Genomic DNA, 104,048 nt, shown 5'->3' on the forward strand with positions numbered 1-104,048 from the left:
AGGAGCTCAACATGTTACCATGAAAGTGGATCAGACTTTAGAGTGCTGCCAGTTTTATTTCCACATGACTCTAGTTTGCTTTCTGTTTTTAAAAGCAGAAACAGACAGAAAAAAGTCATAGCTGTGTCTTACCGTCTTCCAGGTGCAGCTTTGGTCGACAAGAAGTCCATGTTGTGTGGCTTTAGCTGCTACTGAGGGCAAAGAGGCATAGCGCAGGTTTAGATTACCTTCACATTTGTGTAGGCAAATGTCTGCAGCACTAAGAGCAGGGAGCCTCCATTACTAGTGAAAGAGTACATTTCTAGAACATTTCCCACAGTATTTTACATCACTGATCAGCCAGATGATTTCACATCAATGTCACTATTAATGTAGCCTGCTGTCTAAAGAATTCCCAGGCACCACTTGACAGAAGCACTCTATGTTGGCAGGTAGAGAGTTTGTGCCACTATGACTTTAAAGCACTCTTGAATTCATGTGCCACTATAGACGCACATAAACATACTGAGTACAATATACAATAGAGTTTTTATATTCAGTGTTGTGCTCCCTTTTCCCAAGTTGAAAAAAACTGTTGTGTTTTTTTTTCCAAAACCAATTTATCATGGAAAATTTTGATTTGATATGGAATCAATCAGGAGTCTCTTATTAATCCCTATTACATAATCATTTTGAAAGCATCATTCAACATGCCTGTTGGCTCAGACATAACTGAAATCTGTCTGTGTTTTTCCCTTTGTCTGTCTCTATGTTTTAAGCCTTTTATCTCATCCAGGTTATTTCAGCTGTATCATGGGAATGACCCTGTAAAACGTGATCTGTAAACACTCTGATGGAAAACCACTCAGGGTTTGCACAGTCATCTGAGACTACGCAGCAAACAAGGGGACTAATGCTTTTAGATGGGATTCCCCTCAGTCACGCTTAACACACACAAGCCGTTCACACACACACACAATGGGTTTCTGGTCTGTGATCCTCTTCAGATGTCTTCTAGCAAAAGTGCGGCTGTTGAGATTTCCCAAATCCTCCCTCTGCGCTCATTTAGAAACCCTGTAATAAACCTCTTAATCCCAAACCAGCATTTTCTAGAGGGTTGCACAACCACGCGTGTCTTATGCAACTGGCAGAGTATTCAGAGTCAATTATAGAACAGTTGGGAGGAAAGGGAGGATGGATGACGAGGCTGCTGATGCAAAACACACTGGGATAAGATGGTTGATTACATACCAACATGTCATTTGGGTCGAACAAATAATTAGATAGGATTTCAGGGGGAAGTCTTTTTCAATGTGTATAGAATAAAATGTGTAAGACATCAGCAATATTTATTATTTAAATTTGACTGAGCTGTTTAAACTGAACTAATTCCTGTTTTGTTCAGCTTTTGCATTGGTTGCAATGCTACACTTCTAAGGACCTTCCACTCACTACACCTAATTTTAGCTTTAACATAAATTGAAGCCTTTACACTACCTGGGTCATTACATATGTAGCATTAAGTCAGTGCCAGTTGTTGCCTAAAATTAAGTGTAACCATAACTTTAACCCTAAAACCATCCCTGTCTGCGAACCAATTCAAAACTGAACCTTTATCGCAACCAAAACCTGTGCTTAAATCTTAAAAATAGAGAACACACTCTTTCAGCCACCTGCAGTACATATTTTTTTAAATGTGTGTGCCTATGATAAATGGTCATTCACATCAAGTTTGAGGTGATAATTATTTGCTGATGCATTCGACACTTTGCAAGCCAAAATAGCTGCCTCTGCACGACTGATTCAGGTGTGGCCAAAGGACAGTCCAAAATGCCAACCTGTGTAGGGAGCAATGATGGCCTAGTTCAAGCTAGTTCAAGGTAATTTAAAGGAAAATGTAATTGTACTCTATGAATGCTTTGGGGGGTTTTCATACAGCTGTACAGCAGGAATTGTTTGGCCTTGGCAGAGGTATGCGCTCTCCTGAGTCCCATTCTAGTTGACTATGAATTCATTCTTGCACACACTCTGGGTCCACTTAAGACTTTGCATTCTCCACCAGTAGATGGCACAGTTGTATCAGTCACCGTCTCTACTCCTGCCTGGTCCTGTTCAGCACAGCTCAGTATGCCAACTGTGGCTCTCATGGGTCTAAATTATTTAGTTTGCCTGGCTGTGATGGAACAGAGATAAAGAGGAGGGCAGAGGGTCAGTCCGATAGAGCTCTGAGACTAGTTACTGGTGGATGCTTAACTCCTCATGTTTCATGTTGAAGGTTTTATTCCAAAGTGAAATACAGACCACCTGACAAAGTGATACCTGACAGAGTAATTACTGCTATGGAAGTTAATGTAACAGAGAAGATAGGGACAGCAGACAGAGCGGAGTTGCTATGGACATACTACGAACATATTTCATTATTGTGACGGCTATTCCTGCCACTTGTCATAACCTGACATGAGCCCTCTGTTCCAAATCCTTACTTCACCTCCGCACCTTCTGTCACCTGAGGGGGAAGACTGGCTTCAGTCGCCATAACAACTAACCGCCCAAGAGGCTTCTGAAACCTGAGTCTCCCATCTAACCTTTCACTCCAACCGCTTACAATAATTTACTTGGCAGTACCCAGGGGCAGCAAGCTCCATGCGTACGTGTTTTTGTGATGGCACAGTTGCCATTTGCAGCCCATGACATGGCCTCTAATACCCATTATATCAAAAACATGAGGACTCAAACATTATCAACAGTCAAATCAACATCAAATTTCAAACTATAATATATAATATTATTATATTATATAATTTACACATTAAAATTTATACAAACATACAAATAGTCACTGTGGACACTGTGGTGTGTTCCTGTCAACAGTGCCCAGATCAAAGTGAGGCAACTTATTAAATCCGGCAGTCACAACTGTTCTCTGAGGATTAACACAGTCACTCAGATGGATACACCCGTACCTAAAACCTCCCACCCACTTTGATACACACAAGGATTCCTATGTTTTAGTTTCAACCCAACAGTGAAGCAGTCAACCATTAGCAAGCATCCACAGAGTACCGACCTACACTCCTCACACTGATAGTCCGTCAGGCACTGATCACCAGGCACGAGATAGACCGAGACAGTGAGACTGCTCTCCTTACACATTACCTTGTATGGACAACATCTCCATAGCACACACAGCCCTCCAGGGTGAACCTCTGTTTGAAACGTCCAGAACTGATCTAACTATAGCGGAAAACTTTTAATGTAAAAAAAAAAAAAAAAAAAAAAAGGTTTCTATGGTCTTTAAACCAAACTTTTTAATGAATTGTACTGTAAATTTTGTATAGGATTGGATAAGATAAAACTCCACACTCTTCCAGAGGCACGTTCAGGGGTAATGCATCTGAACAGAATTGAGTCTTGATTGGCTGTTTCTAGAAATCCTGCAAGTCGGGCCAGTTGGGAGCATTTCAACTGGAAATAGCAGCCACTTTGCCAAAAGATTTCCATAAAGGACCTGAGACTGTGATTACCTACTCTAAAACTATGAAGTAAGTGAGTCACAATTTCTGTTACTCAACACTTGTTGGATCCCAAAAAGGTTGATGTTACCTAATTGTCCTTGGGCAGCACACAAGTTTCAGCCAGCCACGCTTCCTTCCTGCCAAAAGACATGTAGGAGGCTACCACATGGTTAAAAATTCATCATGTCATCTTTAATTTTACAGTCACAATCATCTTTTCTTTCCAGTGTCTTAAAACCATAAAAAATAAATATACATTATGTTACAAAACATTTCCAGTGTCTCGGATCAATAAAAAAAAAAACACACACAAGGACATTTATCGGCAGCATTGACTGCATGAGGGCAAAACACTGGGGGAGTACAATAGGTATGGTACAAAGGCATTAAGTGAGCGGTAAACCAGACTTTAAGTTGCCTTAAACTAGCTGCAAAATGTATTAGAATTTGTGTAATTTCACTTTGAATTCAGATTCAGGAATTCAGCCACGAAATTTTTTTTTGTTTGTTAATTTAGATCAATTCAGGATTAAAGAAATACCAAAAACATGAACTCCATCTTCTAATTCTGTACTTTGCTTTCATGCCACACGTCTTTTCTTTATTTTGTTGAAATATTTTGGAATGAAACTGAATTAAAAGTGAACTCACCCCAACTCTAGTCAGCACATTTACCGTATTTCATGACTTTGGTGACCAGAAGTGTGTGTTGCATTGAACAAACAGGCTGGATGGACACTGGAAAAGAAGGCTTCAGGTTCATAGTGCTCGAACTGAGTAGAAAACAGACGAGGGAATTTCCCTCCATTCCACATCATTAATGTTCATTTAGGCCACTGCTGTTCTGTGTGTGCATGTACTGGGGACGTCCACACACACGAACATAACAGTCTTGCATGTGTATAGCAAAATATGCTGCCAGAGAGTGTGTTACATCACCTGAAAGCCCACAACAGGCTAATGCAGTATGTGTCTGTGTGTGTATGAGTGTGAGTGTGTGTAAGGCCTCAATCCAGGATGAAGGCACACAGATTATTGTTCTCAGTCGATTAAACCAGCACATCAAGTGATTTTCACAACAGGAAAGTGTTCCGTAACGCGGGTGACTGATATTTAGTTTATAAACTTGTCCTTGTTACAGCTGAAATACAAAATAGATCATTTCTTCTTCACCTTTAACAATATCTACACATTAATTACATTCTAAATGCACTGCATCGAGAGGCTGGAAGCCTTTCTTTGAGTTAAAAAAAAAAAGAAGAAGAAGAAGAAGAAAAGAGCACTTGGTGTGTGATAGCCCTGTTCGGTATCAACGAGTTGAAAGTGTCCAAAAGTCAGTGAGAACAGACTGTGTCAGGTTTACGTCTGACTCTTTGAGGGACTTGTAGTCCTTGAAATCCTGTTGGACTGCAAATAAGACTGTACCAGCATGCATGGGTTCATGCACAGCGATTATATGTCTGCCTTTCTCCGTGAGAAAGGAGCTGTCTGAAAGTATTGTCCAGCTTTCCTAACTTTACTCGCTGACAGGGAAAGCGGCCCTTGCAGACCCCTCATAACAGCGATCACTCTGGGGCTTGCAATGCATCTTGGGGGCTTTCTTCATCTTCTGACTGTCCGTCCCCATTTCCTTTAGTGGTTTTGGCACACGTGGCTCCATTTCGTCAGTCCAACACAGCATTCCCTTTATAACTGCTCACATCTTCTCATTATCTCTGCTTATTTTCTTGTCATAGGCAGTCTTTAAGTCTGCGATTAATACTGCTCTCCAGAAGAGAGAGGGAACATGAGAGGAGGGATGGATGGACAGAGCAGGCATGAGGAGCAATATTTTCCCCAATTCCACCCAGTCTCCAGCACCCCTCCATCCTCTTTTTTTCTCTCATTTTATTACCCCTCACTCTTGGCCCCCCCTCCCTTCCAGCGGTGTGTCCGCTCGCTGCTCCTCTTCTCACAAGGGAAGACTGGTCTGGGTTTTCCTAGCAGGTCAGATCGAAGTCTCGTTACTGCCACTGTTAGCGGAAGAAATGGTAGGAGGGAAAGAGGAGGGATTGGGGGAGGGTGGGGGGGTGCAAACATGCAATGTAAAAATGAATGCAGGGGTGTAGGAGGGCATCATGCAGTATTGAAGCAGGATGATCGTATTATTTCATGCTATAGTCAAAGGAACAGTTTGATGTGTCAGGCAATTTGATTATTCACGTTGTCAAAATCTCAAACTATTCCTTTAACTTGGGATCCTATTCTGACACGTGCACTGGTGCATCAGTTGACATTATGGTCGACCAATACACGTTATTTAGCTGTGTGGTTGCTGGAATTATTAAATGACAAGGATGATGCGCCATTCATTCATTTGCACTTACTGAATGATATCAAATAATAAAATCATCATCACTGTCACGTGGCAGCATTCACCTACAGTCTACTTACTCTGACTCGGACTCGTTGCCTCCATTGACCGTCCCTGACTTCAAGTGCATGGCCACTCCCCCGTTGGTCTCCCGGTAGATACCTGCCGGTGGGGGCCCGGCAGGAATCTGCGGCCGCGGGGCGACAGGCGGCTTGATGAGGGAGCTGTTGTCGTGGTTGCCAGAGCGACCACCCTCGTTGGAGGCCAGCGAGGGCGGCCTGGACGAGGAGGTCATGATGTTGACGGAGGAGGGAAGCGGGGAAGAGGTGGTGTTGTTGTTGCTGGGGGGAGGGGAGGTGATGGTGGGGGGGCTGTAGTCGCTCAGCTTCTCCCTCAGACGGTTCTTCATGTTCTTGTCGGTCAGAGGAGGAGGGTAGCTGATCTTGTTCTTTAAGATACCTGAGTTGGACAAACAGTTAATCCCAGTGTAACTCAAATAATTTTAATTTATGCATTTGACTTAATTCACTTGAATTCTCTTCTTTTACCTTTTCTCTGCTCTGGCTGATGGTTGCTGTTGCTGTTGGGTTGGCTAGGGGGCGCTGCATCTTTAGCATTACTAGGTGTCTGTCTGTCTTTCTCCTGGAGCATCTCCTTCTCCCTTTCTCCAATATGGTTAAGCTTATTTTCCGGGTGCAGCTCCACGTTCACCTTGGTCTCCACCCTCAGCCTCTCTGCCCCGCCGGGATCCTCGCTGTCACTGGCTGTGGTGGCCTCTGTTGGCCAGTAAGGCTTCATGTGATTGGGCACTGATTCCACTGATTGGAGGGAACAAGAAGCAGCAATAATAAAACTAAATTCCACTCAGATACACCTATAGTGTAGTATAGTATATCCTATAGTCCAATACCTTAACTACTGTGTATACTGTGTATAGAAAGTATCATAAGTCTGTGGTATTTTGTTTAATGGAAAAACTTAAGTGCAAGTGTCTCAAAAAGTGCAGTACTTGACTAAATGTACTTAGGCTCAGTTGGACCACGTATATACCTTTAGGCGTGCTGTGAACGGGCTGCCTCTCGTTGTTCCACTTCGGCTTGACGTCGATGTCATCGTCCTCGCTGTCGGAGGAGTGGGAGGAGGCATAGGAGGAGCTGTGTTCATCCACTGAGAGCTCACTGTCTGAGTCAGAGTCTGATGAGAACAAAGAGAGGTGAGGTTAGTTCAGTCCCTTCTAGCCAATACTGACAACATGAGAAACTAAAGGAAACCCACCATCTCCCTTGGTGCCATTTCTGTGGAACAGAGGTCCGTCCAGATCTGTGTGTCCTTTAGCTGTTCCTGAAGAGACACTGGGCTTCTGTCCAGACTCCTCCCTGCACAGATAAAGACAGATACAGCAGGGAGGGACGGGAGAGAAGGACGTGGGAGTGGAAAAGTAGAGTTGGAGATTAAGAGGATACAGAGAGGGGAAGTACAGCGTCGCTGGAAATTAATTCAAGCCCCAACTTGAGGTTTGAGACAATTTATGTACAATCAGACATCTCTCATTACAAAACACTTGGCTCTGTTGATGGTTTCAACAAAGACTAGAACAAGTAATAAAATGTGGTTTAGGTCTGCTTGCATCAGGTTAAAGTCAATAAACCGGCTGTTTGATCCTCAAAAAAAACATCTACCACTGATGGATAAATAGAGGGTAATTCAAACCGTTAGACCTGCTTCTTTATTTGTTTTAATCTATTTATGGTATGAATATCTAAAGCAACCACAATTTTTGAGCACCAGTCAAACGTACAAAAGGTCTTAATCTGATGCATCATTAATAACAAAATAAGTGGATGAAGCTCCTCGGTCGTTCCTCTCCTCTCCACCTGCAGCTGTTTACTGCTGTTTGCATTGAAATGTTGGCTGGAGGGCAAAAATGCTACTAGAGACTCTGACCTGTCTGATGGCTGATCTAAGAGAAGCTTCTGGAAGCAGCTGAAAACATGCCAACGGCCGCAGGGAAGAGGTGTATGTATGTCTGTATTAGATTCCGACATCTAACAGGTACAGTCCCATCTCCCTCCTTCCCTGTGTCTCCTGCCCTCCTCTTTTCTCCCTCTTTTCCCTTGCTCTTACCCTGTCTGCTGTCTCACAGAGGCAGCACGCCATATTGCTGCCCCCCAAGCGTTTTCGCTCTCATTGACCCTAGTGTCAGTTCGCATTACCCAGATGACAGCTTTACGAGTCGAGGCGTACAGTCAGACCTAACCTCGATTCTGTAAAACTCTTTAAAACACCAGGTATATGTAACACCACTCCACTGCGAAGAAAACATGCCTTTGATACCATGAAAACACACAGATGTACATGACACTGAGGTGAGATTAGCCTGTGATGAAAAGCATCTCTATCCAGGGTGGGATATGTCTCAAAATGTGACCTATTTAGAGGTTAGTCAGGAATACACTCGTCCTGTTGATCAAGTGCTCCATGCTAATTAAGAAGGTAAGAAAGAAATGAAGAATATATATATTGTGTCTGTGTCTTTCGTTCACTTGGTGTGGAAAAAGTGCAGAGAGTAATTACATTATATATATATATATATATATATATATATATATATATATGAAACAAATTATTTATTTACAGTGTTTCACTGTACTCTGACAGTTTAATCTCTTTTTTCCATTCTTCTTTAGTCCTCACATCATGAAACATACACTTCAACAACACAATGCATCAAATCAGAAGCTCACATGAACAAAGTTAGCAGTTTAATCTAATACATACAACACACAACAACATAACAGTATGGATAAATGGTGTGGTTTTGTGCTCCTGGGTATCTGTGAGAGTAGGCATGTGTATGTCTGTGTGGCGTTTTGCAACAAGGCCGTGTGCCATGCGCCGGCAAACCTCAGCTTGGTTTTTCATGCGAGCAGAGCTGCTTTACAGCGCAGGTGCCATTACGTGGCAGCATTCATGTTTGGAAGCAAAGAAAGCAATACCCTCAAAATGTAGAGAAAATCAGCAACTTAAGTTTTCCCCAGCTTTGGACAAGGAAACAGAATAAGGACAGGGTGACAGGGTGTGACTATAAAGTGTGTGTGTGTGTATGTGTGTGTGTATAAAGTAGGGGCTTGGGGTGAGTTAGTATGTGTTACACATTTGATGCAGACATGCTGGGAGGATAACAAAGAAAAACCAGAGAGAGAAAATGGTCAAAGAAACTGGTTCAGACACAGAGACACACACATGCATAGATGCACACGCACTCGTCATGCAGCAGTGTAGTAAAAGCAGCCATGCAGTCAGTGAGCGTGTTGTACCTGAGTGTGTAAGCCAGGTAGCTGCTGCGGCTCTTAGCTGACCTGAGCGTACTGTCCAGGGAGACGGTGGACTCTCCGATGCCTGAGCGGTACAAGGGGCCCTGCTCTGTGTACGTGTTGTTGCAGTTGAGAGAGCGCTGAGAATGAAGGGATACATTTCAGATTTTTACCTTCACAGAAACAAGCAGCATAACAAACGGTGAAAATAAAAATGCAGTTACAATGACTCCACATATAATTACACATTAAAAGAAGACTATGGGGCCTAAGATTATATTACTTTAAAAAGAAAGAAACAAACAAGGAGTGTGTATGTGTTAACTCACTGTGAGCAGTGATGCCCTGGTAGTGCTGGACTCGTCTGGGATGGTCTTCTTTCCTGTCAAGACGTTCTTGAGGTTTTTCCTCACCTCTTTGTTGAAGACAACATGGAAGAAGAAGATGAAGACTCCCTGTGAAGAAAGAAAAAGATTTAATAGGTATTATAACAGTGTAAATAAAACTTAAGCATAATCAGATGTCTCTCAGATATTAATAAAAAATGTGTGGATTCTCCATTGAGAATTCTTGGAGGTTAAACATAAACATTGTGTTACCTGCAGACAGCTGAGGACAGCGAAAAGGTAGTGGAAAGTCATTACGTTGCTGTTGACCGCCATCAGACCGAGCAGCCAGGTGGCGCTGATGAGCAGCAACAAGAGGAAAGCCATTCGAAGAGCAGGACTGAGGAGTGAGATCAGTGCTGATTATTATGTTATATTCTACTGTGCTCAAAATGGAAATGCCAGTGTCAGATTAATGTTTGGATGTTGTGGTTCATGTGGAATTGTTGATGTGACAGTGAAACGTACATAGCTCCAGACTTTTCCACAGCTTTCTGTTGGCGGCCACAGGAAGCCTTGGCAGCAAGGATAAAGATCACTATGTTCACCTATAGAGAGAGGGACACAATTCGTATGCTTCATTTAATTTTACTTTGATACACACTTATCTGTTTTTGATTGTATATTTCCCGAAATATATGGCGCCACTAAACTTAGGAGTGAGTGAGTCGAATTTAATTCATGCACATACCAGGACGACTACAAAGATGGGTCCTGCGAAGCTCCAGATGAGTGTGTCATGGACAGAAAGCCAACAGAAATCTGGGTTCCCATATCCCTGAGGGTCGAGACCTACCGCCAGACCTATACACACACACACACACACAAAAACTTAACAAGAGGTGACAATTCATACATATTCCCCCACTTTTTCCGCCTATTCCAATTTTCCCACGTTCATCTTAGTCACTTATCGCTGTCATTTGTAAGTTTGTGTCTGTATGTTTTACTCTGTAACTCTATATCTCTCACACACACTATTTCTCAATCCAAATTCCAATCAAGTAAGCACTGCTGAAAGCATGTCAGTACATCACAAAGCGTTTAATCCCTTACATTAATCACAAGGGTAATAAAAGTAATATATGTGGTGAATGACAGGCTTAAAGAAGGGGGACTAATTGGAGATATCAGATGGTTGGAAATTTAATGCTGCATTTCTATGAAGACACACTATAAGAATGAAATAAATCAAGAAATAAATCTACAATTTATTTAGGAGTTTGAGGGCTATCAAAGTTTTCTGCAACAAATGTGTTTTTTCTTGACGTTAGAAACAGAAAAAGATAATGAAATTCATGCCACTTTTGTCTTATCTTAACATACTGTGCGTTTCCAAATCAAGGCGGGATACATCTGTCTCCCCCTTTATTTGGCCTTTTTGTTCAATTATTTTCCCACGAGGATCACAGCCTCTGCAGAGACGTGTCGCAGCACGAATCTCCCTGACAATCTGCCATCTTCAATCGCCCTGATTCTGAGCTTGTATGAGTGTGTGTGTGTGTGTGTGTCTCACCAGTGATAATAGCCGGTATGCCCCAGCCCATTGCGTAGTAGAACCTCATGTGGCCGTGGTTGATGTTGCGCAGCTCAGTCAGCATGCGGTAGATGTGCAGCCCCTCCACAAACATCCAGGCAAAGGTGCACATGTAGAAGTAGTGGAGGAGGATGGCTATCACTGTACACACAAACTGCAGGGAGATAAGACGGAGAGGGGAAATAGAGACAGAAGGTATGAGTCTACGTTTTGATAGAATCCAGATAAGCAAGCCAAAAAAGACGATTTTCGTCAACCCTCTACTACCTAACCTTCCTCCTCACTGAAACACTCAGTAAATCCATCCAGCCACGCACTGTCCATCCTACATCTGCCTTTATATCAATGACACTGATGCCCAACTTGTTCATGGCAAACTTCACCAATTTATGTAATACAGTGGTGATTCAACCTATCCCTGCATTCCTGTTTCCCTTTCATTTCTTTTTCCACGTCTGTTGCAGAGGAATGCAGTGTGTCAGGGAATGTCCCAGCAGCTGAGATACTGTATTTTACTAATGCTGTGTATTGCAGTGGAGATCAGAGGCAGCAAGAGAGAGAGAGAGAGAGAGAGAGAGAGAGAGAGAGAGAGAGAGAGAGAGAGAGAGAGAGAGAGAGAGACTACCTTGACAGGGCTATAAATCATCCTACAGATGGCCCTGGGCGCACACTGACAGCATTCCACAGTTCCAACACACATACACACCTAATCACTAGATGGAGGACATGCACGCACGTTGCACACAAAAACACACTTATGAATTCAGAGATAGAAATAAAACAAACACAGATTAAACTCTCTCTTTCTCTTCTTAAAACTCCCTGAAGACTTGGCTTCTGCGCTTAACAAACATTCATACAGGTGCAGATAAGGTAGAATGTGGTTAGTCAGTGTGTAAGTTCCCCTCATCCCAGCCAAAACAATGTGAGTCAGAGCATTTCTACCAGAGAAAAAAAAACACAGACAAGACTCCGACAACTTATCTGGAACCTGTAAACTTACATGCTCCTAAACTTTTACCCTGGTTAGGTGCTCTGATTCCTATTACTGTAGTAATATGTAAAGTCCACTGAACGACCGTGCGTGATCCGACTTGACTTTAATCTCAGATTTCTTTCCACCGTGATGGTCAGAGCCGAAATTTACATCATGTTGACGGCTGCGGGTTGGCAGTTCACTACCCACCACGGTGTCACAGGCCTGACAGTTGGACCTGATGATCTTGTGATGTCTTTGCGTAAGACTGTAGACATCTGGTTCAGCCAGACTAGTCAGAGCTGACACATTCATTTCAGAGAGAGACTGAATAACTTCTGAAAGAAGAAGTGAACAAATGAAAGGTGGAAATTGTTTGAAATAAAACACTGTTGCTAAGTTTGATACACTCAGGTGTTTTCCTGCTGTGACCCAGCTTGGTAAAGGTACTGGCAGTAGGTTTTTAGTTGCTAAATGTTAAAAACCTACCTACCTACCCATCAGAGAATCTCAGTTTTCCAAACCTCATGACATTAAATAAAAAAAAGTAGGATTACCTGTCAATTAACAGATTAATAATGTTTTTGTACCACAGACATGCAAGAGATTTATCAAGTGAAAACTAAAAAGTTGTTTTGGGGAAACCTCTGCCAAGGCCTACCACCCTGAGGCCTGCTTCTGGAGACAGGTACCAGTCACAGCATGCCTCAGCTACTGGCCCACGGAGGTGTGTGTGTGTGCATGTGTGTGTCCGAATGTCTGCGTCAGCGGACTTCAAAGAGTTCCCACACCTTTTGATCGCTCACTGTATGTCGAAATGTGTGTGTGTGTGTGTGTGTGTGTGCACATGCATGTTTCTGGTCGTTACTGTGACCAACCCAGCTCCAAACTAGATTATGAAGCTAACAGAATTATCTTGTTAGAGCGACCTCAGACTCTGCGCTCTCTCAGCCTAAATCCTACACCTCTTTAAGGTTTACAGTAACAAAGTTACAACTAGACCGGACTCTCAGTTCAGCTAAATCAACTTATAGGAGGTTATATTTAGACAGGGCTTTGGCAACCAGCACATTCCTAACTATTACAGTCATTAGCTGAGCATCAAAACACATAATCTGTCAAATAAAGACAGACTCACAGGTAAGCCTTGACCCATTAAGCCCGGTAAAACCCCTGTCAACATGCCATTAAACGGCTGCCTGGAGGCCAAACAAATTATTGTAGGATGCCTGGTAGTTTTTAATACAGTAAACACCAGAGTGAGACATCTTTATCCCGCATCAAGTTACACCACGCCACAAGCGTAGGAAAACTACTAACTGGTGTGTGTCCATGTCAGATGCATTTGAGGTCCGTGTTGTTTCCATGAAAATGCTCAGGATGTCATTCTTCTTCTGTTGTTTCTAACTATATGTCACCTTCTTCTCCTGATTTATGTCTGGCAAAATAAAAGGTTGGGAACCACCGTCTTTAACAGTGAGAATATGCTGCTGAGGCACAGCACAGTGTGTCCATTGTACATTGCTAATGCTAAACTCACCGGGTTGTCAGTCTGGTTGATGCCGAGCAGGAAGACGAGCTCAGAGAAGAAGAGCGCTGCCACCAGGTTCCTGTGGATGGCGTGGAGGTTGGAGCGGAGCCGGCGCAAGAGGCACAACAAGATGAAGGTGAGGAGGAGAAGGATGAGGGAGACAGACACTGTGGTATAGGTGACAATCTTCAGGGGGAGAACATCACCATGCTGGGGAGGGCAATTCGGACAGAAGTTAGAAGTCAATGCAAAGACAACTAATAGCATAAAAAAAGCTTGGTTGGACGATTTAAACGAAGCTGGCATGAAAAAACTGTAAGGAAGTACCTCTCTCTTGGAGATATCCATCAGCACAGCAAAGCTGGTCAGGTGATTACACTGACAGCTGATGTGGCTGTTGTTTCTATTCAGCACCTCGCAGCCTTTGGAGGACCAGCCGCCTGTCCCTCCAATCCTAAACACACCAACATACATACATACATGTGGACAGGTTAATCTCTGAGAGACTGAACACTCGTGAGTGTGAGAACATTTGCAAGCAAAGTCCAACTCACGCAATGGAGTGGTTCCAAAAGACGCAGACAGGCTTGGTCCTCTCCTCTGTCTCCAGCAGGGTGTACTCCAGGGTGATGGGGGGGTCTAGGATGGGGGGGAGAGGGGGACCCTCACTGTGGACTGTGGCGCTTACTATGGCTGTGTTGATCACCGGACGGTTGGGGAGCCTGGAAACACACACACAAGGTCATACTGAAATCAGACTGCACAGTAACAGAATCAAAAGTTGTTTACTCTTGGACATATTCTCTCTTATCCTTTTGTCAACTTCCTATTCTTATCTTGGAAACATCCAGCATGAATACAGAACACTCCCTGACTCCATGTTCAGTTCTGAATAACAACACAGTATCATAGAGGCCTATGCAGGCAGTGATGAAGGTTGTCCTTTCAAACACACCAAATATTATGACATGTATTAACATTAAAGATTAAATATTTTCATGTGACGTAGGGTTTCTCCAAAGATTTACAGAATATTGTGAATTATATTAACACCAGAATGTACACAAGACATATTTTAGAGTTCATAAATCTCTTTTTTCCCTCGGTAAAATGTCCTCCTTCATTCTTTGAGGCCTTGCTCGCAACTGTGTGACTGGATTACACATCATAATTTAATCCTAGAAAGTTGGTCTTCACTCCCTTGTGTTCAGCGTCTGACAACAACACTTATATCAACACATAATCGTGCATAGGCCTGAACTTTGTTCACTTTAAGCCTGAGATGAAGCCTAATTGCGAAGCATCGTTTTTGTGTTTCAACAGTCTACCTCAGGCTCCTGCGGTCAGGGTCATATCTCTCTGGAAGCAGTTTTCCCAGTGATTTGTACACTATCACCACAGCAACCGGCAGAGGGGCAGCTGGCTCAAGGTGTCGGCGTCTCCTATCAGACACTGTGTGCTCCTCCTCCAGGGGGGGATCGGTCTGAGTCGGAGGGGCTGGAGTGGGCCCTGCTGTTAGACAGAAAGAAGATGGAAACATTAACTGACTGATTAACTGACTCGGACTGGTGTATTTTACTACACATTTTAAGTTCGTGTGGTCTGACGCTACCTCTGTGGCCCTGAGTGCGGAGGTTGAACCGGGGGAAGTGGACGGAGGACCCGAGCTCTTTGGGGTAGGCCTCCTGGATGTCCTGAAACCGAGGGAATGTCGCCTTTTCCGGGTCCGACACATCCAGGTAATCCACAGTTAGAACTGGAAGACAGGCAGAGAGGAAAATCATGAGAATGATGTGATGTGAAATGATGTGTACTGGTTTCACACAGTATGCTTTTTATTCTTCCACTCACTCATGTTCTCAGTGACAACGGTGAACGGTTTCAGGTAGGTTTTTCTGACGTTCTGTGCCAACGTGTTGGCGTAGTCCTCGAAGTTGCGGAGCAGATGGGCGGTGCCACCCTCAGTCCTCTGGATCTGGTCCCAGTGCTCCTTGGTATTGGGATCCAGTATGGCACTGCCCGCTCGCACCAGGTTCTGGAAAAAAAGATGGAAAAAAATGATGAAGGAAAAGTGGAAGTTAGAAAACTAAAGTGTTTCTCAGTGAGGATCAACCAGTGGAGGGCAGTGTGCCACCAGTGCTCCCAGTGTTACAGACTGGGTTTCACAAAATCATAGTTTGAGAGCTTTTCCTGTAAAAGTCATTAAATGAAAGTTGATCATTTTGTCCTGTTGCTTTTCTTTCCTACCTCATTGAACTCTGCATCCTTCATGGCAGTGAGGTCAAATCCCGCCTGCCGGCTCTCATACTGCAGCACGTGATTCAGCAGCTGGGCGGCCATCTTGACGTCGTTGCCGTAGTAATGCTGAGTGTTATTGGTGGCGCTGTGAAGCAAGCGCACAATGGTCTTGGAGCGTTCGCTGTCCATCCTTGAACTGTTGCGGCGCAGATCCTCGCTCTGAGAGAAAGGAGGGATGAAAAGAGAACAAGAAGGAACAGGTCAAGGCAAAGGAAAGCTGAGTGGGTGCAATGGAATGTAACAGAAATTGGTCAATCCCAGGATTAGTGAGACTTTGAGAAGTTCAGGCCTAAAGTATTAGGTTCAGGTTCAAATACAATAGGTGAAATACTTACTGAAATCTCCTATAGACTAGTGATCAAATTACACTTCACTATAAGCTCCCTTACAATGCATAGTCATTTTTAAATAACTAACAGCAATTAAGATTTTTAGTTAAGCAATTAAGATAAGCAAGGAACAAGAGAGAGTTCTTGGTTTAAAGTGACAATTTAACATTTTATTTTGTATTCACCAGTTTCTTTAGATGGGAGAAGGTGATGGTGGAGCAGTTGAAGAGCTCAGGCGACAACCAGCCTTTCTCATCACTACAGTGGCGGATGGCAGTGCCTGAAAAACACAGACAGGAGAGACGATGATCAAATTCACACTCAAATCAAGTTCCTCACAGGTATTTCCCAGGCATCACTTGTGAGCAGTGAGCAGTGTATTCACAAAATGATGTTACAGCATGATAGAACAACATATGAATTGAGTAATTTAAATTATTAATTCATATGATTTTCCCTGGGTTTTGCCTCTCAGGCTACGACTGGCTTCCCCGCCTTATTAGTGAAGGTTGATAGAGCTGTAGGCAGCCTCAAAGGAAAATGTAAAAACACTACTCAGGGCTAAAAAAAAAAAAAAAACAATTTAATGCCAAAACCACTTTTTAAATCATATACTGAAAACTGCTTTGAGCATGTGGTGAAGTTAAATACCTGAAAAATGTAAAACAACTCTCGTCTTAGTGGTTTAAATATCTGGAACCACACTGAGTCGTTCCAGCCTGAAGCAACTTGAGAAAAGACTTCATCCAAATGCGAAGCCTCTTCTCATGCTATTGTTGCAAAGGAAGAAATGGTTGGAGCTCGGAGAGAGCGACGAGCAATGTTAGCAAATAAATTCCCCCAGTGAGTTTTGGGGGGGGGGGGGGGGGGGGGGGGCAACAAAGGGGTCACCATGGCGACGGAAGTTACTAAGGGGGTAACCAAGAAAGTGACAGCGCTTTACTGGGAACAGGTCGGTGAACTCGAGTTTTGAGTTCATTCAGATTCTCTCTCTCTCTCTCACGCTCACACACACACACACACACACACACACACACACACACACACACACACACACACACACACACACACACACACACACACAGAGCTCTTAATGTACCTGGTGTTTTTCCAAGAATCTCTACAGATTAAACTTATACATGATTGGCTGATGAAAAAGCTCTGCTGGATTAACTGACCAATCAGAGAGCCTTGTTACAGTGTTTTTAAGCTCGTGCATCTGTGTGTATGTGTGTGTGTGTGTGTGTGTACGTTTATACCCCTGAAGATACAACCACACATGCAGCTTAATCCAACTGCAGTTACACAATGACTGTGAATACCTCAGCAGAGAGATCAGTGTGTTTTATTTTCCAAAGGAAGACTATATGGCTTTTGAAACACAATTTTAGTCTTAGAAATAAAAAGCCAGAAGCCGATTAGTATAGCTTAGCATAAAGACTGGAAACAATGGAGAAACAGCTAGCCTGACTCAGTCTGAAGGTAACAAAATTCCAAACTATTGCCTTAGCACATGAATTTCCCTTAAATGGGATGATAAACCTTTACCTCAAGCTTGTTATTTACCTTGATATAAACCTGAGAATTAGAGGCCTGAAAATCGTCTCATCATTAGTCTGAAGTGAGTCACAGACTGCTTTGACTACATGCAGAACTACATAAATACAGCACACCGTGCAGTTGTTATCAAAGGGATATGAAAGCACTCACCGATGGATCCTTTGGGACAGTTTGTGGCGGCGGGGCGTCCAAATTTGGTCCTGGGCCACCAGATGCCTGCTTCAAACGCCTTGGGACAGCCCTCGTACACCACTGCGGTAGAAAGGACCAACAAAAATAAAAGGTTTAGGTATATGGTTTTAAGCAAGAGGCTGGCATTCATTCTGGGCCAGCAGGTAAACACACACCATTCTTCATATACAGCTCCCATCATACTTGTATATCAGGCAGGTGTTCAAAGCTAAACATTGTTTTCTGAGCACTGTGTGATACTTGAATTGGTCCTAAAAGAAGTGGATCATAAACTGAACCTGAACCACTTTAACTTTTACCACAAAAGTTTCACATTAAAGGGTAAACACCTGGCCAATCCACTCCACCTTAGGAAACAGCCAGACCAAGCTGGGACCTGCAGACTTGTTGGCTTATTTGTGGTTCCTCTTCACTGCCTGTAATCCCACAGTGTCTCATTAACTCTAAGAGCTACTTTGCTGCTCTCACACATAAACTCTCCATTCTGAGTTTATTTAATCGAAGCTTCTTGTTTGTGAAAGGTGACCAAAAGCTTTTACTTCCAACAAAATAAAAGATAATTTTCAGATTTTTATTTTTCAGCTCATACTCCCCCTTTCTCTGAGGATCATTTCTACTAAACCACAATATACTCAGAGTTATTGGGTGTCTTCCTGTCACCTGGTCTGCATTTGGTGCAGAGCTGACAGATCAGCATGAGGCCCGCCATGTATGGTCACATCTCAGTGACCTGCAGGACATTTTCATCCATCCCATTCATTTTTTTGTTTAACCATATCTGTATGAAATTATCATGACAAATATCATTTAAAAAAATTTAAAGCATTATTTGGGATGTCTGTTTCCAACAAAGAGAGCTATACTGTCACTAGGAATTTTAAGATTTACATCCATTAAAATTCTGAACACGTTCTGAGGCTCTGAGGAGCTTCATATTGGGTCAAACAGTAAAGACACTGACATTCATTTTCTGTTTCGGGACTTTGTGGTTTTGTCTGCTATTCATCTCTACTGTATTGTGTGTGTGCGATCCCCACTGCCAAGTTAGCCCTCTGGCCAGATTTGCCTCTTCTGCTTGGCTGGGTGGCGACAAAGACGTGAAGTTAGTTTAACTGCAGCACCAGCAGACGTGAGCGACACTATTTGTCTCCTTCTGACACTTCATGGATTCAGTCTGGCCCAGTTTGTGAACCGGAACATTTGTAAGAATAATGCACCCAACTTCTGAAAAGATTTTTTTTTTTTTCATAACTGTCCTTGTCATAAATATCTCAAATCCTTTATCTGAACTTCATGGTTTCACTGATTTGGCAGCATTTTGGAAAAGCTATGGACAAATTATGTTTCATTTGAATGAGTCATTGTTTCCATTAATGCCTTATGCCTAATTAATCAACCTCAACAATTGTTGTTTATGATTTTAGGAAATCAATTTCCTGTTTAGGAGTAAAGAAATTCACTAGCAAAAAGATTTTAAATACACGTTATAACAAAACACATAAATTCACACACCTTCACATCCATTAAGGGTGACTTCTGCGAAGGGGTTATCGCAGCGGTTACACTGACGACCTATGACTCCTCCTTTGCAGGGGCACTGTCCGGTGACAGGGTCACAGGTCCGAGACTCAGAGCCAACTGAGAAACACTCGCAAGGGTAGCAAGTGTCATCGCCATCTGGACGATAGTGGTTTTCCTGCAGGAAGGGGAGAAGACACAGATAAATAACATAATATTCTGTTAATCAAAAGAGAGCTGGAGGTTAATTTAGAAATTTGGGGGAGCTACTGAGGGAGTCCATGTCATTTTTACTAAACAGCAGCCACTGCAGCCACAGGTAGCAATTATAGGATGATACTAAAACAGTGTAACAGATGCACAAGTCGGAAAGAGTCATGTCAGATAATAGGTTCAGTAATACACCACTTACACAGCAGTATAATCCTAAAATTAGCCATTAACGTTAGCCACCATAAGCTACTGGTCAAAACCGACCAAGTCAGGTTGCATCAGCAAAACCCCTGAGTGTACTGGATTTAGTCATGATTTGTTTTATCTCTTATGAATTCAGCTTTTCATTTCTTAGAGGAAGATTTTGGTTTTCTGTCAGAAATAACATTGTCTCACTTTAAATATTGTACACAAAATAAAAGTATGTATGCTTTTACCTTGCAGCGACACTCTCCAGTGGTCTTGTTGCAATCTTTGTGAAATCCTCTGTTAACGTCACAGTTACAGGGTCCACACACTGAACTGCCCCACCAGCCCTGAGGACACGGCTTCTCCACTCTGCCATCAAAAACAAAAGACGTATTGAATTAGACTCAGCACACATGCATTTTAAAACACTTTTACATCATTTAACTTGGTTTTGGCTTTTTTTTTAATACTGGTAATAAAATGTCTTTATTAGATTGTTGCAGTGGAAAAAAAGAAGAACAAATGTATTAAGGGGAAGTAAATCTGTTGTAAATTTAGTCACACAAATCAAAGTGATGGTTGATCAGGTTTTGGCATGTTACTGACTTGGTATCAGCTTGTTAAGTTTATCTCCAATGAAACGCCCTCTATCGCCCTGAATCTAGAATAAACTTCCTCTGCAGTCTGAAGTCAATGAATCAAGTGTGACTCATTCATATAAACACACACAGACTTTCTTTCTCTCTCAGGAGATGCGATCTGCAGCTCAGAGATGTGATCTGATAGGGGACAAACGCTCGTATGAGGGCAGCAGAGACTCAACACCTATGGAGGATCAGTCAGGCATGGAGGGGGAATCCCACATCCTGCTTAAGACAGGAAGTGATGCGTGTCAGACAGGTCAGGGTTCGGTTTGGGGGGGGGCAGACTGGCTCTCAATCAGGGCTGGCTAATTCATGTGAGACAATGCTGACTGCGCAAAGATACACACTGCTTTCCGCGTGTATAGATGAGTTTCCCAATTTCACCTGACTATTTCTTTCTCTCTCTTTCTCTCCTCACACACACAGGCACACAAACAGTATCCAGCTCAGATTACTGGCTAATAAAGCTGCTCTCAAAGACTCAGGACATTGGCAACATTACAAAAAGAGCAAGAGCCTAACATAACTAAAGAAGATTAGTGAGCTTCGTCTCTGTGGGAGGTGAAGTCTTATTTTTAACATCTGGATGTGAAGAACTCTTGAGTATCTTGGAAGGAACATTCGACGTGCAAAGTTTCTATCTGAATTTGAAAAAGCACAACATGAAGCAGAGTCCAGAGTGCCAGGACACACATCAAATTAAAGCGCATCTCAGATCCAGGTTTTTCGTACTGATACTAACTAAAAGCTCTTCTCTTAAACACACAGACCCACAGAGGAAGGGACCTTACTTGTTTTCACAGTACTGGCCATAGTAGTTCTGTCCACATTCACAGGTGTAGCCGTGGGAGGAACTTGGTTTGCGAACGCAGGTGGAAACATGCTCACAGGGGTTGAGCTGACAAGCGTCCACACACTCCTTACCGAAGTAACCTGCAAGATAGACCAAAAAAAAAGGTAAGCAATAACATGCAAACCTTATTGAGTGACCTACGGACTTTTATACGTGTGTGTACTACCTGGGTCACAGACACAGGTGTGTGTGCTCCAGTCATCACTGCAGTGGCTGTTGTCAGGGCAGATGTTGGAGTCACAGGGGTCGTCCAAGTCGCAGCCGTCCTCCACACGGATCTTTAGGCCCTGGGCCATGTTGATATTGGCCACATTGGTGGAAGTCTCACCCATACGCACTCCCTGACGGAGAGCATAGAGTGAGCAAGCAGGAGAGAAAGAAAACAGAAAGAAGGAGAAGAAGTGGGTATAAAGATTTCAAAACTGTAATGTTTTCTGAGAAAGAGTATTTTTTTTCTTTTTTGGTCAAACAAATGAAACAGACACACAGACTGACCTGTATGCAGCCAACAAATCCTTTGCTCACATGGTTTCCCTCTCCAGGCAAACCTCCAACATGAAGAGTTTGAAGCTTCAGACCTGGCAGGTCATTACCGATCTCCACCGACTTCTGCTTAAAAACACAGAAGTGAAAATGAAGACATTTTCTACACCTGTGTAGTATCGTCACTACTTGTGATGTAATAAACACTGTACCTGGTACATGGTGTAGTCCAGGGACACCGTGGCCATGTATTTAATGTCCTTGCCGTCTTTAATGCTCCTTAATTCTACCAGCAAGTGGTGCCACTCTCCGTCATTGACGCGAACTTGGGGGAAGCTCAGCGACGCCACAAGCCGCTGCCTCAGCAACACCTCCATACGGACCTGCTGCTCACTCACCTGGATGGTGGGGAAGATGGAGAAATTTAATGACAAGGCATTGTGAAAGTATTGTGAGTCTTCTGTGAAAAATTAAGTCTAAATCTTACAAAAAATGACAATGTTCTGTGTATCTCACCATGAGGTTGATGGTGGAGGAAGGTCCAACATTGGCCTGCATTAGAGTGCCAGCAGGCTGCCTGGTGCGGAACATGAGGCCCATGTACCAGGGAACAGCGACAGTAATGTCTGGCTCGCTCCAGGAAACCAGCGCCTGGCCATCGAAGAACTGAGGAGATGGCATCACTGGAGAGGGAGGAGACAGTGGGGAAGAAAAGATTTCAGGTTGTGAGAAAAACTTTATTAGTGTTAAACAACAGTTGTGTTCAAAGGTGTTATTAGCAGCATTTTAAGTGTAAATCAGTGCCACGTTCATATTAAAACATTAGTGTAATTTCAATAAACATATCAGATGACAGCTGAGATTTAATGGTCTACAGGACAGGACAAGCTTTCAGAGTTTCTATATGAGTGAACAGCAAATAGAGGAATCCAACATAATTATCCTTTTCAGTGAAGGGAAACAAAGCAAAACAATGGGGAGAAACAAAAAGTAGAAACCATATCTTTGTGCTATGAGTAGAGTTAGTGGAAATACACTCTTTATTGTGAGGGACGAGGTAAAGACCAAAAGCTTTATATTCATCACTGCCATTGTTTTATTAGTTTATTGCTATTATACTGAAGTGTCACAGATACTACTTCGAAAAATTAAAAAAATACTGGGTTACTTCAGTATTAATGTTTTTTTCCTGCTTGTGATACATAAAGACCACTTAATGTCTAAAGCATTACCACACAATAATTCTGACATACATCCAGTGCCCAGAGGCAGTCTGAAAATCCACACACAATCCTACAGACATGACACATTGTGTATAAACTCCTGTGGCTGTTGAGAGAGAGATCAAGAAACACCCACACACACATACAGAGTTATGGTCAGTCTTTCAGTCAGTGCTTCCTCCTGTATAATCTGCAGCAGAGGCTCTGTATGGGTCCTCAGGGCGCATATTTCCACTGAAGCATTCACAAATACACTCATACAAAAGCTGTAATTATGAGACAAAGCACATATTTGTTCCTGGTAGCAGGTAGCTGCAGTGGTTTTAGTCTGACTACTTTGCAAAAGCTTAGTCCTCCATATGAAGTAAAGCATGTAGTTAAGTGAAAAAAAAAACCCAACAACTTCTCAGTTCTCATTAACTATATCAAGACCAGGCTCTGAAGAAGACAGAAAGAGTCCTCAGCACAGTAGACCCTCATCATTCAGCTTTTCTTTTTAAACCTTGCATCCTTTCTTGCCATCTTATTAAGAGATTTTAACAACGCTCACACTTCCATTTGTGAACTCTCCTCAAAAATATCGCTAACTAACCAGGTATGTTGTCTATGAGGACTTGTTTGACACCAGTCCAGAGATTCAAACTTCAGATAGTAGATCTCAAGGTAATGCAACCCATGCGCATGTAGAAGTGTTTTCCAAGTGTACTGTGTGCTTGTATTTATTCTGGCTTTAATTCAGCATAACATAACTCATTTGCTGACCCTCTGAACAATTCAAATCTGATCTGAAGAAAAAAAAAACTGTTTGTTATTTCTGGTGAATTTCAGTCTTTTTATGTCTGTCTATTCTGGAAGAGTTTGGCAGCGTAAAAATAAATGATAACAAGTCTCTTGTTTCTCATGTGGCAGCAAGGTGTGCGGAGCCTCGAACCAAACGTGTCAACAAGCAGCAGAGCAGCCAAAACCTCTTCCCAGCTTGCTGTGATCCCGGCCCAGTTCAGATACTGGATACTGGAGCCTGGCAATGGCTGAGGCGGCCACCTCACAGACGAGAGGCCAGGGAGAAGTATTCACACCTTCACACATTGTTTGGAATCTCGCTCTGAAGGAGGAAATCAAAGTTCTCTCCTTACCATAGAAGAACATGAGATGGGTTATACAATGTAAATAACAACACTGTTGGAAAACTGTGATGGTTTTATGTTCCCTTGGTTAACAAGGAAATTTATTACCTCTACCAACCCGTGTATCTATCCATCTATCTATCTGTGCATATGGCCATAGACATTGTGTACACTAGGTCTGCACTGCTGTAACATGAGCTGCCTGTCACATGTCTGCTGAGGTGGCAAGAGTGACAGCTATGGGTCAGTGCACTGTGTGTGTGTGTGTGTGTCTTTTGTCTCATCCTTTGAGTCTGGGTTTTCAGGTGTGAGTCAGAGTTTGATCTTTGTGCTAAAACTCTGAACCTGAGGCCACGTTTAGAGTCTGCGCGGCAGCGAGCAGAGGCTTTTTCTGTGACTTTCCATTGTGACTGCTACGTGAGTCAGACTGACTCAAAGGAGGTGTTCCTTATCCCAGTTGATCTCCCAAACACACACTGTTTCCTGGAAGTCCTCAAGACACACATAGACACACTTAACTGCGGGTAAACACACACATGTATACACACAGAAGCTCACGGGGGCACATGCAGACACATGCACATTTGGACAGAGTCACATACATACAGAAGATTTTTGACTCTTGAGAGATAATTCCTTTTTAATGACTAGAAACTGAAAAAAAAAATACACGGTTATCTGTCACTCACACAAACACACACATCTTATACCTTGTTCACAGTTCTTGCCTCCATAACCGGTTGGGCAGTCGCAGCCGTAGGTGTTCCACTTGCTGACACACACTCCTCCGTTCTGGCACACGTCGTTTGTGCAAAAGTTTTTCTTTGCAGGACAACCTGAACATTAAACACATAAAAAAAAATATTAATATTTGTATGTGAAATGCATCTATCTGTTTATGGGCTGCAGAAAAAAATCTGAGTTGGTCTTTGAACTGAACAATGTCTCTGAGTGAACATGGCTTTGGTTTACCGTGTCGTGTGTCTTACCTTCTGTGGTGCCGTTGTTAGCGATGTAGCTGGCCATGTCGATGGGTTTGCTGTCGATGCTGAGGTTTCTCATGCAGCCCACGAAGTCTCTGTTCCTGACCGGGAAGTCCTCAGGCAGGTTGGGAACGCCACCGAGCAACAACGGTCCCGTTAAATCCAGTGACCTGCGGACGACACAGGACAGGAAATCAGAATAACATCCAAAACACAGAGAGTAATCATTTCATTTACCTAATTTAGAGTCTACAAGGGATTCACTCAAATTTTGACTCTCGAACATATAACATATACAAAATAAATTCTCAACTGACAATGCATCCGTGGCCCCACTTTACCCCAAAAAGGGTGAATGAGGTAAGGAATCAACTCATAGCATAGACTTATATTTCTGAAATAAGGTTATTGTGTCTAAGGTTTTAAGCTGTCACAAGGCTAACTGCTACCATCACTGCGACTTGAGTGAGGATCTACACAGTAGCTCATGTAGGAAGCTGCTTACACCCGGAGCCCCTCAAGATCAAAAGCCAAGGGGCTTTGAGAGACTCAGTGTGATGCAACGCTGCACAAAAATGTCTAAACCACTGAATGTATGAATTGTGTGCATGCATAATGCAAACACTGTTGCATGGCCAGGAGCATGTGGAGCTTATTCAAAGAGTCTTTAAGGAATTCAGTGGGGGTAATCCCCAAATATTTCAGTTCTGTAGCATATTGCAGCCAAATTTAAAGCTATAAATTATAACAGATCATCAGAGGTACGGTATTTTAATTTAGAAATGCCAGTGGATGGAATTGTGTGCAATGAGACACTGTGGGTATAAGAAATGAATCCTGACATAAATCAAAATTCTATTTAATTTCCTGGTGTAATATTTACAGGAGTATGTCATTAGGACATTTGTGGGATGAGAAGAAATTACCAGATATAACTCATCATCTAAATACAAGGCTACAGCAAGTGATTCATATTCATTACACACTAAATATACTGACCTGACAGTAAATAAATGTTAAGGGTAACTAATGTTTGGTCAAGTGGCATCTTGCATGTAGGACGATGCCACCCAGTCCCTTGGGCAGGAAATCAAATAAAAATGGATCACTCTGAACTTGCACATACAAAATTTTTTTTGTTGTGGTTACAAAAAAAAAAAGCTTAAAATAAAGTTACTGCCAACACCCAAAGCCAAACCGTTTCCTGCCTCTGTCTCAGTGACACACTGGATCATGTCGAGGCATTTCCGAAAAGCAAAACCTTTCAGGCGTTTGCTTGTTTGCACCGCACGACTCCTCAGTGTAATATACAGTATATTTGCAATTTCATGCTTGACACAGTTAAATAACCTCTAAACGCCTCTCAGAGTCTGTGACCTGCGCAACAAGTTCCTGAAGGAATGTAACCTCATTAACTCCCCTTTGAAGCGTCCTCTCTCTCTCTGTCCCCACCCTCTGCATACTAAATGTGTTTCAGCATGTTAGCTCTGCTAAAGACTCCTTAAAAAAACTCTCACGCTATTAAAAAAAAAAAAAAAAATCAATTAGTCTGCGGTAAACACACAGTAAGTCACTTTAAGCCTGTGTCTAGATGAGCTTTTGGTAATAAGTCCATGTCTGACAGCAGAAAGGCCACAAGGATGAAGACAGAGATTAAAAGACAAATGGAGGAGAGGACGATATGAATGAGAGTTGTGTAATCCGCTGTAATGAAGGCAATTGTAGCCCCTGAGGTACAACATATTTGACTATTAGTCTCACAGCTAAAGGGTAGAATATGGAGAGAGTGTGTGGGATGGATCGGATACAACGGGCCTCACGCAAGAACCACTCATAGGAACAGTTTGGTTCTTAAGTGACGAGTGACATAATAGAATTTGTGGCGTTCACCAGTTTTCTTTTCTTTCATCTTTGAATTTTTTCTTAGATCCAAACAAAATCCATGAGGTAGACAGACTTTCTTCACAGAGGGAAACCAAGAAACGTAGTAGTTTAATCTGAATGAATTTGGGGTTAAATCAATTTAATAAAAAAAAAATGAATATATATATAGAAAAGCTTAATTCAAACTTAACCCAAATTTAGGGGCTTAGATTATACTAATGATCAAACCTCAAGAACAAAATTAAAACCAAAATGAATATGAAAATACATGAGGCTGATGAGTGTTTAAGAAAGAAAAAAGAAAGACTCCAGCTTACTTCTTCTGTCCGGTCTGGGTGCCCTGGGCAGCGCAGGAGTAGTTGCCAATCTGCTTTCCAAAGCGAATCGCCATGGAGATGTCACAGTCGTCCACTGCAACCACAGCCACCTTTTCTCCAGAGGGTCCATGAGGGATGCCGAGACGCCCAATGTTAGGCTGCAAAAAAAACAAAATAAAATAAAATAAAATAAAATAAAATAAAATAACATAAAATAAAGATTGCATCAGTTATTCATCAACACTTAGAAATAACAAAGAAAATATTGTGTGGGAAATAGTAAGCAAGCAAACAGAGAAGCAAAGACAAACCGCTAAATGTAATTTAAATAGTTTGCTAATGGGTAAATGGTTGAAATAGCTAAAAGCAACTGATGAATGGTAATAATTATCAAAAATTAGCAAAAGGAAATTGATAAAGTGTTGACATATTATTATATCATTATTAGTTAAGTAATATACAGTTTAAAAACAATTCAGAGAAGAGAGTTAATGACAGATGATTATTTGAGTTCATTCGACGGGACTGTGGACGTATGTCAGACTGGGAACCTCAGCTCCACACCACAGGGAAGCACATTTATTGTCTCCTCTTGCCCACCTGAGTGTTTTTCACACTGTATTCTTATGGTAAATTACCTCAACTGACAGAATTTAGTTAAAATATTTAATGCTTCATTTCTTTCTTTGTTTCTTTTCATCCAATCTCAGAAAGTTGGCCGGGACAGCTTTGGTGCTCGATCAGTGCGGGTCAGTGCTACACAAACAATGTCGAGCTGACTTTAGCCAACTTGCAGCAGAAGCACACAGGCCCCTCCTGGCTTAAGACGACAAAAAGCCCATTGTGCGCTTGCTTGCACCTAATGATTACAAAGTAGGCTAATTCCTCCATCAAGGCTTGTGGCCGACAAATGTTGATCTGAGAAAATGTGGATCAGCTTAGAAAATCAGGCCACCAAATCGCTTTACTTCTTGTAATATCTAACCTGAGACCGAAGTTCAGTGGAGCGTTTCGTTAACAATAGTGGACGTGGAGCAAGAAGGAGAAGGCATTTGAGGAGTTTTAAATTGAAAAATGTTTCCACCAATTAAAAAACAACACCTCATTTCATTACTGGCATGAAAGTGAAGGACGGGAAATGATGCTGATGAGGACATGAGCCATCGTTTCCTTGCTGTGAGCCGCTTACAGCAGATGAAATGAAGAGTCATCTCTCTCTGTTATCTCTCCTGAGAGAATGGTAAATCTCTAGACTACAAAAAAACAACAACGAGGAGTACAGATCCCAGATCTGATCACAGAGCAGTGTTTACATAAGGCATCCGGGCTGCTTAAAGGTTGACAGGTTGAGTGATAGCAAGAGAGACTTTCAAACCACAGAGGTGGCGTGTTAATAAGGATCAGAGTTACAAAACTTAGAGCAAAAAGTTTTCACTACAGCACATTTCAGGCAGTTTGTCACTTTGTCTGTTTCATATGAAATGAGAGAAAGGAAAAAAAAAAAAAGCAACGGAAGAGATGGAGAGAAAAAAAACAGGCACAGATAGAAAGACAATGTGGGTGCATGTGTTTGTCTCCTACATAAATAGGATTAGAGTAATGAGATACTGGTGGGGCAGAGACGCGGCAAAGGAAAAGGGAAAAAAAAAGAGGGCGAAAAATAGAGAAGAAAGAGAGACAGACAAAAATAGGGAAGTAGACTGGCCAGAAATAAGAGACTGAAAGAGAAAAACAAAAGAGATACTGGCAGACGGGTAAAAACTGAGCAGCAGAGGGATGCAGTGTCTTCTATTTTGGCTCAGGTGGGCTCCGGTTCTGCATATTTTCCAACCCAGAGGGAGTTTTATTGTAGTTTGACGCTGCCACTCCCATCAACGTGCCCTGTTTCCACTGATTTCACACAAAAAAAAGAAAAACACTTTCGCACTTTCCATGAAGACAAACAGAAAGTACTGACACCTCTGACACCACTGCTGTTTTTGTTCTCTTTCACTTCTAATCTCATTCAAATCTCTTTTATTCTCTCTTTTTATTCCAAACTCACAGGTAAAAACGTGTCTCACACACACACACACACACACACACAGACAGGCAGGCAGGTAAAGTGAGTGAGCTGTGGGAAAAGTAAAACATGCACGTCTAGGATGCATTTAATTAATGAACATTTACATAGATGCAATCAAACATGCAAACATTAGTACTTAGTTTTTTTTAGTGGATTTATTTTTAAATTCACAGCTTCATAGCAGTTGTAAAAGTAAAATAAATTATCTTATGTTCATTAGGACGACACTAATGATTATTTTACATGCTTACATATGTTATATGCTGTCATGTATGATTGCTACATTTTTATATATATATATATTTATATTTTCTTTCATGTTCACTGTGCAAAGCAAATTCCCCAAGCGCCAATGAAGGTTTAATTCATTCATTCATTCATTCAGTCAGGGTTCATGATCTCACAGACTGCTCTGCATGTCCCTGTGTGTGTCAGTAACTTATAATCACCTTGTATGTGGAACATATGTAGCAAACATACCGGTAGGAAACCACACCCCTGTCACTGGCAAACAGTCAATTAATCCTCTGCACAGGTATCTGCAGGTGCCTACTTGTGTTAAACCCGCCCACTCCACCTCTGTAACATTTCCATGGTAACCAGGGACATCTGTCTTTCCAGGCAACCCACGCGTGAACCAGTTAACTGTTCTTAGGGCCTCCCAGCGCTGGCTGAAAACCCATAACTCAAATTTAAAAAAGAGAAGGACTTGTTTGAAAATCTTTAAGTGTCATAATTTAAGGCATCGTTACGTAACTTGGATTCGACTTCCTGAGATGACACGGACAGCACGTCAGGAAATCTGTGCCACAGCTGCACTCAGGTGAGGGAGTTGTAACGTAAACTACCTGCTCAGGAGGTTTGGAAATGAGAACAGACTCATTGCCAGAAGTAATTAAACATGTCCCTGGCAATTAGGACGACCTTATGCATTACACTGCTGTGAAATATGCATGGCTGAACGTCCCCTGTGGGCAGCATGGGAAAAAAAAAACAGAAAGGTCTGGTTTTGCTCAGAAAGCAGCAGAGCCTTCGTGCTGAAGCTGGAGAAAATGTTGGCACTGTGCAGCCAGCAGCACGAGAACAATGAAGACCCTCAAAGGAGCTCAACGGGGGTAAAGGAAAAAACACTAAAAGGAGGAACAGAGTAGAGAGAAAATGTCCACTGTCCTAACATGCTATGTAAGTGTATTACACTGCAGTTACTAAAAACTGTCCTGAGAAGGAACGAATTCCTCTGAAATCTAATCAAGGGGCAAAAAAATCCAACTCATAATCTTTGCTTCGTGTCCTCCTTTTTACTTCTTTCCTGTGCACCTTTGTGAATAACATCTACACTGAGTCTAGAGCTTGTTTATGACCAGATCTCATGGAATTAAGCTGGAAAAGTGAGAAAAAAAGCTTCATTCTTCCCGTAACAACTAGAGAGGGAGATAAGATGTATATCAAAGCTAATGTCTGAGGCTGATATCGATGAGTGTATTTCCCAAAAATGCTAAACTATAATTTAAAAAAAAATCATACAAATGTGGGTTAAGTCAAACAATGAACCCAAATTATTTTCAAACCAGTGGGAAAATGGAAATGAGAGGGAAAGTGCGATAAGTGTATGAAAGGTAAAGAAACCTCTCTGTGAGAAAGACTCTTCACAGGAATCTGAACTCCAGCCGATTACAATCTTAACATTGCTTTCAGAATCCAGTGAAGCAAAGAAGGGATGAGATAAAGACAGAGGACGACAGGAAGCAAAACACAGGAGAGAAAGAGACGCCCAGATGTCAAACATAATGGACCCGCAACCTAAAATCTCAGGGGCAGCAGCTGTTACATGTGTTAAGTTATAGACTGACACACACGTATGTGTAAGGGCTAAACTACATGTATTCATGGTATATGTATGTATATGTACTGTGTATTTACTATGAAGAGCATTAATAAGAAATGCCATCAACTGAACACGGGTTCAGTTCAGTGAGCTGAATGAGTGTGTAACCGTGGCCCAGTAGAACTGTATATAGTTTCAGGCTTCTCTCTGACTCCTTGTTTTAAAGTGCACTTGGCCCCCACTTTGAGGGGCCCCATGAGAGTCTCTTATTTACCCTCCACCCGACTCTGGGCTGTTGAAGATTCCCCCTCTCTAAGGTGTCGTCTCCAGGGGCGATAGGCTGGATGCAGCCATGGCAACGCACTTGATCCCCACAGCTAGCCACAAAAGCGGGGAAGGCAGAGGACACGAGCGGATGGAAGAAAACACACACACACACACACACACACACACAAACTCACTCACATGCACAAAAACTTCAGCGTACACCAAAAACACTGCCAACTGCAAACAAAATACCCACACTTTCTCTCAACGCCAACGACCAGTCAGCAGGCAGACGCAGGACAAAGACCCACCCAAGCACACTCACACCCTCACAAACACACACACCCGCTCCCTCCCACCAACAGAGACACAACACTGACACCTCTATTACCACAAGGCTGCCTGTCAAAGCCGACATGATAACTCAACCAGCCCCGCAGCCAGGATAAAGAGCCTTGCTGCAAAGATTGAGTTACATGCAAAACACAGTTCGACAGCTTAGTCAAAAAACACCTAAAACACTGTCAAAATGAGCAACTAATGGCCCCGTGTGTGTGTGTGTGTAGAGGGTGCAATGGAGGGAATGATTGTGTTTGTTGAGTGTGGGAAGGATCTCTGCAGAATGTGTTTAAGCATGTGTGTTGAGTGAGCAAGTGGCACGTTTGTGTGTGTGTGTGTGTGTAAAGCAGGAAGCAGTTAGTGGAGTTGCAGACAGCCACACACAGTTCATTTCGATAATAAAGGAAAAAGGGCGCACGGTCTATTATTTCATTTGGGCTCGCCTGAGGAAATGCCATTGTTTCTCTGACTCTTGGTTGAAAATGACACTTGATGGATATTTGAAAATGTGATCTCTTGATGCTTTGAAGTGTGTGTGTGTGCACATCCTGTGTTTCCCACAGTTAAACTCAAGTAATCACAAGAAAAAACCAAATGAGTTATAATTATCATAAAATATCCATGAGAGAACAGTTTTAGAGCTGCAACATTAACTGGATTAAAACTGGAGGCAAAAATATCTCAAATATCCCTCTTAGAAGTGTGTGTGTGTGTGTGTGTGTGTGTGTGTGTGAGTGTAAAGCTGATTTTTGGCCCTGTTATGCACAGGGCTAGTGTGTCCCACCTTCCCTCTGGCAGCAACAAACTCTATCATGTCCACATTACCTCACCTGCCCTCTGGCTATGTAAACTTAGATGTGTGAATTATTCACACACACACACATTTGCACACTCACACACACACACAGTTCCCAGAGGCTTTACACTGGGCTACCATGTCCCCGTGTTCAAGCCGACATGCTGTCTTTGTCGCGTCATCACACTCCTATCTATCAGCGTAACAGACGGACGGCGGCCATTGTTGGCTTGTAGCTTTCAAGCAGCAAAACAAATGAGCAGACGACATAAAAACTGAGGTAAGTGTAACTGTATACTGTTTGGAACGACTTGAAAAAACTCTTTCTACACCTCAACAAACACAACCACCTGCATGTAAACTGACATCAACAGTATTACCTTCTGATTGATGTTTTCCACTCATTTGTAAAAGTATATTTTACAGGCAGGTTTTGACTCTTTGATTTATTTTGCCTGATTAATTGTTATTGCTTTTTTTCCCTTCTAACTGTCTCCTGGCTCTAGCTTCATATTTAGCATAAAGATATGACAGTGGTATGAGTCTTCTCATCTAACTCCTGGCTGTAGTGTCTCTACAGTGACCATGTTAACCATTATCTAAACAGCCTTGAAGATAAATGGGATTGGTGCTAATGTTTGGCAGTAAAAGCGATGGCACAGTAAAATAAGACCTGATAGAAATCATTTAAGAGATAAGAGATATACAGAAGAAAAAGATAAGAGAGAAGGATGAGGAGACAGAGAGGCGAAAGAGAAGGAGGGGGAAGACACATTAGTGCCAGGGATTTAGAGAGGTTAGAAACTATATGGACTATATTTCTAAACTTCCTACACAGCATTTTTATCTCTCTTCTCCCCAAAATTCCACCGTCTTCCTGTCTCTCAATGTTAATAAGAGGTTGAAGTCATGCTAGGTGAGGTGTGCGAAATTTTCTCTTCGCAGTGACACACACACACACAGTCCTTCACATCCCAGAAGAGGAGTGGGAAAGGAATGTAAAACCAGGAGAGGGTGAGGAAAAAGACACAGACAGAGATGTAGTGAGTTAGTCGGTCATGTATGAAGGCGGTCTGTAGTGACAGATTTATCAGATTTATCTTCATTCCTCAATGACACAATGCTGCACACATCCACCATTCATACTGACTGGTAACTCACTCATCTAGACACACACACACAAGAGGGTAGAAGCCTAAAACTGGGTGCAGCAGTTTGCTTTCTATAATACTGTCAATTAGTTTGTTAATTCTTTAATTAATACAAACTACAAAAATCCATCTAAGTGTAACACAGACATGGTTAAGCACATAATCTAAAATGAAATCCCTAAATCACAGTCTAAACAGAAGCGCATCTGACACGTTTGCTGTCCGTGCTCATTATTAGAGCCATCTTCGACGATTTCTAAGCTACATTAATCCTCTCTGACAGAATCGGTGCTTCGGCCCGCCACTCAGCTGCCAAGGAAAACACAATCACTGCTCACCGGGAGTCAACCTACCTGTCTGTCTGTCTGCTTGCCTACCTGCCAGGGCACAGACATGTTTATTTCACCTGAACACACCTCAGTGAAGGAAGTGAATGAGAGCTGACAGATGAGCAATAAGGTTGTTACTGTGGCAGTTACGCTTGTACACCCCCTGGTCCATTTATAGATATGAATAGCTTCTTCAGCCAGACAATGAAATGGAGCGAAGCCCACAAAAATGTAGAGGAGGACAGTGATATATAGCCACATAGGAAGACAAAAAGAATATATGAGTAAACTAGACACAGCAGTGATGCAATGACGCAGCTCTTCTGCAATGGAGCTTGATCCTAATCCCTGTCTCAAAACTGCCCCTACCCCGGCCCTACTGCCCCAGCACAGACCCTTTCCCCTGATCCCTCCAGATAAACATGACATTCCTGCACAGCCCACAATCCGATGCGTTGAGTGAAGTGAGTAAAGTAAGGTCAGTGTGTGTTCAAAACTCCTAAACAAGTTCTGTTAATTTAAAATGACCTTTTCTCTTCATTTTCTGTCACCATTTGTGCTACATGCTGGTTTAGAAAAAGCATGCAGGAGCACCTCGACATGCAAAAGTATAGTGAAGCCAGAGTTTTTTGTACATTTATTAAAGGCACCTTGTGGTGTTTTTGAACAGTTGTAGCACTAAGTATCAAACAATTTTGTTTGTTCACAAAAAGCTCCACACGGCACCTTAAGTCATGAAACAGTCATGATGTATTTTGGGGTCCCATCACATCCGAACTTCACCCAGACATCAAAAACAGGAGAGACAGAAGAAAGCCGGGTGGCGTTGGAACTAGATCCACAAACCTTCACCAAACTACAACCAGAACAGCAGCAAAACCTACTACAGTCCCATCTACAGTCCAGACCAGAGCAAGACTAAACCACAGATAACACCCTACAGTTAGAGGCCATGTTACCTCTGTATATCTGAGGTAAGCATGTACAGCAGAGTTAGTCCAGCAGACTGTACTAGAAGCAGAGCAGGGCCTAAATGAGACCAAAGAAAAAACAGGCACCAGTGGGGACTAGGCTAGAGGTCAGAGGTTACCTCCTTCTGATTGAGCTCCAGCCAGGCAGTATAGAGCGGGAGCCGCAGAACCCCACTGGAGTCCACCAGACTCCCCCCGTCCTGGGAGAGAGACACCGTGAGAGAGAGACACCGCATTAGACCGGCAGCCCACAACCAAGCCCCGTCACTGTGTGTGTGTGTGAGTTGGATGTTTGTGCGTATTTATGTGAAAGTCTCATCACATTTTACTTAATTTGCGTAATTTTCGAGCACAGAAAATGTGGTGCTCATTGCATATTTGGGGATTTCTATCTATATGTGAATTGAAGTGTGTTTCTCCAGTGTTTGCACCAATCAATGCACAGCATGACAACAGAAATATTAAGACAAATACTGCTGTGTACACATGCACTGTACTTGTGTCTACAGAGGCATGCATGCTGGAGAGTCTGTGGTTGGACCAGCTACCACCCAGTTTGCCAACAATACCGACATCCATAGCAAAACATAATTCCTTTGTGCCCACTTTAAAAACACCTCCCCCACCACCTCACACAATAGGCTACAACTCATGCGCTGCTGCCTTTGGACAAAGTTGTCTGTGGCAGATTTATATCACGCTGTGAAATAACATGCTATGTGAAGCGCAGGTGAAATTTACAGCAGGAAAAACACAGGGAATATTCCTTTTGGCACAAGCGTGTGAAAGTTTCTCCACACAGACACAAACCATGGATTTAGAGCATGTTTACAGTATTAATAATGTGTTACGATTATTTTACCACTTCTGAGGTGCTTTATAAGTAGTAAAAGAGTAGTCGCTGGTCTTTAGTGTGTGTTTATGTGTGATGATAACCTTAACTGTTTGAGGTCTGTGGATACGTACGTCAAGGAGGACAAAGGATAACATGGCCTCTTCCTCTAAAAACACACCCTGCGGCGGAATGTGGAGTCTGGGGCTTCACCTCAAAAAATAACTACTTAACCTTTTTAAAAAGCACTTAGCAGAGAAAATACACAAACCTGCACCGGTATCTGTGCAGGAACACGTGTTAACACACACACATAGGCATGGTGTTCATCCCTGTGCACAGCTGATGAAGCGTGTGTGTGTCACCATGACACAATCAAATACCTAATAAGGCATGAGTCCGTCCCTCTAAGTCATTACAGCCACCCAGGAAAGACACATGGCCTTAACTATTTGCATTAAAACTACAACACAAGGAGACAGATGACAGATGAAACGGCTCACAGGTTCTCTGCAGCTTATTTCAAGAGTAATTATCCACTTTGCATGTGTAAAAAAACTCTGTGTGCGTGTATGTGTGTGTGTCTGAGTGCATATCAGCTCGTCCTGGAAGCACAATAAATCCTGAAACATCAACAAAGAGACAAGGAGACAGACACACATGGAAGAAGGCGGCAGCAGCTATTTATTTTATAGCACAGGCTGAGATCACTGTTCAAAGTCACTCCTCTGATGAAGACCAGTGAGACAAAGCTACATTTTTTAATAAAGATGTTTTTTTTTTTCTTTTCCGGGCTGACAACAGCTGTTAGAGTGAATCAAAACATTAAAGTCGTGGGCTGCAAAACCAAAACAATGAGCTAAAAGATGCTGAGATGCTATAAATGTGCAGAGCTGTCGTTACCGCAGAGAGCAGAGATAATCATCTGTGGGTTTGTCACTACAAACAACTCTTTTTACATTACAAGCTGTCATTTGGTCTATTGTTAATGCAAAAATACTGATTATAGCAACTTTAAAATTATATCTTAAAGTCACTCTGGCAGTCTAAAAGCATCGTAAATCCTAGAAAACTTTATATGTGTATTAATAGTCAAGTTGTTAGTAGATATAGTCAACTCCATAATAAGTAGCAGTGGGTGTTTAGGGGTCTAAGCTGAACTAGCTGCAGCACACAAACAGAATGGATATTTAAGGCAGTGGTACCCTAGTATCCTAGTATCATCTTGGTGTCAAAGTCAAGTTTTTAATATTTTCACTGACACAAAAGTAATGAAAATGTTACGGGAAGACCTGTCCTCCTCAGAGCTAACACAACAGGTTTCTAAATACAGCTGAGTGGCTGAATTACATCAAGTGTTCCAGCCCAGCAGAGGTGGAATGCAAAAATATACCCACAGAATATTTAAAAAGCATTTCAGGCTCTGCTGTGAAGTAATTTGCACTTGCACTCTGATGATTAAAGCCCTGTCGTGTAAACAGCACCAGAGTGAGAGCGATGGAGGCAGAGAGAGTGAACTTTTGGTACTCGCTGGTGATAAGAGCCAACTAAACCTGTCTGGGAATGCTGTCTACACACCCTGGCTGTAAATATCACAGCCCATATTAGCCAGTGTAACACTATTAACATGTCTGATATCAAGCCTGTGTGCAGCGTAAAGCGGCATTATAAAAATACTGCCAACACACAGGCCCGCCACGTCGGCAGTGCTGATCTGCTTCGCTGAATTTGAAAGCATGCGGATGGATCACACGGAGGTTTATTACAGTTTATTTTTAGCTTTGCACAGTTAATTGGTGATTCACTCATAAGCATTTTTTTCATACTTTATTCCTGTTTGGAGGATAGCTGGTGAAACATGATCGCAATTATAATTAAGATTCCTGCAAATTCCTCCTTGCTTCTCGTTTTCACGTTTCCCATGTGAAATCTAACCAGTTTCAATCTATGTAACTCTGCCTGGAACTGCAGGATTGTTGCAATGACTGTATGATTACTTATCATCAAATCACAACAAAGTAAAAGAGTTTTCTTCATCGGTGGGCAGGGTTTCTATTGTTTCCAGGGTCAAGTATAAACTTTATTGTTTATTTAGAGTGTTTCTTTCAGAACAAAACCTCTGTTGTAAAATAGTAATTTTCAGAACTGGAACAACTATGGCGAGACTATGTGGTTGTGGTAAAATTCAATAGCAACAAGATAAATCAAGAATTCCTGGTCTGTTTTATCCTGATGTAAATCTTGCAGGTGGCCTGGCAGACACAGTCATGATACAACTGACATCCTGCCCAGTGTCCAGCTAAATAACATCATTTCCTGCAACCAGAGACATCATATCCTGTGATTAACACACATCAAAACCCAGGACACAACCTCCTGCAGCTCCAAGTATCTATGCACTTTATCTGTGTTGTGTGTCTGAGTGTGTGCGCGCATGTGTTTCCTGTTTGGATTTGCCTTGATGACACAGTCAACTGTCCTTGGGAGTTTGCACTAAGGAATTTAAAAAATGTCTTCACCCTTCCACTTCTTTTGTGTAACATCTCTAATAGTGGTACGGACATTTGCACACATTCAAAAACACACACGCACACACACACACACACACACTCATGAGCAGCTCTCTGTTTGTCTGCCCCCCACAGATGCAAACACACGCACCCACAGCTTTCCAACTGACCCAGATCATTGCAACAATGGCAAGTCCATGTCTGTTGTCATGCCGACCCTCCCCCTGACCTTTGACCTCTGTTTTTTTTTTTTTTTTTTTTTTAGAAGAGTCACCCTGGTTCTTCTGAAGAGAGTAGCAGCGGATTTAAAAGGGGGCACCCGTACAACCCTGCACAACTTCAACTGCCTCATCATCTGACCCAATAAATCACCATCTGTGAATGTGTGTGTGTGTGTGTGTGTGTGTGTGTGTATTGTGTAAGTGCTCTGTTTGGACCGTTAAAAAACAAGTGGGGCTCAAGTTGGATGAACAACCCTGGATTAAGGAGCACCAGCTATTCGTAAATCTATTGTTTAGTTGGTGTATTTTTAGTAACTACAAGCTGGCTGCAAACTAGTGGTTTACTGAAGCAGGTTGCAATATTTAAAAATGTCCTAGGTAAGAAAAAAAGACTCATGTAGTTTAGAGTGAGTGGGAAATATATAGATTACGCTGGTCTAACATTCTTGGAATGATGCTTTGTAACTTAAGATATATTGTGTTACTTTTGTTAAATGTCACTTATAATCTTCCCAGTTCATATTCCACAGTGCCTCTTTAAACTCCCTGTTTTTATTTAGACATGTGTGAATCTCCTCTTAGTTAACACTTCCCATATTACTGAGTTAAATTTGATTAGGCTAATATTATGGGCTTAGTATGGACCCATATTCCATAACACCTTTTACTCTTTACTCACTCTCAGATGGCTGTATAGTAGTTACAGGATGTAAATATTAAGTAACAACTAATCTCCAAATAAATACTTGTTTGTGTGGTGCAACTGTTTTTTTAATTTAGAAATGTAAATGTAGAAATCTCCCCTTAGCAAACAGCAGAGTTTACTATGTGCAACTGGCTACTGATTATGATGGCTGAAACCCCTAAAAAGATCCCAACAGATAACAGAGAGGGAACACTATTTATCTTGGTGAGTGTGTGTATGTGTGCGTTTGTGTGTTTGCGTGACATGAGTCTGGATTACATCACGGTTTAAGAATTGGGCTCTGATCTTCTCTCAAATCTCTCTGTGCTATGCAAGTAATGCTACCTACAGACAAATGTGCATGTGAATCTGAGAGCGAGTGCTCTTTCATGTGCGGCAAACATATGTGCGCCTTCATTCACGTCCATACATTCATATGTCAACACGTCTAATCTATTGTGAGAACATTACTGCTTTCTGCCATATACATTTCCACTAATCCCTGCAGCAACTGATGTAGGATTAAATTACCATCAATCAATCCGACTTCTGACCATTCAAAACATGAAGAAAAGCTGACCCTGTGTCGGCGCTACAGTCGGCCTCGGGCTAATTTAACGGAATGTGTCACCAGCTTTGCAAATCACTGATCTGAACTAAGACTGACGTTGGTGGAACGCACACACCCCCTATTTAACACACAGGATACACTCAGTACTGGTGTAATACATTAGTGTGTTTGTGCACGTTCAACTTGTGTCTGCACGTCAAAGGAACAAAACAAAGGAAGCCTACAGGATCAGTACAGCTAAATAAATAAGAAAAGCAAATTGAACAGAACAGGAACGAAGGGAGAAATATTAAGCTCTCGTTTCCATGGAGACATCGCTGCAAACACTAGACAACCTAAGAGACAAACAAAACAAAGAGATCTTCAGCGCTAACAGACTGTATCCTGCAAATAATACCTGTGGTAGTCAAGAGCATGGCAGCAATGTTACCAAAGCTCTGCAAGGTTTAAGCTATTGTCTCAAGCATCACAGAGAGGGACATACAGCCTTAACACACCTCAAACAAAAGATACAGATGTGACCCTGCAGCTAACATGCTACAGTATGGTTGCCTAATTCATCACCTTTGAATGCTTCCCTGTCAAGGCTACTGAGTATGCTATGGGCTCTATAGCTGGTACACACAAGAAAGAGGTGAACAGCGTGTGAAATGTGAGATGGTGTGCATTGAAGGCTAGTGTTAGCCCAACAAGCAGGGTACTCTTTCTAACAAGTTGCAAAACACAGGCTCTGCTGCTGAAATACGACGCTGGATGTCTTGGGTCAAGCCAGTGACGCTACAGCTTCCAGCGCCGGACACATGAAGGAAGAGCCCCGAAGAGAAGGAAAAAAAAGAGGGATTGATGTCTTTTGTGACAGCATAGGACAGCACATGCATACCAGTTAGTATATGTACTTTGAAAGGCTGTGAGATAAGGCTAGCTAGAGATAAGGCAACACTGTTAGCTGCAGTGAGGAAAGATGGCAAATTAAATAATCAATTCATTCAACTTTATATCAGTAAAAAAAATTGTTTGCATACATAATATTACCATTTCTATTACTGCAGACACTGAAAAACTTACGGCTGTAAATTCTAACCAATTATACAATTAATAATCAGACACAAAACTATAGGATGTGCATGTTCAGAGGGCCTGTGTTATCTTATTTCCTCTCTGGTTTAATGTTATAAGAGCCCGCAGGCTCTGGAAGTTTGTTGGAAAATAATATCAGCAATTGACTGCAATCTAAGACCTTCTAATACGATATAACAACTGAAGTGGTTACATGAGCTAGGCTGTGAAATAATCGCTGTCTCTTTACAGAGATTGGACTTAAGAAAGAGGAAAGAAGACTATCGTGGGAAGGTCTTGAAAAACGCTCTAAGCGAAACAAACAAAGATGTCTTGCGGTAAAATAGAAATCCTTTTGCCGGTGATTAAGATTAAACTGAGATTGTAATATTAGGAAAGTGTCCATAGGTTGCATATGAAGACAACCTCCCACTGATTCAGAAACACATGTGCACTATAGCTGTCTGGTGGAAAAATGCAGTTGATGAACTTTTGATCCTTGGAAGCCCGGCCTCCGCGGCTTCTTTCAGTAAAGCAGAGAGGTGAACCAGTGTCAGAGTTAACGTCACTGGTCAAACCTGGGCTGTTAAGATAATCTCCCAAATCAGCAGTCAAGATCAAAGGCTTGGTAGGCTCAAAAGAAAGCCACATATCATCCGCTTCACTCTTGCATTATCTCTGCTGAGTTTGCTCAACCTTCACACCGGCCGATTCTGATCTTGACCTTCAATACGTGCTGCACACTTTATGGAAAAATGTAATATTTGCAGCAGTGGGCTCATTTTTATCCCCTCATTTTCCCAAGTGCTGAAAGGGACGTTTAAGAAGTCTACTGAAGCAGGAGCAGCTGCGGTCGGCCGGTTGATCAAGTCTCTTACCTTGTTGTAGTAATGGAGCTGGACAGAGTGCCACTGGCCGTCACTGACCCCGCCTAGGACGTAGGGGGACACCGTGGTCTTTGTCTCACCTGGGAAGGAGAAAAGAAAGAGAAAGAGAGTGAAGGGACAAAGGTTTGACATGCAGGAGTGAAAAACAGGAACAGTGACAAGGGAAGAAAAGAAGCAGTAGGGAGGGTAGAAGAGAGGAATGGAGTGAGGGAAACGGGAGAGAGACATGATGGGAAATTATAAAGTTCATGAAGGAGAATGGGGTGAGAAGAAAGATGAGAGGAAGGAAGAGGAAAGAAAAGAACACAACAAAAGTGAACAACTTTACATTTATAAGAGGAAGATTGTGTTTTTGTATCACCTTTCAAAAGATAAATAATGTTGCTTTAACGCAAGCAAATGAGACGAGGAATTTCTGCTTCACTCAACATATTCCACAGGTTAGTGATAAGTTACCATTAAAGGACAATTCTGTATCCCAACGTGAAGTACAGAGACTGATACACACACACACCATGGTCATAAATCAACTGTTGGGAAAGCCAGTATCAATGGCTCTCAGTGAGAAGATTGTGGAGCACAATGGCACCACATTAACTGGGGGTTTACTCTGTTTGTCAAAGGCAGGAGCAGCGTGGACAGGAATCCACTGCTCTGCAAATCAGTAAACCGTACAGCAACACTGACAAGAAAGGAGCGGGACTCTTAGCATGTGAGTGTATGAGAGAGAGTTAATAAAGGATCTGTTTTCTGTCAGTGCACGTGAGAAACACAGAACAGAAAGAGGCCGAGGGATTTAATTTGATGATTCATGCATGTAGCATTAGTTAGTCATATTTCAGATCTGAAGCAGGGCACAATGACTTGGCTCGGTTCCCAAACAGGCTTCACCCAACATAATCATATTGAACTGGATTCCTCCCCGTGTGGGACCATGGGAAAGTAGAAACTCTGACTCTGAAAGCAACCAGTCACCAGTCCAAGGAATCTGTGTTTGATCTGCAATCCAACAGTTACCAGTTGTAACAGTGACTGCGGGTGTGTTTTTGACTGCGCTTGAGCTTTATGTGTGTGAGTAGGTGTGTGTGTGTGTGTGTGTGTGCTTATTTGTAATTGCACACATGCTTAAAAAACATTTTGAAAGCATGTGAAAAAGGGTTCTGCTGATCATGGACTTTAGTGTGTGTCCGTGTGTGTGTCCGTGTGTGTGTGTGTGTGTGTGTGTGTGTGTGTGTGTAGGTGTGTGCCTTGGTGTGTTTTTTGGCCAGTTAAGTGTTAAAGTGTCTGTGCCATCAATAATCAGTCTGGCAGCTCCCACTCTGAGGAAGCAGCTGCTTTGAAAATAGTAACACACACCCATCCGTCTTACCTACATACACAGAAACACACACACACACACACACGAAAGAACATGTTCAAACTCTTAACATTTGGATACACACACAAAAGAAAGTGCATGCTGATAAGAATTGTTTAGCCAGCTCTTTGTGAAAGTCACTATAGATAAAGTGTCTGAATTAATCTATTTACTCTACAGCTGATATTAATAACAATTACTGTAAGTGGTGACCACACAAACACTGGCAGACAAACACACACACACACACACAATGAGGCCTAACCTCCAGAGAAGGTGAGCTGAATCTGTTCGTCAATGATCTCCAGGGCGATGAAATCATGCTTCTCATTAAATCTGCCATTGTAGAGTAGCAGGGCGTTTCTTTCTCTGGTGGCAAACCTGCAGAGACACATGGGATTTATTTATTTATTTTTTATGTTTTTTATTTTGATAGTTGGAGGAACAGCATGAAAAGCAATGGTGCAATCAACCTCAAAAACGTTGATGGCAAACAAGTAAGTCAATTACATGCCACAGAAAAAAACCACACAAAATTAGGGTTTTTTTTTTGTTTTTTTTTTTGCTGGATAAAATATCTATTTCCAAAGTAAGACTTAAAATAATTAATGTTCAGATGTGAGTCACAGGAAAAGGTTGAGTGAATTCCAGCTGTTTTTCTCTGCTCTAGCATGTTTCCTGTTACATTTCTAAGTACCTATCCAACTCAAACAGACCGGGACTGAACGGTTGAAGGCCTTGCAGATAGCTTTATGATGAAAGGACGGAGGAGAGCTTGAGGAAAAGTCACTTGGAAAGGAAAGGCAGGAAGTGTAAAGCCGGTGGACTGCAAAGAGGAAACACTTCCCCTGCCTCAGACGATGCTCGAGTGTATCCACATGTGAGACAGGGAGATGGACCTGGTAACAGACTAAGTACCTCTTCATGTGTTTGTTCTACGAGGGTACAAGGTTCTCATGTGTGGCTGTTATGTGTGTGTGTGTTTGGAGTGTAAGGTGAGGGCAGAGGAGTCAGCCGGCAGATGCCAGTGAGGCTAGGAGGGCAGGAAGTCAGGATGGCTGTAGCCAAACACTGATAAGGGAAACTCATCACACAGCCTTTCCTGTTTTCACCGCACTGCAAACCTTTCTCACCGTCATGCCGCCGATGAACTCGCGCTATCAAACTTTACCTATTACTGCCAACGAAACCAGCGATAAAAGTGTTTCTCTTCGTAATATTTACTGTATGAGAGTGTGCACTTGCTGAACCAGGCTTATTTTCCTCCAGCAGTTTCGGTTTGTTTGAGAATGTGAGAACACGAGCACATCTCATAAAGTCGCATATTCGAGCAGAGTGTGCGTCTTGTTTGCTCATATGTGTGTATATGCACGCTCATATTGAGAGGAGGGAACTGAGACACAATGGAAAAGTGTGTACATGTCTCTGCATGTCCCAGTTGACACACTTTAGCTCACTGAACTGTGTTTATTTGTGTAGCTCCTCACACTCCCTAAATTACCATTTGCTAAACACATTTGCCACAGACCTGTGAGTGGTGTAGCAATTCCAGGTGGGAAAGAAAAAACCTATTAATATCTGGATTTGCATTTTGTAAATCCAAAACTTCATACATCTTTACAATACTCTTCAAAAGGAAATCTATTATTATTATTGAATTTAGAGGCAGTGGTTGAGCTATTCTAATATTTAAAGGCCACATTCGCCTTTTAAAAAGCTTTGAAGACGGATCTCCAACTCTGTTTGAAATCAACGATCTGTTTCAAAAATTATTAAACATTTTGAGTAGTAAATCTACCACTTCCATCACTGTAAACTGTATGTGCCATGTAAGAAAGGGAAGCTTGACAGGAGTAAGTCAGTTACCTTTATCTTGACCTGAACTTCATCCAAACATAGTTATTTGAAATGGAGTGTTTGGCAGATAGTGGCAAGTAATAAAAGAAAGAAGTCGGGAAGAAAGGAACCAAAAAAAAAAAGGAAGGAAGCTTTGAAAGTACATACGCGAAGGACACGGTGAAGTGGAACCTTTGCCGCAGGCCTCTGAAGGTGATGAAGGACTGCCCGGGGAAGCTGCGGGTGGTCATCTCACAGTAGGGCTTCTCGTACTCCCCTGGCGGACACTGGCACATGAAACCGCCTGCCAGCCTGTTGACACACGTGCCGCCGTTCTTGCACACGCCGGGCACACAACGGCCCGATGATGCATTCAGCTCACAGTGTTCACCTGTGAAATAAATAGAGCAGGGATCACTTGAACACAGTTTCGGAGCTCTGTTGCAAGTTGTTGTGTTTACGATAGCACCACCCCAAACTAAATTCTTTTGACTGGCGGTGACACCTGCCTTGGTTTGAACACTTTCCCTGTTGTATGTACAGCATGTTATGAGTTGTGTGTTGTAATTGCGACGCTATGCGAATGATAAATTACCTGTCATATCACCTCATCAGTTTATCATCATCATTTTAATCTTTCTGTGAAGCATGCTGTCCACGGACTTCATATGAGCTGATTGGAATTCAGTTGTTTTAACAAGATGCCTTTGATTCTCAATCAAGCAGACTTAAAATAATAAGTAGCACCTTCTCCTATTGACTCTGCAGGGTAGAAACAGCACTGGTGTTATGTCGTCAAGGCAGCTTTTAAAACATGAGGTCAAGAAACGTCTATCTGTATTTAAACATTAGCAACAGATACAAAGCCCTGTTTTATGGGCCTTTTCTAGGAAGCACAGGTCTTAGCCACAACGTTATTTGGCCATATTTGGAGAGAAGAGAGAGGGCGAGAGATAAAGAGGAGTAAGGAGAGTGGAAAGAAAGAACGAGAGACAGAAAGTAGAGTAGTGAAGCTAAAGGCAGAGATGAGACATTCCTCCATTAAGTCCAATCCACGGCTGAATTCGTGCTGATCAGCTAAATCCTTCTTAGCGTCACTCCAGCTTGGGTTTTATGAAGTTATAGAAAACATCTACTGCTGAATTAATACACTGCATTCCTACAATTCCTACAGTTATTTCAGACTGCATGTTGAACTTCCCTTACTGTGCACCCCCTTTTCCTGAACCGCTTCTATATCTGCTTTAACTACCCATGAGTCTGTCTGTCTCTGGTCAACTTAAAGGCTGCATGCTGATATCAAATAGTTTATATTACATTATCTAATTCACTTACTTACTGCAGTGGGAAATTCCTCCTAAGTGACCATGTGGATCTAGCTTTGTCCTAATTCGGTGAGTTGGGCCCGGTTTCCTGGCCCTGCTCATTTAAATTCCTCCACTAATACACCAGGAGACCTCTTTATGACTGTAATATTATTTGTAAGAGGTGCCTCCATGTCCCATGCAGTGTTGTGTGTCAACTTGCTGTCCAGACAAGATCTCTCCACCTAGGACACACTGAGACCCCCAACACCACCGCCTGGAACCAGCTAATGGCCCTTCTCTCCTCAGCATAATCCTTTTTTCCGAGGGGGAATTATAAGGATCTATTTCCCTGTAATGTAGGAAACCCAAGGAGGACAGAGCAGGCCCCCGCTGTCATCAGCCCTATAATGGCCCCTGATGGGCCCTGACTATCTGGAGTTGAACTGTGACCTTCAAAGCGGGGACACCGAGATGTAGGTAAGGAAAATATGATGGTTGAGCGGAGAAGATGGACACGGGGAGCAGGAGAAGAAGGCGAGAGAGGGCCACTGAGTGACAAAGGCAGCCTATAATCAGGTAATTATATCAGATAAGATAGAGGAAGAGAAGGAGCGGAGAGGTAGAGTGTTGGGTGAGACAGAGGCAGAAGAGGGATGAAGGCTGTCAGAGGCCCTCTGGGCTCTATTAGGGAGAGACAGAGGAGCGGAGACAGTCAGTCAGGTATCAGATGTACACGGGGAAAGTTATGGGAGGAAGATCACTGACATCGGGAAATATTTCGGAGAGGTGATTTCAATGGGAATGATGAAAGCTTCCGAATCTTCCCATAGCTCATTTACCATGTGAAAGTCATGCAGAGTCACTTTAAATCACAGCTTCCAGGAAGAGAAAGAGAAACTAGTTGTAATTTCACATTACATATAGTCTTTTTTCCACTGTTAATACATAAATACTGATTAGAGCTGCTTTAAGTTATAGTTATATTTCACTGCATTAAGATTATTCTGAGAGTTGTAAGACACTTTTGAAAGCTAATGTGGTTTTGGGTAATGGGTGAAGTGATATTTGAGACGGATCTGGTTTGACTAGCATAGCCAGCATTCCGTACACCACTATACAGCAATAAATCTACTGTGCTGTATGAGCGTACGTGTGTGTGTGTGTAAGTGTGTGTGCAGGTGGATATACCTACAGTATTACAAAGCATGTTTTCCCTTCCTGCACTGGGGTCGACCTCAAGCTACAACAATAGGTGGTGAGAGCTTTTACAACCTGTCAGTGCGGTTTGGCAGTTTTGTACAAGTCATTAAAGCCATTGTCTGACACAATAGGAAACCTTGCACATACTTATAATGGACTTTCTGAGTTTTCTTTGGAGAAAAATATCTTCTGTGGTTGCTTCAATACACACGTACTACTGCAACATATAATTTGTATTAAGCACAACAGTATAGTGTAGTTTAGACAAAAAAAAAGACATGGGTTTTTTCTTGCAGGAAAATAAGAATTCATATTTGTTCAACACAAGTTGAATCATCACATTTAAAGTTTTTTTTTTTTGTCTACATACCCGTGAAGTCTTCCAGGCACTCACAGGTGTATCCTCCCTCTCGGCTGCGGCACCTGCCGTTGTTCTTGCACGGCCCTGAGTAGCACAGGTCGATCTCGGTCTCGCAGTAGTCCCCGGTGAAGCCGACCGGACAGCGGCAGCGCAGCCCGTTGATGGGGTGGATGGGCCGAAACAGAACCGTGTCGGAGGCGATGAAGGGAGGGGAGCTGTCGAACTTCAGGACCGATACACACTTCATGTAGTTTTCGCAGGGCTCGCGAAGGCAGATGTTGTCATCAAACGGCAACACCTGGAGAGAAGAAGAGATTTAAGGCACATTAAAGCATCTGAGATTTCTTAAATTGCTAGCTCAGTTTTTGAAGAAGCTTATTATTTTGTGCTCATGTGAATGTGCATATGTGCACTTGTGTGTCCAAACCTCCTGAGAGGATATCAGCCTCAGCAGAGTCCTGTTGAGGTAGATCTGCTCCTGCAGCTCCTCGGAGGGGAAGAACGTCCCTTTACCCGGGGCGCCTCCGGGATGCATCGCCGAAAAGGTTACGTTGAGGATGGAGCCCTGCACGTCAGTGTCGTTTTGGATGTTGAACACAAACACAGCTTCCCGTTTGGTGGAGAGCACAGCCGCTACACCTTCGAGGAAGAGGCTGAGCAGGGGAGAGAGGAAGCGCTCCTGAGACATGTTCTCCAGACGCACCGTGATGCTGTTGGTTAGCATGTCATCTGTGATGATGGTGACACGCAGCGTGCAGAGGGCCACAACAGAATGGATCCCATCTGAAAGGAAGAGAGAGCAGATATCTGGCTGTTACACACTTTTCCTTCCCAAAGAGCAACAAAGAGATTTAACAGCTTTCAAATAGTAAACTTAACAGTATAGACTGATGTAAAAGGTAGAAAAATGTGCAGACAAATATCAAAGGACCCAAACCAGGCCCTGTGTTCTTAGACATGAGACCAGGTTTCAGTGAGGTGAGTGCTTTCTAAGAAATACTGTGCATAGCAGAAAAGCAGAAGGTCAAATTTAGCCAATCACAACACACACAAGGTGTTTCTAAGGTTACAGTGAGACATGAAGAGATGTGACCGTCACATTGCCTGGATTTACTGTCTGTCTAATGGTACAACAAGAGACGCTAATGTTACCTTAAATTCTAACGTTTTTCAGCTTTAAGCCTGAATATTCAATGTATGCTAAATATCTGCTGTGCACAGCTTGAACTCACATTAGTTAGACCCAAACTTATCATCTCTGCCCTCTCTCCTCTTATCTCCTGTACCCTCTCTGCACTCTCTACTCTGCAGCTTAACAGCTTGACTTGTTTACTGTGTAACACTTTTGCCACTAGATTGAATTAAGTAGTTGCCAGCCTGTGCAGATTCGGTCTGATTCAAGCCCCGGCTGGGAGTAATTGGATCAGTCTAGGATTTCTGCCCCTGGGGAGGGCTGGGTCTGGTCTCATACCTAGTTCTGGCACAACTGTGAGCTCTAGTGCCTATGGAGGGGAAACAGAAGGCTATAGGCTGCAGAGTGCACGGGCTGGGTGAAATACAGCTGACAACAGGTGGTGAGGCCAGATGAAACTGGCAGGGGGGATAATACTGTTGAAGCAGGACAGGGAGATGGGTCAGATTGCACGGCTTTGCTGTACCACAGCGAGTACTTGAGTGTGTGGTATATCTGTGTGTGTAGGTTTAGGGGTGAAAGAGTCATGGTGAGGTTCGGCCACAGGTGCCCTGTCACTCTCAGACGGAGATGAGGTCATTTCTCAGGACCTTAAACCCTCCTCACACCAACACAGATGCACTGTCAATCAGAGCAGGGTGTGGACAGGCCGGCTCAGCAGGCTAGCCTCATGCTAACAGCTAACCAGACTGGAGGTCAACTCCAACAGCATCAGGAGGAATAACTTGCAAAGGCAAACAACACGAGGGTCAGTTAGTTCAGTGAGTCCTCATCGTGGCTATAGGGGACATAAATCCAGGTGGGTGGTATCAAGAGTGACAAAAAGCGCTCATACAAATTCAGACACACATTAACAAGTCACTCTGCAGGACAGTGACATTAAGCAGCAGCTGTGGTGCGTCCGGCTGCTGTAATGTGCTGGAATGGAGGTCCTCATTCAACACGCTGCTAACAGACAGAGTATCTGCTGGCTACTGTGTTTATTTCTCTACAGCTTTCCACACCTGTCTCTCCCACTGTGTCTGGGAATACCGTGGTATCCCACTTGCCGCCAGAGATTCACCAGCTCATACTTTAGATACATACAAATACACACACCCTGCATGGCCTCATAATATGGCATGCAGCTATGATTTGGAGAATAAAACTTTAATGGCCTGTGATTTTCTCACCTAAACACACCCAAACACAGAAAAACACAACCTAAAAGCAAAGCTCAGTGTATGGCTGACTGACATGGGACTTAATCATCTATTCTACACACAAGCCAGCTGTCTTCTTCTTAAACTTCACACAGATACAGCCAGTGCTCTAAGAATTGTTAGCCTCTTTGCTGGGGCAGTGTGATTGGCACAGGATGGTGGGGGAAACATTGGTGTGAAAGACCGAGAAGAGCAGTGAGCACTGCAGGGGAGATCAGTACTGAATCCAAAAACGACGGAGCATGACGGAAGAGATCAACACAGTCATTACACAAGTAGAATTTATGAGGCAGAAAAAGACAAGGGAGATGCTGAGAAAACCCAACTGACATTGCACTGGATATCCAGTCATGTGGTGCCGATCATAGCCTAAGCCGTGTGATGTACGATCGTCTACATACTGCAACAAGAGGGTTGTGTTACCTTTCTTGCTGAAAGATGACTTTCTGACCGACACCAAGAATCAATAAAATAATTAACATTTTGTTTCTGACACACTTTTACAGGATAGATGTTTGTTTCCTTTCTCTTTCCAGAGGCACCCCCCAACCCACACTATTTATAGAGCCCACCAGCTGCTAGCATGGGATCACACACACATGTAGAGGATGGGCTGAACCATGGAAAGGGTGTGTCACAGGCGGCCGCCGTGGAAAAAAAAAGAATTCTGTGTGGCAACTAAAAGAAGATGTACACAAACAGACACACAAGGGTTTAACAGACTAAAGTCTATGAAGTTTCATCATTATTAATTGATTTGTAAATAAAGATATGTAAGTTGATTTTACATATATCAAAACTTTAATATACCTTTAGTCAAAACAGGGCAATCATATGATATATGGTCATAATAATTAGCTGTAGAAACACTGTCACCAAATTATTATGGAATGTAATAAATGTCCTTCAGAATGACAATAATTTCCACATCTCTGAAAATAAAACAGTCACAGTTTGTTTTTCTAGACCAGACGTGTATGTGTTACGCAGAGATACAGCTGACGCCAACTCTGGTGGTCACCCCGCCCCGACCCCCCCTCCCCACCTCCACCGAGTAAAATCAACAACAGTTTAGTCAGTTACTGACAGGGAGGGTCAGTAAAACAACAGCAAACCGACAAGACATCTGTAGCTCCTACAGGTTTCAGAGAGGTGTCAAGCCCACCAGGGAGACACACTTCACCTCAGCCTCCAGCTTTCATTTCATCCATCTTTTCTTTCCATCTTAAATTCTCATTCTTTTTATTTTTAACGCTATTAGGAGGATCTACATAAAACCCAAAAATCTTCTTTCCCTCATTAGCGCACAGTCATGAGCACCTGATGAAGTTATTTCCATCTTGCTGACATTTAGAGAATTGTAATTGAGAGCTTAAAATGTTACAACCTCAAGGGAGGCCTGCCATTATGAAAGCAGGAAGCCTAAATGACAGGGCATTGTAAAAAAACAAAAAAAAAAAACAAATATTTCTCTGCCATTTTTTCACCCCGCAACAGTTTTTACAGCATTGTTAAACTTTTACAGCAGAGCAGCCAATGAAAAACTCCCATCAGGTACTTTTAAATCCCAGAAAGCAGCAGGAAACTTTCTCCTTCTTTTCCTCTGAGTTTAACCCCCCCACCAACTCCCTCTCTCTACCTCCACTATAGAAGAAAAGGTTTCAAATATTTGAATCAATACAAAGCCCCGTAACCTGAGTGGCTTCCAGCCAATCACTGGGCAGAAATTCAACTGTCGGCTCCTCCTTATTGGACACACCTGAACACCTCTGGCCTATCAGGAAGGGCAAACAAACACTGAGCTTGGTTTTAGAAGTGATCAAACACACACACACACTGTTTGAGCAGTGCGAGCTGGCAACATCTCTCCTTCACTTCCCAATCTTTTTTTCTGTCTTTCCAATAACCATTATAACATCTCAGTGATGGGAAAAGCTGCCCAAAACAATAACTTTCAACTGCTCTGAGCTTAGTCCCAAAATCTCTCTCATCTTTTTGCTTGTCCTCTAATCTCTCCAGTCGCTCTTTGTGTGTCCATACGCTATTAAAACATCTTAGTTGTCCTCAAAGGAAGCATTGCCCCCTGATAGTGATTCCAACCGTTCTGTTCAGAGTCCAACATCATGTCAAGTCTCAACTCTTTTTCTTTTCATTTCTCTCTCATGGCAGCCAACGCCAACATCAGATCACATAACAGCAGCCTGCAGACACGCTGACAGACATCCTGTTCGCTGAAAGCAGAGGGAAATCACCCCGCAAAAAAAAAAAAAATCACACTGAGGTGAACGCAATCAAAGCACCATCAATCAAAGGACATAAAGCCGAAACAAAAGATGAACGGAACAGAAAGAGATCAGCAAGAGCAGGAAATGAGGGAGAAATATCTTCGGAGACTGGAGAGAGGAAACTACAGCTGAGAATGAGAAGGAGTGACTCTCACGACTGCACTCAGCTAAGTTGGGGGATTAAGCCAGAAATGTTTTTATGAAATTAAAAAAAAAAAACTCCGTTGCCCTGGCTGCCTTCTGCTGTAGTGGGTGTTGCAGTCAAACCTACTTTTATATTGTCGCACCAGATAAATTTACATTTTTTTTTTCTTACAAGTTTTGCTTCACTTCTTGCCTAAAGGTCCAGGAAAACACATAGAAAGACAAAGATATGTCTGAATAGACCACAATATGGTTTCACATATCCCCATCATTAAGTGTTTTAATTATTTAGCTTTAACAAACAATGACGCAGTGGTGATTTCAAATGCAAACAGAGGCTAAACCAAGAGGAGATGATTAACCACAGGAATGCCTGGGGCAGCAGCAGGTTAACAGATCTACTGCAGAGAGATTTATGTTTTCTAAGTAAGAAATGTATGAGACCAGACTCCTGCTGTATTTTACTTCATCCTTTGACGTCTAAAAACAACACTTTTCACGTCAAAGGGGCACGGGTGCAATTCTAGCAAACTGACAATATGACTTCTGGAGGAATAATAAAGCCAAAACATCAGGTTGTTGCACAGGTTCAATCACAGCCAAGAACAGCTCGCTATCAGACAGAGCCACAATTCTGCTCTACAACCTCTGTCAGCTTACACTCAACACTTGGGAGCTTCTATCTGCTGTCATCTGCTCGTGTGTGTGTGTGTGTGTTCGCTCATATCTGGAAGCACTCAGCAAAAACTCCCCTCATCCCCTTTCACAAGCTGTTGGCCATATTTTTCTCAGGTATGCCCGTCTGATCAAAGTGCTGAGGACAGAGGGGGCTGAGCTCTGAACACTCACACAGACACGTGGAGATAAACTTGACGGACATGAAGACCGCTGGGCTGAAAGATAGGGGTGAAATCTGGGAAAAGGGAGGGAAGCTATGGACAGAGAGGCAGAGAATGATGTAGTGTATGTTATTTATAATGCAGTGTGAGTGGGAGGGAGTGTGTGTGTGTGAGAAAGAGAAACTGTATTTTACACTTTTGTCTTCTAATGTAGTCACTGTGACAGCAGAGCTGCAAATTGAGTGTGCATGTGTGACCATATATCATCACCCCTCCACACACATGCACATAAAGACACAGCTGTTGCAGTCTAATTTCCCAATAACACCTGTAGCTCTTCAGGGGGGAAGAACAAGCCAAAGACCTCCCCTCATTTCTCCCTCCACCTCTTCTTCTCTTTTACTCCTCATCGTCCTCTCACTGTAGTGACCACACTATTGTGAAACAGTGGCGGCAGGCACACAAAACACTCCATTCACTCTCAGGAGTGAGTGGTGGAAGAGGGGAGAAGAGTGGGTGAGGTTTTGGGTGCGTGTGTGTGTGTGTGTGTGCTTGAGTTGTCAGAAGGATAACATCCCGACTACAGCCGGAGAACAGGTGGGATTACAAGCAGATGCGCTGACTGAACCAGGATCAGTGATTGAACCAATCCAGCAGCCCTTTGAACGAACAGGTGGAGCGATGGCACAACAAACTGGAATAAGACACTGAACTCGTCATTTCAAGAATCTGGTAACAAAAACAGATTTTTTCTTCAGAAGTACAAGACCAAGAGGATCAAATTTACTCCTGTAGTAAATTTGTAATGTCAAAATGTGATGAAAGAAACACGTCAAGTCAAGCCATAAAATAAATGATTGACAGAGTTCTTTCTACACCTGACTGACAACCATTCATTAATATAGACAGAAATGTCATTGCCTAAGATCAACCATATCAACTGTACCACATCTGAGGAATTAGCTTTATAGGACTAGCCTGTTGTAGACTTGGACTATGTCCTAGGCCATGCTCAGACACACAAAAGCAATATAGTAAAAAATAGATCCTACATTCACCGGAACGAGGGCTGTTATTGGTCTAAACATCATCAACATCTGTCTGAACCAGCTACATTCCAAAAACAAAATGTAAGCAGCACAGCAGCAGCGGCTGCAGTACCATGTTAGTGCCTACACTGGATTGATTAAGCCACAAGTAGTGCTGGGCAACCAAATGCATTTGTCAGTACTCCCAGTGCATTACACAATCACGGTTAAGGCCATTAAGTGGACTATTGGTTAAAATCGATTTTTCTTATGTCCAGGAGAATGGACAAATGAAATATGCAAAACAATGTATGGTATAAACAGGGGGTAAGAAAAACCCTCCACACACTGTGAAGCCACAGTTTGGAACCTTTGACTCGGCACACGAGGGAGTTCAGAAGCTTGCGCCGCTGTATCAACTTCTCCTCCACCTTCACCTTTAAGCTGAATGGACTTTCACAAGCCCTCCACAAGTGCCCTTAGTGGCTGTACTTAAGCAGAGCACTCAGGGGCATCGAGTGCCAGGCCAAGAACCGACCCGGCTAGAATATCTATGTCCCATTTAGGATCCCTGGGAGAGATGGGTGGAGAAGAATAGAAGCACTGTTCCTTCCCAGACAATACTAAACGAGCCCGGATGAGGAGGCCAGACAATGCAAAATGAGCCCAAATGAACGCCCGGCTTGTTTTAGTGCCTGAGGGCTGACTGGTATTAGCGCACTTGTTAGCTCATCGCCAAGCTAGACTATTGCCAAAGAAGGTAATTAATCACAGAGATACTAGAGAGACCTTGATCAGTGAAGTGCAGATGTGGACATGAGATTGAAAGCAGAGAGGGAGGAAGAAAAGGCATCAGGCTTGTTGTTGTGACAAGGTTTCTGATGATACAATCAGCAGCTGGTAGTGTACAATCACAATCTGGTGTTTAACAAGTTTGTGAAGACACCCTTGGGACAGGGGAAAGTAGAAATGGAAAGACGGGAAGTGAGACAGAGCACGGAACGTTGTGGGAAACTAGATTAAGCCACCCAACCTGAGTAAATCAATGAGAAATAAATTCTTTGTCCACTAAATTAGGTGAGGGTCATGCGACGCTTACTTTGCCTTGCTCACACAAATTTCATTATAACATTTCAGAGCATAACATCAGTTGTGTCGCAGTACAGCAAGCCTAGAGAACGCAGAGGCTTAACAGCGCACTATCAAGCACCATTAGCTCTCTAAACATGGAGGCAATCAGAGGCACTATCACATCTCTCTAACTGTGGCACCACTTTCATAATTGATTTTAAAATGCTGTTAAATCCACTTAGCTGTCCACTGGAGCACTCTGGGATCCCGGTCTTTCAGTGTCAGCCCTTTCTCTCTCTCTCTCTCTTCATGTCTGTCCGCCTCCCTCCTGAGCTGACTAATCAAGTTAAAGCTCTCCTCTTCCTCTTATTAAAGGTTCAAAGGTCACAGCTTCCAGGTGTCGTCTGGGTCCGTTTTAACCAGAGGATGTGATGGCAAAAAAAAAAAAAAAAAAACCCTTTAGGCAACAATGTAGGTTAAGTTTTACCCCACACAGTCTGAAGGTAAATTAACGAGACAGAAAAATGATCCAGGAACAGCTTCTCTGTCTTGGTCTGACAACTGAGAGACAGTTTAATTGAAGACTTCTATTGCAAAATATAATTTAACCGTCACTTTTAATTAATCATTCAGTATCTCTCTCAAAGATCTAGTGGTAAAAGTGTCATCCTGTTTTCCTCAAGAGACCTTCAACTGATACCACGATTTGTTTTGAGTGCCACGGGTAATTTGATAACTGTAGGTATCCTTTTTTTAAAAAGGCAGATGTCATATTTTGTGTCATGTCTCTCACATAGGAAAGAAAGACAAGTAAAGTGGAGGAAAGGGTGAAAAAGATAAGTGGATTGAGTGAGAGAGGAAGTTTAGAAAATACTAAGAGTGCTGAGCATCAAGTGGCCAAGGAATCCACGGTAGACTGACCAAAGTGCAGAGCTGTACGGAGATCAGCTGAGGCGAAGACAACATTTCTACCCCAGCGCGAGTCCAAACTTGTACTGTAAATTACCTCCAGCAGGTAGCCATTAGCCCCTGACATCATGTAAAAACCAGAACGAGCATCATTATGGCCTGTCAGAGCTGGGTGATGAAAAGAAGAAGCAGCAAACTGTGGGTGATTTCAGTCCTAACCTGTTTGGTTTTGCTCATTTATTGGTTTGCTGACGTGAAAGCTGCCAATCAAACATGGTATCAGTTGACTCTGGTGCAACTCATTTGTGGCGTAAAATCAAAAAGGATTTTATGACGGCAGATGTGTGATTATAACTAGAATTCAAACAAAGTTCAACTACTAAAAAAAACACCTCTAACCTGCTGATGATGGGAACTTTAAAGTAAGAGATTATAAATCCACTGAATAAATAACATGATACAAAAATCACAATGCTTTGAAAGAGTAAAATGGAGTCTGCTGGTGAGATTTAAAAAGTGAATCATTACTTTAATACCTCAATATTAAAGTAACATGCCTCTTTTTCATCCTGCCTCCACCCGTCCTAATCATAAGTAGGATTTTTAGATTCACATTCACACAAACGCATAAATATTCACTAGCAAGTATCACCATGGTGAACGAGGTCCTTTCAGCGTGTGTGTGGTCAGCTGATTAGTATTAGCAGTATTAGATCTTTTTAGAGTCCTCATTCAACAGATCACAGGAAGGTGAAGAGTCAAATGGACCATTCTCTGTTTCGTAGGAGGGAATCGCTCAACTATAACCAGGAATGCACACACACAGTGTCTTAAAAGCCGTGCAGCCTTGTCAACAGTTGGTCATGCTCTGCTGCTCTGCACACACAATGTGTTCACATTTCCAGCAGCCCGTGCAGACAAACGTGAACACACACACACAAACAAATGCAGAAACACTAAAAACACTTAAAACACACAAACTATATTTAAATGCATGCACTGCTCCTTCCACAATCTTCAGTATTGATCCCGTTTGATAAGCTACCAGCGGACAAATAGTTGGTTTGGTGATCAAACGCCTCCTCACAGGTCGGCCTGCACCGCTCTCTTAAGAGCTACCCAGCCATGAATGGCCTAATAGGACCCGAGTATCCATTACACTGACATTAGAGCTTGTCTTTCTCCCTGCCTCTCTGTCGTTAGCCGCTGCTCATCCTGGCTTTCTTTCACATACTTTTATGTTTCTCTCTTTCACTTTTATTCCAGACACTTCATTGGCGTATTAAAATATTACGATTTTAATGACCAAAACAAAAAATGTATTTGAAATACAAAAAAATAAATACATAATGTAGTAATTAATAGAAGGAGGCACTTAAATAAAAGAAAAAACTGACTTTGAACTGATTTTTTTTTTTTTTAATGGGAATTCCTGACTTTCTGTTTCAGTGGTTTTCCTTCTAAATCTCATTCCAGGTCTCTCTACTTTCCTCCATCTCTTTCTCTCTGAGGAGGTGTCGGGTTACAGTTATTGTTGGTGCTGGTAACTGATAAATAGGGTGCCTAGTTACCAGCCAACGCACGATTGGCTCTTTTCAACAAAGCGGAGGAAGAAAAAAAAAAAAGAGGGAAGGGGAGGGGCAGGTTGGTGTATGTGTGTGTGTTTGGGGTGGGGGGGTGGAGGGGGGGATATCGCCCTGGGAAACCATGAGACTTGTGTCAATTTAAATAGAGTCAGGCAAATCTTCAAGACATTTGTGTGTGTGTGCTCATGTGTGTGGATGTGCGCGAGCGTGGGGTTGTTTTTGTCGTCGCAGCAAGGAGACAAAGCTCGGGAGACACTGACCCCAGCGACACCCCTGAATAGCCCACCGACACCTGCTGGATACTGCCCGCTGAACACCCCCATCCTACCCCACCTCCCCCGCTGGCATTAAAGGGGGCACTCTGCCAAACTCCACCCCCGAACAAAGACACAGGCTGCCTAAGTGGGACAGTTAGAAATGATCTCATCCCGAAGAGTCTGACGCTAAATGTCTCCCTGAAGATGAAAACAGTCTATGCAATACAATTTCATTTTATACTATGCCACTAAAGCTCTTATTCTGAAAGCAGCTTAAATTCTGGAGGACAACCACCCACATATTAACAATATATTATAATAATCATAAACATAATTATATAAATATATGGCTAAGTTCTAAACCATGACATAATATTGTCATACAGCTCCAATTATGACTCCATATGACTCCAGACCTGAATTGCTGATCAGTATTACTCTTCTTTCTGGTAATCAAAAGCAGTACCTTAAATGAAGCATTAGCATAATGCATAATAGCATAATGCAAGTGAATGCACTGACATTGCATTGGTAACATGTCATTTAAATGGTGCTGAGTCAAGAGAATAACTTTCTGGTTAAATTGAGGCATGTCAGGGATGCATCTTGTACCTTATTCCTTTGGGGTTTCCTCATTTCCATTGTTCATACAGACCAAATGGTACTATTATGAGGGAGGTCAGATATATACTCCCCTCATTTGTTTAAGTAGCCCTCAGCAAGTGGCAAGTCTGCTAGTTACAAGGCTAGCCACTGAAAGAATAGAATACCTGCCATTCCTCACTTTATGTCTGCTGTCAACTCCAACCGAGGCAGGAAGAGTGAATCAAACACCGAGGAACAGGGTGACTTTTGCAAAAGCAGACTGCTATAATTGTTAGTGTTCATTCCTAATTAGGCACGGTAAAGCTCCCAAACTGCCTCACCCTGTGTTCTCCAGTTGAGAATTCGAGGCCTGGAGGCTTGCTTTCAGACCTGCTGTCAACTTCAGGAAGTCTAGAGAAACACTATAAATTGTTAATGTATTAGCCGGAACTTTCAGGCTGTCAGAGGAAGAGTGAAAGCTAACAATTATCAGAAGATGCCCTGACAACCGCTGAGTAAGCAGACTTAAGATTCACATTGAGCCTTGTGAATTGACTTCGAAGGTGCTTTCTTTAATAAATGTGGCGTCTTCAACTAAAATTGAGTTTAACTGAGAAGTGTGTTGGTCATTTAAGTTATAATCCTGAAGGCTTTTATTAAATAAAATCCTGTTTTAACACTATTTTGCAGCAACAGCAATGGCTATTCAGTGTATTTACATTCTGCAGTTACATTTGCAGCAGCATGGAGGTAATTAAGCAGCTAATCACCGAAATCTACGTCATAAAATTCTAAAATCTGAACACACGTACATGAGACACATCTCTTTAACTTCTGTGTGACATATACTTTCTGCGGATACAATTGTCTCAGACGTCCATTGCAAAATAAATGTCCAAATACCCACTTACATTGGGGCGTGACCAAGCCTGTGATTGACCTACTTTTTAACCTTTGTATACATCTGTTACTGTCCACCATACCAGCCCTTGTTTCAGACTGACATTACATGCACGAGCGATTCACAGGAAGCAATGTATGTCTGTAAATAGTCTTTTAACTACCTCTAAAACCCTTTATGCATTCATATTGTCTTTAGATTACTGGGAGGCTGAGACTACATTGTAAATCTTTGGCTAACTGCACAGACAGACACCACAGTAGTAACATATGTAGTGCATCAGCTGTTCATACACAGTTGGCCAGTTGGTCACCAAGCCAAACAATCAATGAGTCATTCATGAATCTCATCAGTCATTAAATAAGTCAGCAAAGGCAGCCGGTCAAGCAGTCAAATTCATTGATTCATTCATGCATTCGGTCCATCAGCTAGTCACCAAGCAATTCAGCCAGCGGATTGAAACAATGCTGATACAGACGCAGATGTCTGAGCGCTGGTCGGACTCAGCCAGGCTCACAGCCCACCTGGAGCTGCTGGCTGCCAGCTGACCTCTTGATGTTTCTATCCTCCTCTGGCCCTGTGCCGTCACTGATTCAGCCTGGACAAGCCACAAGTGAAATACTTTACTCTCTCTCTCTCTCTTTCTCTGTTTGGATTAAAAAAAGAAAGTAGAGAAAGACTTTGAAAGGTAGCTCAGGTGCATTTCACAAAGACACAGTGTTTCATGGACCCTTTTTACTGGTTGAGGCCTTCGTCACATTAATTAATTTGAGCAATTCCCAGAGGTTTGTGCCCTTTTGAAAGAGGAAAATTATAGAAACATACTGCAGAAGTGAAAGAGAGAGTAACAGCTGAGAAACAGCAACAGGCATGCAAAGTAGGATTCATACCCTCACTGCATCAGCTATAATAGCACCGCTAAAAGCTTTTCAATAAAGCCAGTAACGTCCCATTTACAAAAGCATTCTCTCTGGAAGCAATAAGTAAATGTGGCTGTGATGGGGGTTGCAGAGGAGGAGGACTGGCAGGGAGAAAACATTGGTGTAACAAAGCGGTACGGTTGAGCGGAGGGGAATAATTCCTTCTCACCGGGAGATTCTTTGAAGTCAGAAAAAGAGGGAATGTGAGGGTAAAAAAAAGGGAGATGCCCCCCCTCACCTCTTTCCTCTATCCTCTCCCCTTCCTTCCTTTCTTCCCTCCTCCTTATTACTCACTTTACCTCACTTTACTCCCTTCCTCTCATGGCTTATCATAGCCAGAACTTCCATCCTCTAACTTTTTATCTTTCTCCTCCTCCTTCTCGTCTGTTTACCTCTCTCCTATCCCCTCCTCTGCTCCTCCAGAGGGTCAGTTAAATGTCACTGTATTGTGCTCGGTGACAGGGCTGACAAGAATGGTGTGTGGTAATGAGTCAGCTTCAGGAAAGAAAAGGAGGGAGGCGGTGAGACGTGTCACTGTAAACTCGCCAGTTTCTTTCAGGTGAATCTACCTCTCTCTCAGCATTTCAGGTTCTGCATGTGGCAGTGAACCTTGCTTAAAGCAACAAAAAGTCATATTTTTTTCTACATTTTAGAAACAAAACAATGAATCAATAAAATAATCGCAAGATTAACAGCTATTGATAATACATGTGTTTTACATGACGTTACCACATAGTTTTTAGCATGGGTGGTCCCACTAATTCTCACAAACTCTCACAAATGGACAGCATTCCTAACTGAAATTAAGGTAGTAATTACTGTCAGCATGTAGTACAGCTTATACTAGAATTACTAGCCTCTTATTTTACAGGAGGCCGTGGAAGCACCTTGCAATCTACAGATTCAAGATTAAAAAACAAAAACAAACTTTTACATCTCTTCTTCCTCTTTCTCAAGCAACTTTATGTTGTTAATACACAAATAAGTTATCACTCTCCTTTCTACAATATTTGTCCGTTTGTTCTTTAATCAAAGTCTAAAATACTGCTAAAAAAAAAAACAACAACTAATGACCACATTTCAACATGTCCAAGCATCTTAAAAATTCAGATTACACAAGCTTCATCATTTGTAGGACACAACATGATTCTTGTCACATTAGATTACTGTCTCTCCCTCTTAATCCTGCTACTCTCTCGCCCCATCCCTCCTCTCATAAAGGGGGATTTATTAGGGTGGGGAAAGAGTTCAGGATAACTTCGGCTCAACCTGCAGGCACACGCCCCAACATCACACAGCTATTCACTCGACCCTCAAAGAGACAAATTTTAATAGTCCCATGAATTACTGTCTTCACCTCAATCAATCACAAATACAGAATATTTCTGCTCTTCATAAAAAAGAAGGTTGCTGAAGTTTTGGGGTTGTGTTATGACATGTTTTGATGCCTTCAAGAGGAGGAGCGGGGTCACTATAATAAGACCATGAACTGCTGACAGGACTAGGAGGGCGGGAAGGTTGTATCAGGTGCCTCGGTTGTTTCTACAGGACAATTTGCTAAATTCTCTGTATCTGTTTGGATTGTGTTTTTGAAGATCTTTTGGCAAAAGTTCAACACACACTGCGTCTGGGCACACAAACATGATTGCACATGCGCACACAGATTTATAGGCAACTCTCAGTTGAATTATAAGGATGTTTCTTGGTTTCGCTTGCAGGTGAAGTCATTCCTGTGGTGGAGGATGGAATGTGGAGACTATTAAGTAGGAAGAGAAGGTCTGTGAAAGACATCCAAAACATGACTCCTAGTGTGATACAAATGAGTGTGTTCTCTATTGATCCTGCATCTGTGCCAGGTTAACCAGATGTGGTGTTCTCCTGGTGGGAGGTCTTTAGCTTTCCAGAGAATGTATTTCCAGAGGGAATGATAACTGCCTTTTGAACAGTTGTAGAGAAGAATGTGTGTGTGTGCGCTTGTGTGTGTACACTCCAGTATGTGTATACTGGATGTGTGAGCAAAGTACTGTGCTGTGCTGTGATCCACAGTAATTAAGACAGAGCTGTTATGTATGGTATGTGCAGTACGGCACCATTATTGTCTTCAGATTTGGAAAATGAAGCAACGCTTTTAATATGCAGAGATGTCATACAGTGTACATTTAGCCAGGGACAGTCTTAAGGTGTCTACACTGTGATAAAATGACAATGGTAACATGGTGACACTTGACAGGTATAATGTTTGCCACGGTCAGAATTTCAGTTTAGCATTAGCTACCATGACTAACAATCAATGTTAAAAAAATTTTCATGAGCTTAATGCATACACAAGTCTTCCTCTCTAAAGATATTATTGTTTCTCAAACTCATTTCAGATTGTTGTCTGTGAGCAAACAGATTTTTAAAAGCGTACAAATATTAGATTAAATGTAATCTCGGTGGGGTAAGTGAGCCACTGAACCGACACACACACACACAATTCGCAGAAAAAGAGTAATAGCGTGCGATAGAGGACAGCTCTACTTACGCAATGCCAGAGGTATGCCAGTGTTTGATGCCTGCCCACAGCTGCTGTCATCGCTTTAGTAATAATAGGCCATTTCCACATTATCAGCCCTGCAGCCTTCTGGACCCCACTGACTGAGTGACTACAGAGGGCAGGTATGGATGGGAATACAAGGCTACTTGTGTATATATATGTGTGTACATGTGAATGTGTGTGTGTGTGTGTGTGTGTGTGTGGCAAAGGATGATAACCCCAGCAGTAAACCAATTTACCCCTGAGGCAAAACCACAACAACTAACCACAACTCTGCTCTCTTATTTTATGGATACTGTCTTACAAGACTGACAGGCCTGGACTCATATCAGTGTGTCCTCTACGCATTAAAAATACAGCATGTACGAGACATGTCATAAACACACAAATAGTCCATATGTGTGAATTTGTCAAGAGCCTCTCACACCATCTAAAGCTGACAGCAGTGTAAACATATGGTTACATACATGATACACACCATTATTATAAAAATACATACCGACTGTCATTACTTAAAATGTGCACATGTATGCTTGAGCATGCCGATGTGCTAAAGTGTCCACGTACACTAAAAGCTTGAGTCCTTTGCATCTGACTGGTCCTACCATCCAAACTATTAGGAGCAGTAGGCCGTGTTTTTTTCTCCAGCACCACTAGGAATGTACACAAGTATCAGTGTGTATATATGCGGTGATGAATGTGTTCGAGGGCAGCAGTGAGCAGTAGTATGCCAGGCATGGAGAGCCAGCTGTCAACCCTGGATGCTCAGTGAGGAAACCAAACTATGAGCACTGGACTCCAGAGCTGAACCAACTCATTCCACACATCACATACATCGCTGGACATGGGGGGGAGTGGGGGGGGGTGCTCTCTTGGGCCCCAGTGTATCACAGCTTTACAACCCCCACCCCCAGCCCCTCTGGTCCATTGTGTATGTGTGGTATCAAATGTATGGCCAATCAATCAAAACCGCCCCAAATACCAAGGTTTTTTTTTTTAAATTAAGGTCCACATAAAATGTATGAATCATGGCTAAAGATAACTGAAGCTAACTTAATTTTCAGAGTCACAAACCACTTGTGTCCCAGAGAAATGTTCTTAAAAGTACTCAACCTCACACTGATCCCAGTAATAACTGGTTTCCATTGAAACGCTTAAGTCCCTATTGAAATGCCTTGTCCTGTGAGCCCATTATAACCCGCGTGACTCTTCACACGCTGAGACAATCACTTCACACCTACAACACAAAGCTCCTGGCTGGGGCAGGTCTGGCTGAAGAAAGGCAATCAGCATTTAAAGGCAGAAACAAATTCACACTTTTTGACATGTTAAAACGAAGCAAGGGTACTATATCCCAACACAGAAAAATTGCGTGCAGGAAGTTACAATGCAAATGAAAGCCTGACTCTTGAATGTCAGTTCTGTGAACTTCTGTTTGTCTGAACCCTGGGCGTGGTCACCTCAGCCTGAAGTGTGAATTGTTTACCTGCCGAGGCTTCACCACCTTTCTAGGCTGCACAGTTTAGTTAGACGCAAACCTGTAAATCATTGCTCTGGTGTGTAAATGATTATTTTGGTCCAACGCTCAACTGTTTTTGTAAGGTTTGAATTTAAACGTGTAAATCCGTGAGCACAACTACATGACATTCAGCAGAGAATGATAATAACTTTATATAACATCAGCACACTGAGTCCAATCCAGAAATGTATTTAAACAGTCAGTGTTCATATCTTCATTAGGTCAAAACATCACTTTCTCATTATCTATTATTCAACTATTCGACAACAACAAAAATCTGGTTTTGTTAAGTGTGTCTGAGGTCATGACCCCTGTACCTGCACTACCTCATCAGGAAACGGGAAACAGAGGATATTTCTTGAATGATACCTGTGTTTCATAATTGACTTAAAATAAAAAGCATATATGGAATTTTATTTCTGACCTTGACCCGTCAATGCAAAAACTACACACCTCCTTTTTAATATTATTTCTGCCCTTCCCCCTTATTGCAGTTCTGAGTGGCAACAGCAGTTCATCTACAAGCATTAAAAAGGTGTAATGGGTCGATTAAGGACATTATGAACTCAGCTGACTCAAAGTGAAAATCAATTCTGGCAGTATTTTAGAGTGTAGGGGTGACTGCTCAGCAGCCAGTTAGTGTGCTATCAGTGTTAGCAGTCAGACAGCGAGTGCCACCATCAGTCTCTAACAGCACTCGGGGAGGGTTAGGTGTTGGCAAATGGCCTAGAACGACACACTGGTACAAGAAGAAGTAACGCTGGCTAACATCCCACTTTGCTGCAGAGCATCAGTATCAACACTGAACAGAAGGAACAAAAGAGAAGAGAGGTAAAAGTCAAGAGGAGGTCACTCAGGTCACAGAGGTCCAGTTTGCTAAAGCGAGCCGCACAATGCCATCTTGATGTAAGGGCATTTATTTAATCACGCTCTGTACGACACACACCCATGCACAGACAACTCATGCATACAAAGAGAGACAAACAGATCCTCACTGCAACCCAGGCTGTAATTTGATGAGGGGCTGTTGAAGGGAGGCAGCATCACGTATGTCATTTTCAGACACAGAGGAGCATTGTGGGTCCTGGTTCTGCTCCACAACAGAGGTGTCAGGAGTGCTCCTAAACACCCAATACTCATACTGATAAGAAAAGAATCACTTCTACTATACACTACAGTCATATATATACTGACTACAAGTGCTAAACTTCCTAAGTTAATTGCCTTTACTAAATACAACAAACTGGCAGAATTATTTGGATCTATGTAGACCAAAAATACCTATGTAGACCAATTGTAACACGATCAGTCAAACAACAACGAAACCAGTGACAACATAAATGTGCTTCCTAAAAATCCTGCAGAGTTTCATATTAATGTCACAAAAAGGCCCAGAAAAAAATACACTGGAAATTTTAGACTGCATTTTTAAGTTGGTGTGTAAAAGCTCCTCCTGAAGGATAAAGTAGCCTCTACTTTGATACACGTGTAACTGAAGACATTTTGGGAGGGTGAGGCAGTTTTTGTGTGCTGTATAAAAGGTGGAAGGGATCTTTGTGTGAAACTTGGCCTTAACACTCCAGGGGAAGAGGTCGGCCACTGCAAAGTCCACAGCTGGTCTACGATCTGGATCATGTGCGACAGAGAGGGGCGACTGTACCTGTGTGTGCATGTGCCAGTGCAAATGTATTTTTCTGTACATTTTATATGTGCTTTTCTGTATGTGCATGAGTCACCCTATCCAACAAAAATGTAACAGGAGGATGTTTCAGTTCAAAAGGAGAATCCTGACACCCTATCAAAAGGAAGAGCAAACCCAATACACCTTGGAGCTCCCTCTGTCTACATCTATGCGTGTGTGTCTCTCACTCTCCGTTAAAAGACAAGGCCTGGAGGGTTAGAGAAAACATACAAAGCCTCAATCCGCACGTCTTAGTCTGTTCCTTTGAAATGCTTACAGAGGCCTTAGCCGCCAGTAGGAACCAAGTGTGACTCGGGGTGTGGTGAACCCTTTGCCTGCTAACACTGTGGTCCCGCAATTCACAAATAAATGTTTTCCTTGCGTTGATATGTAAGTGTGTCTTTGCATGGACTTTTTTCCCCTTAAAAATGAAGAAGAGAAAGGTGCTGTCAGAATAGAACAGAAGCTGTCAGGAGGTTGTAAGGTGACACCCATGATGACAGCTGTTGTCTGTGACTAGCATGCCAGAGAAAAACAAGGGTAGGGGTATTCCCAAAATCAGTTTGTATTCTCAGTCATGGTTCAAAACTCTTCATGACAGTAAACATCCAGGTCACTGAAGTGCATGTGAGCAAGATATTAAGTCCTTGGGCGCCTGATCCCCCCTCAAGAGGGAACAATTTTATTCTTCTGGGAATCAACAGAGTCACAAAAGTCATAAAAAATAAATATTCTCTAAAATATGTTTGGTCAAAGATCTAAATCTAAAGATAGGGTTGTTAACCGCAAACAATTCAGACAATGATTTAACGATTTTAATGGAAATATCTTAACATGCTCATATTGACAATACACACATGCTGGAGTTTACCAGGTGTGTTTACCATACACACCATCTTGGTGTTGTGGGCATGAACCTCTGCCCCAAATTTCATGACAATCCATCCAAAGGTTGCTGAGAAATTTCAGTCAGGACCAAAGTGGTGCACCAAACCTAACCGACAAACACTGTCATCACCACTAGCGTGGCTAAAAATAAACTGTACACCCTCGAACTAAAAATCTGGAGAACAAGCTGCAAATTACCTGGTGCAGGGAGGCTGGTTGCACTCAATGCCCTAGAAGGAATACTGTCTATACTACCTGCTGTAATTAAAGGCTTTGGAATTAGACTGATAACATGGCTGTCTATCATGCCGCCAACCACTTCAGTAATAAATCTTGGAGGGAAAAGAAGAACTGAGGAAACTATAGGTGCATCTACACCACCTGTAACTTATACACAATAGTGAATTAATCAAAAGTTAACATTTTGAGAACGCCAAGTGCTGTTTGACAGACAGCAAGACAAAAAAGGGACAACAATTTCAGAGCCAAGCATGCATCAACAAGTTCCCACACACAAGCTATTAACTGTCAAGATTACACCTGTCACCAGCTCCTTCTCTGGCTGAGGGGGGAATGACTAAAACTGACACTTCTGTGAACACAATCTGGCATGAAGTCTTTCTGTGGAGTCCAAGATCAACACTCTTAAAGCCCCAATCAAGGAGTTTTTAAGGAAGGGCAATTACGGGAAGGTGTCAGTTTTCAGGAAACCTGTTGATAAAAATGTTTTCATCCAACTTTAACTCAAAAAAGCTTTTCTGGTCCGGTTTTTAACCTGGTGTTTATTACAGAGAGCTTGGAATAACTTTAATACTCATTTTTTACTGTCATACAGTGTCATTTCCTGTATCAAACTCTGGGTTAAGCAATGGGAGTTTAACATTCAGCAGATATTGGTCTGTTTGTGCCAGTGAACTAAACCCATTTAAGCCGTTTGACATTTCATCCTAATACTTGCATTGTCAGAGCCAAAGCCAAGTCTTAATTGCTGTGAGGGTTGTAGCCCAATGCATCGCACATAGGACCATTACACAGGGAGCAAGGGTAATGGCGAAGGTATGAAGTTACAGTGCGTGGCACAAGTGGTGGTGAAGGGCAGGATTAGGACAGAGGTAGTAAAGTCCACAGTGAACAGCAAAGTATTTGAAAACTGAAATAGGGATGGGGAGGATGTCACTGCCGATCTCCTCTGTCCTCCTTCCCTGCCCAACTTCTTGACCTCTCTAAAATTTCTAGAACTAAATTAAATTCACAATAATAAATTAGCAAGCAATTAAATAGACAAAGAATCAAACATCAAAGAACTAATGCAGTAAAACCCTGTAAATTCAGAGGTTAGTTTTGGCCAAAAGATTTGGAGACAGTCAAAGAAAGGCTAGATATATAACATGTTATATCTTGTCTGTTTAATGCTGCAGGGAATGGTCTTCCCTCTGCAGGGGTGACAAGCCATGGCAACAGGCAATTAATGAGTTACCCAACATTTGAATATGTTCCATTTGTGTTACAATTTGCATCATCTTCACACAACACAGAGATATAGTCTGGTGGCTGCTAGTACGCAGCTTAGCTCTGCTGATAATTAATCCAAAATGGAGGATATCAGTTTTGCTTTCACAGCAAAACCACTGATAATCTTTCAGTGCACTCTAGTTCGGCTCATATATGATCCACTCTGAAGAACAGCTACTGTTTTTTTTCTGCCCTGAGCAAAGTGGTGCTTTTAAGTTATGCTCCTAATTTGTGGTTTTGAAGAAGCAGCGGGCTAACTGCACTGTGTTAACTGGCCTTAGCTCCTCAGGCAGGTCATTCATCATTGTAGAAGCCCTAATGGTGAAAATTTTGCTTCCTCTGGCCTTCAGTCTAGACTGCAGACCAGCCTGGACACCTCAAGGTAAAGTCTGGTTTCTATCACTTAAAAGGTGAAAAGTAGAAAAAGTAACCAGGTAAACCTTTAAACTTAAAATTCAACTGAAAGTCCAAATTTTTATTTTAGTTCTTACCCTCACATGTGACCTGATGCTTTTTAACTGGTGTAAAAGAGCAAAAGTTAAATGGAGTCATGTGATATTTGTTCCCATGTGCACCACATAGGTATACTATATCAGCATAAAATCTGACCTCATGGCATGCAGCCTGCACATGACTGGTATTTGAACGCTCAAGACTAAAATTGTCAGGCTTGCTTTGACAACAAGTAAATGCCATGTCACTCGCATGAGGCTGTTGTCATAACTTGGCAGCGGAGCGGTTTTCTTAAGTGAGGGTGAGTATGAAGACGCAACAATGGAGACGAAGCCCAAAGCAGAGAAACAGAGACGTGTTTGGAATTAGACGAACAGGTACAAAAAGATGACGTCTTCTGTTATTATTACTCTGCTAAAGCATCTTTAGACTTCAGTGTTGGTTCATCGTGCAGGTTCCCACAGGTATCCCACAAAATCAGATATAAGCCGCAATTAGCAACTGAGCATGAAGCCCGGTGGTGTGAACACTGCCCAACGCACAACAAAAAACTAACTAAATACTATCTATATATATACACACACACCCTCTGCCTCAACCTCCACCACTTAACATTCCAGCAGCTGGTCATCACACATCATGCCACATGTAATGTCACACTCGTGAGCCGCTGGCGATCCGCGATGCTTCCCCATGCCTCCTTCGGGCAGGGAGACAAAGATGAGTATTGTGTTGTCCGAGTGAGAGGGAATGAATAAGAGCAAGAGACTGAGAGAGGTGTGTCAGGTTACAATCAAACACGACCCCTCCACCACCCAAAACCTGTTGCAGTTTGAGTGGTGAAACCACCGTCCTGCAGCATGTAAACGAGAGATAACCCTGGCTCTGTGTGTGTGTGTGTGTGTGACAGGGCAGGGAAAAGGGGTGTGTGTGTCATCTGTGTGTCAAACCCTGGTACGACCACACATCACACAGTAAACAAAGGTACAACCGCAACCCCCCAAACTCTGAATACCCCCACTTTTACCCCTTTACCTTGTTCAAACAGAGCCCAAGGCAAAGGTGTTTGCAAACAAACAAACCCCTCTTTGAAATCCCCACAGCAAACACACTCGCATGATGGGAAGACACCACACTCTCTAGCCGATTTTCTATCCAGCAACAGAAACCAGCGTGATTCTTAGAGAGATTTCCTGCTGGGGAAAAAAAAAACGCTGATCTTGACACAGCAGAGCACAGATTAAGTCTGTGAGAGGAAAGAAGGCTCAAGCAGCAAAAGCTGGACAGATTTGGCAAATTTAGACACTAACAAAAAAAATGATCCCATGCTAATATAATAATATGAAATCTTTAGAGTTACTTTTCAGTCATATTTCACTGAAATTAAAGGGACCCGTCTCCCTTAGGAGAACTGGGAGCAGCACCCAACCAATCCCACAGCCACTGCATGGCCACGATGCTTCTCTCAGGCAGTGAAGGCATCAGAAGACGGCCTCAGATCCTAAAACGTCCCTCCTCTCTCTAACCTGTAATTGAGCGTTCAGACATCAGTGGAGTCGAACAGTGACCAGTCCTGATCCCGTGGTATTTACGCTTCAAACTCTAGACTACAACCTGGAGGCACACATGCACACACACACCTAATAGGCACACATTAAAGCCCAGGGTGGATGTACAAGATTAAGCATGATTGTGATTCCTTTCTCACTCATTGAGCGCACAGAGACATGGAGACACAAACACTGTCATTATACCTGCAAGTGTCCTCTACTAACTCTTCTTTCCCTGCCTCCAGACAAGGAAACAACACGTGGTTTCAGTGCTAAAATATAAGGTGCTAAAACACTCTGCTGGCAGTGTATGTTTTTGACTTTGAGAAGCTTTGTTAAACTGTATTTTGCATGCTGCATACAAAATATGCCCAGCAAGCTTAGCTTAGCATAAAGACAGGAAACAGAGGAGAAAATCAGCTACCCTGGCTCTGTCTGAAGGCAAAAATGTTTGCAGCATGTTGTTTTTACCCTCAGATACACCACCAAACGAGAACAACAACATAGTTCAGTTTTTATGCTGAGCTAAGATAACTAGCTGTGGCATGTTATTTAACAGATTCCTCTTTTGGAAAAAGGGACAGCTTTTTCTGTTTGAAGTGAAAATCATTCAACTGCAGAAGTTAGGCTATAAAATTTGTTTAAATTATAACACAGACACATTTGGCTAAAGATGTTAATCGATGCAGAAAAAGCAGTCACTGTCATCTCACACACAAAAAGGATGGGAAGGCGGACTGACAAGAGCAGCACACAGAGGCAGACAGGCATGCAAGACAGAGAAAGCGAGGAGGACAGTAATCTAATAAGTTTCTGTAACCACTCAGGACATATTTAGCCTCGACAAACACGTGGCAGGAGAGCAACATTCTCCAAGCACATGGTCAAGCAACGGGTGCATTCTCTCAGAAAGTACAAGGAGAGGACTGAGAAGACACGGGGGAAGACAATGAGACAGAGGGTGAGAGGTAAGAACAGTGAGAGAGGAGAAGCTGGGAGGGGGGAGACAGAGGGGAATGTGGTGAGGGGCAAAGTTGAAAACCAGCAGAGTGTGTGATATCTTAGGAATGAACGGGATCTCCTGATATAAGTTACTCAAAGTGCCGAGGCCCAGGAACGGCAGCATATCTCACACACATACTGCTGGAAAAACATAAGAGCTGCTGCAGACTGGGCTGACGCTGGCACTCAGGCTCCATCCTGGTAGACTTTACATGCACACATACACACTGTGATTAAAGTTAAAGCACATTTTAATCTGTTGATACTGATTATTATTACTGATAACTATGGAAAATATCTGCTGATTTTGGTAGGAAAGAAAGTAGCTTTAATGGTTTTTATTGTCACAGATAGTGAACTTTAGCCTGCTATCCCACAACAATGTACACAGTAAAACCCACTGCAGCAAACACACTCCTTTTCCCTACCACTCCTTTCCCTTCCATCCATCACCTCGAGGTCAGAAGTCTTGTAGAAGAGCACAGGGTCATTTCTCACCACTGAGTGTGTGTGTGTAAAACCCCATGTCCTGCTTTGATCTCACAGGTGAGAGGTCACATGGCATCACTGTCTGTGCCTGCTCATCGCCGCCACACCTGCACTCCAGCGAGGAGTCACGTTTCTCCTGTCGGGACATATGGCAGCTACTTGGAAAAAGATGGGAAAGCAGGAACAGAAGGCTGCCAGGAACGGGTTTGTCCCATGACTTACACAGGGAGTAATTTGTCTTTCCCAACACGCGTTCTTGTGTCCTCCGCAACGCGTGTGACGCAATATTTCAGGGCCAAATAATGCTTTGAAACCATAAGAATGCCAAGGACAAGGAATGAAGACAGACCAGAGGAAGATTTCTTGCCGGATCACATTAAGATGTGGCTCAAGAGCATGAATAAAAAAATCACAAAATTCATAGAGAGAACAACACACCACGCCTGACGCTCTACACTGTGTTGCACAACTTTAACTGTTTCTCATAATGAAGGGACAATCACACTCTTCTTTCCTTATAAATGATAAAGATGTGGATTTTGCAGGAATGTTATTAAGTGTTCTGTCTGTCGAAGTTCAACGAGTACATCAGCAGACTGCATTTTATCTCGGCCTGGATTTCAAATAAGCACAAAGCTAAAGTTCTTGTGTCACGGTAGAAATCTAATTATGTATAATGGGAGAGGGAGTACAGAGAAAGAGAAAGCAGAGAAAGTGTGTTTTGGGGGTCGGATGAGAACAGAAATGTTGAAAAGCTGAGCTATGCAACTCCTCGAACGGGATTAAGAGCCAAAGCAAAGGCAAGGAAGCTCAGCAAAAACCCCATGGGGGAAAAGAGGGGGAAGAAAGGGAGAAAGGAGGGGGTGGGGTGGGGTGGGGGGGCTATGTGTATGAGTACGTGCAGCAGCATGCCGTCCCGCTTACCCAGGGTAAGGAAAAAGATCAGAGCCAGGGTGGAAAAAGACGATTTTGCATCAATCATTCCTAATCGTTTAAGTAACAATCTGCTATGCTGCATCCACTGACTGATACAGCACAACTCCACCTACAGCCAGTTCGTGCAAGCAAGCAAACATTTGCTGTGTGAACCCCACCTATCAGGTAGATGTTTCCTCATTAAAACAATCACGTGCACATTATGTGATTCCTTTTGCATATCAGGAAGCAGAAAACAGCTTGAATGTGGTAGCTAAATGGCCGCCTGTGCTAGTAGCAAGGCCCTGAAAGATACATGAGCGAAGAGAGCCATAAGCGATTATGACCTGTCTCCCTCTGAGTGCGAACTCAGAGGGAGACAGGTTGTCACAGACCCTGTCCCTATTCATGTTTGAGTCCTTTACTCTGATGGCGCCTAATCTGGTTAATGCAACAATCTTCCCCGTGTCACATGTAACACACTGCTCCTTTTTTATTTGCTTCTAGAAATCGGCCAAGCCAAGGCTTATTAACAACATAAACTATTCAAATGATGGTCAATTTTTACTTTAGATGGCAGGTTTGAGAGTCTACTTACTTACTTTTACTTTGATTTGCGAGAACTCACAATCTGGCACTGACTGGCTATGGCTCAGTAACACAGGAGAAGTTAACTACACCTGTCGAAGTAGGTCAGATAAGAAAATAAAGTATTCAAAGACAGGAGGGATGTAGGTGTATTGCACTGAAATACTGTACCCCTCTGACTCAAAGCAGTCAGAAGAAACTGACAGATACTCATCTTTGAGACAACAGACTGAAAACTCCAAAGGTTTTCACTGAAATTTAACAAGCTCAGATAAGCTTTTACAGTGAGAACACATAGCTCTTAGCTATCGAACCACCGAGCTGCCGTCTCACACACACATACACACGAGCGGAGAGGGAGAGAGACTGAGGACAGATAGAACAGTGTTGTGGCTAGCTGAGTGTGTTAAGCGAGTGTGTCTCAGGAGAGTTATCAGGGTATTCTTGTGTTTCAGCAGAGGGCTTGAGAAACATTCTCAGGCCTTCTGCTCTCTAGAATAAAAGCACCTGCGCAAGAAGTGCACAGATTCAAAGATGAACTTTGATTATCACGGAAGAGAAAATAAAAAAATGTGTCATTTCTTCGTGACAGATGGCAACCTCTTCACCTCTAGTTTACTGTGGACCCTCTCCAAACACGACAAATCAACATCAATCAATGGACTTTTGTTCCATTGATTGGGCATAATAATCAGGGTTAATGGGGAGAGATGGAGCTAATGTGCACTGATCAATCTCATCACTCATGAACATAAGGATGTCGATGGTCATGTGAGGAGACATAATGAGCTGATAAGGACAGTGTTGGCCCATCAAACAGGAAAAACCAGTGAGTTCGCATCAGACCAGAGGTCCTCATGGGTCCAAGTAGTTGGAACCAAGTCAAAACAAACACAGGAGATGTGAGAAGAAGCTAATAGATAAAGCACCAACACCAACAGCAGCATGATGGGCTGTCAAACAAGCAGCTGTGGTCAGCAGCTATACAATATTAATATCCTATGAGCAAATGTAAATTCATACCTCGAATCCACTTGGTTCCACTAAGGAATTAGACATATCAAGGCACAAATCTGAGATCAATAGCTGTAAAACCACACCTTACACTAAACCCCAGGTGGACAGCTTCCTGGTATAATTTTGAACCTTAGAAAAGGTCAAAACAATAACCATGCAATAAAACTAAATATTCTAAAAGAGAATAAAGGAGTCCAGAGAAGCAGGGAGTGATTAAATTAGAGAGAAACAGAGGCACAACTAGAGCCTTGTCTCTTAGTGCTTGTTAAGGGTGCAGTTAGCTTACCAATCCCCCCAGGCTTTCCTCTCCCAAGAGCCTGAGGTTAAAAGGTCAAGACATCAGCTGTAATGGTTACCTAACACTTGACATTAGGGTGAGCCAACAGGAAAAGAAGGGGGGGGGGGGGTTGGTCATCAATGTAAGTGTGCATTTGTTCAACTGTGCATGAACACGTGCTTACATATATTATGTGTGTGTGTGTGTGTGTGTGAACATGGCTACAACTAATGAAGAGGTCCACCCCCCTCTGGGACCATCATGAGGTCACTGTTGTCAGGGATACTGCAAATGCTGTCAGCAGTTATTGACAAACATGAATGCAGAGGCAATGAATGAGGGCTATAAGGCCAGTAACTTTTGTGGTCCGTCACTGCCTCCTCAGATGCTCTGCAGGTCATCTGTAACGGCCATAAAGCATTTAGAAAAGAACAGCCTTGTCCGAAACAAAGACAAGACACAAGTCCTTCAGCAAAAACACTGTTTGTGGAAAAAGGGGAGGCATCTGGTGAAAGCCTTCCACTGCCTCATGAACCACGGTGTGTAGCATTAACTCATGACAATGCAGGTTTGAATCCAGCATATATATATATATACATACATATACATACATACATATATATATATATATATATATAGATAGATAGATAGATAGAGGCATCGTAATGATCCAAAGCCTTAAAATAACTGCAAACTTGATTAGACTTGTGGGTTAGCCCTGGTGCAGCCTGGTCTATAGCAGTTCATTTGTATTCCTACTGTCAGGGTGACACAGAGAAAGGGAGAGCTGAAGAGAGCTAGCTGTGTTGGGCTTTTTGACATCAACCAACACAGACAGAGGAAGAGGGAGAAAGGAAAGAAAAAAAAGTTGGGCAACCAGATGTCAATAGGTGACAGGGTAGTTATTTTGTCAGGGTATTGGATTTATCCTGCCTGTCCAACTGCCTGATTAAAGCCACAGTGCTTTCTTGCAAAGTGTGTGTGTGTGCACGCTTGCCTGTACTGCAGTCGATACCTTGCCAGTTTAGGTGTGAATGTCCAAGTGTTTGCATTTGTCTAATCTTTAACTTAAAAGAACAAAGTATGCTTCAGTAGTGGAAAAAAAAGCAACTAACGCAAATTCTTTGTGCATGACCTTGTAGCATGAACGTACAAGCCTTACAATCCAAACCCTTGTTATAGAAACCTCTCCAAAACAAAATCCTGCATTCTAAAACGTCTCTTTCATTCAAAACTGGGGTAGTTCCAAGTGAGAAAAGCTTGTAAAAAAAAACTAACTTTGTAAAGCAAGAAAAGCTACTATGGTGAAATCCTGTGAGACATCTTGCCACAAGATGTTCATCAACCTCCCTGCAGTACACCTACAGAAGGCTAAAAATCTTCTGCCTCTTCAAAGAGTACAGTGGGGGATAAGCTTGCACTATAAGCATGTGTGAGTTCCTACTTGTGACAGAAACCCACATATTTGCAACTACAAAGCGGCTCAGTTATGAGGGCACCCTGCTAATAGCACCTTTTTATTACCCCAACCAACCACTTGCACACAATGCATTTATCACCCAAATGGCACAAAAGCTGTACAACCGGATCCTGCATAGAGCCTGCAGCAAACACTCACTGAACATTAAGTCAACACCGCAACTGAAACCTGCCCTCTGTGTCTATTCAACAGTATATTCTACACTGACTCAAATTTCCATCTTTAACACAATTTATGACTTTGTTTGCATGTGTTGACACACGTAAGTGACATGAAAAAGCAAGAATTTCTTCAAAGAAAAAGAAATTGCTTGTAAATAGGATGATAGAAGAAGAGAAGGGAATTCTTTACCTGAGACGGAAATAGTCATGGGGGCTTCCAGGGGCCTGTCATTGTCCAGGTCCCTGCTCAACCTCAGATCTCCAGTGTCCTCATTCAACAGCAGCAGACGGAGCTCATTTCCAGACTCAAACTTGTAACGTAGCTTATCCGATACATCCGGGTCATGAGCTGGTACCCTTCCTATTATTCCTGAAGGAAAACTGTTAGACTTGTTGGTGACATAGTTGTTGAAAATAATCTCAAAGTTCTGCAGCACAGGTACATTGTCATTCATGTCTACCAGGCGGATGTGAACAGTAGCCCTGCTTACTAGTGGTGCTGAGGTGGCCTGGACCACCATGACATACTCTGTTTTAGTCTCATAATCCAGATCTATGAGTGCACACAGGTCACCGTTAAAAATGTCCAGCTGGAAAACTTCAGGGATATTTCCTTCTACGATCTGATACATGATCTGAGCGTTGGTTCCCTCATCAGGATCAGAAGCAGTGATCCGGGCTATGACAGACCCAACGGGGCTGTTCTCCTTCACATCAATAAAAAGCTCATCCTTCTCAAACACTGGAGCATTGTCATTTATGTCTTGCACAACGACATGAATGGAAACAGCTGCTTTCAGCGGTGGAACTCCCTTATCTACAGCATAGGCTTTAAGATTATACACAGGAACGTTCTCCCGGTCCAGTTTGCGAGCAGTTCTGATGATACCAGAGTAAGGCTCTATGAAAAAATCCCCCTCTCCATCATCACCACCCTGAAATGTGTAGCTCAGCCTGCCGTTCGATCCAGAGTCTCTGTCTGAAGCAGAGATCTGGAGAACACTGGTGTAGACAGGCGCATCTTCAAATACAGTCCCCTGGTACATATCTCTGAGGAACTGAGGAGCATTATCATTAGCATCAAGGATGATGATCTCCACATAGGTGGTGTCAGATTTCTGAGGGATGCCATTGTCTCTGGCAATTATGGCTAATGTGTAAGAGGCCTGGTCTTCATAGTCGATCTCCACTTGTGTTGTGATGGCACCAGTGTCCGGGTCAATTTTGAACTGAGGAACATTGTCTTCCATCACGTATGTGATGCGGGCATTTTCCCCTGTGTCCTCGTCTGTTGCACTGATCACCACCACAGTGGAGCCCACTGGTTTTTCCTCACTGAGCATCACCTGATAGTTGGCGCTTTGGAAGACAGGTCGATGTGTGTTGGCATCCGTCACGTTGATGAACACCTGGGCTGTGTCATAGCGCGTTCCATCACTCGCAGTGACTGTCAGGACATACTGGCGTTCCTGCTTGTAGTCCAGGGGGAGGGCTAAGGTGATGAGACCGCCGCCACTCTGGCTAGTGATGGCAAAGCGGTTCCTGGTGTTTCCACTGGAGATCTGATAGGTCACTACACTGTTGACATCCCTGTCCACAGCTGTCACAGTCAGCACACTGGTCCCTACCACAGCATCTTCATTGATTTTCAGCGAGTAGACTTTCTCTGTAAACGTGGGAACATTGTCATTCACATCAAGCACCGTGATGCTGACGCTGGCGGAGGAGGACATCACAGGTATCCCATGATCTCTCGCCTCCACGCCAAAGGTATAGAAGTCAGTGGTCTCTCTGTCAAGCTCATCACTCACAGTAATCCAGCCTGTGCTGTTGTTGATGGTGAATGGAAAACCAGGTGTGGTGTCAGTAAGCCGATATTCCAAACGAGCATTTTCTCCCGAATCACCATCAATAGCTTGAATGTGGATCACAGAGTAACCGATGGCCACATTTTCCAACACAGTAGCCTGGAAAGGTGTGCTGACAAACATAGGGGCATTGTCGTTCACATCCACCACCTGCACCACCACCATCCCTGTGCCATTTATCAGTGGAGGCCTGCCACCGTCCTGAGCTTTAATCCGCAAATTATACTCCCGAATCATCTCATAGTCCAGAGGATTGATGACATCGATCACACCTGTGGGGGAGTGAATGTAGAACTGTCCTTTAACGTTCCCACTGATGATGCTGTAATGGACTTTGGCATTGTTCCCTTCATCTTTGTCTGTAGCCTCCACCTGGATGACTTTGGTGTTGACTGCCACATTCTCCGGGACCTGCACAACATACCTCTTTTCACTGAACTGTGGGTAGTTGTCATTCTCATCCTCCACCGAGATGTGGACAGTGGCGGTGGCACTGCGGGGACCTGGGTCTTTGCCCTGGTCGTTGGCCTCGACGATCAGCTGGTACTGTGCCCGGGTCTCCCTGTCAGGCCGCTCTCTGATCCTCACCAGTCCGTTCCGGGGGTCGATTTCAAACACAGAGTTAACTCCATCGCCGTTCACAATTTTATAAATCATGTTGGCGTTGGAGGGAGCGTCCCCATCAGTGGCCCTGATTGTCATCACCTCAAAGCCCACTTCCACATTCTCCCGGATGCTAACACGGTATTCAGTTTGCTCAAACACTGGGCTGTGATCATTAGTGTCACTCACAGTGACAGTGAGGTAAGAAATGGCAGATCTTTTCGGGGTGCCATTGTCAGTCACAGTGACTTTGAAAACATGGGTGTCTTTGACTTCTCTGTCTAATGACTGGACGGTTGTTATGCTCCCTGTCTGAGAATCGATGCTGAAAAAGTCACTGGACCTGCTGTCAAACAAGGATTCCATGCTGTACTCCAGCCTCCCTGCCTCTCCATCATCCGGGTCAGTGGCTTTCAGGGTGATAACCCGCGTTCCCGCAGGCTCATTCTCGGGGACGGACACCTGATAGTTGGGAAGCTGGAAATGGGGGGACGCGTTTACCTGCCTCTTCCCCCTGCGGATCATTTTGCCAGACTTTTTCTGGACGGTTTCTGACAAAGACCCATGTGGTTTAGACACTTTTACAAGCGTCAAACTCAGCCGCACAGAGAGTCGGCCACCTGGAGAGCTGTGCAACGCGCAGTGCAAGTTCACTCCGGGCTGTCCCCTGTGCTTAAGGCATAAGTCATTGGCTAGGAACAAACCCCCATGCCTGAACTCTGCATCTAAGTCTTTTCCAACACACTGAGTGTCCAATAAGGCGAAGTTCCGCGCAGAGGCAGGCAAAAGTTCTGTTACATTCAACAGCAATTTACCTGCGGGTAAGCAGGAAGTTGCCTCCAGTTCTGAAAGGTGTTTAATGTGAATGTCTGGCTTACCCGGTGCTTTCTTTCTCTTGTATTTAATAAAACAGTCCTGGCCGTGGACAAACACATTAAACTGTGTCAGAATAACGTCCCCAGATGTTGAGGAACCTGTTCTGAAATAAACAGGCGCTGGGTTCCTCGGCGTGTGCGCGCAGTGAACTCTGTGGGACAGACGGATAACTCCGTCGTGCCTCTCAACTTGGAAAAAGCCCTGGATGAATTTGGGGGATAAAGTCCTGTCAATATTATAAGTCCATCCAGGGCCGAGGGACAGGTTTGCCAAAAGGGTCCCGGGCTGTAAAGTCTCCGAAAGGTGCATCTCCAAACATCCCGCAAGCGGCACGTTGAACAGGACACAAACCCAAATCCAATACATCGGTAACTCCATGCTTGTAAACGTGCCAAATCCCATTCAACTTCAACGAAACTCCTCCACAAAAGCATTAACTCTCCCTCTCCCAACACCGCGTTTTACTTTTATCCCTCATTGTGAACTTTTAACGTGGAAAAAGACTCTTGGTATCCATAGTATCAGTGTATCCACGGCGCGCAGCGTCTGCGTTAACCCACACTGAGTTTAAAATGAGTACAAAATGGCTCCGTGGCTCGCCTCCGCCTCCTCCTCCTCCTTCTCCTCTCCTCCTCAGAGGCTTATTACCATAAACCTGCTGTGTTCCCCCTTCGGGACGCTTTCACGGAGGGGGGCCTTTTTTTTTTTCTCATGGAGATTTAGGAAGTGGCCCTGACCGGGTGACCAATGCGCGCAAGTGCATTGTTATTACAATGTGGTGAGAGTTGTGTAAAATTCCTAATGCCCGTTTGAGTGTGGCTCCCTCCTCAACTCTTGTATATTAAAAAGACATAAAAAAAGAAATTAAAAGTAACTGAACTAAGAATTCAAGTCAACAATTTTAGAAAATGATGCTGATTTTTTTTCCGTCCTCCTGAATCACTCGACTTAAATCAGCTGCTTCTCTTTTGTGAATGTGATTAAAAAGGTGAAAAGTTTAAAACTCATAGCATCATTACAATAACTGTTTTCAGGGAAACATACGGATGAAGTTGTAGCACTTTATAAACCAAGTTATCAGTCAGTTATTACTTTCGTTAATCTATATATGACTGAACATCATGGTGAGATTTTGGAATGATCATTACACAGTAATAATTAATAGGAAAATAAGTTATTTCTCAGAAAATGAACATGGTTTCTTAAAGGTAAGCTTAAAAACTAATAGTAGAAATAATAAGATAACCTTTTATTACACGTTCAATAGTTTTTTTTCTCTCTCTCTCTCTCTTCTTCATCTTGTTTCTGGAGTTTTTTATTTTCACTTTAAAGAATTAAAGTTTATCCAAAAAACTTTAGTAGTGCTGTTTGAGCCTTTAAAGTTCTCTGTATTCCGCTATTTGTTTTTTTTTCTCCACAAACAATAAAAAAACAAAAACAAAAATGTTTTAAGCTGACAAATTTGGCAAAACAGGGAAGCCTTTCTAAAAACTGTTTACCAAAATTCTTCTCTCTTCCGGGAAAACAGATATGATAGAATCAAATTTGTTTCATCAGGCTATGTCGTGACTGTCATCAGGATTTATTAAAATATATCATGTTGTTTGTGCAAAAGAATGCCGACTGGAGGATAGCAGGTTCACCCTGGACATGAAGCTTATATTACAGCGCCCCCCTGTGGATCAATAACTGTAGAACAACTACACACCTGCCACATGATGTGTTTTTCATGATATAGTCATTTATTAGGAACACCACACTAATACTGGGAAGTTTCTCCATTTGCTCTCAAAAGAGCCTCAGTTCTTTGTGGCACTGATTCCACAAGATGTTGGAAACCTGCTGCTCCATGTTGCCCAACACCATTTCTGCAGATTTATATCAGCTGCACATTGATGCTGCCGATCTCCTGTTCAACCTCATCCCAAAGGTTTTCTACTGGACTCAGATCTGGTGACTGAGGAGGCCACTGAAGTTCACTGAACTCTCTGTCATGTTTGAGAAAACTTTTGCTCTGTGACATGGAGCATTATCCTGCTGGGAGTAGCCTTCAGAAGATGGTAAACTGTGGCCATGAAGAGTTGAACATGCTCAGTAACAACACTTAGACAGGCTGCAGCTCTCAAACCATGACTCCTTTCCCACACTATAACACCACCACCAGCCTGGACTGTTGACACAAGGCGGGTCAGGTCCATGGATTCATGCTGTTGATGCCAAATTCTGACCATCTGCAGCTTCAGTAGAAATCCAGATTTATCAGACCACATTGCGTTTTTTCAGTCTTCATCTGTTCAGGTTTGGTGACTCTGTGTCCACCGCAGGCTCAGATTTGTCTTCTTTGGCTGACAGGACTGGAACCAGACGTGGTCTTCTGCTGTTGTAGTCCATCCACCTCAAGGTCTGACGTGTTGTGGATCCTGAGATGCTTTTCTGCTCACTGCCGTAATTCTTCTTTAAGTAGGTATACATCCGAATGAAAACAAGTAACCACTTATTAGATTTATTAAATCGTTCCCAAATGTTCAGGTATTTACAGTTTGTAGTTTAGGAAGAATTCATGTTCCACAACAACAACGCCACCCGTGAAAAGGCACTTGAAATTTTATATTTCAAAAGGAGTCAATATGCATTGTAAAACAGCTGAGTAATAACAAGTTTAACAATTTCATTGTTTTTTTTTTCAGTAATTTAGAATAATTTAAATGTTTTTTTTTTAATTTTTTGGTATCACATTCTGTGGCCATTGTTTGTTAACTTGACATGTTTTTAGGAAGTAATTTCTCCTATATTTACCATCATTTTAAAATTTCCCTTAGAGGAGAAAACACAAATGGTCTTCTTGTGACGATGATTCAAAGAACCAAGCAGAGTCTAACACTGATCACCAATGTCAACATCAAACACGAGAACTAGAACCCGACACAGCTGGAGGTCAGATGTCATAACGCATATATTAAAAAAATGTTATTAGATGCAGAGGTTTGCATCTTTGGCACAGACGCAGCATGAACACGAGAGACAGTAGGAAAAGACGTAACGTAGGGAAGAGAAATCTGAATCCGATTTCAAATAAACGAGAGAATGACAATCAGATCCCACCAGAACCCTGAAGCACTCAGACCATCCACTGTCCTCTAAAACGTTTTCACACACCCCAGGTCATAACAGGAAGATCTGCTCAGACACAGATAATCTCCAAGTAGCAGCAGGATAACGACAATTATCCTTCAGTATTTCTTGCATGGAAATTATTTTTGAAAACACATCCGGCAAAGAGTATTTTCTTCTTAAATACATAAACGAGATTGATTCCATTATTATTCAACAGTATCTCTTCACCTGAAGTAAACTTATTTTGAGGAGCATATGTTCTTTGTAATGCACAGTCAATAAAAAACAGTAAACTGCTGCTATCGTGGAAGCTCAAAGGTCAATAACCTGAGTATAAATAATAGCAACCTGTGTATAGGAAGAGCTGAAACATACACACTGTGTCTGACGACAGTCCTGTGATGATGGTGATGTTAGAATTAAAGTGAATAATTGGATTGGAACTTGATATATTTTTTTAATGGGGAAGCTGTTACTTGGTTAAAACTCTATTATTTTAGCTCCAGTTTTTACTCCAAAGCACATTTTGGCTTGGAGGAGGACGATTTATCTGAGCAGTAATCAGACAAATGTGTGGCCAATGTGTTTGTGTCTGCAATACTGCTGAGATGTAGCATTTAAAAACACCATCAACCATTCACAGGCACCTCGAATATGGCCTCCAGGAGAGGCATTAGGTCAGAAAGCCCTTTTTTCATGAACAAGTTTGATCTACCTAATGTAGCTGACAGACTGCGTTCCCACCACGGCTGGGCTCATCTCAGCTGGCTGGTTTGGGGGTCGGCTGCTCCTTATGCTTCGCGGCGGCTGTCAACCGTTCTCGGCCTCGCTGGAGTGTGTGTTCATTGGGCCCCAGCTGGATGATCTTCCCACTGCCCAGACACTCGTCCCCTTTGTAGAGCACAGCAAACTGGGGAAGAAAATACAATAAGAAATAACGAAAAATATCCACATGCACTTAGCCCCCTTCAGTAAGGAACTACATGCACATTACACTATTACAGGTGTGTTAGCTGTTACCTGTCCAGGTGTCAGAGCTCTGACTGGCTGTGGGAGCGAGATCCATACAGAGCCGTCCATGTTCAGAGTTACTGTGCAGGGAACTGGAAAACACAAAAAAGCTTTTTTCAGTAAATTCAGTAAATAATGTATTACCTGCATTTTCAGTCTACTGGCCGTGGTGGAGAAAGTATTCAGATCCTTTACTTAAATAAAATTACTAATAAATTCTTTATTACAAGTTAATGTCCTGTATTGAAAATAAAAGCATGTAAGAATAATATAGACATTATTATTATGTATTGTATCACTAAATGATCACCATTCATTCACGCAGCAGCATTTTACTGATATCATAGGTTGAGGTGAAGCTAATCTTATACAGGACTGCAACTAATGACAAGTACCAAATATGTACTTGTGTAATTGTACTTAATGTTACTCTGCACCACCGTCTACAGGCCCTGACAACTCCAAACCCACTGAGCGGCATCTGGTGGATGAAGCGGAAGTGACACTCCATCATCTGGGTCCTGGCTAGTTCAGGAGGCGGGTCCACCGTGAGCCAGTGGAAGCGGTCCGTCCGCACCGTGTCCCGGAAAAGAGCTGGGTGATTGGTCGTCGGAGCCTGAGGTTTCACACGAGATTTAAGGAAGTAAGGAACAGGAAAGTTTCAGAGGGTGTTTAACAGATGAAACACAGAGCACTGTGAGGTGGCCTCCCATTTTGCTAGGTCCTTATGGGACTAATGAGATGGACTTTCTCACCACAAACACATCTCCTGTTGAAATGTCTTTGTCCACCACAAACCAGGCGTCTCTCTGCCCTCCTATCCTCGCCCTCTGGCCCAGCGTCAGAGTGAACCAGCCTGCATGGAAACAGACAAATCAGAAAAAATGGAGTGGAAAGTAAAGCAGAAAACATGGATTCTTGGTTTGTTTATATGAACTTAACTAGTCTTTAGCAGAGATGTTCACAATTTGAGAATCTCTGAACTACAAACAATACCTTTGTGTGTTCCCATTACTGTCCCGTCCTCAATGGAGACCAAGTTCCCTGGTTTAGGCTCTAAATACTGAAAACGGAGTAAAAATGTGTATATGTAAGTTTATATGTATGTGTTTACATATGACGGCTTCTCATTAATGATAACAAACAGAGACCAGAGGCTCTTTTCTACACCAGAAGAAACACTGAAAAAAGGAAACTGAAAAACTAAGTAAACAAGACAAATTAGAATATGGAACAAATACATGAATTTCAATTTTCTCACCTCCAAAATGAAGTTTTCAAAGTTTCTCTCTCCGATGAAGCAAATGCCCATGCTCTGAAAAAACACGAACACATTCAGATAAATCACAAGATGCAACTTGTTAGCATACAGTGTGATTGAAAAACATATCCTATTCACGCTTCCCTGGTGATTATTTTATTATTTGTAGTGTGTGCACCTCTTTCTTCTTGACAACATGATGAAGCCCTGCTTCAGCTGCAATCTTTCTGACAAACTCTTTGGTGAGTCCAGCGAGTGGGAACATGGTTTGTCGCAGGGCTTCCTGAGAGATCTGACTGAGGAAGAAGGTTTGGTCTTTGAAGAGATCAGCTCCTTTGTACAACCTCACCGCTGGCACAGGGAAGACAGAAGACAGATTATTGAGACAGCTAGATGGTCTGACCTTAAAGCCGGAGCTGCGGTACAATTTGAATGTCAAAGACTCAACTGGGGGACAAGAGTCAAACACTTACGATTCCTGATGTCAAAACGATCTCTGAAGAGGGTGGTAGGCGGAGCTGTGTGCTTCTGCTGGAAAACTTCTTCGTCTTCTTGCGACGTCCTGGCGTAGTGGCCTGTTGCCATGGCATCAGCACCTGAATCAACAGCAGCACAACCCTAATTAAGTCTTATTTAACAAGACTTTTGGATTGTGTTTGACAATTGGTGGTAGGAAACCATCCTATTTCACACTTCTTCCCACTGCTTTCTAGTTAAATGAAATAAACAAGTTAAACAAATGTTAGAGAATCAGTGCATGATCACTGTGACGACAACATACCCAGAGTGTTGATGGCATACTTGTGGAAATGGTTGAACTTGATGTGCTTGTTGCATAATATATCTGGGTTTGGTGTCCTGCCCCTCTGATACTCCTTCAACAGATTACTGTAAATGGAGCAAGAAAGGTGTGACATGTACAACAACAACAACAATAATAATAAGGTGAGTCAAAATGTAACTATGGCAGATACCTGAAAACTTCATGCCAGTACTCTTTGACATAGGACACTTGATGGAATGGGATGTCCAGGGTCTGACACACTCTGTAGGCGTCCTCACAGTCCTTCTCTGTAGTACACACCCCTCTCTCATCCAGAGAGTCCCAGTTCTTCATAAAAACCCCTGTCACCCTAAAGCCTTCACATGAAAAACAAGATATTTTACTATGTTTGGAAACAGAAGGAGAACCTGTGTTGCAGTTGACAGTTTAAAAAAATAATAATATGTGAGTTTCTTATTCCTTATCTAACCCTTTAACGTCAACAACTCACTCCAGGTGTGTTTCTGTGTGTGTCTGTCAGGTGTTCTCACCCCTTTTCTTCAGTAACAAAGCAGCGACAGAGCTGTCCACACCGCCGGACATGGCGCACACGACGTGCCTTACAAAACCCATGTTTTCACATGAAAGTCCTTTCAATAAATATCTATTTTTACTTGCGTAACTATGGCAAGTTAGCTAACTGCACCCCATTACCACTTACAGGTACCGCCATGTTGCGTGCCGTTTCATAACAACGTCCGTGTAGAAACACAACTGAAACCGGAACCACGGCCGTGATGGGAACCGCAAGTGTTGTAACACTGTAAACATCCCGGCGCTGTCAGAGTTTTTTTTTCTTTTAGAGTAAAAGAAAAATCCCGAAAAAAAATTAAGGTTAGTGGAAAACATACTAAACATATGCCTTTGGCTAAGTTAACGACTTCTGTATAAGAAAAAAAAGGCGTTGTAATTCAACATTCATTAGCGTTTCTTAACAAATCAGAGGGTTGGACTTTGAATGCGTGGGCGACTCACATGTCTATTATTAGAAAAGGCCAGCTAAATTCCATAAATTATTGCTAAATAATTATATATCTGAACTATTTACAATAATTTACAAGAGATTAATGAGGGTTATGGTAGTGTTCAGGGCATGGCTTAAAGGCAAATGTATCCCTGATATGTGTGTGTTTCTGACACAGATGGGTGAGGTGTCTGCAGATGCTGTCACCCTGGATCTGCTGAGAGAAGCCAGGGAGACGGTGAGGAGCAGCCCCCTGGGAGTCATCAACACTCCCATGATCCCCTGGTGCCAGACCACCCTGCCTCTCCACATCAACTGCAACATCCACATCAAACTGGAAAACATGCAGAGGACTGGTTGGAGGAAACCACTTTGATTCAATGATGTGAATCTCACGCCACAATGTCTTGCAGTTCTGAGCTGTTTTGGTGGACATGTCCACATGTTTTTGTTTGACAGGGTCCTTTAAGATCAGAGGAGTGGCCAATCAGTTTGCCAGAAGACCCAGCGGTGGTCATTTTGTCACCATGTCTGCAGGCAACTATGGGAAGTCGTTTGCGTACGCCTCAAAACACTATGGGTCAAGGGGCAAGGTGGTGATGCCTGAAACTGCCCCAGTGTCCAGATCCATTCTCATACAGGTCAGAGGTCATCTGCTGACTAACTGATAAACAGACACAAGCCTCAACCATCAAGATTAAACACAAAGAGTCTCAAATTAATTCTTCTTTTACATAAACCAAACGACAGATCACTAGTAGTAATAGGTCAGGGCCGGAACTCAGATATTGCATTTATACATGTGTCAGCATGTGCTAGATTTCACCCCTAAGCCTTCCAAAAATAGATTTGGCACCTTTAAAAGGAGCAGTTTATATTCCTAAAATCAGATTTTCTGTCGTATTCCTTCCTTCATGTATTTGTTTTTCTCGTCCTCAGAGTTTCGGAGTGGAGGTGGAGCGAGTTCCCACCTCCAGTCTGATGAATGTGGTGAACCGCTGCATTCAGGAGGACAACATGACATTCCTGCACTCATATGATGACTTGGATCTAATAGCAGGACATGCCAGGTACACTCGTCACACAAACTTTAATCTGCAAGAACACAATCATGATGTATTAGATAAAATAAATTCGGGGGTAAATATGGTTTTCTACCATGTTGTGACAGAGCAGGAAGGTGTGTTTGTGTCTGTTTTCTTTCAGATATTGCTCACAAAGTAAAAGTCGTGATATTTTAATATAAGCATTGATACACCATGTTGTTGTTTATCGTTACATAGGTGTATGATGAAGACTTAGAAAATAAGTTTAAAAAGCTAATTTCATTGTGATTAAAAAGTACCAGTGGTTAAAATGCACAATTAAGATATCATTTGTTTAAACCTGTGTCTGTGCGTCCAGTCTCGGGATGGAGGTGCTCGAGGTGAATTCTGAGCCTGATGTGGTGGTGGTGTGTTGTGGTGGAGGGGGGCTGCTGGCTGGCGTCGCTGCTGCCATCAAACTGTCAGGCTGCGCTAAGACCAGGATCTACGGGGTGGAACCGGAAGGGGGTAAAAAACTCACCTGCAGCCATTGAAAGAATCATGTTCAGCAGAATCAGCAGAGTCACTGACTTTGGATTTGTTGTGTTTTTGTGTGTGTGTTTTAACTCAGCCTGCACCATGTACAAAAGCTTCATTGAGAAGAAACCAGTGGGCATGGACGCTAAGAGCATCGCCTCAGGTCTTGCACCACCTTTTGCAGGTACCATGCTAAACATGTTATGGTCAAATTTATTAACTGAGACTTTGTTTTCATCATTAGAAATAACTGATTTTCTCTGGTCCACTCAGACACTAATGTTGTTCTTTGGATCCCAGGCCGGCTGCCCTATGAGCTGTGCCAGCGTTACGTGGAGGCAATCGTCTTGGTGAGCGATGAGGAGATCAAGGCGGCGGTGTCCACTCTTTACAGGTCTGGACTCGTGGTGGAGCCGTCGGGCTCTGCTGCCTTCGCTGCCATTGTTAACAACAAGATACCCGAGCTGGAGGGGAAGAACGTTGTGTGCATACTCAGCGGAGGGAACGTGGGAAAAGACGAGCTCGCTAACTTTCCCAACTGACAGACATCTGGGGTGTTACTGTATGCAATTAATTCTGACAAGTTTGTGCCAATGTATGGCTACTGGGCAGGAAAGAAAGGACTAACTGTATGATGTACTGAGTGTATGTTAATTATGATGAAATATTATTTGTTTATTAATTAACCATAATTTGAATCTTCAGAAAATGCATTTAAAGTGCCACAATCAATAAAACAATCAGCAATCAAGAAAAAATCAATACACATTTCATTTCAGTAGATGGTTTTCTCTAATGAATGGAAGTCTTTTTTAATAAACACCTCAATCTTATTAGTGTATGCAAAATACTCTGATATTTTACATTTTTGAATGTTAGAGTTCATTAAACTTCAGGGTGATTTAGTGGAATAAAGAAGCAGTGAGTACACTTCTATCAAAAGCTGCACCCAGATGTGTTAGACAGCCAGCACATTTAATATTCTTGTCTTCTTAGCCTGACGGGATTTGACTGAAATTTGGCTTGACTCTGATACTTTCATGTCAGTGCTGTGAATGTGGAAGTATTTTTTTTTATTAATCCTCTAGAGACCTTGCTGATATTTGGCCCAGAACACTTTGCATTCATTATTCATCACTGCTTGAGAGCGGCTTTACATCACTGACCCCTTCTGTAAAAAAAAAAAAAAAAAAAAAAATCTCAGTTCTCTTCAGTTTTCAGAAAGAAAAATAACTGTCACATGGAAGTTTTAAAGGAATGAGAAGCATGAAAAATAGTTGTAAGAACTCAGGATGATGCTAAATGATGTGTCATATCCTCCCTAACTAACTCCCAGACTTTGTCCTCATGTATCACTGTCTAACCATGAAATATAAAAAATAAAATAAAAAGTAATAAAGACAAGTTCTGTAGTTGATGCAGATTTAACTTTACACTGAGTACAAGAAAAATAAAGTTTTCAGGTTTGGCCTTTTACAGTGTGGTGGAATAACATTATTAAAAAAAAAACACATTAACAAATGTTCTATAAGAAAAGTTCTGGTTTTATTTCTTGTTGCTACATGACATCCTTGGTGGCCATTCTGCATACAGTTGCATCCAGTAGAGTTCCACACTTCTCCTCCTCTGGAGTGACTTTATACAGCTGCAAAAGAGAGAAAAAATTTAAGTTTTTTTTTTTTTAATGCATCAAAAATCCACTAACTTCAAAAGAGCAACAATGAGATCAACAAATACCATGGGGCTCAACAGCCTGAGGCCACAGACTTTTAAACCCCTTTGTACATGGGTGTCAGTTATTCAAATGAAAGTGAAATTCTGAATAACTTTTCACTTGCAAACCATATTTCAAATTTTCTATTAAATTGTTAATAATAACACACGGAGAGAGAAATAACAATATATATGTGTGTGTGATATACAGTATATTGATTAAATATATTTGACTAGCTGTCTAATCAAAAACACAGATGCATGTATTGGTCCATATGGTATGGAGTGAGTCACATGAATTAAAGCATCGACTGCGGAACCTTTTTGATCTTCGCAGAGTCTGACAGCGAGGAAAGATCTTCCACAGGAACCTGCCGTCCATCCACCTTTGCTGTGATGTCTGCCAGATGCTGCGACTCGTCTTTGTTGTGGACCAAGACCACCATTACAGAATCATCACCATCTGAGATCCCAAACCTTTTGAAGGCCTCTGAGATCTGTATTATGGAAAGCATACAAAATATACAATTGTGATTTTCAGTGTTTACATGTACATTTGTCCATGAATGGATTACTAAACAGGCCTGCTGGGCACAGACACCAGACCTGAACCTCTGTTTGAAGTGACTTAGTACTTCTTGACTACACAGACAACTATAAATTGATACAAAAAACAAAATGAGCTGAAAGAACCACATGATGCGACAAGATGACCCTTAAATAATCAAGTGTCTCGGTTGCATTGCTTACATTATTAGTAGGTGACAGGTTGAAGATAATCTCTGAGTATAAACTTCTAGTCTTCATCTTTCCAATTTTCTGTAAGTGAACAGCTTTATTGGCAGCTACCAGCACTTGGAAAGGACTCACCAGCTGCAAAAGAAAAAAGAAAACACGTAGGTTGAATGAAGTATTATGAGCAGACAGGGTCTTTTATGCAGAAAGAAAATGTTAGTTATTAAATATACATATAAACTAATAAGTGTTAAAATAAATCGTTGCGCAAGCTATTTAAGAAATACCTTACCATTGTAGGGTTGATCAAAGCCCCATTTATTTTACCCTCCACGGCACTTTGTCTCAACTCTGCAGCATTTTTGACCTCTTTGAAAAGCATTTGAGTCACGCTGTGGTCGGGGAAAAGCTCTAGCTCATGCGTTTGGTGCATGCTGAAAAAGCGTGTGATAAAATATCAGAAAATTAGAGTGAATGTACAGTTCCTACCGCGCCTCACGTGAGGTCTGTCACGGGGGGAACCATAACACGGTAACACCGCTCGACAGGAAGTTTCCTCTCGAGAAAAAAAATCCACAACAAGATAAAAACGACATTTTAAGGCATTTCCTTTTAAAACAAATCAAATTGTTAATTGTAGTAATTATTATTTGATAAACGTATCGTGCTCAACTACACAGCGCAACCTAGGAACTAATAGTTATGAAAGGATATTCGTGCCGAGCGTGTTTCCGAAGCGGACCGCCAGCTGTCAAAAATCAAAACTCTTCCGTTTAGGAATACAGGACAGACTTCAGCCAGTTTCCTTCTGAGCTGAGGCTGTACAGTGATTTAAACAGACAAAAAGCTTGTCGTTATGCGGTTTACACAACATTATAACAGCTAGCTTTGGACTGCTTTTACTTTTACACCGGGTTTCATCATCAGACATGGAGAAATTTGAAGGCTACATCTTCACTGCTCTCTGCAGCACCAACTTTTTGGTATCCTGCCTCCTGTTCTCCAGGATCACTCGGGAGCAAAGAGAACCTTACATGGACGAGATTTTCCATGTCCCACAAGCTCAGAAATACTGCCACGGAAAATTCAACGAGGTAAAGCGGCTCTCTGAAGCTAGTCCGTCATTGTTTAGCGGATTAAGGTTAGCTTACAGCGGAGCTTTTGTCATTTATCATGGCGAGGCAGCTTGTAGAGCTCTTAATCTCCGTGTCGGATATATAGAATGACATTAGTGGGGGTTATGTGTCTAAAAGTGTTTTGGTTTCCATGCAGGCTGGTTTAATCAGGCACAAGATTGTAGGGAAAGTGGAGCGTAAAGGATCATAATAGCGTTTTTCTTTGTATGTTTAAAGCTCTTTTCCAACTAATGCCGGAAACTGTACTTATCTAATAACCATATTTTCAATATATACTAGAGGTAGGGTAGGTAAGGAGAGCCCTACCCCATATAATTCGTTTGACAAACTTATCTTCATGTGTAAAATTGGTGTAGCGCCCCTTTAACACAGTCCTTATCCTTGTGTAGTGGGACCCAATGATCACCACTCTCCCGGGCCTTTACCTCATCTCTGTGGGAGTCATCAAGCCCGTGGTGTGGCTCGCCGACCTGACGGGTGAGGTGGTGTGTTCCACGGCCATGTTACGCTTCATCAACCTGCTCTTCAACTGCGGCAACCTTTACCTGCTCTATCTGCTCATCTGCAAGCTGCACCTCAGGGAGAAGGTAAGACCAGAGGACGGTTATCGTGCGTGAATGGTCTTGTTTGTCATTTTCCTGTTTTCTGATGTTTCTTCTCTTCCAGACACGGACAACCTCACGCCGGGTCCTGTCAGCGCTGTCTCTATCCACCTTCCCTGTGCTTTATTTCTTTAACTTCCTCTACTACACCGACGCCGGATCTACTTTCTTCATCCTCTTCACCTACCTCATGACGCTCTACGGCTGCCACAAGGCCTCGGCGGTCCTTGGCGTCTGCTCTGTGCTCTTCCGCCAGACCAACATCATCTGGGTGGCCTTCTGCGCAGGCACTCTGGTGGCCACCAAAATGGATGAAGCCTGGAAGGTGGAGCATACAAAAAAGAGGGATGAGAAGTTTCCTCCGTCCCAAGTTCCTCTGTCATTCAGCGGAGCTAAGAAAATAATGCTTTTCACACTGGAGTTCCTCACGTCACCTGGTCACGTGAAGGCGGTGCTGATGGTGGCTTGGCCTTATGCAGTGGTCGGCGTTGGTTTCCTGGGGTTCATGGTGCTGAATGATGGGATCGTGGTGGGTGACAGGACGAGTCACGAGGCCTGCCTCAACTTCCCTCAACTCTTCTACTTCTTCTCCTTCACCCTCTTCTTCTCCGTCCCCGTGTCGATTTGTTACCACCGCGTCCTCCGCTTCCTGCAGGTTCTCAAAAAGCAGCCTTTGTTCTTCCTCTTCATCACCGGTGTCTCCTTGCTCCTGGTGTGGAAGTTCACCTTCGTCCACAGGTACCTCCTGGCAGATAACCGCCATTTTCCCTTCTACGTGTGGAAAAAGCTTTTCCAGAGGCACGAGCTGGTGCGCTTCCTCCTCGTCCCAACATACGTGTTTGCTGGGTGGAATTTTTTGGACTCCTTCAAGTCGCGCTCGCTCTTCTGGAGTTTGGCTTTCCTGGCGTGCCTCATGGCTACCACGGTCCCCCAGAAGCTGCTGGAGTTCAGGTACTTTATTGTTCCCTACCTGATGTACCGCCTGCACATGCCTCTCCCCTCTCTTCCCAGACTCATTGTGGAGTTCCTCCTCTACACGGCGATCAACGCTGCCACAATTTACATCTTCATCACTAAGACTTTCCACTGGCCCGACAGCACAGCCACACAGAGGTTCATGTGGTGAACACAAGAGGCAAACTGGTGTCAAACACTAACGGACTCAGACAGTAATTGACATCAAAGGATTTTCCCAGTTTACAGAGAAGAGCAGCACATGTGACCTGTCAAAAATCAATGAAAAGCCTCTGGAAGATATAAAAGTCAGACAGAAACAGCTCATGTATTCATATCATTTCTGTACAGTGTGACCAACTGGTGTTTGGTATAGTGTATAGGGATTTCTACAGCTTATATTGAGAACCAATTTTGCTAGTTTTAACAGTGAAAATGAATGAAAAACCCTGTAACACTGAGTCAGATGTAAAGCTTTTTAGCGTTATGATGTGCTTTCATTGGCAAAGGCTACAAAACTTCCTGAAGTGCTGCCAAGTCACTGTGAATCAGATCACAGTTACATGAAAATATTCCAAAAATATTCATTTTGTAATAACAAGTAAAGTTTTTTTTTTTGGCTCAGACATTACAGTGTTGGTATCAGTATTGTAAAGTCATTGGTGCTGGTTTGAATTTACTGTGTATAAAAGTTGTTTCTACTGTACCTGAACACTTTGTGGTTGAAATGTTGATCCTTTTCCAGGGTGGAAAATATGATAAATCGTGACTTTTTGGCTGGGTGTGGTTTTCTTATGGCAAACTGTTTTGTACGGTAAATGTAAATACTGCACTGCAGCTCTGTGAATCAGTCTTTAAAGAAATAACCGTTGACATCAAATATGTAAATATGATCCAAGAGACCAAAAATGACACAGCCATATAAATATTGTTATTATTATTATAAAACTTCCAATTTTTTTGTAATAAGTGAGATTTTTGCTTTTTGCCAGTGAAGAACACACGTGACTCACAGACAACTTTATAATTATGGGACTAAATTGAACATAAACATGTATTTTCCAGTTTAATTTTTTTTAATACTTTGTGGTTTAATTATATAATAGATGGCGACATGTTTCCTTCTGTACGTTTCCCCTTTCTGTCCGATTAATTAATTTAAGTCAATCTTAATCACAAAGGGATGTTATTACAGCTTCGGTTTGCTTCGGTTGAACTGAGGTGAGGAAATTCAGTCAAATCTTAATGTGACATTCTGTAATTTATTCCGTGTAATTCATCATTTCAGTTTTTTTTTCATCAGTGTTTTTTCGCTTGTGTCAGAGTCTTGTTGCTGTGTCTTCTGCTTATGTTCCACACTTCCTGTCCATCCAGCTGTTCACTGCTGCCCCGCTGATACAGTCTTAGGTATATGTTTGAATAAAATGATTCATTCAACATCAGGTTTTAAGTTTATTTATATACCATGCATATATACAGCATGCGCCACAAAACTCTTATTACACAGACAACAAACATAACGTTTGAGACTTACACATCAGACACTCCACACTAGGTGGAGCTATAAGGCTGAGCTTAATATCCCCATGAAGAGAACATGTAACGTGAAGATTAAAAATCAAACTGCTTATAAACTCAACCCTTCACAGCTGTTCAAGTTTCACTATAACTACACTATAACTTTGTGTCTTGTAAACTCAAGCAGAAAAATTTTGTGACAAATGTGGAACCGGCCTGGAAGGCGGTTTTGTTTTCATACTGTTCAAATTATCAGGCACTTTCGATCCTGACGATCACCAGTGCTTTCAAACAAAATGAAATTACAGCTAAACGCAGACACACAAAGAGAAGACCCAGATTTGATCATCAGAATCTGACATTCTGCAGCTAGTAATGATAATGATAAAAACCTATCGATTTTACTTTGTTGCTCATATAATTTAGAGTAGTCTTCATTACTTTGGAAGTGAAAGCTCAATTTGCAGAAAAAAAAGACAAGTGATACGATGATTGCTCTCCATCTAACCCATATCATTACCTGATTCTAATTACATCAAGCAGTGTGGGACCAGCTCACAGGAGAGACTTTAATAAAATCAAACTGGGATGATTATACAAATGCTGATTACACTATTCACACTCTGAGCCTCTGTGAAGGAGATACAGTATGCGCTGTTTGCAGGAAAGTGTTCAGGGTGAAAACTGCTTGGAAAATACAGTATGTTTTGTTTTTTTTTTTCTCTGTATTCTGGCTTTGGATAAACCTCTCTGACTCTCTGTTTCCCTTTTCATTGTATCATTGATTTTTTTTATTTTAGGGGATGATGAAATTGCAGATTAGTTTTTCTCACCACTGTGATCTGGCATTTTGAAAATGACAGCCCAGGAGGGCGATGCTGCCATCATTCGTAGATTTGTCTTAGTTCATGATGCAGTTGTAGTTTGTCCTTGTGCAATGATGAATATCTGATTAATCAGTAAGTGGATTTACAGTAAAGAGTACAGTAAAGCACCTTACTTTAACTTGTGTAAGCATCTGAGACTCTGAGCAATTAATTACAAGAGGAGCTTCAAGAAATAGCCACTTGTTTCCCAGAGCCAGAAGTGAGGACAAGACAGCACAGTTTGCCTTTGTTTGGACTTGCCAGTAAAAGACTCTTTGCCTGCCGTCACCTACTCTGTTGGGTTTTTGAGTATTGTGCTTTCTCTCAAATCGGGATATTTCTAGTCTTATGACTTCTATTGTTACAGTACTTGGATGAAATATCACTTTGTGTGGACATTGTGAGACTTGTTCGTTTCCAACCAATCGATTATCTGCAAACTTGTAATGAACATCAATGTGGACGACTTTGATTAAAATCCCTGCAGCTGTGTACCGTGCAGAAGCCATCATTTATAATGCAAACAGGCGTATGGTGTGAATTACTCCTGAAGCCCTCTGCTCACTGTGCACAGCGCAGTTCACTTTCGCAGTGTTTTGAACTGACTGATCTCCCACTTACCTGGTTAATTAAACTACTTGGCAGCCTGACAGGATCACACAAGTGTAAAAAATGATAAATATTGGAAGAGATACAAGGCCTCAGAAAATCTTCTCTGTATTTTCAGCCAGTAGTTCACCAGCAAAGTGTCAGAATCAAACCGGCTTCTTCATAGATGTCACCATTATTATATGAACCAGGCCATCTGTCTGAACTGGACAAAATTAACTGGATATTTTTTTTATATTTTTTTGCATATTCACATGGGTTCAACAAAACAGACTGAGAAAACAGAACGAGACGTATGTAAAAGATCATCCAATACCTCAAACTGTGTGTGCTGCAGTTCTGCAGAACAAATCTATATACTGCTGAAACGTGTTCTGCAGTTTCTCTCAGTTTATTAGAGCTGCTGGCGAGAGAAGCAGTACACTGCCTCTGTCAGACGGTATTTCAAAAGTCAAGGCGCATGCCATTCCTGATAATTATTATCACCCCTACAGTGGGTGGTTACAACAGAGACCTTTTCATTTTCCACTCTGCCTCCTCTGCTGGGTGTTGGGGGGGCGGGGGGTGTCCTGCGAGACAGAGCTCGGAATAAATGTTTGGCTTTTGTAAGAAGTCCTGATCATCTCAGGGTTTTCTTTACAGTATTGTTTCTCTGGTGAGCGCAGCCTTTTGAAGTTTAACAAAGCTCTTTAAATCCAGCATCAGCTGATCATGATTGACGCGCTCACTGTAAATAATCCCCTTCTACAAACAAGCAAAGCGTTGTGTCACGCAGAGAAATGAACTCATACTAAATAAATCTGCCTATGGAGTGAACGAAAAATGATTTGATAGGACTTCCTGCAGAAAAACGAGGCAGTTATGAAGCAGCGTCTGAGGTACAACAGCCATGTAATCCACTTTCAGACTTATATCTTGTCACCTCTGGATGAAAAATAGATTTAATGTCTTATTAATAAAATTAACTAGATTAATAAGCTAATGACAACTGTGCTTGACAAGGATGTTTTTCTCAATACGGAAACAAAATCTAATCATCTTAAATGCACTGAATGTTATTTGCACATGATATTATTCAACATTACGTTAACAGTTAGTCAGCAGTGATGTCATCGCTCCTCCGACACTCTCGACCGTGTCTCTGCACATCAGTCATCTTCCTACACACACGTCCACATGTCAGCGCACATACATGTATTCACATCCACATGTAAGCCACACACCTCACTGTGGAGAACACAAACACTGCAAAGAAGGTTCTGCATATTTATCAGGAATACACCCAGTGAGAGTTTTCCCAGTGACATATTACCTTCCCCTTCTCTCTCTCTCTCACACACACACACACACACACACACACACACACACACAGAAGAACTTGCAAGGCACTGAGGTTCCTAGCACCCTGTGCATCTGCCTCCTGTCTCACTGCATAATGCATTGCAAGCCGAGGTGGAAACACACTCTCACACACTCACACACATGCTTACACACAGTTAGAGCCAGACAAAATCGCTTAGCTGTGATGCATAATATATCAAGCCAGGTTAGGGAGAACAAGTGGCCTCATACTGTATGTACTGCTAATTGAGACAAAGGCAAGGTTCCTGCTGCGTGTGTGCAACTGTGTGTGTGTGTCTGTCTGTTTGTGTGTGTCCACTGATTAAACGCAGCAAGCACAATAAAAACTATTTGTCACCGGAGTGGCCATGCTGGTGTTTTATCTCACTTAGCCCTGTTGGTGTTGTTGTTTGTGGACTTTAATGAAGAAGCACGGTCGGTGTTGTGGCTTGTTCTTTGTGTTTTAATTGATTTCGAATGAGCAAATAGAGCAGAGCCAAAGTATATTTTTTTATTCATTACACAACTCTCCCTGTCTCTCTTAGGTACCTCATTTCTGTTTCACCTCCACGATCTTGTGAGCGGCCGCGACCAACGACGCACTGAGCTTCGTTTCCTCTGATCACAGCTCAGTTGTCTCATTCTGTGGCTGTGATTCGTGTTTTGTGAGTAGATTGTTTTTTTTCTTGAGATCGTGGCTTAATTAGGCAACTGCAACTGCAGATTGTGCTTGTATCACACCTTCAAAGCAAACTCAGAGCACGGACACGAAGAGACAGATGGGGACGCAGAGGACACCGTATGTTACCTTGACACTCAACTTGTTTACGAGGAGTTTCCAGGGGTGTTGTGGGTGTAGTAGTAATTTTTCAGTGTCTTCCTTGGAGCATATAATCTGATGCAGGACATCATAAAAGAGGAGAGAGGACAAGGCAGTTTAACGTCCTTTTTACAAGTCATGGAAATGCATTTGAACATCTAAAGGGGCACGAAGCTTCTAAATCTGACAGGATGACCCTGATGATGTCATTGGGGTCAGCTCAGCTCAGATTTTGTTATGTATGTAATGTATGGGGTCATGAAAAGGTTTAATCAAAAACATTATTGGGATGCATTATGGGAAATGTAGGATCCCGTTATGATCCATACTGGGGACTAAAAGTCAAGATATCTGAAGGCCTGCTGCTTCATGTTTGACCCTGAAGATTAAAGGTAGATTTCAATAATGCATGCAACAAAAAGAATAAATAATAAACAATAAATTAGGGTTATTAGTGGGCCTTTGCTTACACCTCATTTAGACATTACATATGCTGTAAGAACAATATTTCATAACACAAATGCTCCTTAAAACTCACAGAAACTCAGTAAGGATACATTAACCTGAACATACAAGCTTCATGCCATCTCTTAGTCTTTTAAAAAAACAAAAAAACAATTACAGCATGTGAAGAAAATGTTCTATTTATATAAGAATGGTGGGAGTTCAGTGGGCGGAGTGGCCAAAGCATATGTTTTGTTTTATGAACAGGACACAGTAATTATACAACCTGCCCACATTCATATCACACTTTCCAACATGCAGCCTGTAGAAGCAGAAGTTTGATAGCATTGTGAGGGATGTGTGCGAGAGGATTTGAAGGATTTGAGAGGAGTCCTGATGCCACCTTCAGGTCCAGAACATGCAACTCTGCACTCAGTGTTGCACCAAGCACCTGAGTTTCTTTCTTTTTTCTTTTTCTTTTTTCTTTGAAATTTCTGGGGGAATATTCAAATGAGATCCAACTTTAGCTCTGTCTCCGTGGCAGGTTGCTAAGCTACAGACTGTGTCAGGAAGTGACAAGCGAACATAATTACGACCCTGTTGACAGACACCGACCACAGTGTTCATTAGACTTACTCAAGCATTAAGACATCAAGTCTTTTTAAAGGAGAAAAACCTCACACAACCTTTTGTATCAACTAATTACCACATAATCATTTGGTGAATAAGTATTTAAACAATTAAGGAGCAAAGGAATCATTTCTCGTCTCCTTACAGTATGGATGCTATGATGTAACTGCTCACTGTTGTGCTTCTTTGTCCTTATTTTCTTACATTTTCTGTATTATGGGGGTTTTTTTTGGCGTCACAACATGGAAACCCCTATTAGATTTAATACTACATCTAACAGATGCACAAATCAATAAAGTAAATCACTAATTAATTTTGTCCTCTGTGCTTGTCATTTTCTCAGGTGCATCTTGCTCTGAATTCAAGGCCTTGATGTTTTGCTCTCTCGCTGGTAATGAGCAGTGTTACCCCTCTGTGCTGTGTGTGTGTGTGTGTGTGTGTGTGTGTGTGTGTGTGTGTGTGTGTTTGTGCATGTAACATGTTTTTTTGTACACAGTATTAAGACATGCTTGCTCTCTCTCTCTCTTTCTCTCTCTGCTGGTGTTGCATTAGATGTTGATTGACAGTGATATTAGCACCTTTCCTTCACTGCCTCTCTTTGCCCCTCAATCAATCCATCCATCTCCTCCCTTCGCCTCAAGGGACGCTGGGAAAATAAATCTATTTATAGCGAGCTGAGGCGTGCATGAGGCTCTCCCATTCGTGCAGGAAAAAAAAACACACAGTTTGCTAAATGGTTCATCTGACTTTCACCTGTATTTTAAATTTCACAAAAAATAAATTTATAAATAAAATTGTTATTTTAAAGCTATAACACACAGTGCTTTGATAAGATAAGGATGGATTACACTTCATACAACACCTACACATTATTCGCTTAAACTGGCTCTTCAGCAGTCTGTGCTCCACCTTGAATTGCACTGTTTGACGTAAATGTGGACCAGCAGAGGGTTCATTCCAGCTGTTAAAGGTCAAACCTGTGCTCAAAAGAAACTCAGTATAACAAAAAAAAGCAGTTCACATCTGTGTTGTTAACTTCTGTTCTTTTTCTCATTTTCAATGTTATGTTATAGATAAAGTTAAAATTATGGCCTTAAAACCAGGTTCAAGAGGAGTTTAATCTGCTTCCACTGGTCATGAAGCCGCTCACACGTTTCTCACTGTGACTGGAAGCATCTTTTTTATTTTTTACACTGGTGTATTCTGGACTGTGAGCTCTGTCAAACCCAGCTGAGCATAGACCAGGACTGTGGTCTCTGAACAGATCCAGTACAGACACAGAGAACTCATAAAGCTGTGGCACAACATGTAAATAAGCACTTATTTGATCTTGTAAAAAAGGAAGACAACACCTCAAGGAAGGACAGAGAGGGGAAATCTCAATAAAAGACAAACAAACCAGGGACTTGGTGACTGCCACCTCCTTAAGTAGAGCAGCATGAGCTCAGCCCAGGTGAGGTTCATTTCCCTGACGATCTCGTTTCACCTTCTGCCTCCAGCCTGGCTCCTGCAAGGAAAGATTTTGGAGGAAAGCACCTTCCACAGTCACATCCTGCATGAAATATTAAATACAAAGTAACACATCATGTTCTGTCCTTACCCATTTTTACTACATAAAAAAAATAAAACTACATAAAAAAAATAAAAATAAAAAAACCCAGTGAGGATTCAATATTGTATTTTCTTCTACATGATCAGTTCGATAGCTTGATGATTGATGACCGTTTACATCAAGACAAAGACAAAACTCCTTTGGACACAGTGAAACACTGACTCTCTCCATCATCCTCCCTGTCTCACAGAACTGATCCCTGTCAATCAATCAATCAATTAATAAATAAATAACAACAGCAATTTTTCTAAAATGGAATCCTTCCTTCCTTCATTGCCGTGTACGAAACACGGATGTACAAATTTCCTTTATGGCTCTAATTTCACTTCATTTCAGGCAGCAGAGCCACAATTTCAGGCTCGATTTTCAGCAGGTCAAATGCAAAGCCCACTAAGTGAATTTGTTTTGCAAATGTATGCAAATATGGACACGTAATAAGGAAAAGTCATCAGCCAATTTTGTCTGCTCTCTATATTTATGAGTGCATTTATTGGGGGGGTGGGCCAACACCTGACATCTATCTAATATACACAGGATGGTTGATGGTGATTGATTGGACAGCAGGACACCGCGTGCATACGTGATCACGTCTGTCCGTGTCACCATCAGCCAGCTTTATTATAAACATAATGTGGATATGTTTACTGTGGATGTCCTGCTTTAATTCACACATGACAAGTCATCTATTCTGAAATGTCAGTGATGTGTTCAAGTCCGTGCTGACAAGCTGGAAAATTCCACTGTATTATACCCTAATAGTAAATATCTGCCATCTCTGGTGTTGGTTGGACTTCAGGATTTGTTTTAACAGGAGGAATTTATTGTTTTGGGAGCATCAATCAATCAATCAATCAATCAACAGCAATACTGACCACAGTGTACAATGATGGAGAGATTCCCCAGATTTCAGAGTAAAAGGTCAAATTTGATAGTTTTATGTTTTGTTTTGGTTTGTTTTTTTTTTTTTGGCTTGACAAGTGATCAGCACTAATCTGCAGTAAGAAACCAAGAGCCTGACATTAATTTGTTAATTCATAGTAACAACATATCATCTGTTGGTTCTGTTGGTCTGATTGTAACTTCAGCAAGCAAATAATTGGCAGTAAACCCACATGTTGTTGACGCTCCATCGTCCTCAGTACAACACACTGTTTAATAAAGTGACAGACCCGAACAGCTAGTCCACATACAGTATGTGACACATTGTCACGTGTTCCTTATCAGGCCAGAGACACATGCAAAGTGAGTGGGAGGTTGAGGGAATAACGCTAATTGAGACTTTCATACATGAAGGCAGGCGGAGACTAATGAAGTTACCATGTAAACAGCAGCTTGTACGGACGCACATGATGGTGATTAGTGAGCTGGAAGCAGAGTGAAAGAAGTTTGCCCGGAAAGTTTGTCACCAGAGAGTCTGAGTTAAATGGCTGGTGAAGGTGAGGTGGGAAGTAAGCGTGTCCCGTGGCAACGAGCTGGTGAAGTTTCAGAAGTAGTTGGAGTGTTCATGAGACCTTAAAAATAGCAAATAGCAACATAAACAGCAACACGAACACAGCAGTACGTCGCTCATTCCCTCCACCCCTGCACCAACCAACCCCAAACTAACCACAGACCTTTTGTTTCCAACCTTTTTGGCCTTAAATCACAGCTGTGTCTCCTTGCAACCCCTCTACACAGGTTGCACCTGCCTACGGGCTGTGACCACTTCAACCTGCAGAGGGGAAGTTATCCAGTAATTCACAACAAAAATACAAAAATCAGCCAATTTGTTTGTTCTTTTTCTGCTCTCCTGGTCTCTCAGCCTCCTCAGTCTTTTTGCAACACCTGGTGAAGTCCCAACCTTCAGGCTGGAGACTGAAAGTTCATGAGCTATAGCAAGAAACTGAATAAGTGTATCTTCCCACATGTTTATTCATTGTTTTTCCAGCTATTTTTTTTTTGACATTATCTGTAACTTATGACTGTTATTAACCCATCTCCACAGGCAGTGGGAAGACAATCACTCCTCCAGCACAACTCTGTAACCCCTCTG

The 104,048-nt window shown here is 42.4% G+C and overlaps 5 protein-coding genes across 11 annotated transcripts; 2 read left to right on the plus strand and 3 right to left on the minus strand.

Moving 5' to 3' along the window:
• Positions 1 to 3,780: 3,780 nt before the first annotated feature.
• On the minus strand, positions 3,781 to 80,846 carry celsr1a (cadherin EGF LAG seven-pass G-type receptor 1a). Of its 6 annotated transcripts, none has more exons than XM_041030115.1 (37): positions 77,145 to 80,846; positions 48,395 to 48,750; positions 47,977 to 48,265; positions 45,268 to 45,490; positions 43,529 to 43,644; positions 41,898 to 41,986; positions 35,264 to 35,344; positions 27,402 to 27,559; positions 25,207 to 25,370; positions 24,928 to 25,053; positions 22,387 to 22,553; positions 22,083 to 22,268; positions 21,883 to 21,996; positions 21,554 to 21,728; positions 21,326 to 21,467; positions 20,139 to 20,259; positions 19,483 to 19,666; positions 17,929 to 18,030; positions 16,404 to 16,498; positions 15,839 to 16,048; positions 15,443 to 15,626; positions 15,204 to 15,347; positions 14,920 to 15,100; positions 14,146 to 14,313; positions 13,919 to 14,045; positions 13,601 to 13,801; positions 11,064 to 11,238; positions 10,239 to 10,351; positions 10,016 to 10,095; positions 9,761 to 9,887; positions 9,491 to 9,616; positions 9,165 to 9,301; positions 7,123 to 7,223; positions 6,898 to 7,041; positions 6,396 to 6,665; positions 5,928 to 6,306; positions 3,781 to 5,506 (listed from the first exon to the last, which is right to left on the minus strand). In XM_041030115.1, the coding sequence occupies exons 1-37, from the start codon at positions 80,701 to 80,703 to the stop codon at positions 5,482 to 5,484; spliced, it is 9,339 nt and encodes a 3,112-aa protein (XP_040886049.1). In that variant the 5' UTR covers positions 80,704 to 80,846; the 3' UTR covers positions 3,781 to 5,481. The 6 variants fall into 6 exon arrangements, with proteins under 6 accessions (XP_040886049.1, XP_040886051.1, XP_040886050.1 ...); XM_041030117.1 differs by having other exon boundaries at positions 9,207 to 9,301; positions 14,920 to 15,103; XM_041030116.1 differs by having other exon boundaries at positions 5,934 to 6,306; positions 14,920 to 15,103.
• Positions 80,847 to 82,014: 1,168 nt separating this feature from the next.
• On the minus strand, positions 82,015 to 87,193 carry trmu (tRNA 5-methylaminomethyl-2-thiouridylate methyltransferase). Of its 2 annotated transcripts, XM_041030508.1 has the most exons (12): positions 87,002 to 87,193; positions 86,662 to 86,827; positions 86,469 to 86,575; positions 86,161 to 86,283; positions 85,866 to 86,038; positions 85,688 to 85,741; positions 85,423 to 85,489; positions 85,182 to 85,282; positions 84,898 to 85,042; positions 84,436 to 84,518; positions 84,131 to 84,325; positions 82,015 to 82,755 (listed from the first exon to the last, which is right to left on the minus strand). In XM_041030508.1, the coding sequence occupies exons 1-11, from the start codon at positions 87,081 to 87,083 to the stop codon at positions 84,176 to 84,178; spliced, it is 1,251 nt and encodes a 416-aa protein (XP_040886442.1). In that variant the 5' UTR covers positions 87,084 to 87,193; the 3' UTR covers positions 82,015 to 82,755; positions 84,131 to 84,175. The 2 variants fall into 2 exon arrangements, with proteins under 2 accessions (XP_040886442.1, XP_040886441.1); XM_041030507.1 differs by lacking the exon at positions 82,015 to 82,755 and having other exon boundaries at positions 82,771 to 84,325.
• An 82-nt stretch (positions 87,194 to 87,275) lies between these two features.
• srr (serine racemase) lies at positions 87,276 to 90,294 on the plus strand. Its single transcript, XM_041030510.1, has 7 exons — positions 87,276 to 87,344; positions 87,653 to 87,830; positions 87,934 to 88,115; positions 88,414 to 88,544; positions 88,879 to 89,027; positions 89,131 to 89,220; positions 89,337 to 90,294. The coding sequence occupies exons 2-7, from the start codon at positions 87,653 to 87,655 to the stop codon at positions 89,576 to 89,578; spliced, it is 972 nt and encodes a 323-aa protein (XP_040886444.1). The 5' UTR covers positions 87,276 to 87,344; the 3' UTR covers positions 89,579 to 90,294.
• A 268-nt stretch (positions 90,295 to 90,562) lies between these two features.
• On the minus strand, positions 90,563 to 92,000 carry tprkb (Tp53rk binding protein). Its single transcript, XM_041030509.1, has 4 exons — positions 91,777 to 92,000; positions 91,500 to 91,622; positions 91,070 to 91,246; positions 90,563 to 90,681 (listed from the first exon to the last, which is right to left on the minus strand). Exons 1-4 carry the CDS (start codon positions 91,915 to 91,917, stop codon positions 90,595 to 90,597), a joined length of 528 nt encoding a protein of 175 aa, XP_040886443.1. The 5' UTR covers positions 91,918 to 92,000; the 3' UTR covers positions 90,563 to 90,594.
• A 248-nt stretch (positions 92,001 to 92,248) lies between these two features.
• alg10 (ALG10 alpha-1,2-mannosyltransferase) lies at positions 92,249 to 95,613 on the plus strand. Its single transcript, XM_041030684.1, has 3 exons — positions 92,249 to 92,578; positions 93,010 to 93,207; positions 93,287 to 95,613. The coding sequence occupies exons 1-3, from the start codon at positions 92,414 to 92,416 to the stop codon at positions 94,346 to 94,348; spliced, it is 1,425 nt and encodes a 474-aa protein (XP_040886618.1). The 5' UTR covers positions 92,249 to 92,413; the 3' UTR covers positions 94,349 to 95,613.
• Positions 95,614 to 104,048: the final 8,435 nt, after the last annotated feature.

Source organism: Toxotes jaculatrix, chromosome 22, assembly GCF_017976425.1.
Source record: "Toxotes jaculatrix isolate fToxJac2 chromosome 22, fToxJac2.pri, whole genome shotgun sequence".
In the NCBI taxonomy this organism is placed as follows: domain Eukaryota; kingdom Metazoa; phylum Chordata; class Actinopteri; family Toxotidae; genus Toxotes; species Toxotes jaculatrix.

Excerpts from the sequence above, each read along its gene's own strand:
- celsr1a (XM_041030114.1), bottom strand. The coding sequence starts at position 80,703 with ATGGGATTTGGCACGTTTACAAGCATGGAGTTACCGATGTATTGGATT. Across the intron at positions 10,096-10,238 it reads CCATCTTTGTAGTCGTCCTG|GTGAACATAGTGATCTTTAT; the intron begins GTATGTGCATGA and ends CTCTCTCTATAG. Across the intron at positions 9,888-10,015 it reads GTGGAAAAGTCTGGAGCTAT|TCCTGCTCTTCGAATGGCTT; the intron begins GTACGTTTCACT and ends CTCACTCCTCAG.
- trmu (XM_041030508.1), bottom strand. The coding sequence starts at position 87,083 with ATGGGTTTTGTAAGGCACGTCGTGTGCGCCATGTCCGGCGGTGTGGAC. Across the intron at positions 85,490-85,687 it reads TTGAAAACTTCATTTTGGAG|TATTTAGAGCCTAAACCAGG; the intron begins GTGAGAAAATTG and ends CTCCGTTTTCAG. Across the intron at positions 85,283-85,422 it reads AGTAATGGGAACACACAAAG|GCTGGTTCACTCTGACGCTG; the intron begins GTATTGTTTGTA and ends GTTTCCATGCAG.
- srr (XM_041030510.1), top strand. The coding sequence starts at position 87,653 with ATGGGTGAGGTGTCTGCAGATGCTGTCACCCTGGATCTGCTGAGAGAA. Across the intron at positions 88,545-88,878 it reads CTAATAGCAGGACATGCCAG|TCTCGGGATGGAGGTGCTCG; the intron begins GTACACTCGTCA and ends CTGTGCGTCCAG. Across the intron at positions 89,221-89,336 it reads TCTTGCACCACCTTTTGCAG|GCCGGCTGCCCTATGAGCTG; the intron begins GTACCATGCTAA and ends TTTGGATCCCAG.
- tprkb (XM_041030509.1), bottom strand. The coding sequence starts at position 91,917 with ATGCACCAAACGCATGAGCTAGAGCTTTTCCCCGACCACAGCGTGACT. Across the intron at positions 91,247-91,499 it reads ACCTGTCACCTACTAATAAT|ATCTCAGAGGCCTTCAAAAG; the intron begins GTAAGCAATGCA and ends TCCATAATACAG. Across the intron at positions 90,682-91,069 it reads ACTCTGCGAAGATCAAAAAG|CTGTATAAAGTCACTCCAGA; the intron begins GTTCCGCAGTCG and ends TCTCTTTTGCAG.
- alg10 (XM_041030684.1), top strand. The coding sequence starts at position 92,414 with ATGGAGAAATTTGAAGGCTACATCTTCACTGCTCTCTGCAGCACCAAC. Across the intron at positions 92,579-93,009 it reads GCCACGGAAAATTCAACGAG|TGGGACCCAATGATCACCAC; the intron begins GTAAAGCGGCTC and ends ATCCTTGTGTAG. Across the intron at positions 93,208-93,286 it reads AGCTGCACCTCAGGGAGAAG|ACACGGACAACCTCACGCCG; the intron begins GTAAGACCAGAG and ends CTTCTCTTCCAG.